The sequence below is a fragment of the Ricinus communis genome, chromosome 3 (genome assembly GCF_019578655.1).
Source record: "Ricinus communis isolate WT05 ecotype wild-type chromosome 3, ASM1957865v1, whole genome shotgun sequence".
Lineage (NCBI taxonomy): Eukaryota > Viridiplantae > Streptophyta > Magnoliopsida > Malpighiales > Euphorbiaceae > Ricinus > Ricinus communis.
Genome location: NC_063258.1, coordinates 25,332,640 through 25,474,893, shown reverse-complemented (window position 1 = coordinate 25,474,893; position 142,254 = coordinate 25,332,640). Strand labels below are relative to the sequence as shown.

The 142,254-nt window shown below is 31.8% G+C and overlaps 15 protein-coding genes, 1 non-coding gene and 2 pseudogenes across 24 annotated transcripts; 7 read left to right on the top strand and 11 right to left on the bottom strand.

Annotated features, from left to right (window-relative positions):
• Window positions 1-4,199: 4,199 nt before the first annotated feature.
• Window positions 4,200-9,224, bottom strand: LOC8263865 (putative chloride channel-like protein CLC-g). Its single transcript, XM_002530723.4, has 7 exons — window positions 8,563-9,224; window positions 8,281-8,481; window positions 7,990-8,167; window positions 7,482-7,744; window positions 6,737-7,006; window positions 5,514-6,639; window positions 4,200-4,723 (listed from the first exon to the last, which is right to left on the bottom strand). The coding sequence occupies exons 1-7, from the start codon at window positions 8,715-8,717 to the stop codon at window positions 4,589-4,591; spliced, it is 2,328 nt and encodes a 775-aa protein (XP_002530769.1). The 5' UTR covers window positions 8,718-9,224; the 3' UTR covers window positions 4,200-4,588.
• An 8,005-nt stretch (window positions 9,225-17,229) lies between these two features.
• Window positions 17,230-25,171, top strand: LOC8263864 (synaptotagmin-5). Its single transcript, XM_015726363.3, has 13 exons — window positions 17,230-17,828; window positions 17,925-18,029; window positions 18,137-18,187; window positions 18,369-18,489; window positions 18,893-19,014; window positions 19,994-20,095; window positions 20,384-20,458; window positions 21,596-21,675; window positions 22,009-22,159; window positions 22,239-22,469; window positions 23,234-23,530; window positions 24,202-24,315; window positions 24,700-25,171. The coding sequence occupies exons 1-13, from the start codon at window positions 17,724-17,726 to the stop codon at window positions 24,844-24,846; spliced, it is 1,701 nt and encodes a 566-aa protein (XP_015581849.1). The 5' UTR covers window positions 17,230-17,723; the 3' UTR covers window positions 24,847-25,171.
• A 2,951-nt stretch (window positions 25,172-28,122) lies between these two features.
• LOC8263863 lies at window positions 28,123-32,608 on the bottom strand (annotated as a pseudogene).
• A 5,930-nt stretch (window positions 32,609-38,538) lies between these two features.
• On the top strand, window positions 38,539-39,533 carry LOC8263862 (kiwellin-1). Its single transcript, XM_002530720.4, has one exon. The coding sequence runs from the start codon at window positions 38,821-38,823 to the stop codon at window positions 39,382-39,384; it is 564 nt and encodes a 187-aa protein (XP_002530766.2). The 5' UTR covers window positions 38,539-38,820; the 3' UTR covers window positions 39,385-39,533.
• Window positions 39,534-39,581: 48 nt separating this feature from the next.
• Window positions 39,582-45,964, bottom strand: LOC8263861 (bifunctional purple acid phosphatase 26). Its single transcript, XM_002530719.4, has 10 exons — window positions 45,709-45,964; window positions 45,234-45,461; window positions 44,176-44,376; window positions 43,950-44,061; window positions 42,935-43,161; window positions 42,079-42,217; window positions 41,314-41,534; window positions 40,871-40,992; window positions 40,529-40,690; window positions 39,582-39,959 (listed from the first exon to the last, which is right to left on the bottom strand). Exons 2-10 carry the CDS (start codon window positions 45,417-45,419, stop codon window positions 39,863-39,865), a joined length of 1,467 nt encoding a protein of 488 aa, XP_002530765.2. The 5' UTR covers window positions 45,420-45,461; window positions 45,709-45,964; the 3' UTR covers window positions 39,582-39,862.
• A 4,190-nt stretch (window positions 45,965-50,154) lies between these two features.
• Window positions 50,155-51,651, top strand: LOC8263860. Its single transcript, XM_002530718.4, has one exon. It carries the CDS (start codon window positions 50,314-50,316, stop codon window positions 51,481-51,483), a length of 1,170 nt encoding a protein of 389 aa, XP_002530764.1. The 5' UTR covers window positions 50,155-50,313; the 3' UTR covers window positions 51,484-51,651.
• Window positions 51,652-54,548: 2,897 nt separating this feature from the next.
• LOC8263859 (translocase of chloroplast 90, chloroplastic) lies at window positions 54,549-58,887 on the bottom strand. 4 transcript variants are annotated; one of them, XM_025159403.2, is made up of 3 exons: window positions 58,468-58,887; window positions 58,196-58,323; window positions 54,549-57,255 (listed from the first exon to the last, which is right to left on the bottom strand). In XM_025159403.2, exons 2-3 carry the CDS (start codon window positions 58,320-58,322, stop codon window positions 54,995-54,997), a joined length of 2,388 nt encoding a protein of 795 aa, XP_025015171.1. In that variant the 5' UTR covers window position 58,323; window positions 58,468-58,887; the 3' UTR covers window positions 54,549-54,994. The 4 variants fall into 4 exon arrangements, with proteins under 4 accessions (XP_025015171.1, XP_025015172.1, XP_025015170.1 ...); XM_025159404.2 differs by having other exon boundaries at window positions 58,556-58,887; XM_025159402.2 differs by having other exon boundaries at window positions 58,196-58,887.
• A 15,526-nt stretch (window positions 58,888-74,413) lies between these two features.
• LOC8263857 (uncharacterized transporter C405.03c) lies at window positions 74,414-78,254 on the top strand. The gene is made up of 8 exons (XM_002530715.3): window positions 74,414-74,904; window positions 75,723-76,100; window positions 76,189-76,406; window positions 76,512-76,582; window positions 76,673-76,771; window positions 77,317-77,434; window positions 77,523-77,658; window positions 77,778-78,254. The coding sequence occupies exons 1-8, from the start codon at window positions 74,824-74,826 to the stop codon at window positions 77,910-77,912; spliced, it is 1,236 nt and encodes a 411-aa protein (XP_002530761.1). The 5' UTR covers window positions 74,414-74,823; the 3' UTR covers window positions 77,913-78,254.
• A 65-nt stretch (window positions 78,255-78,319) lies between these two features.
• Window positions 78,320-83,101, bottom strand: LOC8263856 (ubiquitin C-terminal hydrolase 22). Its single transcript, XM_002530714.4, has 3 exons — window positions 81,743-83,101; window positions 81,514-81,644; window positions 78,320-79,584 (listed from the first exon to the last, which is right to left on the bottom strand). Exons 1-3 carry the CDS (start codon window positions 82,570-82,572, stop codon window positions 78,812-78,814), a joined length of 1,734 nt encoding a protein of 577 aa, XP_002530760.1. The 5' UTR covers window positions 82,573-83,101; the 3' UTR covers window positions 78,320-78,811.
• Window positions 83,102-85,045: 1,944 nt separating this feature from the next.
• On the bottom strand, window positions 85,046-87,471 carry LOC8263855 (actin-related protein 2/3 complex subunit 3). Of its 4 annotated transcripts, none has more exons than XM_015726354.3 (5): window positions 87,230-87,471; window positions 87,062-87,159; window positions 86,686-86,794; window positions 86,313-86,582; window positions 85,046-85,403 (listed from the first exon to the last, which is right to left on the bottom strand). In XM_015726354.3, exons 2-5 carry the CDS (start codon window positions 87,062-87,064, stop codon window positions 85,261-85,263), a joined length of 525 nt encoding a protein of 174 aa, XP_015581840.2. In that variant the 5' UTR covers window positions 87,065-87,159; window positions 87,230-87,471; the 3' UTR covers window positions 85,046-85,260. The 4 variants fall into 4 exon arrangements, with proteins under 4 accessions (XP_015581840.2, XP_015581842.2, XP_015581841.2 ...); XM_015726356.3 differs by having other exon boundaries at window positions 87,300-87,450; XM_015726355.3 differs by having other exon boundaries at window positions 87,250-87,431.
• Window positions 87,472-92,316: 4,845 nt separating this feature from the next.
• On the bottom strand, window positions 92,317-95,702 carry LOC8263869 (monogalactosyldiacylglycerol synthase 2, chloroplastic). Its single transcript, XM_002530712.4, has 8 exons — window positions 95,083-95,702; window positions 94,297-94,469; window positions 94,048-94,209; window positions 93,796-93,937; window positions 93,470-93,694; window positions 93,313-93,375; window positions 93,146-93,220; window positions 92,317-93,046 (listed from the first exon to the last, which is right to left on the bottom strand). The coding sequence occupies exons 1-8, from the start codon at window positions 95,467-95,469 to the stop codon at window positions 92,786-92,788; spliced, it is 1,488 nt and encodes a 495-aa protein (XP_002530758.2). The 5' UTR covers window positions 95,470-95,702; the 3' UTR covers window positions 92,317-92,785.
• Window positions 95,703-101,003: 5,301 nt separating this feature from the next.
• On the bottom strand, window positions 101,004-101,077 carry TRNAR-UCG. The gene has a single exon. It is a non-coding gene; the product is annotated as a tRNA-Arg (tRNA).
• Window positions 101,078-103,125: 2,048 nt separating this feature from the next.
• LOC107262168 lies at window positions 103,126-108,825 on the top strand. The gene is made up of 3 exons (XM_015726361.3): window positions 103,126-103,578; window positions 105,546-105,903; window positions 106,173-108,825. Exons 2-3 carry the CDS (start codon window positions 105,557-105,559, stop codon window positions 108,514-108,516), a joined length of 2,691 nt encoding a protein of 896 aa, XP_015581847.1. The 5' UTR covers window positions 103,126-103,578; window positions 105,546-105,556; the 3' UTR covers window positions 108,517-108,825.
• Window positions 108,826-109,756: 931 nt separating this feature from the next.
• Window positions 109,757-113,574, bottom strand: LOC8263853 (homeobox protein 5). Of its 2 annotated transcripts, none has more exons than XM_015726348.3 (4): window positions 112,813-113,574; window positions 111,286-111,329; window positions 110,695-110,980; window positions 109,757-110,370 (listed from the first exon to the last, which is right to left on the bottom strand). In XM_015726348.3, exons 1-4 carry the CDS (start codon window positions 112,895-112,897, stop codon window positions 110,081-110,083), a joined length of 705 nt encoding a protein of 234 aa, XP_015581834.2. In that variant the 5' UTR covers window positions 112,898-113,574; the 3' UTR covers window positions 109,757-110,080. The 2 variants fall into 2 exon arrangements, with proteins under 2 accessions (XP_015581834.2, XP_015581836.1); XM_015726350.3 differs by lacking the exon at window positions 112,813-113,574 and adding an exon at window positions 112,702-112,770.
• Window positions 113,575-121,235: 7,661 nt separating this feature from the next.
• LOC8263849 (pyrophosphate-energized vacuolar membrane proton pump) lies at window positions 121,236-127,187 on the top strand. Its single transcript, XM_002530709.4, has 8 exons — window positions 121,236-121,714; window positions 122,899-123,473; window positions 123,563-123,942; window positions 124,068-124,154; window positions 124,249-124,579; window positions 126,013-126,423; window positions 126,586-126,645; window positions 126,749-127,187. The coding sequence occupies exons 1-8, from the start codon at window positions 121,462-121,464 to the stop codon at window positions 126,953-126,955; spliced, it is 2,304 nt and encodes a 767-aa protein (XP_002530755.1). The 5' UTR covers window positions 121,236-121,461; the 3' UTR covers window positions 126,956-127,187.
• A 139-nt stretch (window positions 127,188-127,326) lies between these two features.
• On the top strand, window positions 127,327-132,526 carry LOC8263848 (arogenate dehydrogenase 1, chloroplastic). The gene is made up of 3 exons (XM_002530708.4): window positions 127,327-129,527; window positions 130,248-131,232; window positions 131,992-132,526. The coding sequence occupies exons 1-2, from the start codon at window positions 128,422-128,424 to the stop codon at window positions 131,212-131,214; spliced, it is 2,073 nt and encodes a 690-aa protein (XP_002530754.1). The 5' UTR covers window positions 127,327-128,421; the 3' UTR covers window positions 131,215-131,232; window positions 131,992-132,526.
• A 97-nt stretch (window positions 132,527-132,623) lies between these two features.
• Window positions 132,624-134,447, bottom strand: LOC8263850 (codeine O-demethylase). Of its 2 annotated transcripts, none has more exons than XM_015726359.3 (4): window positions 134,142-134,447; window positions 133,787-134,034; window positions 133,226-133,496; window positions 132,624-133,008 (listed from the first exon to the last, which is right to left on the bottom strand). In XM_015726359.3, the coding sequence occupies exons 1-4, from the start codon at window positions 134,391-134,393 to the stop codon at window positions 132,772-132,774; spliced, it is 1,008 nt and encodes a 335-aa protein (XP_015581845.1). In that variant the 5' UTR covers window positions 134,394-134,447; the 3' UTR covers window positions 132,624-132,771. The 2 variants fall into 2 exon arrangements, with proteins under 2 accessions (XP_015581845.1, XP_015581844.1); XM_015726358.3 differs by having other exon boundaries at window positions 133,226-133,553; window positions 134,142-134,444.
• Window positions 134,448-134,911: 464 nt separating this feature from the next.
• Window positions 134,912-136,065, bottom strand: LOC112536615 (annotated as a pseudogene).
• Between the last annotated feature and the right edge of the window lie 6,189 nt (window positions 136,066-142,254).

The following is a 142,254-nucleotide window of genomic DNA, read 5'->3' as shown; positions in this document are numbered from 1 at the left end:
CGGTCCATAATTTTCATACAACGGAATCGTACTAAGTAGTGAAGGTTCCGAGATGTTATTTGGTTGCAACATCTTTTTTTTTTAAGAAGTAATCAACAATATTTGTATCATGGTAAAGAGAATATCTCTTCCCACAGACGGTGCAAATTGATGACTCCTTCAAGAAATTAATGGATTCTCGGTCGGGTTTTCTGGTTGATTCTACAAAAACAAGTGGTTAAAGGAAATATCAGACTGGTGTTTCAATATTCAGTCCGACCATCAAGTTAGGCAACTGCTTTGATAATATGAGGTGAAGTAAATTACTGGTGAATAATTTTTATCTTTATTTCCCTTACTTCTTGAGTCTCTTATATAAATATATACCTTGGTCTCTTACACTTGTTCGTATTTGGACTTTTCTAGACTTTAGGTGAGCTGAATCGTAATACAACCATGTTTATTTTATAAGATAGGTGGATTTGTATCGTGATAGGGCTTTTCTTTTCTTTGTAAGATAGGTGAGGCCTTATCATAAAAAGACTCCTTTTTTTTACAAGATAAATGATATTGTATTTTGATAAGATCCTCCTTCTAAATATGTCTTAATCATTAGTTATTATTTAATAAAATAATAATTTATGATAAAATAATATGTAAAATATAAATTTTTTACCTTTCATCATATACATAAATCCACAATAAAGCATTAAATAAAACGAAACAATATAAATTGTAATGTATGAATGCATAATCATCAAAGAATCCAAAGAGAGATGCCTCCTTTACAAGCCGTTATTAGCATCTTCTGGTTTTTGACGTCATCAAACAGAAACCAAGAAAATCAAATGAAGTTTCTCAAAGCTGCTGACCGGAACAGTCGGATCATTGTTCAACGAAATGAGGAAAATGGCAGCAAAACTGAAAATATAGCAAAACAAATATACTTCATTTGGGACAAAGACCACGTTATATACGCGAGATGCTGCGTTTGAAAATATTTTAGGTGAATTGTAGAGTGTCCTAATCAAAGTAATTTTTTAATAATTTTATATATTTATAAATAAAAATTATAAACTTTAAATTAAATTTATATAAGAATATTTGAATATATAATTTTATATAAAAATACTTTTATATAAAAAAATTTTAAAATATATTTTTTATATAAACTAATCTAAAATTTTATAATCTTTATTCGATAAATATATAAAAATATTAAAAAATTATTATAACTACAGAATTCTAAAATTCATTAAAATTATAATTTATTTTCTATTTCACTATTTGAAATAAAATAACAACTAATAAAATATTAATATATAAAAGAATAAGTAATTAGTAAATAATTGTTATTGTTAAGAAATAGTCATTTGATATTTTTCTAGAAAAATTATATATTAATCTTTTATTAAATTATCATTTTGTATCGAATGTTGATATAAAAAACTCCGTCTATAATATGAAGATGTATAATCTTAATTTAATTGTCATTGTTAAACTATTTTATTTTATAAAAATTTTAATTATTATTATTAAGTTATTTATATTTAATAATATAAATTTTTATTTTATTATTTAACCGTCAAATTATAATCTAAAAATCATTAATTGGAATAATAAATTTTTCTTGTAGAAGGGTAGCCGCCACCTAATTTTTCTTTTAATAATAAAAAAGAATAATAATAAATTATTAAAATAAATCAAAAGGTATAAAGGCTGTAAAGTGATGATAATACTGCCAAAGAATCTAAATATAATAGTTTGAAAGAATTGTTATCCGAGAGGATTAATTTAAGTATTTATTGCTTAAATATATCTTAATTTATTATAACATGTTATTTTCAGATAAAAGAATAATTATAAAAATTAAGATTCTACCAATGAACTGTATAGATATCTACTAATTTCTTTTGGTTATTTTTTGTAATAGTTTCATGTTTTATTGTGGCTTTTCTTTGTGCCATCTTTAATATAGAAATATATAAAATTCTAAAGTTTTAGTTTTTTATGCTATAAATAATAATGAGTCTGAATTTTTATTTTAACTAGTTAATAAAATTATAATAATTTATATAATTATTTTAAAAAAATAACAGGTTATCAATTAAAATAAAACTTGATAAAATGATATATGGTAATTTAAAAATTTCATATAATCTTAAAATGTACGAAAAGTTAGCTTAATTGGTAAAAAAATACGAAAATTATTGTCATTTTTTGTAAGTCAGTAATTAATTTTGTGATTATAAAAAATTTTACTATTTTTTATAAATTCTCAAATTTCTTCATAAATCACTAAATTTCATAAAAAATTATCATTTTTCCACAATATCATTTATTTTTTCACAACTAGTATCATTTACAGAAAAATTAGTATAATTTATAAAAAAATATAAAGAGGATTGTCTTTTTTTATAATTTAATAATATATTTCGCGATTACAAAATATTAATAATTTCTTAAATTCGTCAATTTTTTCATAAATTACTAAATTTTGTAAAAGTAATCATTTTTTCACAATTAATAATATTTATGAAAATTTAGTATAATTTGCGAATAAATATGAAAAAGATTATCATTTTTCATAATTTAACAATATATTTTGCGATTATGAAAAGATTTAGTATTTTTGATAAATTTGTCATTTATTTCATAAATCATTAAATTTTATAAAAATAATTATTTTTATAATATCATTCATTTTTTTCATAACTAGTAACACTTATAAAAATTAGTTTAATCTGCGAAAAAATATAAAAGAGATTGTCATTTTTCATAATTTAATAATATATTCTACAATTACAAAAGAATTAGTATTTTTCATAAATTTGTCATTTTACTCGTAAATCATTATATTTCATAAAAGTAATCATTCTTTCGTAATATCCTTTATTTTTTCGCAACTAGTAACATTTAAAAAAAAAAAACTAGTTTAATTTACAAAAAAAAATATAAAGAGAATTGTCTTTTTTCGTAATTTAGTAATATATTTCAAGATTATGAAAAAATTAATAATTTCATGAATTTATCAATTTTTTTGTAAATCACTAAATTTCACAAAAGTAATTATTTTTCGCAACTATTAACACTTATTAGAAATTAGTATAATTTGTAAAAAAAATATAAAGAAAATTATTATTTTTTATAAATTATTAAATTTAATAACAGTAATTATATTTTTATAATATCAATAATTTTTTTTACAATTAGTAATATTTATGAAAAATTAGTATGATCTATAAAAATATGAAAAAAATTGTCATTTTTCATAATTTAATAATATATTTCGCGATTACAAAAAATTTAATATTTTTCGTAGATTTGTTATTTTTTTCGTAAATCATTAGATTTCATAAAAATAATTATTTTTTCGTAATATTATTTATTTTTCGCAACTATTAACATTTACAAAATAATTGGTTTAATTTGTGAAAAATATATTTTTCATAATTTAATAACACATTTCACTATTATAAAAATTTAGTGTTTTTCATAAAATTGTCAATTTTTTTATAAATCATTAAATTTCACAAAAGTAATTATTTTTTTTCATAATATCGTTCATTTCTCACAACTAGTAACACTTACAAAAATATTAACATTATTTACAAAAAGTTTACGAAAAAATTTATGAGGATTGTCATTTTTGAAATATTAATTATTTTCATAATTATAAAATTATAGAGAATTTAACAGATTGCAAGTCATCAAAGAACAAAATTTAAGCTAAGAATCAATGGTATTTAATACACAATAAAATTACTTTGTTTTAAATAAAGGCAACCTAAGCATCTTATAGTCATGTGAGTTACCACTTCTTTCCTTTTTCTTTTTTTTTTTAAACTAATTCAACTTCATTACTGCAAATCAACAAGAAAATGGGGAGGAATACTACCCCAAGAAATAAGACCAGGCAAAGAAACAGACACTCTCGCAATACAATGAGCACTCTGGTTCGCTGATCTACTAACATGGAAGAGATAATTAAAACAGCCACTTATTAATTTATCGAATAATAATATTTGTATAAATTAGTATTAAAAATAAAATATTTGAGAACATCATAAGCTACTAATTGAATTTCTAATTTAATTAGCAGTCTACATTCTAGTCTTAGAAACAGCCATGAACAAAAATATGCTGGAAAAGGTTTGTATTTGTACAGCAAAAATTCCATAAGGGGTTTCGAAAGCTTATTGTCTCAATTTAGACAGATGAAGATGGAACCAAGATTTCATTATGAGAGTAAGCTGGTGATGGAAATAATCTTACCAAAGTACATTAAATATAATCTCAGCAAAGCAAAAAATCTGTCCCACCCAATTATCATTGAGACAATGAGTTACCTCATCGTTTCAACTACACATAGCCGGATGATCGACAGCATCATCTTCATCTTCCTCTTCCTCTTCTGATCTTCTTTTTTCTTCGCCTCTGGTTGGAGAAAGCTAAAAAATAATCTCACTAACTCTTGAGATCTTCTGTGCTATGGGAGCTCAAAAAATACAACTATGTACAACCTCATTTTCAAGGGCAAGCTCCGTTGCTTTGACTGGGATTCCACTGCATGATTTTGAGGGCAGCCAGAAATTTTTTCCAGCGTGCTCTAGAAAAATTTAAGTAACAGCGGAAGCCGGATTCTTAATCTTTTCCACCTGCTACTCGCTAGAAAAGGGTGCAAACCCAGTATATGTTCAGGCATGAAGTCATGCCTTGTCAGTATACCCACAACAGGAGATCTCTGCATTTAAGAAGCATCGACATTAGAATAGACTGTACAACAATCACTTGGGGCCAAATTACAAATGCAGAATAAAGTAAAAACATGCATATTCGCAGCATAAAAGAAAAAGAAAATAGTAATATTGACAGCACACTCGAAAGGGGACACAAGCACGGGCAACCAACTAGTCATCACATAAAAAATCCCACAGTTGAGCCTTTTGCAATTCATGAAAAAATGGATTAGCTTTGGCTGATGGCTTACATTCATTAGAAGCTTAATGTGAAACAAATTATTGATTTCACGCTCTCTGAAATCATATATATGTGCCTATATGCTGCTCTACATTGGAGAAAGAATCAATGTTATATTATTATGCAAGGATGCAGTAAAATACCAACTCCATCAATAGCATGGCTGATTTATTAGTTAAATGCAAATCAGACACTGTTAAATCAGGGAATCACTAGGAATTAAAGAGAATGTGAAGTGTTGAAGCTATTCAAGATATTTTTGCGAAGGATGCAATTTGCAGCAGAAGCGGAAATAATTTTTGCTACAGAGATAGCCAAAAAAATTAATTAAGGGCACGTAAAAGCAGAGAAAGCTTTTAAAGTGAGACTGAAATACAGCATGGGAAGATCTCACACCAAAAGAAAGATAAAAGATCAAGGGCAATAGGTATGAGAAAAATCAACAGGGCATGTTGGCATATCATTTTGACAGCAATAACTTTTCAAATGCCCAAATTCCCTCATCTCCAGGTATAAATATGTAAAAAGAAAATAAATAGGATAAAAGTTCTTACACTTGAGATCTTGGGTATCACCAACAAGTGCCTCAAACCAACTTCTCGGAAAAGTACGCAAGCCTTAGCTAGTGACATTGTCTCCACAACAGTATAAGGTGAAGCATTAGTGAAAGGATGTAAATCTAAAAACATTTCCATCTCTTCTTCAGTAATTTCTACATCTTCTATCTTGTCACCGTTGCCTGAGCCCCTCTTTGCAAAGTCACCAGGCGAGAATTGCTTAAAGGCATCATTGCTTATTGGCACGGGAGTGTACGAGAAAACTTTATTCTTTAACAACTCAATAAGATGAGCACGGAGGATTAGTCCATAAAGAACTGGGGATTCAAGTGGAGGCTCATCAATTACAGGAAATCCGTTATGCCTTGTTGTTTTGAGAACATGTACTATGTTACCGACCTTTTCAATGCCATGAAAGAGCTGAAGTGGACCCATGACTACATCACTGACTGTTAGCTGCCTCATGTAAGGTTCAGCATGAGTTTCTAGATAAGGAAAACCTTTTGCCTTCATGATAAGGTCATAAATATTACCATTGAAAGCATCAGCCACAGTCTTGGAAATAAGAAGAACCAACATTATCAAGGGTAGTAGCAACAAGTTATTGGTCAATTCTAGGATAATAACACATAAAGAAACCGTCATCCTCATAGATCCCCCAAGAAGAGAAGCAGCACCAAGCACAGCATAGAGACCATGATTAAGACCATATCTTGAACCAATTAACATTCCAACTAAACGCCCATAAGATGCACCTGTCACAATAACTGGCACGAAGAGACCGGCAGGAACAACGATCCCATAACTAAAGATGCTAAGAAAAAAGCAGGTTAAAAAGAAAATGAGAACTGACGAATATTGAAACTCCATGTCAGTGTTCCTGCTGAACAGATTTCTAATAGCATCATCATTCGTGTTAAAAATGAGGCTAGCAAGGTCATTGTAGTGACCTGCAGGGCATTGAAATTTCTTGTAGTTTCCAGACCGACCAATTGTTGGACAAGCCTCTGATGCATCAGCTGGGCAAGGCTGACAGGATGCCAGAAAAGGTAACCCAAAAAGAAGACAGGATGTGAAAATAGAGATTGAACAAGCAAGAAGAATTTTGTAAGCAATGCCTCTCCTACAAAAGGAAAACAAACAACATTAATTCAGAAACAATATTGTATGGCATTGAACACAGTTTTTTGCAAATATCAAAAACTGAAAGAGGAGCTTACTCATTAATGAGATTGTAAATTCGAAGAACCTTATCGAGAAGAAAATTATACAGACTTCCCAAAATGCCTCCTATAACTCCAAGGAGAAGCACAGGAGGAACATCAATGAGATGATATGTAACATTTGCTGAATAGACATCAAACATTATGAGCCCTCCAGTACCAAATAACCCACATTTGCCCCTTAAACACACATCAATCAGAGCCCGAAGCACTAATGCAACCACAGCCGTTGTGAAGAAAGCTCTCCATAAAAGGGCACTTCTCCACCTGCAGAATTAAATCTTAACATTATTATTTATCATTGTAAGCAAACTAACAGATAAATCTGCATGATTGATGGATCAGCATTGCAAAATGTAATGATTGTTGAACTATGGAGATCTTTGCAACTTTAATCAAGCAATCACACAGGGGAAACAATAGTTAGTAAAAGATCAAACTGATATGGCTCAAGTGGACAAATGCTCTAAGTCTTGTGTATATATATATACACTAAACTCTGAATCACTTGAAAGTTAATGTAAACTAAAATCAAGAAAAGAGTATGCTGAGAAAATAGAATATCTTCTAGACCCTTGCAGTGGAAAATTCGAGAAGAGTAGGAATCGTGAAAAGTACGTGATATGAATAACCAGGTAATTGCATGTGAAAATCATGGGCTAAAAAGACCAAAAAGTTAGATAAACGAACAAGGCTAATGAATCTTCAATGGATATATGATTCCACATGCGAAGCAACATACCAAGATGCCATTTCTTCAAGAGCAAACAGCACACCACCAACTGGGGAACGAAAGGCGGCAGCCATTCCAGCAGCTGATCCACATGTAACAAGATCCCGGCGATCTCGGTCATTTTTGAAAAAGCATAGCCATTTCCATGTTAACTTATATTTCCTTGATCCACCCTGACCAAGTATTGATGCAATACATGAACCAGTATGCACCATGGGCCCTGCCTTTCCAATATGAAGAGATGCTGACACAGCAGAAATGCTTCCGACAATCTGCAAAATAAGCAAATGATTATGAGACTTTCAAATACTATGTGAATTACAAAATGCTTAAGCTCATGCTGGAATTAAGCTCAATTATAAAAATTTACGCAAATGTTTTCATAATAAGCTTAGATCATTTAAGCAAATAAATACTAAATATTAGATCATTCCTAATACTAACTAAAAAGAACACACTCTGTATCCTATATAACGTCGTTTCAGGCATATTAAAAAACAAAGAAACAAAGACTAACCTTGACAACCAAAGTACGCAGAGAAAAAATTCCAGGCGCATCCACACCGTTCAAATAAGCTTTAACTTCTGGTATACCTGAACCAGCAGCAGCCGGAGCTACAGAAGCCGTGATGATGGACGCGAACAGTGTAAGTACAAAATTAGACACAGAGAAGACAGCAAAAGCCATCCCATATCTACGGCAGCAGCAACATCAAATGAATAAACTTTAAGACATTTTTGTAAAGAAAATCGAAATTAGGAAAAAAGAAAAGAACAGATAGATAGATAAATGGAGAGATCCAATTACCTATTAGCAAGCATCATATTGGAAGTGATAACGAATTTGACACCAGCAATATTTTCAACAGCAAGATTATTGAAAAATCCAATAAGACTAACAATTAAACCAACCAAGAAACACAGCAACCATTTCATGAACACATATTGAAAGATCTGAATCTTTTTATGTGTCCTCCAGTCTTGCTTAAAAAAATCATTCTCCGCTATCCTGCAAATTCATTAACCATAATTAAAACCATATTAATAGTTTCAAGAAAAACAAAAACAAAAAGAGAAAAAGAAAGTTTACTCGTAATCGAGACTTTCGATAGGGCAGACATTGGCGCCAACTATGGCAACTTGAGAGGTGGAGTTTATGAGAGATCGTTGAGACGTAAGCAGTGGAAGAGTTAACGATTCGTGTTCCTGTTCTTGTTCTCCATTAATGGAATTTGTTCTCGACATTTTTTACAAAAAATAAAATAAAATCTTTTTGGTTTTCTCTTATTAGTTTTCTATTTATTTTAGATTTTTGGAGAAGATAAAAAGAGAGATTATCATATCATTATTGAAACTGAAGAAGAAGAAGGTGTTTGTGTTGTGTTTGCGAGAGACTTGAGTTGTACAATGTTGTTTTCTTCTGTTTTGGTGGAAACAGTGATGCAGCGATGGTGGACTGTTTGTTGATATTATGATACGACCGGATCTACGGGAGTTCGGGTGGACTTTCTTTTTCTTGTCTTTTTTTCTTCTTTCAAAACTTGGTTTTTTTTTTTTATATAGGCATGAAATTATTTTCCTTTCTTTAGTTGAATTGGAATTCCCCATTCCTATTCCTCTTTAAAACAGATATTCTATTTAATTTCAAAATCCAATTTACTTGGGATTCCCATCCTCACGTATGTTGTTATCCACGTCAGATATAATGACTTTGGATTTGTGAGGTTTTTTTTTTTAATTTAAATTCCAAATATAAATAAAAATAAAAACCATAAAATACTATTAATTTTCTAAATTAAGTATTTTTAAATATATATATATATATATTCAAATTGCGGAACAGAATTACTCACATCATCATTCTGTTTTTATTGGCGGAAGAAGACTGACTGCTATTTAATTAGAAATTTCATGAATATCCAATGGCTATGATATATTAATACTGCTTCAGCCCCACATGCATGAGTTGGCTTTGAACTCTGTTTTATGCGTATTATTTTAAAATTAAATTCATGATCCAAGCACGTGCTGCTATCCGCTCCATTGCTGTTGTGTGCTAATTTTCGACCATTCTCTTTTTTTTTTTTTTTTTCTTTTTACTTTTATGTATAGTTTGAAGCTGAAATAAATAGAAAAAACTTATTATTTCTTAAATTTTTAATTTTATTTTATTAAATTTTAAAATTTTATTTATTTTATCTATATATTTTTTATTTGATTAAAAAAAATTTATACATCTTCTCAAAAAGATTGGTTCTTTATTGTATTGAGTTATTTTATTTTTATTTTTCTTTCATTAAAGATTATTAGACTTTCAATAAAAACATAAAAATTATAAAAATTAAAATATTTTAAAAAATAAAACATATGGTCCCACCTGACAAAGGAATTTGATAATTTCCCAAAAGATAATTTATCAGTGAAACAAATTCAACAGTTCCTTGGAATCCTAAACTATGTTCGAGAAGCCATTCCACACCTGTATAGTTACACGTGCCATCTCTCAAAGATACTCATTAATAATTATTTACACTGTGATAATTTTTATAAAAAATTTAATCTAGGAATAAATAATTTTTAAAAAAATCTTTAATTAAGAATAAACGGTTAAAATATTTTAAAATTTGAAAATAATAGATAGTTTTGAACAACCTCTCAACCTAAAGATGTTGTTGCTTTGGTTACCCATACTACAAAAGAAAAAGAACAATCTGAAAAACAAACCTAACCTTCCAATAGTAGGAAACTTCATGCAATAAATGATTTTACATGGAAGCCAAATGAAAGATTAGTAGGTGCAGCTTCCCCATATCTATTACTCCTTCTTCCTATCCAAATTATCCACTACTAACTATTTGAGGCTTTCATTGCTTCTCATTTTATCTCATTTTATTTTTGCCAATTGCGAAGGTTCCCTGTCTATACGCCCATCACTTTCATCAACAGCTTCTTCTTTACTTTACGTAAATGGAGCTTAAGTTTATTAGTTTTGAGTTATCTACATAAATTGTGATACTTGATTGTATTTTAAAAGAATTTAGGAGCTTTTAATTTTATAATTGAGTTTGAGTCTGATATTATTTTTAATATTATCTCGATATGTAATTTTAATTATATATGTAAATAGTGAGAGAAAAGAGAAAGAAAGAAAAATCTATTTGTTGAGAATGAGATGAAAGTTTGGAGAGGATTCCAACAAATAGAAGAAAAGAAGCGAAAGAAGGAAAAGGGAAAAAGAAAATGACTTGTGCTAATCAAAGCTTCGTGTCGTATTTGATTTTGTTTTCATTTTCATGCATTTATTTCTTTTTCTGTTTAATTTTGGACGTTTAAAATGCAATTTATTCCATTGATTTTGTTGACTTGTTTGTGTATCTGAAAATGGTGGGATTATCTGAGAAATTAAAATGATTCTTTTCTTTGATAATGATGTCAGTATGAAATAAAAACCGGGTAACTAATAATAAAAGAGAAGAAGCCATTAATCAGCATCAATAAACATATTATTAATTTATAATTAAATATTATTATTATTTATTTCAAAAAGATTAAAAAGCTCAGGCTTAAAATCTTGACCATTACACTAAACTAAGTATACAAATGCAAGTCAATTAAAAGTATGTTTAATATAATATATATACATATATATATAATAGCGCTTTAAAAATATGTTTTATATATATAATATGGTATAAATATTTATATTTTATTTAAGTTTATTTATATATTTTCAGATAATATTAATTAAAAGAGAGAAATAGTTAAAAATAAAAACAAGTAAGAATTACTCCACGGCACTGAAGGTGGGAAGTATAATTCATGTATTAGTTATTTATTAAACTTAGCAAGTGGCCTTTCACAGCATCATCATGCTCAATAGAGGTGCGCTCATTTTTCTATAATAAAATACTGTGATAAAACATTTGATCTCTAATACAGCCATATTAAGGTGCACGACCATGGCTACTGAATGCTGAGGCACCCACCCGCGCCGATCCAATACCGGATCAGAACACAATCATTGATGCAAGACTCGGCAACGGCTCAGATACGTCAACGCCGCAATATCCATTCGTTGAACGACAGATCCAATATCTTATCCAAATTATATTATAGTCCCTAAATTTCGAATCCAGTTGGGAACTGCGACTGCACTGATTATTATCTTTATTTTCTGCACTAATTATTTTGAGAAATTTATTTATAATTTTTAAATGTTGAATAACCTGGCTTTTACTTCTTTAATAATGAAATAAATTTTTATAAAATTCCGACACTTATTTTAAAAGTAATTTTGGCATATAAAAATATTTATAAATTAGCCTAAACTCCATGCATGATTGCAGTTGGTCCATTTTAAATAAGCTTGCTGACATGCTTGGTTGGCCTTTTTAGCTGCTAATGGTTCTTCATATTTTAAACTGATTTTGCATAAGTGGTCCTCTAATAGAGTTACAGGGCCAGTTGGTGGCAGTGGTGATCCAAAACATTGTTATTGTCAACATAAACTATGATTATTTTGTATAAATTAATTAAGGGGTAATCTGCATGGTCCCCTACTGCTTTTGCATTACCCAAGTTAACAAAACTGAGTACAGTATTAATATTGGGCTTTGAGTTAATATATAGTGGGATTAGTTGAAGGATGGAATCAAGAGCAATTAAATTAGTGGAGATAATTGTGCAGCTTTCAGTGAGATTTTGAATCTTTTTGGAAGTAACCAAAGTTGTCAAAACCCATTTCTATGCCCACTCTTTCATTTTAGTTGCTCTTATTAGACAACAATTTTTTTAACATTAAAGGAGATAAGCAATACTTAGAATAACCGCCGGATTTTTAGTTTGATGGTCAAACATTAAGTGTTGAGGATTGAGATTATTACAATATTGAATTAATTTGATTAACCGATAGTTAAATTAATGAGAGAATATAAAACTTAATTAATAAATTTGAATTTAGAGTCGATCAATACCAAAATAACTATAAATAACTAGTTATTTAGTTAGATTTTTATTCTTATAAATTATTTATATTTTTAATTTTTTTGCGATATTAGATATCTAATAGGGTCTCGAATTCGAAACTTTCATTCTTCAAAATGTGATAGTTTATTTTTCAATTTATAAAATAATTTTCTCATTTATTCTAACTTAACACACTAACAAGTTAACTTTATCTATTATTAAAAAAATCAACTCAAATATTTTTTTTATGAAAAAATAAAAAAAATTCGTGATTTAATTATTTATTATGTAAGTATCATATTGACGAATTAATAATTTTATAGCAATACTTGTACTAATAGAGTTTTCCATTAATTTATTAGAGATATATGTAATTAATATTTAAAATATGATTTAAGTGATAATAGTATTTATTATTGAGAGTAAGAGATTTGAGATTCAAGTCTTCTCATATGTATAGGTAGATTTTTACTTTTTCTAACAAGAGTAAAATAATGACTATTCATGTCATGTATGTATGGTTCGTCGACTTTTTAATATATATATATATATATATAAAATTAAAATTTAAGAAAAATCAAATATAAATGCTTTCTTTTGAAACTTTTCATATTTTTAATATAATAACGATTAGTTGCATAATCAAATGTTAGAAATTGTCCTAACTTTCATTCATATTTTCAATAGAGAAATTCATTATTTTTAGCATAATAAGTTGCATAATAAAACTCATTATTATTATTCTTTTATTTTTAATATTGTAATAACAAATTAAAATTAGTTAATATAATATGAAAGTTTAATAATGAAATTATTTTAATAATGATATAATTCTATGAGGGGCTGTCATGTCCAATTTGGTTTACCAACATATGCAATCACATCAATAATCTTTATGACACAAAAGGAAAATTACTTTAAACCCTCACTAAAAAATATCTCACTTTTATATAAATCTACAGCGAAAATACCTCTCAAACTTTTATTTTGAAATTAAATGACTCAAATTTTAATTATTTTAATAAATAAAATTATAATTTATATTTAAAAATTAAATAAATTTAAAATTTTGATTAAATTTGATGAGATTAATGACAACAATATTAACATAGTGGCAATAATTTTAAATTTTAAATTTTTAATAAAATATTAAATGATTTTTGATATATAAAAACTAAAGTTTTGAATATTAAAAATGAGAATTTGTTCAAATTTTATTTATTTAACTAATTTAAATAAAAAATATGATAGACATGTTCATAATTTTTTTAAATTTAAATCTATTTAATATTAAAATAGTAGTCTTGAGTTATTTGTTAAAATAATTAAATTTAGATTTATTTAAACTTAAAGTAAAAATTTAGAGTGCTATTTGACCCTTTATCCAATCTTTATCTCTCTTCTTCACCATCTAATCTCTCACAATTTTGTTTTTTTCTCCATTTTATCTTCTTCAAATAATTGATTCTATCATTACAAATGTGCTGCTAGATTCCTCCAGCATCACAATTATCTCTAACCTTCTTAGTCTTAGCAGAAACCAGCTTAGATTTCAAGCAAATCCAAAATAAAATTATACATTTTGAAATTTAAATATTAAAAGGAGATTGATGCAACTTGTCAAGTGGGACTTGGGGAACCATTGTTTCTTTTTAAGCTTTTCTTTTGCATAAAGAAGGGGAAAGGTCTGTGCTTTAGAGAAGAGAAAGGGAATTTACAATGACATTATTGCAATTAATTCAGGTCTTTCAATTAATATTCTGTTTTTATTTAAAATATAAAAGGGAAGAAGATTAGAAGTAGAAATAAATTATATAAATAGGTCCACTACAAATTAAATAATCTATGTTGCAATTTTAAAATTTATCAATTCAATTCCATATACAATAACTGTGTATGCTAGAAATTATTGGTTTGTCTATTCTCCTCCCTATTCAGTAAAACTAGTTACTGTCTTCTAAGAAAAAAGCTAGTTACTGACTTCCCAGTCATTTTCTTGTTTCTTTGATAGAGAAAGAGAGGGATTATAAAGGATAGGAATTAAGAGAGTAGGATTCATAGAATTTCTTTTATTTATTTATTTATGAAGATATGTGGCTACAAATTAATAGAAAAGGATAAAACCTATACTTTCAAATAGACAGGGGGGTCATTGTGCAAATAACAAATAGGTCATAAATTATTATTATTTTAGCTCATAAGTCTTTAAAAACATTTAATTTTTCTTTTTACATAATATTGATATTCTGAAAATGAAAACAAACATATGGAAAAGGTCATAATTGTTAGATTGGGTCACTTCTGAGGACCTTATTGAATCATGTTAAATATGGTGGTACTGCTTGGAGACTGCATTGGGTATTATGAACATATGAAAGTATTATCAAAATAATAAAAATGGCTAAGTTTTTGGTGCTTCTCCCTTCTATCATATTTCATGAGAGGGACTGTCATTGCATTAAATTTTTAATCTTTAACATGGCAAGAGCAACAATCCACTTAGGTGACCTTTAGTCCATGAAAAATGATGTGAAATTGGATTCTAATTTGTCCATCGGAATTTAAATTTTGTGATGAACATTGAGAACTAAGTTCTGAATATGGAAGCCAAACACCATGCGTATGTCTTAGAAGTGTCCCTAAAATGGGGCTAAGTTGTAGGGATTACTCATCTGTAATCCGATTTAAACGGGCAGAAAATTCTTGCTTTTCTACTCGTGATTGAGCGGAAATGGATTTAAGTTATTTTGCCCTATTCCCATTTTATGACCAGCTCCGAACTATAATTAAAATATTTATATATATAATTTATAAAATATAAGTAAATAAATATAATTTCTTAAAAATAAATTAAAATTATAATTCAATAATAGTTAAAAAATATTAAATAAGTATATTTAAAAAAGTAATAAAAATATATATTTTAATATAAAAACATATAAAATAAATATAATAGGTAGTGCTTGAGTCCTTCCAATTCTATTTTAAAATTTATTTTTTCTCATACCCGTCTCAGTCCTTGCAGGATGGAATGGAGAAGGCCAAATCCGCTCTTTTTCTTTTATTTTCTTTGGTTGCACAGCATATCAGGACAATTGATGCAGCAGTACTTGATACCTTAATGCATGTGCAGAGCCACTCACATGTATGTGAGTACAGGCTTGGGCCCAAAGATAGCTCTGGCCTGGTTCAGGTCGACAACACCTCTTCGGCCCTTCACTTTTAAATCACTCTAATAAAACTCAACTCAACTCTAGTACTTTACAGAGGAAATTCCACCGAATTATTCGAATTTATTTTTTAAATAATTAATAAAAATAATTATATTTTTTATTTTTTAGCCCTTTTAAATATAACCAATAATATTTCTTTTTTATTTTACATATTTAGTTTCTAATATTTAACAAATATTTAACGTTCATTATGTTTTATAATATATACCATTTATTGTTAAATATTTTTTGAATTATATTTATTATATTATATTATATTTTTTAAATTTTAGATATATATTTAACACTTATTATTTATTAAATGAATATATTTTTGCTGTTGAACTTCTTTCAAATTTGCATTATGCTCATTTGAAAAAAATATGAAATACCTAATATAATAATGCATAGTATTTTTTTTATTAAATATATACTTTTCACTATTACTATTAATTTTTTATTTTATAAGTATATTTATTTATATTTATAACTTTTTAAAATACTTTTAAAAAATAGTTTAAGTACAATAAATTTCTATTATATATATATATATATATATATTTTAATATATATGTAAATTTATAGTGTCTTTTTCAATTTTATCACATTTTTTCTCCAGCAGATATAATAATCTTAATACTTCTTTTAAATTTTTAAATCAACAAAATAACACCTAGAGTTTTTTTATTTTAAATTTGTTCGTACTCTTTCTTTACTTGTCCCTTTTATTCTTACTTATTGGATTGTTGTTGATATTTTCTAGTTATACGGTTGTTCAACAATATTAATTATCCTGACAATCATAAATAATTTTTGTCCTGAATCATATTTGAAATTCCAAAAAAGACCCTTAATCCTTTGTCATGATATTATTTGTAGTAAGCTCCATCCAGCATACTTGCTACTCTATGCACACAATTTCTACCCACCAATCTTTTATTTCACAAAGAAACAAAAAAAAAAAAAAGAAAAAAAAAAGAAAGCCCTGGTGCTTAAGTATTCTCTAATGCTGTCCTGTCTCCAATCGTTTATTCTTGACCTTCAACTAGGGTTATATGATTAAGCTGAGGACCGTTACAGCAACGCCCTCCGTTCACCGGAGACTTAATCGTTGGCTTCAGATCACCAGTTTCTACAAAAAAATAAAATATATTTTATAGTAAATTTTATTAAAAAATAAACAAATTTGAACTCAACTCCATTATAAATATAAAGTTATTCCCAAAAGAAATTATAAATGTTAAATATGACCAAATTCTGTTTTTTAAGAAAGAAAAACATAAGAATATTTTTAAATTACTATTAGCTTGTGTAAATCCTATGTTAATTATTATAATACTCAAATTCAATTAGCTATTAGATGTGAAAGCTTCAAACTGAGCTCAATTAAATTAATGGCGAGGTAACATCAAGTTCTTTTTATTTATTTTTTTAAAGGTCGGATCTGGAGTAGAATACAGGAAGGTACGACTCATTTATACTCGGATCCTTGTTCATTTTTTTAATGAATTTTTAAATTGTCTTTTTTTTTTTCCAGACTTTTGGAAGACAAAAAAAAAAAGACATTGTTAAGCAGTTAAAAAACTTATGATAAGTGAACTAGCATTTGGTAATGACGCAGAGGTGTCCAAAAATTACGAGGAAATCACACTCTAAAACAGGCATTTGCCATCTAATCAGTGGAAGCAAAGAAAAATAAAAGGAGCATGCCCGAAAAACACCAAAAAGGAAGGAACTTTCATAGTTTATGGTCGGCTTTCGTGTCGGCAAATGGCCTTTCACTTACTTTCTTGCAATACCCGAAATCCCTTTTTACCCGATGTGTCCGCCTTGTATCTTTGATTCCAACGAAACCCCTCCACTTGATTTTTCTTAGACTTTTAGACCACTTGATCATCACTGTTTAAGCAAAAGCTCTATATTTCTTTTAGCCTAAAAAAAAGAAAAAAATCAATACAAGAAACGCAACCTTTCTTCTTCTTTCAATCTTATAGTTCCCGTTTCTTAAAAAAAAAAAAGAATCTTGTAGTTTCTTTCTTACTGGCCTTCTCTCTTTTAGACGCAGTTAAAAGAAATGTCGTTCTTCTTTGGGTTAGTTATTGGTCTTGCTGTTGGACTTGCCATTGTTGTTGGTTTTGTAAAGTCAGAGAATGCAAGATCCAAGCGTCGTTCTGAGCTTGTCAGTAATGTCTATTTAATTTTTAACCTTAAAGCTGTTTTCTTGGTTAATTAATTTCCATTTTTTTTTTAAAATTTTCTGTTTTGGTGGTTTCAGGCAAGAACTGTAGCTGCTTTTGCAAGGATGACTGTGGAGGATTCACGAAAGATATTGCCTTCTGAGTTTTACCCTTCCTGGGTTGTTTTCTCTCAGCGCCAGAAGTTATGTTCTCCACTTCTCCACTTACTCTTTTTTCCTTTCTCTATGTGTATCAGGGTTGATTGTTGAAGTGGCTGATTTGCTTATGTTTCTCTTTTGTGTTTCTTCAGTTGACTTGGCTTAATCTTCATCTCACAAAGATCTGGCCTTATGTTAATGAGGTAATAGCTTTATGCATATGTGCCTTTCTGGGTTTTAATTATCAGTTAATGTAAAACGTGAGGATCAAGGGGATATGAAGTTACTTAGTTGGTAGCTTCGAAGGAAATGTCATGTTACTGGTTGTGTTGTTTGGATAGGATTTAAGAGTAATGAATGTGTCATAAAATTTTGATTGTGTAGGCAGCATCTGAGTTGATAAAGGCTTCAGTGGAGCCTGTTCTTGAGCAATATAGACCGATCATATTGTCATCTCTTAAGTTTTCCAAGCTTACTCTAGGAACTGTTGCACCACAATTTACAGGTTAGTTTTGCTTCTTTTGTATCAAATGGCATTGGATTGTAGTTTTTTAATCTATGCATTCAATTTGTTTGGAGTATTGAATTTAAATTGATCAGCATGCTCTATTAATTTTCTTGAGCAATTAGAAATGCATGTAGCAATATCAATTTAGATTCTTCTGGTCAAATGGTGTTAGCCCATATTAGCATGCTGAGCTTCTGTTAAAGACTTGTTTGCAGGGGATTTTTTCTTTATCCATAGTAGTTATAGCATTTATTAAAACCATACTTCACCTGGGGATTCTATTGTGATTATGCAAAATAGAATCTTTTCATATGATATATTGGTGTAAAATTTTTTGTAAACACCGTACAAACTGGTCATCCTTATTTGTAGGTTCTTACAAAGCTATCTTAATTTTTAGGAGTTTCCATTATTGAAGATGGAGGGAGTGGCATTACGATGGAGTTGGAAATGAACTGGGATGGAAATCCAAGTATTGTTCTTGATATTAAGACTAGACTTGGTGTTTCTTTGCCTGTGCAGGTAATTTTTGGATATTTGATGCCATTTTTCGAAAACAATTTTGTGAGATATCAACCATTTTGAAGGCAACATATTAAAGAATCTTCATCCTTACTTTTGACAATTTATCTCCGTCCGAATGCCTCTATAACACTGCCCCACCTACACTATTGAAACCACACAAAATTTGTAGCATTTTTTATGAGAATTTTGCAATCTTCATTTGATATTAGTACAAATCGTAATTTTTCCAAATTGTTAAAACCTGATGAGGTTGTTTTGATATTAATTAGAGTTTAGCCTTTAAAAGAAATGCAAAATTCTATATTGTTGTGTTTGTTGGGATTTTGTTCTTTACCCTTTTGGACAAAATGGCTCAGATGCATTTTTATTTAAGAGTATAAGAAGATGCTTGTCCATCCCTGGATACTTGATTTTTTCAGTTTTTGGGGTTTAGACCATGGATTGAAATCTGAATTATGGAAGATTTCTCCTCCTATAGAGTTTTTAGGCTTGGGAGCAGCATGTCTATAGATAACCTCCTGAAAATTGGGGGAATGATAGCTAATAAATAGCAAAGTGAAAGTGCTACAACACGGTCATGGGATTTGGCTTATTCAGTTATGGGGAATTCCTGGGTTGTTTTGGCTTTTCATTGAGGATTAGCTAGGCTTGGAGAGGTTTACATACTTCCACGAGAGGTAAAGATTCGATTATTGCCTCTCGCCTCTTCATATTGCATGAGGAAAAACAGAAATCTTGACATTTGAGGCAAGGAATTGTTTGTCACAGCGGAGAAAGATAAATGGCTTAATATTTTAAATTTGGTCTAGTGGACAGCAGCTTATGGATACATAGGTGTTTTTGGACCTACGAGAAACTTCTGTTTTATAAATGAGACTTTCATTTCTTTTTGTTAATGCCTCCTTTTGCCTTCTTATGAATATAGTCCCTTAGCATATTAAATGATGCTTTATTCTTTTACTCTGATTTTATGCAGGTGAAAAATATCGGATTTACTGGGGTTTTCAGGTTGATCTTTAAGCCACTAGTTAATGAGTTTCCTTGCTTTGGAGCTGTTTGTTTTTCTCTGCGACAGAAGGTGCAGCACACCTTCTGACTTTTAGAAGATTCTGATCTATGATTTAAGATATGTTCACACATGCACACACAAATCCGTGGGCACAACATCAAGAAGAGGATTTTGAAGTAACAAATATGGGTCATCAATCCACTTCCTCTCTCCCTCTCTCTCTCTCTCCCTCTCTCTCTCTCTCTCTCTCTCTCTCTCTCAAACACACATAATGTATGCACACACACACATGTCCATGCAGATACCCGTGGATGATGGACTCGTATTTGTGGTTGATTCTGGGTTTCTGACTTGCAGAAAAAGCTGGATTTTACACTTAAAGTTATTGGTGGTGACATATCAACAATTCCTGGAATTTATGATGCTATTGAGGTTTGTGAAATCTATTATTGCCTTCTCTAAAATCTCATATGATATGGATTATTGTTTCACTAAATCAACTAAATTGACTTCTTATTTGTCATTGTTACAGTAAACAAATTGAATATTTTCCCGTCCCTATGAAATTCAATTTTCAGTTTCACAGCCTTTCCCCTTAATCCTAAGCTGCTTTGCATCAAATCTAGATTGTGAAGTTTTAAGATTATTATACAGTGGTCTGGTAATATTCGCTTTGATTTCTAGATCCCAATCACTAAGTTTTTCCACTTCAGTCGAAATTTAATTATGGCACTAACTTCTTTCCCAACAAAAGGAAAACTATGGCCCTAACATGTGAATTTTACTAGGTCCTTTTACCTATAATTTGAGGTCCATGACTAGGAATCACTTGATAAGTTGAGCAAATTCAGAATTGCTTCGTTCCAGTATTCTGTGAGTTTAAGGCCATATTGCATTTAGTGGACAGATTGTATTCTTCTCTTTTTGTTGAATGTCACTGGTTCTTGAACTTAAAGTGGTTCCAAAAAATTGCTTGTGATTTGGAATGGGCTTTTTCTTTGCAGCATTCTGTGATTCATGTTGTATATCGGGTGGTAGCTTGAGTTAATGTATTGGCATTTTCTCCAAAAGGAATTACTCATCCACAAGAATGTGATGTTCAGATTTTCACTAAATTTGGTTCCAAGAGTGAATTGAATCATTGTAGATTATATGTAAGGGTCATGTCAGCGTTAAAAGGTTTTGGACCTTGGATGCTTTATCAGATAAACTGGAAATGAACTTGAATAGATTACTTCAATTTTATATTTTATCAGATACACTGGAAAAATGAACTTGAATAGGTCAATTCAATTTAATGTGTAAGGTGTTGAAATTGCTTATTTTTGTATGTGCATATGAATGGGTGCAACTATGCTCACTTGTATATTATGGTGATGATGAAGGATATATGTATACAATAGCCAGTGCCCTTGAGTTATTATCTTCGGATCAACCTCTTTCATGATCCATGGCCCCAGTGTGTCACTTGGTTGCATTTATATATATAAGACAATCTGCTAGTTCCAGTTTTCTGATGTCTGTGATTTATGCTCCAAGTTAAATAAAATGACATTTTTACCTACACAGGGGACAATAAGGGATGCTATTGAAGACTCTATCACCTGGCCTGTTCGGAAAGTTATTCCAATTTTGCCTGGGGATTATAGGTAGGCCAGTATTTTGTTTTATTATTTTAATTTTTATAACTGTTTTCCCTTTTGTACACTATTGTTGATAAAAAAGAAGGGTATTGCCGGTCATGCCACTATTGTAGACAGCCATATGAATGCCTCTGAATAGTCATTCTCATGTTGAGAGGTTAATAGACTACAATTCTCTCTGAGTGGCTTGATTGAGCAGTTCAGAGAAGTGTTGGTAGTTCTTTCTTCTTTAATCAATCAGGGATAGTTGTGAACGTCTTCTATTGATGGTTGCTTATTTGTTTCTGCAATCTTTGTTTGTAACCGTTCTTGGAAATATCAAATAAATATTGTTTTCAGTGATCTGGAGTTGAAGCCTGTTGGGATGTTGGAAGTGAAGCTTGTGCAAGCAAAGGAGTTGACAAACAAAGACATCATTGGGAAATCGGATCCCTATGCTGAACTATACATACGTCCTATACGTGACAGAATAAAAACGAGTAAAACAATCGTAAGATATTCTAGTATACACTATCTGTTCTTGTTTTACTCAACTTTATTGAAGTAATTTCTTGTTCTTTATCTTGCAGAACAATGATCTTAATCCAATATGGAATGAACACTTCGAATTTATTGTTGAAGATGCATCCACTCAGCACTTGGTGGTAAAGATCTTTGACGATGAAGGGCTGCAGTCGTCTGAGCTCATTGGATGTGCTCAAGTGCAACTATGTGAGCTTCAGCCTGGTAAAGTGAAAGATGTATGGTTGAAGCTGGTTAAAGATTTAGAGGTCCAAAGGGATAATAGAAACCGGGGGCAGGTGAGGATGTTAACTTCTTAGAAACATATTAATTTAATTTAATTCAGGAGTTGTCATTCTTACTTACTATGACTAAGAATCTTTTGGTTTTCCTTTTCTCCATCTTCATTGTTATTTTTGTGAACTTCAGCTAATTGAATATTACTATAGCTGGGTTTGGAAGCTTGCACTGCCTGAATCAATTGGCTTTAGGAAGTATCATATATCGAGCTGGCCATGGGCACTTCATGATGCCACTGGCTAAATGAGACTTATTAATTTCCCTGTTTTTGGTTCAAAAAGTTCTAATTTATTTTGATTGGGCATGGTCTAAGATGGTATCATTGGGGGATCTTTTATTTCGTAAAATGTGTTTAGGGATAGTTGCTTCAGTTATCTCTGTGATTATTTTCCAAGTTGAAGGAAAATTTGATTTTTCATATATCATTTCAAGGAAAGGAATTCACTTACATATATACAAAATTATAAACAAGCAGACATCGAGAATATTTGCTGACATTTGAGAGACCAGTTGTGTGTTCACCCACTGATTTACTCTGCAAAAACTTGATTTCTAAACTTGTGGAGGTTTAGTTGGTTGGATACTTATTTTAATTTTAAACTGTTGATGAGAGATGCTAATATGAGAACTCATGACTAACTTTTTGCTGCTTTATATCAACTCAAATCATTTCTTTGCAACTGCAAGTTGCAGCAAGAAAAAGTCTTCTATTCATTGTATGCCAAATATTTTATGCGTGTCGCAATTTTTTTTATAATAACAGGTTCACTTGGAGCTTTTATACTGTCCATTTGGTATGGAGAATGGCTTTAAAAACCCTTTTGCTCCCACCTTTTCAATGACATCATTGGAGAAGGTTCTAAAAGGTGGTGTTGATGGAATGGAAATCACTGAAAATGGACAAGCGGGCACACAGAGGAGAAGGGACGTCATTGTTAGAGGAGTTCTTTCTGTAACTGTGATATCTGCTGAAGATTTACCTGTTGTAGATTTGATGGGCAAGGCCGATCCCTATGTTGTTCTAACAATGAAGAAATCAGAGACAAGGAACAAAACCAGGGTAAGTGATGCAGTTAAGGAAAATCTAGGAGTTATATTGATTTGAAGCTTAAATTTAATACATGAGAATTTTCTTCCAATTCCTGTTTATGTGACTCTTGTTACCTCTTATTACAGAAATATGATATTTTGCTACCTAAAATTCAGGAAGTTTCTCACTTAGGATCTGTTGATCAATTGATTTGTGACAATACAAGGAGAGAAATAGACCTTCCCTTTCTTAACCACCACGTTCCTTCCCAATGGTTGGAACCTTGGATGCGCAAGTTGAAATACCTAATCTAAATACAACGTCCCCTTCGGAATATTGTTAAGAAATTCATTTGCTTCCTCTTTCAGTTAATACTAAGAGTTCTGGTTTTGTTAAGGGGTTTTATAGTTTTGAAATAGTCGACTCAAATTCCAAAGAGTTGCATTCATCTTTCTTTTGTCTTTTGTTTAAATGATATGTCTTGGGTATCTTCAATGTCTTATTCTCATTTCCTTAAGAATCTCATTTTTGTTTCAAGTTTTTGCCATTATTTTTGCCGATCTGAGTGTTGTATAGGGCACTCATCTATAAGGAGGTTTCATGTGGTTGTTCGTGCTCACCTTGGGTTGTTGTGTGCTCATTTGTGTAGTATGATTTTCTCTAGTTATAGTGACGGTTCATTTGTAAATCTTCATATTCAGGTTGTGAATGACAGCTTGAACCCTGTCTGGAATCAAACTTTTGACTTTGTTGTTGAAGATGGATTGCATGATATGCTAATTCTTGAAGTTTGGGACCATGATACATTTGGCAAGGTAAAAAATTAAAAAACTATTTGCCAGCATTATCTAGTCTATTTATGTTGATATTTTGTTTTTGGATATCGAGTAATATAGTATCACAGGCTGTCTTGCTTGCATTATACTAAGTCTAGCACTCTAGTTCGATCAAAGGTATCTACGTTGGGACTTGGGAGTAGAGCATTTGCAGGACTAAAATGCTTTTCTGGCCTTGCTCTAGAATCGACTCGATTCCTAATAAACTGGGGAGGACACCTACATGCGGACTGTTATCTCCATTTATTCTCTGATTAAGACCAAATGTTTTCTTCTGTCAGGATGCTTTTGTGCGTGGTTCTGTTGTCCTTTGAACTGATAGTATATCCTGTTTAAAATAGTCTGAACTTTAAATTCTCGCAGGACTACATGGGAAGATGCATCATGACATTGACAAGGGTCATTTTGGAAGGGGAATACAAAGACAAGTTTCCGATTGATGGTGCTAAATCTGGAACATTATATGTGAACCTCAAGTGGATGCCACAACCTATCTATCGTGATTCCTAGGCGAACCTGGCAGCAGAAAATGGCGGAACTCAGCCTGCAGAGGCTCATATTCTACTCATGCAATAGATGCATGCAGAGAAACAATACTGACCTTGCATATTTAGATGTCAATAATTTTTGCCCTATGTATATGTGAGAGTGGACACTGTTAGTGTATATAACTACTTTTGCAAAAATAGGCAAGGTTTAAGGCGAAGTATTAAAGAGAACACATCATTCTTATATGTGGGCGGAAAATAGAGGGGAAATGCTGTTGGGGACTATCTGATTTTTGTACATCCAGATTTTGAAATACTAAGAAATGTCAACCAACATATTTCTATTCTTTCGACTATTTTTCTTTTTCGGTTCTGTACCTTTTTCACTTCCTTTGCAAGCATTATAGTTTTTTTGTTGATGCTTTTGCAAGCATATGATAATAGTAATGTTAATAAAGGAGGAGATAACAGTGAAAGAAATATTGTGGATGCTGGGGATGATAGTCATGTTAATAAAGGAGATCTGTAGATGCTCATAACAAAAGCTTTTTGCTTTAGAAGCCGGTGATATCCTACAATAGAATTTCTATAAAATAATAATCTTGGAATCATAAAAAAATTATTATCTTATAGAGATTATTATTTTAGAAAATAGTTAATGTTTATATATTTTTTTTATTAAATTTATATAAAATTAATGAAGGAATTAAAGAATTTAGAAATAATTTTTGATATTCTAGATGTCTATTGTGTCAGAGCTAATTTTGGGAATGATGTGGTTTAAAATGCAATGCATGCATGTATGTATAATAGAATATGAAGTGTTTCAAGTGCACAATAAAATATTTATAAATAGAAATATGCACTTTAATTTCAAATATAAAAATTTATATATATCTTCTTCTCCATGGCTTCTCATTTGAAAAGTGTAAAAAAATCTATACTAACATATGAAATGTGAAAAAGCATTATGTGAGTATAAAAATGAGCATCTCTCTCTAAGGAACAATATCAAATACTCTCAAAAGGTTAGCATAATATTTATAAAAAAAGATAACAAATAGCAATATTAAAAGGCACAAATTAGCCAGTTATCCTAAATTAGAAAAGGTATTGTATGAGTGGTTTCTCCAATATCAAGAGAAAGTGAACATGACCGGAGAAATGATTCAAGCTAAAACAAAGGAGTTTCTATAGAAAATGTATGGTGATGGAGATTCAGACTTTAACTTCTCAGTGGTTGGCTAGAGCGGTTCAAGGCGAGACATGGAATTAAGTTTTATAAAAAATTTGGTGAAAGTGGTTCAGTTATCATAGAGAATATTGAAAATGCTTTACCTGAAATTCAAGCTAAATTGGACAAGTTTCATTGGAATGATATTTATAATATGGATGAAGGATGATTATTTTATCGTTTGTAAGCTGATCATTCACTAGCTAAAAAGCAATTAGAAAGACAAAAAAAGGACAAATAAAGACTTACTGTTGCCGTTTGTTGCAATGGGAATGTTCAGATAAAGTATCTATATGGATTATTGGTAAATTTGCTAATCCCAGATGCTTTAAAGATGTAAATATTGGCAGTTTTAATTGTCATTATCGAGCCAACAAGAAAGCATGAGTGACTGGATTACTTTTTCAAAAATTTATTCGTTGGTTTCACAATAGAATGACCGATAGAAAAGTGCTGCTTATTGTAGATAATTGCCCATCCCATCACAAGGTTATTGAAGGCTTGAGAAATGTTGAATTATTCTTTTTGCCTCCAAATACAACATCAAAAATCCAACCATGTGATGCTGAAATTATTCGAACACTTAAGGTTTATTATCGGCGCCGTTTTATTCTAGCATTTTGGAAGGCTATGAAATGAAAGCAATAAATTCTGAAAAAATTAATGTGCTAGATGCTATCAATTTTATTAATGCTGCTTGGAATATTGATGTGAAGATAACAACTATTGCAAATTGTTTCAGATATTACAAAATTTGATCCAAAAAAGGTATGCCTCTGGAACAAGAAATTGGTGACGTTGAAGGGATTCATGGATTTGAAGAAGTTATTTCTAATCTATACTATAGAAATGCCATAAACATTGAGCAAATTTTGAATTATCCTAATGAAAATGAAGCTTTAATGGAATCATCAACATATGAAGAAATTATTGAAGGAGTAATAGATGTGCCAGCTAATGACGATCAAGATCCAGATGATAGTGATGTTTTACCACATGTTTATCTAAAAGAAGCTTTTCTTGCTGTAGAAATCTTGAAAAATTACTTGTTTCAATATGAAAAGAATATACAAGATGTGGTCTACGCTTTGCAAAATATTAAAAATGAAATTGAATTTAGTTCACTTGTAAAGTAGAAACAACTGACTATAGATACATATTTTAAAAAAGAATAAAATTTAAAAATAGAAATTATCTAAAAAGTACTTTATTTTATAAATTTACACAGGATATTTAATTTTTATATCTATTTAATGAATTATTATTTTATATTTTCAATGGGCCTTAAAGGAATTTTTTAAAAATTATTATCTCATAAATTTAATGAAATTATTATTTTATCCTATTGGACCAAGTCGGAACTAGAAAAAATTATTATTTAGTCGAGGTTATTAATTTATCGAATATTAATTTATCGAGGTTCTATTGTACCAAGATGCTAACGAAGTAGACTCTATGCATGCTCATTATGAAAAATTCTTTTTCACTTTAGAAGCAGTGGATTACAGTAATTAGGTGTCTATCAGAATGCTAATGAAGTAGATTATGGCCAGTTTTTCTGCTTTGAAAGCAGTTGATGATAGTAATGTTGGTAATATTATCCTGACAAATGATGACTACAAGGAGTTGTTTGCTTTAAGAGCAGTGGATGATGATACACTAATGTCGAGAAATTGGTATTTGATGAGTTTGAAGAAGTATGCAGAGGGGATTCATCAATGTTTGATCGGATGTAGTAATTAAATTAAACAAATGGTATTGTTACTGGAGAAGAGAGAATATCAGATTCCGGTAACCACCAACACAATGTTTTGACAGGAATTTTGCAAGCCACATAACTGTATTTGTGAACGTGACTGAGATAGCTAATAGATGGGTTTCATATTTGCATTCCCTTATATGACCCATAATTATTATTATTATTGGCAGAAGAGTTTATTCCTAACAGTTAAAACAAATTTATTCACAATCTCTTTTCAATTCAAGAACAGTTCCTTGCTCCACAATATGGAACTTACGGCTGGCCTTTAGAAGGTATTTTTACTTTGCTGAAGGATCCATTACTTATAACATCCAAGCAAGAGGCGGCTACTTAACATTGCAACATGATACTGTCCAACAGTGAGACATATTATTGTAATACATAATAGGCATTAATATTACTTTGTATGATGAGGCAGATCGTTCTCAGAATTACTGAATTCACAGCAGAATGAATATCCAAATAAGCCACTCTACTTCTTTGGGTAGATTACAAAGACAACTTGCTTCAGTTTCACCTTGCAGTCTCATCGCCAAGACTCCTTCGATGATGCTTCTGCAGATTTTGCTGACGCAGGTTGCTTGCCCTGCACGAACACAACTTAGCCCTTGAAACAAGTTCTCCAATCAGATAGAATCCAGGAAGAAATATGTAGTTGTGGTACAATGGCGTACGTTAGAAAAGGGATGTGCTTTCTGCTAAATCATTGACAAATGGTCAAAATAGGTAAAGTTATTTTACCAGTACTGATTGTGCAATACAAGTTTATCAGCTACCACTTTTTTTCCATCATCATTGCGGTGCCAATAGTAGAATGCATGAGTCTTGTTCATTATCTCCAATGTTGAATGCCCATAACTGGCTTCCCTAAATGCAGAATGATCTGGTTGTGGGTCTGTAAAGCTGCATATGAAATGACACATTTGTCCAACATCACAGTCTTGTCCATCAACATATTTCAATCATCATCATCATTATCAATCATGAATTTATTTACTTACTTTGCAGCAATACCTTCTTGATTTCCTCCATCTCCAACGGTAATGTACATAGGAGCAGATTCATTGGCTACAGGATAACAGTTGGGACTTGATACACTAGACCGAACATTGGAGAATCGATACTGACATTAAAACAGGAAAAAGAAGAGGATAATCAGATGCTTGTCAATCATTATCTCCAAAGAAAGGGAAATCTTATTATAGCATGCAGTAAAGATAAGACTGAAAGAGGCATACGCATACCGATCTTTCATAAGCATGAACATGTCCAGAAAAGATAACGTCAACTTTGTACTCAATGAACCACTCCTCAAATGCTGCTCTCATACTTTCACCCTCCATGTAGTGTGCTTCATTACTGTTGTAGAGCGGGACATGGGTGACAACAATGAGCCAAGGTGTCTCCTCCCGGTTGACATGTTTGAGTTCTTGCTGGAGCCACAGCCACTGGGGTGTGTATCTCACTGCTCAAAAGTTAAAATCATTTTGAGAATGTGCTTGGCCAGGCCTATTTCTGGGTCTAGCTAATTCATATCATAAAATTAATAAACACATCAAAGGAACAAAAAGGTTACCGAAAGGAGAATAGCTGTTCAGCACAATTATATGAGCAGATGCCCGTCTGATGGCATACCAGAGAGGACTGCTGCTGTTGGAGGCCATGTAAGGGGTAGGGTACCGATAAACATAATTCTTGAAAGGAATGATTTCACCCTGTAAGTATTTACACTCTTAAAAGATTAGAATCTGGTAAAGAGAATTTAAAAACACTTATGTATCGCATACAACTGAGGGAGCAATATCGTTAATTGTTTACCATGTAAGCCAGGTACTCAATTTCATGATTTCCGACAGACCAGAACCATGGCAAATAAGCTGTACTATTTTCTACTAAACGACCCCATGAATCCCACCGGATACCAACATCATTGAATGAATGTTTATCAGCATAAGAAAGATCTCCTAGAAATATTACAGCCTGCCCTCTGCTCTGCATGAAATGCCTAAGAGTAGACAGCGAATTGTAGGTCTGCCCCAAGTCTCCTGCCACATGCAATGAAAATAGTTATCTCAAATTTAGTTAATTTAGTTTAATGTCGTTAATTCTGATTTCGGTTTTAAGTCATTTTAATATTTAAGTTGTTTCTGAATTTGGTTGTTTAAAGGAAAAATAATAAAATATCCATATTTTTTTATCAGATTTACAGTATTAATTTTTTTTTAATTTTTACTGTGTTAAAATATCAAAAATATAATTTTTAATTTTTTTTTAAATTACGATTTTAGTCGCCTTTGGTAAAATAACAAAAAATATAATTAAAAAATAACCGAAAAACAACTGAAAAGTAACCACACCATATTTAAAAAAAAAAGAAAGTTAAAAGAATAGTGTGTTTAAAATGAAAAAAATTTATACAGTGAAAACGATATATTTTATTGACTTTAAAATATTTCTGAAACTTTTTCTTATTTAAAACTCATATTTTCGGATTGAACCAAATCATATAAAGACTTAAATAAATTTTGAATGTGGATAATTTCAAATTCAAACTACCTCAATAACTGTTAGACTTTGATTTTGATCTAATAAATTTTTATATATGATTAACTTTACTCTATTTTATTTATTTATTTATTGATTATATATGCTAATTTTAAGAGATGATTTTTTTAAAAGAAAAACATAAAATTTTATGAATTAATTAATTTTAAAAAATAATTAACTAATGATAATTATTCAAAAAAGTTTAATAAAGCGTGCTAGACTTAAATTAAATAATTAACTAATAAATGGTAGAATTACCTTATAAAATTAAATTAAAAAAGAAATTTTTAAAGTAGTCTTAATTTAAATTATTATTTTATACTAGAAAATATAATTAACAAGTCAACAATAATTTATTGATTCTTCTAAAAAAGATAAAGATTTATTGAACTTAAATATTTAAATAAGCAATAATCAAACATGATTTTACTTTAACTTGTTCCAGAAAAAACACACAAAAAAGAAGGACAAACGATTCTATTTCTGGCTTAAGTAGAAGGCTTTGTGCAGAAGGGAAACAGACAACTCACCGATAATTCCAAATGTATACGGCACATCAGGATTCACCATTGGAGGTGTCTGAAACCAGAATTCCCGAGAAGAATTACCTTCCCCAAGCTTGTAGTAGTATTTGGTGTCATACTGGAAACATCAAATAACTCAAAAGTGGTCAATTCATATATATAATTTCTGAAACCCAGAGAAAATTTTCCTGTATCACAAATTGGCAACTAGCAATTTTACTTAAATGGGTTTGGCCATGGCACCTTACCTCAAGGTCATCAAGGAGACATTTATGAATATAGCCAGACTAGTAGTGGTAGAAGGTAAAAGTTGTTACTGTGCCCTCAGCAACGGAATCATAATGTTTCTCTGACTTGCCATATTTCACTTGGTTAGATCCTGGTTCATCAGGTGTCACCCATGAGATAATTACAGCTGTTCCATTGTAGTCACCTTGGGTTATATGCACCTGCAGTAATCCATAATTTAAGTTCAACTGTTAGATTAAAGGCGAAGTAGATCAGGTCAGTGCACAACACTTGACAGTTTAAAAAGAAAAAAAAAACAAAAAATCAAAACAATTAAACTTTGCAATCCTATTAAATGTATATTTTTTTTTATTTTTTATCAAATAAGAATGTAATAGTATCAACTGGTATAGTTGAGAAGTTCACTGATATTATTACTCAAGAGCTAAGTTGTAAATTTTTATCTAAGTTTTAAATTTTGAATTAGACTTCAACAAATGCTTTCACTTGCTTTATCCATAATATGCACATCAGCTTATACTATTATATGGTTCTGATTTACTATGTAATGATAACATTTAATCACATTTTTACATATAAACTTTATCTCTAAGTTGTAATAAGATAATTGAAAAATTAATAAAATAGCTAATTTTTAGAAATAAGGCTGATATGAAAAAAAATAAAATTAAATGCTATTATTTTAATGATACAGTAAATCACGTTCATACAATAATTTTTTCGGTTCAACCCATTAAATCTATTAGAACTTGAGTCCATCTCTTTTATTATTATTGTATATTTTTAAATATATATATATATATATTTTTTGTATTTCTTATAATTATATAAAAAAAAAAATGGTCGAACCAACCAATTCAATTAATGGGAACGTATATGCAAGTCTTGCTTACTTGGTGAGGTGCATTATAACCAGCGGGAGAAGCAAAAACAGGATCGTCCAGGGGGATATCAGTAGATGGAAACGCAGACCGGATAAAGGAACTTGTGATCCCACCATTTCCATTCTTCGCAAATCCCAATAACACGAACCATAATGTCACTATAACTCGAACCAACCTCATCTTAGAGTTGCCAATGATTCTTGATCAATCAGACCAGTAGCACTACCAGAATATACAATATAACCCTGCATGCATGCATCACAGATAGAAAAATATGATTCTTTATATATATATATAAGACCCAAATCTTGAAATCTTCTAAGAAGTCCAAAAGACTTATGATATATATAATCAATCAAGACACTAAAATAAAGAAATACTCACAAGAACAAAATTGGATAAGCCAACCACAGTACAGTTTGTGTTTCAACTTGCAATGAATGGAAGTTATGTGGGCAAGGATATAATGTTAATAGTTATATATATATATAAAGAGAACGGAAGCGCAAGTTAGCAGGATCAAAGGTTTGCTGGTGGTGGCATAGGGTAACCATTTGGCCTGTAGTTCATCAAGAGCATCAGTGCTATATGCTCATAATTTAATAATGGATGGTAACAACACAACAAGTAGCAATATATGGCTACCAGTGACTGATTTTATTCTCTGCCATTTTCGATAGCCATATTTATATGTGTGTGTATTTAAGTCTTAGAAAAAACCCAAAGCAAAAACAATATATTTTGACATGTGAATAACATTGTTGGCTTTTACCGCCAAACAGACTTATTTCCATTGAATAATACAAGCGAAGGCATCTCATTCGTTCTTTTAGAAAAATAATGATCTTTTATCTTTATTTTGGAGGTTCAGATGATTATGAAGTTGACTTAATTTATTGCGTTCTTCCTGAATTTTAACATTGTAATTCCCTCCTCTTCAGGAGCTCGAACTGTGAATTTCCAGATCAGTTGAATAGTATAAACGATTGTCATAATTCTCGATATGTAACATCAATTCCTCAACAAAGTTTGTGGACCCATGGACCAACGTTGTGGATGCTAATGGATTCTTCAAAATATCCGTAAACTTCATTTGTTCTGTTCTTCAATGGTATGGTTGCTATTGCTCGTGATTTATTACCCTCACATATTTCATCCGATTAGGGATTCATCAGATCCCACAAAGGTGCATGTTTTTTACATGCAGCCTTTGTTATTTGTCTGTAACTTAAATGGTGTGGAACTTAGGTTATCAGTGCAACGCTGACATAGATGACTCGAGGACGACTGCAGGATCCATACAAATCGTACCTTTTAAATTGCTTTGAATTTCTTTTCTTTAATTTATAAATGAACCTTTCATAGATAAAAAAATTATAAATTTTTTTTAACTTTTATTTTTGAGACTCCTCATTCTGAGAAGCATCAAAATTAAGCTTATAGTAACCTGCAGGAGTCACTTAATAGAAACTGAACTAGCTTGACTATGAAGGATAACCTGAGCCTTATCCGTGGCCCTCTGGAACTCATCAAGCTAGCTTTCTATCCATTCGAAAACAACAGCACCCTCCAAGCACGAACCTCTATGGATCATACTAATCTGCCTAGCCCACGCCTCCAATAGCAAAAGAAAACAACTCAAGATTGTGCCTATTTATCTTAGCCTTAGCCATCCAAAAGCTCTTAAAACAAAACTCAAGTATAAAAAGAGCCCTAAAAGGACTATGAGACCCATCAGGTACAGGATAACTATCGCCTTTCCGTGCTGGAATTGGAAGAAAGGGAGCATAATTCGAAGGAATAACTATCGGCAATAAGCACTTTTAACTGAAAGCACATCTTTGATGTCAAGTGCCATCAGGTACAGGATATCTAGGGCGAGGAATAGCCAGCATTGCCTTAACATCACGAGAAAGAAAATGTTGCTTAATAAGAGGTTCATTTCAATGTCCATTAGAAAACAGCAAGTCTGAAACATGAGTAGTATCTAGAGCTGAGCACGGATTAGTCCAATTCGGTTATTTATAAATCACCAGTATCCTACCAAACCTCGGTTATTTTAAAATTGAAGGTACCAGTACCGTACCAAACATAAAAGAATCCAATACCGTATTGTACCAATTTTACGGTTCAATACAGTTCGGTTCGGTGCTATTTTCAGTTCTAAAGAATTTTAAAAATACAACTTTAATCTCATCTTTAATCAAATACATTTACAGAAAATATGATTACCAACCTAAAAAAAATAGCATGAAAATCTGAATTAAAATTGCAATCATATTTTTGAACAATCTGTTTCGCAATTCAATCACTTGCAAATACAATAATTCATTCAATATTCAAATACAAACCATTAAAATATATATTACTGCTAGCATAAAAATATTTTACAGATGACAATCATTAAAATAAATAAATTTACAAACTTTATGTAGCACTAAAATACATGTCCAAAATTAGCAAAGGAATGTTATTACCTCCCCTCAAAATTAGCACTCCACATTTAATCTTGGCATAAGTCACTCACCAATCTCAGGATCTTGAATAATTTCTACAGTAAAAGTAAAAAATTACGTCAATAAAACTTAACAGCATCAACAATAAACAAACATATGTAAGAAGTAAAGAAATGTTACCTGACTCTATGCTTTCAATATCCTTTATTGATTCTTCTAGTTGGATATGTTTATTTGAACTTCTAAGCCAATCTTCACAACAAATAAGGACCTCCGCTGTTGTAGGAAGTAAGGAACTTCTATATTGTTAAAAGATGTTTAGACGATTATTTCTCAAGTTTTGTTTGATCATTTTCAAAAAAATATTAAATTTATAAATATAATTTAATATTCTTTATATATTTTAATATTAATTTATAATATTTTAAAAGTTAATAAATTAATTATTTCTAAATATTTAATTTTTAAGTTTTATTAGTATAATAATATAAAAATTATTTTTAAAATATTTATTTCTTAATTTTGATATTTATATAAATTAATACTTTTAGTATAATTAATATTATTATTCTTAAAATAAAAATATTATATAATTAAAAATTAATTTATTAATAAATATAGTGTAAATAATATTATATTTATATAATAATATCTTTTTATAATTTTTACTAATTTATATAACTTTTTATTAAATTAAGTAATTTTTTAATTAACTTATCAAAAATTTCTAGATAGTAAATAAATTTTAAATCTAGTATTATAGTATGTATATTAGATTACTAGTATCAATATACTATGTGACATATTAATATATATAACTTATATTTTTTATAGAGTATAAAGTATATTATAATATTATAGTTATTTTTAATATGTATTATTTTTTGTATTTTGATAACAATTGCTTGAATTATATAAATGATAAATATAAAATAATTTTTTATAGAGTATATGTATTTTTTTATTATATTTATTATTTATATAATATAAATAATTATTTATAAATATATAAAAAAATTCGGTTCTACGGTTTGGTCCGGATCAGTACAAGACGGATCGGTTCTGATACGGTTACGGTACGATTTTTACTAAAGAACCAGTACCATACCGTAATAGTAAAAAAATTCAGATCGGTTTAATTCGGTTATAAAAATTTTTGATTTTTTCGGTTCTGGTACTTTTCGGTTCGGTCGGGAATCACCGAGATCCATGCTCAGTCCTAGTAGTATCCGGAAGAGATCTAGGGAAGTCGATCATAAAAATTGTATGGACTAGAATTCCATTTGCCATAATAAACTTTAAGACAAGTGACATCACCAATACACCAATACACCAACGACACCCTTTAGTAAAAAGGCCTCACCTTTATGCTATGTTTAGTTGAAATTCATTAAAAAAATTCATTTCATTTGAAAAAAATACACGAGAGAGAAAGTAAAATAAAAATAATAAAGTTGAAAAAAATATTTTAGTGATATGAAATACATTGACAAACTATTGTAGAATTTATTTGAAAATTTTATCTATTTTATTAGAATTTAAAAATTAAAATATTTAATTATCTAAATTAATTTTTATTTCATTCAAAGCATATAAACTTTGGAGTTGTAATGAATTCTATAAGTTTTATAGATTTCAACAAAAAACAATATCATAGTAAATTCCACCAAATGTATAAAGGGTTATGCATCACTAGGTAGTATATTAAATTAATATAAAAAATGTTACATAGTGTTTGGTTAAGATTCAAAATACTAATGAAATTTGTTTGTGAATCTAAAATTTATATACTTTAAACGGAGTGAAAGTTAACTAAGTATTCTGCATGATCAAATTTATATAGAATTAGTTATAGCTAAATTAAATTCTAATAAAATACATATAATTTTTAAATAAATTCCACATTAATAAATCGATACATTCTATAATATAAAAATATCTTTTTCAATTTTATTATTTCAATTTTATTTTTTTTTTCTTATGTTTTCTTTTCAAATAAAATAATTTTTTTTATAAATTTCAACTAAACATAGCATTAGATTAAATAACATCACTCTATTACATGTTAGGTTACTTCTCACTTTGTATTCATGGAAGTGATGTCAAATTCTTAACGAATATCTGTTCGCTCCTTCATTTTGGCAGATCCTAATTATACATTTACATAATCCTTTTATTGCCTTCAGTAAAACTAAATTGTTATTATTGGCTCTTAGATTTCAATAAATTGAAGAATATGATAAAAGGAGAGAGAGATAGTATAAAGAAGATTATCTGGAAAAGTGACTGCAACATGATAGTGTCCAACAATGGAACATATCATTGAAATGCATAAGAGGCATCACACATTTGTAGACGGGTCACATCAGAATTATTGAATTCTTAGCAGAATGAATATCCAAGAAAGCCACCTGCTGCTTTGGGCAGACTGCAGAGACAAGTTGGTTCAATTTGCACCTTTCAGCTTCATCAACGACATGCTTCTTCCGGTTTCTCTGACGAAGGTTGCTTACCCTGCACAAACACAACTTAACCCTTCAAATTACAGGTTCTCCAATCACAAGAGAATTTACCTTAAATCATGAAAAAGAATTCAAAAAGATGAAGGTATGTGAATAATTATATATCATAATTAAGATATTAAAATTGTAATATAATACTTTATATAAAATAGTAAAAAAAATATTAAATTAGTTAATTTGTTAAAAATTAAAAAGAAATAGATTAAGATTCATATAATATGTCATGTAGGAGAAAGAAAACAATATTAAGATATTGGTTTATCTAAAGTGAATTATGAAAAAGAATTGAAAAAGGTGAAAAATTATAATTAAAATATTAAAATTGTAATATAGAATTTTATATAAATAGTAAAAAATATTAAAATGATTAATTCTCTAAAGATTAAGAAAAACAGCTTAAAGTTTATATAATATGCTATGTATGAGAGAGGAAACAATATTAAAATATTATATTATATATATATATATATATACAATTAGCCTCAACCAAATATAAAGTGGCGTAATTAGCTATATCTATAAGTCTAAGATACATTCATATTGTTGTTAAGAAAAGAATGTTGGAGAGTCTGCAGCAAAGGGAAACATTAAGATGCATATATTAATTATTAACTGCAAATATTTGCCCTTAATATTTAGGAAAATATCACCTTGACATCTCATTTATTATTTTGGTCCAATTATATCTCTACCTCACTTATTTTTTTGTCATTGATCTTTCTTAAAAACTAAAAAAAAAAATTACTTAATTCGTATGCTCTCTAATTATATATTAAACAAATAAGTACTTGATACATATTTATTTATTTTAAATAATAAAATATGTGTCGATCATCCAATACTAAAATATAAAATACTTATATATATTATTTTCCTATTCATTGTGGTATATACAAGGAGAATTTCCCGATAAACTAAGTACTACTCTTAGAAATATTCATTAACTTACCATAGGGAGCTGCAATTCCTCTCTGACTATTTAAATCAGTGAGACGACAATATGCTGCTGTCGTTGGAGATAGCAAGTGATGCAGTATTGTAGATTGACCCTATACATGGAAAAGTAGAAGAGATATTTAAGTGTTAGTGAAGCTTTATTCACCAAACAATTTACGTTTGAATTACGTGCACTTGGTGGAAAATTCTGATTTGGCCTTTAGCATAATAATATTTAATATATAATCATTAATTCTTTGTCGAAAGAGCAAATGGATAATCCTTAATCATTATCCAATTTTTTGATATTTGGACCAATTGTTTGAGTCCCATTTGAACCATCTTTTAGCCATTACCCCTAATTTGAATCACATATTTTATTCCATTAACTTTTTAGACTAAAAAATAAAATGCAGAGCTATTCAAAAAATAAAATATGTTAGTGCTGCACCATTATTAAAACAACATATTTTGAATTGTGAAAATGTAGTATATAAGTCCATCATATTAGTCGAAAAAATAAAATATAACAAAAATATTTTATATAAGATATGTTTTTAGTTTATTTTGATTTTTTTTTTAATTTATTTATTGCTGTATAGGTTTGGCCTGTAATGAGCAAATTACATTTTTCCATTGACAAAATATCTTGTCAGGACATGAGCACAGCAATAATCTGTGAGGGCAAAAGGTTCTGATACTGGTCATTGCATGTTAGAAGGGTATGTTTTTTTAATTATAAAGAACACAAAATTGTCGTCATTTCATATTAAACAACTGCTATTTTGAGGATCCTGCCTCTATATAAGGATCTGAGCCCACTAATCTTCTTCACATCAAGCCATCGATAACCAATATACTCTTAAGAAGGAAAAAAGAAAAATGAAGAAGCAAGTTTGCTCCAATATTCTTCTCATTTGCTTTCTTGTTCTTCTTCTGAATGGTGCAGAATCCCAAACTTGCAGGCCTAGCGGCAAGATAAGAGGCACGAAGCCTCCTCCAGGGCAGTGCAATCAAGAACATGACTCTGATTGTTGTGTACAAGGCAGGATGTACACCACATACAAGTGTTCACCGCCAGTTACCGGCAATACAAAAGCAACACTGACAATAAACAGTTTTGCACCCGGTGGTGATGGTGGTGCACCGTCAGAATGTGATAACAAGTATCACTCAGATGATGAGCTGGTGGTAGCACTATCTACAGGATGGTTTGACAACAAGAGTAGGTGCTTGAATTATATTACAATCCATGGAAATGGAAAGAGTGTCAGGGCTAAAGTAGTTGATGAATGTGATTCTACCATGGGATGTGATTCTGAACATGATTATCAGCCTCCTTGCCCTAACAATATTGTGGATGCCTCAAAAGCAGTTTGGAATGCCTTAGGAGTATCTGACCCTGACGATGTTGGAGCAATGGATATCAATTGGTCTGACGCTTGAGTTCCTTGTATAGAATATGTCCAGTTTGCTGCTTATGTAATGTACTACTAAAAATTACTATTCTGTGTTGAAACTTTTTATGGACTTTGAAGTATGTTTGTACCTTAATTGACTTTTCTTTTATATTGAAGTTCTTGGCCTTGTGGAAATACTTTCCCCCTTTTCTTCTTATTGAAGAAGCTCAAATTAAGAGGCAATCAGATAAAAATTCCAGCAAGCACTGTTTAATGTCAGCTTCATGTTCTCAACCATTGCAACATAATGGTGTCCGTCAACAGGCACCGAAGACTAACTATTGAAATGCAGAGAGGCATTACAATGAAGCATTATGGCTCTCGGAACAAATGAACTTTCAGTAACCATTTACCATTCAAGAAAGCAACTCACTCCACTTCTTTGGGTAGATTACTGATACAAGTTGCTTCAGTTGTTTTCTTGCAGCTAAATCAGCGTTGGTGAATGTCTATGAAAATGCTATTTAAAGGTTATCGCATTCCTTATCAGTACTGGCTATCCACCCAACAACACTCCTAAGATGATGCTTCTTCAGTTTTCTCCGTCTCGGATTGCTTGCCCTGAACAAACAAAATTTAATTCTTTCATCAATTCTCTCATCAGAGAGGAACCAAACACGAACTGCATCAATCATATTAAAAATAGAAAAAATGGCAAACAAAACAAATATCTGCATCATGAGATAACTCAATTTTTTCCAAACAGAATGATTGGATGCCACCCTAGATTCTGGCTTCTCTGAGTTCCATATCTTAGAAATTTTGTTGTGATACAATGATGCAGAAGCGTTGTTGTCGTTGACATACCGCATATAGAACTTTTATTATGCTAACAAAATAAAATCAACCTTCAATTATTTGTTCTCTTTCAAAAAAAAAATGGCGATTTCTTTCTCTCCTTACAAAATTGGAAAGTGATCTTAAATCATATAGCACGCACCACCAAAGACATTGAACTAATTCTTCATATGCAGCTCTATCATTTTGGGTGTGGCATGCAAAGACAATTTAGTGAAAATTGGCTTTTGTGGACATGCACCGAAAGACTAAATTTCTAATAAGAAATAGAAAAGGGGTATTTTTTTTGTTACGTCATTGAGAAAATGGCCAACATAGGCGAAGTAACTCACCAGTATTGATTGTGTAATACAAATGCATCAGTTGCCACTTTATTTCCATCATCATTTCGGTTCCACTGGTAGAATGCATGAGTCCTATTCTTTATCTCCAATGTTGAATGCCCAAAGCTGGCTTCTCTAAATGCAGAATAATCTGGTTGTGGATCTCTAAACCTACATGTGGAATGAGACATTTGTTTAACATTCCAAGTAATGATCATATTCTTATTGAAGACATTGTAGAAAACTTAATTCTTGCATTTCAATCATCAAGTCATCTTTATTGCAAAAATTGTTCTCTCCCGTTTTCCTCCAAAATAGGATGAGCCCCCAATATTGAAATTTTTTACTTACCTTGCAGCAAGACCTTCTTGATTTCCTCCATCTCCAACAGTTATGTAAACGGGGGCAGATTTGTCGGCTATGGGATATCGCTCGCCACTTGATACATTGTACTGAATATTTGAAATTCGATACTGAAATTTAAAAAGAGAGAAAAGATCCTTAACATCCTTCAAGAATAGGAGTTATTTTCAGTTGAGCTGTATAACTTTGTCACATGAAATACATCAAACAACTGTAACACTATCACAACAACTATCAATCAAAAATAATGTAGTGCAGATTACAATTTTTTCACTTTAGATAACTCAAGGTATGGATTGGAGTTAAAAAGAGAATGGTCAAAGTGAATTACTTCACTCACTAATCCTTTTAATCAGTCTCAAACTGCATATATTCAGTATCACTTTCAGCAGTATTAAATGGTGAAAAAATATAGCAGTGATGAGCCATACCGATCTTTCGTAAGCATGAACATGGCCAGCAAATATTATGTCAACTTTGTAACGGATGAACCACTTCTCAAAGACTGCTCGCATACTTTCACCTTCCATGAAGTGTGCTTCATTACTGTTGTAGAGTGGGACATGCATGAGAACGATGAGCCAAGGCGTCTGCTCCCGGTTGACATTCTTGAGTTCTTGATGGAGCCACTCCCACTGGGGTGTGTATTTCACTGTTCAAAAGTTAAACCAATCTCGACGTAAATCACAGCACTGTGCTCATTAATAAAAAATGAACTTAATTTATCCCCTAGAAAACAAAAAATGAACTTATTTTCTATGAACAAAAGAAGAAAAGTACAAGAGAGAAATAAGAAATAACTAAAAGGAAGAGGGTAAGAAAATCTCCTCAGATCAAAGAGAACAGAGACAACCCTCCTAAAATGAAAGGGCCTTCACGACGAACAATCTATCGCATAGCATATCAGCTATCAAAATTCACTCAAAACAAACCACTGGCAGAACACCACGCAAGACTTTCAGCTGGTTACATGTGGCAACTCTTATGCACTTGAATGAATATGGCAATATATGTTATGCTACAATAATGCAGATGCTAGCTTGAAAAATGAGAAGAGAAAGATTGCTAATAGAGGTAAAAGTCACTATGTCTCTAGACAAATATGGAACTCACCATTACAATTGCTTGGGTAGAATGTGCAGAAGAAATGAACAGACAGTGGATTTTACAAAAAGAAAAAAGGGATGAAAATTTACCAAAAGGAGAATAGCTGGATAGCACAATTATATGAGCAGATGCACGTCTGATAGCATACCAGAGAGGACTGCTGCTTTTGGAGGCCAAATGAGGGGTAGGGTATCGATGAAGGTAAGATTTGAAAGGAGTGACTTCCCCCTGTATTTATTTATATTTCAAGGAATTAGAAGCTAAACAAGATATTACTCTTAATAACACTAAAAACCTCATGCTTACAACTTATTGAGAAACTCGAAATATCAACAAAGCTAGAGCAATGGCGTAATTAATGTTGTATATGTCAGGTAATGCCAACAATATAGAAAACATAAAATAAAATAATAAGAAAAGCATCAAAGATTTCATTCAGATGACCAATTCCCATGGATTTACTATGTTCTTCTAAGGTTTTATTAACTTCTCTAAATCACTACTGGACATTGTGAATTGATGGAGAAGCAGTTAGTTTGTCAGGGATTACAGACTAAAATAACCCCAGCCCCTACATTATTAAATGTGATCCAACACAAGCTTATGCTAGTTCACTTATAGTTATTCCCTGTTCCATAGAATGAGAAACAAAGAAGTCAATGAAAAATCAAACAAGAAAGAAATAAAATACAAAACAAAAGAAGGTACAAGAAACTTGGAACATGTCCTTAAGAATGTTCCATGCTTATCACATAAGAACACTGGCACTATAGCAAAAAGAAGAAATAATAGCCTTTAAACAGTCAAAATGATATACATTTCAGTGTCCAAATAAATGAACAAGGAAATACATCTTCTAAGAAAGCCTCACCATGTAATTCAAAGTGATCAAGAATAGAATTTAACATGAAGCTTCTTAACAGTGAGAATATCCTAATATTTTACCATGTAAGGCATGTACTCTATCTCGTGATTTCCAGCAGACCATAGCCATGGCAAATATGCTGTACTTTTCTCAACGAAACAACCCCATGAATCCCACCGTATACCAACATCATTATATTGATATCTATCAGCATAAGAAAGATCTCCAACAAATAAGACAGCTTGGGCTTTACTCTGGATGAAATGCTCAAGAGTAGACAAGGAATTATAGGTCTGCCCCAAGTCACCTGTCACATGCAAAGAGCTACTCGTCAATGAAGTCACACAAATGATGTAAAAAAAGCCGTGTTGGTTCTCAGATACATGCATATAAGGGAAAGAAGGAACGCCAGGTAATGCTTTGCTAGAAGTTAGAGGTGGCGTCAGAATCCAGATAAGTTGCAAAGGTCATTGATAATAAGCTGCTAATAAAGATGAAGACATGCACACGGATGATTGATCTGAATAAAGCATAAGGTGTTACAATTCAAGAGGGCAAGAAAAGAGTATGACTAAGGCTATTGAGAAAAGACAACTTATGAATAATCAAATGGCCCTTATACAATTGAGCTCTGATAGCATCAAATTTTAAAAAAAAAACACCTTATAACTTTGGTTTTGTTACAGAACACTAATCATGTTTAAGTGTGTATCGACCTGTTGTTCGTTGCTAATCCCAACTGTTAGCTAAGAGTTATAAGCGATGATTCATTATTGTTACTAAAATCTACATTATGAGCGATTGCCTTGATAAAATAGTCTTTGTCAAGAAGTATTTTATCCCTCTGAGTTCATGCAATTTGAATTCTTGAGCTATTTTAAAATAGGCATTTTGATATTTCATATGACAGAATAATTTCAATCTAGAAACATGGGGTAGAGTTATGAAGCCTGAATCCTATCATATAAATTCCACTAGATTGAGACTATCTTATATATGAAATTCAAAGCATATTAGTAGTTTTCTTTTTTTTCGTAGGGAAGATCATTTTAAGATCCTCCCTAAAAGGCTTTTGCTGAAGGAAAAACAACTCACCGATTATTCCGAATTTATAGGGCGTATCTGGATTGATAATTGGAGGTGTTTGAAAGTAAAATTCCCGAGAAGAATCACCATCCCCAATCTTGTAGTAGTATTTGGTGTCATACTGGAAATAAGAATTAACTCGAGTGATTAATTCGTGTTTTTTTCTTAAACCAGCAAATTCATATTGCAACAGCTTGCAACTAGCAATTTACTTCATGGGTCAATTGCACATTACCTCAAGGTCATCAATGAGACATTGATGAATGTAACCAGACTTGTATTGATAAAAGGTATAGTTTCTCGCTGTTCCCTCAGCAATGAAATCATATTTATTCTCCGACACACCATATTGCACTTTGCTGGACCCTGGTTCATCAGGTGTCACCCAAGAGATAATTACAGCTTTTCCATTGTAGTCACCTTGAGTTATATGCACCTGCAGGAAAAGTAAAGCAGAACAATGCAGGTGAGTAGACAAGGTGACAATCAAATAAAACAAAAGGTAGACAAAATTTAGAATAGATGCTGTCCCATCATCACCTGATAATAAAAATTTAGAACAATAAATAATGAAAGCCTTTCTCTCTTTAAGAACATCAACTCCAAGACATGAAAATTTCTGACTAACTGGAAAAAGTTTAATAGCTAACTATATGATTCTTGAGTCTAAGATTGACAAGCACAAACACATGCATCCCGCCATTTCTATCCTTCACGTTTAGCCTTCATTCTTTCATAGTAACAATTGATGCAAGAATAAGAAAAAGTGGTGGCGGGTGAAATTTTGAGAAGCAGTGACTAGCTAGTTCATTCTAATGGATTGCCAGTGAATACACCTGCTACCAATTAACAAATTTATAAAATTTCAATGAAGTTTATCTCATAAACATGTTTAGATACCTGAAATTAATATCTTATTGAGAACTCAAATATGATCATTCACGGAATAAATACTTTGCTAAGTACTAATTTTTATTGTTTATACAATTAATTAGAAAAACTCTAAATATGGTAGTGAAATAAAATTAAAATTATAAAGCACATAATCTTAGTAACTGCATTCGTCAACTCATATCAAACAAAATCCTAATTGCCTTTTAACTAAATTTAACAAGATTAGAAGTATTTGTCTCAAATTTTGGGGTGAAAGAACGGAGCATTACTAGGAACATGGAAGACAAATCCTAAACATCTAATCCAGAACAATGAAAAAAAAGAAATTAAATCAGAAGAATGCAATAAACCCATACATTCTTGAATTCATCGAAGATATTCAAACAAGCAAGTGCTTACTTGTTGTGGTGCATTATACCCCTTAGGAACAGCAAATACTTCATTGTCAAGAGGGATATCAATGGATGGCCATTCAGACCTAATAAAAGAACTTGTTATCCCAGCATTTGCGTTATTCACAAAATCCAATAAGACAAAGAATGCCAATATCAGCATGTACTGCATCATCTTAGTAACAACCGTCATGATTCTCGATCAAAATCAGCCAGCACAGAAGTGCAATATAACCTGCACTACCACAGATTCAAAATATATGATACTATAATTGAGCAATAATCAAAGGATAACATTAATCTTTATGAACCAGATCTTGAATTCTTTATCCACTTCATACCCTTTTGCAAAATCAATTCAAAAAGTACAGAAACAAAGATATATATTGTAATCAATAAAGAAATACTCGCAACAAAAACAAAGGTTAGATATTTATGATTACATCAGTGAAAGAAACAGAAAAAGAAATAACAAAAAGTACCTCAAAACATTTGCAAGAAGATAAGAAAATTCGATAAAAATTAATGGAAATTGGCTAATTTATGGAGAGTGAGGTGGCGTGGTTTAGTACAGAGAAGACATGGTGGTGGCGTGGCGTGGCCTAGAGTTAACCGTTTGTCATGTAGTTTATCGATGGCTTGATGACAATAATTGATATTAGTTTTCTTTTCTTTAGCTAAGTGGCAGCTGGTGACTGCTCAGATTCTGTGTCATTTTCAGGACCCATAACCATAGCATAGCAACTCTTTTCTTAAACTTTGCTTTGTTTGCTTGTGATGAATATCCTCATCGATCTAATTGTTTAAGACAAATGTTTTTTCTCTAAGAATTTATTTTAGTATTTCTTACTATAATATTATTAGTTAATTATCCATTAGTTTTACTAAGAAAATTCCTATAACTTTTATATCGGGTGGCACCATGTCATTATTTAAGTATTAAAAAACTGTTAATCCAATATGAATTTATACTTACAATGTGAAAATAAAAATGCTAATTCAGATAATAGCAGCATGATTATATGAGTTTTAAAGGTATTTTTTCTTAAATATAAATATTTATTAATAAAGATTAATAACTATATCTTAATATATAAGATAAAAAATAGATATATGTAAAGAAATTTACTCCTAACGATACAAATAGTATTGATGTCACAGTAAATTTATAATTTTATAAACAAATATTATTTTCGACGGTACTAAGATACATATCAATTTTATAAATATTTTTTAATGAGTACGATTATTTAAATATTAGATTGAATTTTTTTTCCTTACTACTTGCATAGAAGAAGAGCTCAACACTTGTATAATTGATGATCATAAAATTTTTCAAAAATAATTAATTAATATAAAATAAAAATAAGAGTAATAAATAGTAGTGGATTAAAAAAAAAAAAAAAAAGAGGAGAAGGAGTAAGGGCTTTTGCCAAATGTGCACGGGTATAATCTAGATTCTTGTTATGAGTTTGAAAGGTAGTTAAACAATGACATTTTGTACTAATTCCCATTGCTTGTCCATTATAAGATAGTGGAAGTAATGTTCAAATATGACCCTTTTGTTTTTATGGTAAGAAAAATGCGGAGGTATACCAAAACATTGACAAGGAGATTATCTCACTAACAATATATGTTCATGGTATTATTGACCAAAATAAGAAAACAATTACATGTTATCTGCTGATGAACATTGACAAAAAGGCAAGGTTTTCGCATAGCCCATTTGCCAATTCTCAGGAAATAGACTTGGCCTTTGGTTACCTGTTCAAATTATCTTAAAAATTGGTGTGGGTGGAAGATAATGTAAAGTTTGGACAAATAGAGAGACAAAAATGTTTCTGAGTAATTTTATAAAAAGATCATATGTACAAACTTCATATGCCTTTTTCTCAACTTCTCCAATTAATTTCTAAATAATTTCTCTTTTTGCATCTCTTAATAACTTAAATTTTAGAGTCGTAATGATATACACCTATTAATTTCTGAAAATTCAAAATGATAAAATAAAAATTTCAAACATAACTTTATATATATTTTGTTCTTTAAACGAGTCCGATTTATATATTAACGAGACTTGTTGATTTGTAATTCTATAAAAATCTATTATTTTTATTGTTCAACTTTGATAAAATGAGATGAGAAATACATATGCTTACAAATTTGTCTATTGTATTTATTTATTTATGATTATACTGCTATTATAATATTAAGCTCTCTTTCATTTTTTTTTTATCCATCTTTATTATAATAAGCTTTGTTTTGTTCATTGTCTCTAACTCTTTATTTTATCCATACTTCCATTTTAATTGTTTGATTACTTCAATATATTTTTATATAATTTGATAGATATTTTAATTTGTATTTTTTAAAAATATTTTAATATTTTTTAATATAAAACTTCATCTAATATGTTCATATGTATTGGTGGTTAGAAATTTTAATATTATTAAAAATAAAATTCAAATATTTATTAAACTAAATTAAAAATAAAATTTATGTATTTATTACACTAAATTAAAAGTTAAAATATTAAAGTAACTAAAATATTAAAATTTAAGTGTATAAGTGTGCTATCTATTTTGCTTTATTTTACCTTTTGAATATATATTGTTATCTTATGTTTTAATGAGTGGATAGGGTTTATGTAGCATGCGCCATGCCTATTGTGAACAGAATTATGAGGATATCAATTGTTTTTGTCAAGTTGGTGGATAAAGAAACCATTAAAACAAAATCTGAATTAATTGTGTATTGATTTCAAGTTTATGGAATTTTCTCCTCATTTTTGTTTTCTTTCTCTTTACATTTTTCTGTTTTTTTGTCCTCCCATATTAATTACAAAGACACTATCTTAAATTTGGAATAAAAATTTAAAATATATATATTTTTTTAAATTTTTTATTTCTTTCCGTCATTCCTAAAATTTCATAGGTTTAAATCTGACTCATTTTCTCATTGAGCAAAGGATAAGATTGATTTTTATATTAAAAGTACTATATGATATATATATATATCAATATATATATTTTAATTTGATTTCCAAAAAATATTGAAGATCTCACTCTATGAAATCTACATAATGTATATATAATTCGTGCTTGACCATCAAACCACATATCAAAAGTAAAGGCTATTGGAATTAAAATAAATAAATTAATTAATTAAAAGTCACAAGTTATTATGGACCCATTAGTAGACTTTTTAAAAATAAGAAAGAAAAGTAGAAAATTACAAAACGAAAATGGTTTTGTTATTGTTTTATTTGTGTATCAGCATAATCATGATGACGTATTCCATTGCTTCATTTCCGAATATACTGACGTTTACTTGTCGTTCCCTGTTTGTTGTTATATTCCAACCTTGCGTGGTCAATATTTTCTTTTTGTTTGAGATATTAATCTTAATTAAATAATTAATTTTAAGCAAATCTTTTCTCTTGGATCAAAGATGAAAAGAAATGTTATCTTTATATGGTTTTAGAAAAATAAAAATAATGTTTAGTATTCTATAATTTGAATTAATTTAATTAAATGATAGTTAATTGAATGAGAGAATATTAGACCCAACAAATAAATTTGAGATATGAGTCCAAAAAATATCAAAATTACTAGAACTGGCCATTTGATTTGTTGAATTTTCATCCTTATAAAGGGTTGATATCTCTTATTTCTCAACAATATAGAATCTCTAATATTTAAAATTACTTTATCATTATATAATTTTAGTTATAACCATCATATTCATCAAAAAAACATATATAATTTCGATATAGGTATAGTGCTACTGAATAATTATAATTTACTATGAACTAATTGTTAAGAATATATATTTTATATGTATCTTTTTATGTACTTAGCTTCATTCTTGTTGGTTGAGCCGATTGACACCTAAGAAGGATGGATCTTGGGGCTTGTGGAACTGACTGAATGGAATAAAAGATAGCTTGAGGGCTTAGTCTTTCAAGTGGAGTTGGGTTGATGGCATTGAGAGGATTCGAAGATAGTCTTCTTTCTTAGTAATATATATTTATTAATTTAAATCGATATTTTTGTATTAGTTTACTATTATATTTTTTAAAAAGTGATTTTATTTATATTTTGAAATTATTCAAGATTTGAATGATGCATTATAAATTAATAAAAAGAACTTGAGTCAAATAACATTGGCTTTTTTTCTTAAATCATTGGAAAAAAATAAGAAGTAGCAAAATGGTATTGAATGGTTTGTATTTTCCATGATGTACATATTCTCCGCTTCCCCTCAGAATTCCAAATGGTCGTTCCTGCTACAAACCTAAAACCATCCGAACAAGAAGACTCCACTTGATAACAGAAACAACACCAAATGCATTGGTACTCTCATTTATCACATGCCAATAACAAAAAAAGGTCCCATGAATCAGTAATAATAATTGTAAGGCCCTCAACCGGGCAACAGTCTGTTTGCTTCTTACAAAATTAAAAGAATTCTTTTCCATCTCTTGCTCTATTACAGTGAAAATCAATAAATAAATAAACATCTCCAGTTGACAAGCTCCGACTAATGTATTATAACATTTTAATATTTTTATTTATAGAAATTAAATAAATCTTAATATTAAATAGTCCATGAAATTCTTACTATATTTAATATATATTTCTAAAAAAAATAAAAATGACTCCTATATATAAATATTTTATATTTTAAAATTAAATATACATTACATATTAATTTAATATATAAATATTAACATAACACTAGATTAGACGATAATTTTTTAAATTCGTGAAAAAAAGGAAATTCAATCTTAAAACCTCTGGTCCTCTGAAACAAACACTCATGCGATTTAAATTAGAAATCTTGCTGCTTAGATTAAGACTCAAAGTGTTTAAACAACAATTTTTCACAATAAAAAGAAATAATGAGAGGGAAAATACAAGTGGTTTGTGTACTCTGACTGGTCGTTGAGCTTATTTTCTCTGCTTCTTCCTTCTTTCTTTCTTTCTTTCTCTTTTATAAGCAACCAGTACATTTACGTCTCTTCCATATCTTTAGAGGCTTTATTTTTTTTCTTCTTCTTTTTGGAAAACAGAACACGTACATAAATGGAAGACCCATCATCAAGACAAGAGATTTCACGAGTAATAAAAGTCTTAGAAGCATTAAAACAAGCTTCTCATGATCTCCAATCACACCCAATTCCCAAATCTTCTGATTCTTTTAGAGCTCTTCTGGAGCTTCAAACTGAGTCTGAGACCATCCTTTCTAAAGACCCAAATCTTTCTACTCTCTCTCAACACCTTTCCCGCCTTAAATCCCTTGTCGACACTCTCCAAAAATCACGCGGCCGCACCTTACGGAATTTCCTGGCTCGCCGCGTCTCCACCCACTCTATTTCTCGAGTTGCCGGGTCCATTGAGTCGGAGATTCAAGCGTGGATTGATCGTGAAAGTATTGATAATCTGACTGCACAATTGAAAAAAGAGGGAGCTCGGGACGAGCCTGAGTTGATTAGATTGTTGACCCAGTTTGAGAATCGTATCTCACAAGGGTTTGATCGTGAGCTGCAAGATTTAATTCTTAAAAGTAAGATCTTTGTCTTACTTGAAAAGATTATTTGTGATTCTAATTGCCTGAAGAGTGTAAGAGAACAGTGTGCTTTTGTTGTCGCTGCTTTGATTTCTTTTAACAAAGATGTTTTTGTGGGTCAAGTTTTAATGGGTTCTTTGATTCATGCTCTTGTTTCAATGGTTTCTTGGAAAGCCATGAAAGTGCTGTGCACCCTTATTAACTTAATCAAGTCACCATTAGTGGACGAGATTGAATCAAATGGTGAGATACCCAAAATTATATCTTTCTTGGATTATAAAGATTTGGAGCTTCGGGTTTTGACAATGGATTGCGTTCTCGAAATCGGGTACTTTGGCCGTAAAGAGGCAATTGAAGCTATGCTCAAAGAAGGGCTGATCAAGAAACTGGTTGAGCTGCAAAGATTAGAGCTTGGTGGTACTTTGATTGACATGGATAAGTTTGATGGTGTTGGAGGGAAAAGAGAGAGTACGGTGGAGAGCAAGGATCAGAGGTTTTCAGAAAGCCATCCATTTGCAAGTTGTGTAGCAAGATTCGCAGTGCAATTAGAAGTTGGAGAAGGATTGAGGCAAAGAGAGAAAAGGGGATTTAAGCTAGAGATATTGGAGAAAGTAAGAGAAGCTTCTGTTTCTGATGCTGAAACTGCTGCCATTGTAGCTGAAGTTTTATGGGGTTCTTCACCTTGAAAATGTAATTAAAAAAAAAAAAAAAACTAATTCGATACCATCTTTGTAGTTAAAGAAAGAAATTGTTATCATGTATTAATGGTGTTAAGCTATCTGTAAAGAAATTGTTGAATATATTTGGATTGCCTATTCGAAGTTTACAAGATAAAACATTGGAAATTAGCATCATTGCTTCCAAGATTTCAGATTTTCTATTTTTGTGTCTGATTTTTGGTTTTGTGGTGTAAATAAAGACATGCATGCATTAAGAAAAGGAAAAGAGAAAGAAAAAGATGTTCATGCTTGGCCTTGAATCGTTGTTTCTCCTACAGAATATAAGAGTTTTTGGATGTGATAGCCATAGTTAAATTTGGCAACAGAGGTTAGTTGAGTATTTTAAAGGCCGCATTTTGGACTGGTGGTGGCTCGGGATTTTAAGGCGAATCATTTCTTGGCATATGCTATTCTGCTTAAAGAATCTTTGATTGTTTAATTTAAACCATGCTGACACAAGTATCTAAATATTAATAATAATAATTAAGGCTTCAAGAAAAATAATAACAATAATAATAATTAACAAGTGCAATCACAAAATATTTCAAAAAAAAGAAAAGAGTATAATCATAACATATACAGTACAATTCAAAGATACTATTCCGATGCTTTTACACTTAAATAATAAAATATTTTTATTTAAGTATATCTAATAGTACTTTTTATTTTAAAAAATATAAATTTTATAATAAAAATATTTTAAAAAATATTAATATATAAAAATATTTATAGATTAAATAAATATTATATGACTCTTTAAAATAAAAAAATTTGGCATATATAAAAAGTCTATTCAAAATGCTTTTAAAGCACCATTTGTTTTCTATTTTTAGCACTTTAAGTACACATTATATTTTTTTCTTTTTTATACTGTAAATAGTAGTAAAATTAAATTTTTAATAACATAAAATATTTTTAAAATAATTTAATATTCAACTAAATACTTGTGATCACATTAAATCACAAAAATATATTATTAATGTTTAATAAAATTTAAATATAATATTTCTAAATAAATTTTAATATACATGATGTATTATTAGATGTCATATTAATTATAGAATAACTTTTAATAGGAATTCAAATTAATTCATATAAAATTATTAAATAATAATAAAAACATAATATATATCTATAAGGTATTAAAAATTTAAAAATTCGGCACTTTCTTAATATAAAAAAATCTATTCTTTTAAGTGTAAAATGGATAAACTTATATTAAGATGGTGTTTTGTTCACTTGATAGGAAAAGCTGATAGTTGATTTTTATCGATAAGCTCTATTTGAGTGTTTGGTAAATTCTTTTTATTAGCAGCCGATAGTTAAAAAGAAATTTGAATAATTATTATTTAATCAACTCCTTATTTGGTGCTTTTCTATGTATGCTAGAATTACTTTTTTGTATTTTGGCAAAAATAACATTTATAAAAAAGTTCAAGAATTAATAAAGAAAAAGTCTTACATAATTTTAGAATAGGATAAATACTTGTGATGATGCCACACATCAAAAATGATATAGACATATAGTTATTTATACTCCATGTTATTTTATATCTTATATCAAATTACTTTCGGTTTGTGAGAGCAGAAAAATAATTTATAATCTATGATATAAATTGCATATAATTAATTAAATAGTTATCTAAAATTTGAAAAAATAGCTAAATATCTTTATAAAATAATTAGTTATTCGTTAACAAATAGTTTATTGTTATCATCATTCCTATTTGATTTAGTTAAGTCTTTATTTTTTATTTATATAGTATAAAATATATCACATTTTATATATAAATTAAACTCTAAATAGTCATTTTTAATTGTACAATGATTTATCTATTAAATTACACTATGATTTATCTTGGCAAACTCTCATAGTAGTTGGGCCTCTAATATTGATCGTTAGGCTTTAGTGGATGGATGGGCAAACCAACTGTGGAAAACATAAGTTGGTGCTTGTGCCAACATATTTTGTCAAGAAGATGAGATTGAGGTCATTATCTTTGATCATCACTGACACTGTCAGATGACACATCACTTGATTGTGGGCCGATTTCTCAATAAATACTAATTAGCTTATATCAAAACAACCCATTGGCTTATATCAAAAGCAACACACACACACAGTTGCAGCAGTGAACTGGAGTTGATGTGGAGCTTCTCACCGACTTGGGATTGGGTGAAAAACCAACTCAGATCGACACATGTCACAAGTTTTAAGGAAAAAAGTTGTGGACTTTCTGGAGAGCTTTCCGAGAGAGGTTAGGCAGTCAATTACTCAATCATTGTGTGTAAGATTATCCCAATTATGGGTTTGTCATTTTGTCAGCAAATTCTCTCTCTCTCTCTCTCTCCCGGTTTTTTTTTTTTTTGGTTTTTAATAATGAAATGGTAATGGATAATTTACATTCTATTTCCTTGGATTTGCTTATAATTACAACTGAGGACAGTATCCTATTATAATCATCGGACTTTTAAAGGATAAATTAATTTAAATTTACTATTTTTTTTTATAATTAATCCTATTAAATGGTGTTTTAATCCCAATGAATTACTAAAAAGTGACGGACATAACGAGAGTAATTGGAAGAACAAAAATGATATTACAAATTCACCCTTTTCACCAGTTTGTGTGATTGAAAACCAAATGGAGCATTTATAATTGAAGTTTCCATCTACTTGTTGAATACAGCATACTAACACATGGGTAATCCCTGAATGCTTGAAATTCAAAGAATAGCAGCTCATTGACATTGAGAGCCCCTGAGGCGATAATTCCATATATGGAGCACTTGCTGTGGAGCCTTTCCTCAAACCCCTGAAGCCCCTTATTTTTTTAATCATAAATTCAAGTCGTGCATGACTTGCAGAGATTCGAGTTTCTGCCATTCAATTTTGTGTCCAGATATCCCTCTTAACCCAGCAAAGAATATACTTTTGTTACAGCAATGCCCAACAGAAAGGATCGTAGTTTAAGAATAAACAAAAGAGAAGTTGGAGACGTTAAGCGAGCAGCGGATACCACGATCACCCTCTTCAAAGCAAAGATAACATTTCAAATTTACTTTGATGCGTGGACCATCAAAAAGAGATTTATCCTCCAGGAATCATATAAGAAATTGATTTTCCATGTTTTCCTATACAATTATAACAGTAATTTACTTGTTGCAGGCTCTGCAGCCAGACCGGCGAGTCAACTCGACATTATCAGATCACTACTTTAAAAAGAAAATACATATTCTCTCAACTATCTAGCCTTCTCCAAGTATGCATACAAAAAATAAAAATAATTATAATAATATTTGCATCTGCCCTCCAAATATGCGTTGAGAAAATTGAAAAGGTAGAAAAAGAGTTGGAAGAACCTTAAAAAATCCAACTCTTTGTTTTCACCTTCACCCTAGTTCTGCTTATAAATTGCTTTCTAGCAACTATTTTCTCTGCTGACGAAGAAGCACCTAGAGAGGGCAAAACAAAATTGTCACATCTCCAATGCTTCCTTGCTTCCATTTTCGGCCTCTTTCCTATGCAAAAGGCCTCTAAATATTGAGAATATAGCTATTAGAGCAATTTCAGTGTGCTCAGAGCTACTAAGCTTTATAGAAACTTTTCCCATTTTCTGGCTGTTCAAATTGGCATTAACTGCCATTGTCATGCCTAGTATTGGTCGAAACTGTGACTGAAAGCCTCCACCCAACACCATCTCCTTCTTAAAGGAGAGAGCTGTCATTGACAGACTGGTACTATCATTTCTCACAGGGTAGTCTCGCCCTTTTAATGTTGCTTCAAGAGTCCCACCATATGCTACTTGTCCAGGACCCCTCATTTGGCCAGCATTCATTACAAACTTCAATCTCTTCCCAATCAAGATGGCATCTTCAAGCTTGGCACCAACATAATACTTGTTCCCAAAAGATGTCAATGAAACTGCACAGTCCGCAATGTTGTGCCTCAGAATCCTCAGCTTTGTGTCGCTATGAACTGTATAGATAAGATCTTTACCAGAAGATTGAACATCAAAACCCACAGAATAAGTAGGCCCCTTAGGATCTTTGTAAGCTGCAGCACATTCAGACTGAATACTGAAATGCTGCTTGTCCTTGGTCATCTGTCCTACAATTGATGCATGGATATTCCTTTTTACTTCTATAGCTGTCTCCAAGTTTATACCATCAAAGCCCACATCATGATCCCATCCTTGGGGATCAAGAACAGGTCTCACAAGCCATTGATCACTTGTAGCAAGGCAACGGTATCTGTGTACAGGGCAATCCGAGTCAAAACTTGGAGGAACAGCCATATCAGGTAAGAGGACAGCCTCTGGAGATGCCTGCTGGTCATCATAAGTATTATCTTCTCCAAAATTCTCCGCGTCAGAAAGCTGCTTCTCCCTCCTCCTGCGAGCATCCTCTTTTAACTGTTTCTTTAAATAAAGGGTCTCACGGTAATCCAGCTCATCAAGGTAGTCTCTTTTCTGCGATTTCGTCAATCTTTCAAATTGAGATTTTGTCAGGATTCTTATTGGAGGCAATTGATCATATTCATCTTCTTCATCTGCATCTGAAAGTAAAATCCCATCAACTTCATGCTCTGATTCATTTGGGCTTGATACAGAGCGATGCTGGAGAACAGATGAAAGGAGATGCGGCAGTGAAGGCATTCGCTGACTATTGGATGACCCCAATTTAATGCTGTCTTGAAATTCCAAAAGAGTACTAGCATCACCAAGGATCTTGTTACATATGCATAACAATAAGACTTGAGATTTCCAAGCTTGTCCATTTGGAAGTATACTTTCCCCCATGAAATTCTTTTTACATTGAGGATGATTCTCCACTAAAAGTACCGGGTTTTCCAGTTTTGCATCAGATACTGCCTGGTGTATATAGTGTTGCAAGACATCTGTGCATCTGGTCACATAAGATTCATAGTTGACTGGATATCCATTTGGGCCTTCAGGAAGTGTTGGGGCAGCATGAGTCATGACAAGGACGGTGTTGAACCATATTGCACTACCAAAGACTTCAGTCATAAGCGTCAGAAGAGGGAAATCACTGTAACCCAAATTAACAAGGTCAAGCCGTTCAAAAAATAAAACAATGTCAGGTGGGTATTTGCTAATGAATTTCTTCACAGAGAGCATCATCTTCCTATTTCTTCTCACAGTACTTGTAGATGAAGGTAAAAAACCAGGGGTGTCAATAAAAGTCACTTTGATTCCTTTGACAGTCCCCACAATCTCTTGGATGCGACTGGTGGCTGGTTCAAATGCATTAGTCATGGTCTTAGTTTGATCAAATACAGAATTTATGGTCGCACTCTTCCCAACACCTGTTTTCCCTAGGACAAGTATTCTCATAGAGTAATTTAATTTAGGAATGTCAATTGCCTCCTGTTCTGCAGCTACTTTTCTGACTCTTTTGGAATCTGTTTCCCCTGCTCGTATTGAAGCTGCTAGGTGTAACCTATATAAAACCTTTGCCGCCAGAAGATTGTCATGTGAGTGCCCTAACCGTTGAAGAAGCCGGAAAAACTTAATTTGAAGAGCCTCGATCTTTGCTAATGGATCCATTCTTTTATGATCACCACCGTGACTAAATCTGTTTGACTCTTCAGAATCTTGCTGCAGACAGGGATGGTGCCCATTCTCCAGAGTATTATTGGAAGAGAATGATGTATCAGGAGACACTGATGCTGCCTCAATAACATTCATGTGAGCTGAACATAACAGGAACGTAAGCTCTTGCACAAATGAATAAACATAAACTATTTTCAGTCACAGAAAATATAGACAATTCACACCCTACTAAAATCAAATCCCAGCTTTGGTGAATTTTTTTACTAGCATCCAGTAGATATCCTATGATATCATAATTATTAATCATGTAGACATTGGCAAGTGTTAAAAGTGCAACTCAACTGTTTTGAAATGGTATTTAGATTATGTATGTCAGTATTTAGCACTAACCTGCTAGAGTACTTATACAACTCAGACTGATGATCCAAAAAATTCTTCATAGTTTCCTCATGGATTACACAGTTCATATTGACTACATTTCACTGAACATGGTTCTAACTTGATTAGGAGACCCCTATACCAAGACAATTATCATATGCTTCCATGACATCAAAAAATAACTTACAAGGAAGATTCACATGTTGTAAGATATTTACACATGAAGGACCAAAAGACATCATGGTAGTCCTTATATCACCAACAGAACTTGTACCACCAAGTGTCCCAACTATGCAAGTGAATACATAGTTGTTGACATGGATGCATAATATTATTGGTAGTTATCCTTTTAGCAAAATAACTCCCATCCCTTGGACCTATGTATATCGTTCTCTTCCATAAAGAAAAATTAAATTCTTCCAGAGAAAAACTAGTTCTTTAACTAAGTTCCTATAAAGATTGTTGCACAAGCAAAAATGAGGATTCTTTTCATCTTCTTTTAGAGCATAGATGAGCATGTGGTATATCTCAGTATGCAGCAAGAAAACTTACTAATCACTAGCAACTCAAAACGCAAGTAGATAAGAGTTTTCCTTACCCCATAATGACATAAAACATTAAGCAATGTAGAATATTCACTTATCAACAGCTAAAGTGCCATAAACTTAACAAATAAATATCCACTGGAACTCTACAGCTTCTGCTGATACAAAGAGTATATGTTACCTGGTTCATTAGAATCTTCATCCGAACGCTCCTGAGAAAAAAAACTGCCACTACCAGTTAACGGTCTAGATGATGCCAACGACTTTGATACTAATTGAGTGAACACCCAATCTCTAATACTCTTCATGCTGATACATAAGTAATTTTGATTATTCAAATTGGAAATTACAATTCCAGGGAATCAGTATCAACAATAGGTTCGTCCAAATTAATAAGTGCACAATTACACCCAAATTGCAAATAGCAAACAGAAAGGATAGATAGATGCTAACCTAAATTATGTACTTCAGCTCCAAAATCGTACAAAAACTAATCAAAACCCACCAAAATTGGAAATCAAAAGGATAAAATAAGAATTACCTAATAATTAAAAATTGATATTTAGTGACAAATTTTTTATCTAAATCCAAAGACCCAAATTCGAATTGGGAATTCGGTAACCGTACGGTTAAAGCAAGAAAGAACAGAAAAGATGAGGCCAAGGAAAAAAGAAAGAGAATTTGTAGATAAGACAGAGAAATGGAAACAAGGACCCAATAATAAACACATGTAATTAGGCTCGCAACTTATTGGATCGTTTTTGGGATTTTGCGAGAAACGAAAAGGAGGCACCCATTATTACAAGAAAATCGACTTGGAGAGATTTTGATCGTGTGCTCTCTCGACTGGCCGCTGAGTAGAATTGTTGGGGCTTTCTGTTTACACGTGTCTTTTGATGAGATTATAACTACAGTCCAAGGGAGGGATTCTTTATGATTTTTTAGATTATTTTTTGGGTTTGATTTTCATATATTAGTATTCTCTATAAAAATTAAATTTAAAATATTCAAATTAGCTGCTTGGAATTACTCACAATTTAACTCAAAAAAAAAAGAAAAAAAGATTGTTGAGGTTTAAAGCAAAAAGTAAATATCAAACTTCAATCTTATGAGTTGGTTTATTTAATTTATAACTTTGTTAATTAACTTATAACAGATATTTTTTAAGATATTAATACATGACATTAATATATGTCTTTTGGTTTTGTATATTTTATTCATATGATATTTTTTTTAAAGCTTACTACTTTTTTTAGGAGTTTAATTAAATAATGTGTTACAAAGTTTACAATGATTTTTTATTTTAATAATTATTAAATAAGTAACGAGTTTGAAACTCATGTAAATTATAAACTATAAAGAAAGTATATTTATAAAAGTAATATCTTAAAAAAGTTTTATTTTTTCTAAATATTAAACCTAAAAATAGAATCAAATACTGTGTTTATTTTTTATATTTTTGTCAATAAAAAAAATATTGATATTAAAAGGAGTTAAAATCTAACTCAATACAGATAAAAATCATATAATGAAGAAATTTAGTTAAAAGAATCAAAGGTGGATCTAAGGTCCAAATAAAATCTAATCCTTAAAAGAGGTTTTAAAACTGGGCATCAAGCCCAAAATACAAACAACAAAGCCAAGGCATGTCCATCATGCAATCCACAAGTCTACAAAAGACGAAAAATTATAAAAATACTCTTAATGTATCTCCCTTCTAAAACCATCTTTCTCTTGCGGCCTCTTCTTTCATCGCTGCTTGTGGCTGAGAAGCAATAAGTACGTTGAAGACAAAAGGATTTGCAGTTGGACCAACCCGCCATATATATATGGATAGTACCGATTAGACTTAAGCTGTGACCACCACAAAAATACAAATCCAAGAATAGGGCGTAGTTGACAGAGATCAAAAACCCTTAGTTGACCTAGCTATAGACGGATGAAAATAGTTCCTTTACCATTGATGAGAAGGCTCGACAAAAAAGGAAAATAGCTTCGTATCCAAACACCAGCACCAACAGTCTCTTCCTATTTCTATAACCATCAAAAGATAGCTCTTTATAGGATTGAAGAATATAGGAGAGCCGAACTCACCATATCCGGGTTAAATGTCTCGCTGGTACTAAATCTTAGCACTTATATCCAATTGGTACCAAACCTTCAATTTGTTTCTTTTTGGTACCACTCCTATTATGTCTCTTTCTTCCTCTAGTACCAATGAGGAATCTGGCAGTTATTTGCTGATGTGGCTGCCGGATTGATAAAGGACCATACACCACTTGCCACATCTATTGCTAAGTCATTTACTTTATCCAAGTCAGCAATTAACAAAATCTCAACCCCAAATAAATAATACTAAATCAGGAAAATTTCCAATTTTGAAACCTAGTTTTTAGTATTTAGATCGATTTACTTTCTCTAATAATTGATTTTATAGCTTCCTTATTCTTTATCTTGTCGAATAAATGGAGCAAGAAACAACTGAAAGTGTGCTTAGTGTTGGAGTTGAGCCACTTATCTATATGTGTATGTGGAATGGCAAGTGAAGCTTTGCCAAAAACAACTAAAAGTGAAGCTTCATCTCTTGAATAGAAAGGAAACCCGAGCACAAATTTTGGGGATGCTCTCTTATAGTAAGTTTTGGGGATGCTCTCTTAGTTTACATTGATATGTTTTTAGTTGTAATGAAGGTTTTTCTTGTACAGGTTCCTCATCTGTCATTTTATTAACTTAAGAATGGATAATGGTGAATCTGACCTTACATCTAAGCTGCTGAATGAGTACAAGAATGGATTAGTTTGCTAAATTCAAAGCTGCAAAAAATCAAAGAAGAAAGAAGGAGCATGAAGGACAGAAGGGACCTGTCTAAGCTTGGTTGTTATGGTGTGGCTAGGATTGTTATTTAGAAGATATACTTTTGTTAGCTTAACTTAAAGATGTACTTTGGATACAGTAGTATTTACAACTACTGATATTTATGTATTTTAATGATAAATAAATGAAATGATAAATGAGTATTTGGTTTTTACAGTAGTTGATGATGAATGAATGAAATGATAAACATAGTAGTTTTTACTTACTGCTGCTTCATTTGATTGTTACTGTTATGATAAATATGCACAACAGATTGTCATATAGAGCAAGTCTTGCAACAGACAAATTGAGTGACAATTTAATAAATAAGTGAGGCTGTTGATTACTTTAAATAATGAAATATTTAAACAAAAAGTGAATGGATGTGAAAATTTTGTCCACATGAACCCTACACCCATGGCTGTCAAAAACCATTACAAAAAATATGGATGTGGAAATTCTGTCAAAGGACCACATGTTAGGTCCACACATATATTAACAACATAACAACCAAAATAAACATTATTATTTAGGGTTTCAAAAACAGAAAACAATTTTAATTCTTTCCAATTCTAATTCCTTTGTTCTTTGCATTTCCTGGAGGCACCCAAGCTCTCTTATTTGTTGAAACACTTCCATCAATTTTCTATTTTCCTTTGTCTTGAAGCTTTGTTATTGTGCTAACTCCTTCAACCCCAACATCTTTGCTCAACAATTTGGGAGTTTGAAAGTTTTTTTTCCCTTAGCTTCGGTTCCTTCTTTCTGTATTTGTGAAAGTCTTCCAATGCCTAGATCTGGTGGCAACTCACTCAACAAATCATTAATGCTTTTAGTCTTCTTAGTGGTATTTTTTGAAGGTGATGTAGTAGAGTGTAAATGTGCTTTCCACTATGAAGCATAATCACCACAATCAACTAAATGAGCTGGTATGCCAAGCCCAACTGCAGGTTTTTGTGCTTCTTTTGTTGATGGTGTTACATTGAATAACTGTATAATAAAGTGATGCAACCAAGGATGCATATAAGTCAACTAGTTTGGACCCACTAGCCTCATCTTGGTGTTTGAACGTATCCGGTTCGAATTCGTATCATAAAGTCTCAAGTTAGCATACAACTAGTTGACATTACTCAATAAATATTAGAGGTGATAGATTACTTACCTGTGGTAATGGTATTAGTGGTGACAAATTATCAAATGTTGAAGCTGTCCCTAAAGGAGTTGTGCCTGTAGGAGCTATATGGTCATCTTCATGATCAGGTTGGTCAATATCAAACACATTTGAAGCTGTTTGTTCATCTTCATGTGTTTCAAACACATTTTATGCTCTATTTTCACCATTTGATTCCTTTTTATTTTGCTATTTTTTTGTCTTCCTCATCACCTAGTATAAGAAAGAAATTGAAGGTTTGGTACCAATTGGATATAAGTGCTAAGATTTGGTACCAGCGGGCCTTTAACCCATCATTGCAGGCAGAAGTAAATGAGAGGAATGGCATACTTACAGGCAGTTTTTCCTTCCTCTGTTATTACATTGTAGAAGCACCAGCACCATGAAACCTCTTATTGTGGCCCTTAGCACCACAAACTGTGCATGTCATCACAGAGCCCTTCTTGGTGACCTTGCCATTTTTTATCAGATCCTCCATCTCATCTTCCTCTAACCTTCTCTTTCTAGCAGGTCTGCCTTTTTTAGGTTTGATTGGTTGAGGGGTAAGACTAGTGGGACAGTTGCCTTGGGCCAAAATTCTTTACTAGTAGTTAGATTAAGCAAATGGCTATAGCTTTTTAGGTATGTTTCAACCTTGTAGTAGTCATGTATATAAAATTCAAGGTTTTCATTTTTATACCAAATTGCACATACAGCATGACAATAAGGTATTCCAGTTAGATCCCACCTCCTACATGTGCATGTCATTTCTTATTTGTCAACTACAAACTATCCCCCTGGGCCAATCACTTGAAACCTCTCACCTCCATACCACTATGTTGTAAACATCCAGCAAAATTCTTTGGACTTTTCTAGTTTTTTCAAGATCTTAGGGCAGTAAGCAGATGCCACTCTTTTCATAGCATCCCTGTTCTTATGTATCCTCTTCATTAATTTTATTCTTATAGCATCATTCATAGCTATCATACTATTGGTTCTAGCATCTAAGATAAAATTGTTAAAACATTCACATAAGTTGTTTAACAACATGTCACACTTAGCATCAGTCCTAAAATGAGATCTAGATCAGTGATGAGGGGGGATGCTATTCATGCAGTTATATCCTTGATGTGATGCTGATGCAAACTTCTTCATTATCCTTTGAAATATCTGAATATAACTTGCCCTAGCAGCACCCCATACAGCTTCTTTTAACCCTAGACTATTAAATTTCTTTTTAAAATTATTATGCACATGTCTAACACAAAACCTATGTTCAGAATTAGGGAATAGTTCTTCAATGGCAGAAATAAGATCCTATTCCAAAATAACAACACACAATTAATACCATTATGCCAATTAGTCATGAAAATATATGAAGGAATAGAAAAGGGAATTGTGAAGAGTATTTACCTTTTGCCTGTCAGTCATAAACACCCAATGATAATTGTTTGTTATCTTCAAATCTTCAGCCAGCAGTTCCAAAAATCATTTCCAGTTTTGCTTGTTTTCTTTCTACACAACACACCATGCCACTGGATAGATGCAATCATTTGCATCTAAAGCAACAACTGTGAGAAGTTGTCCTCCAAATACTCCTTTCAGCCAACATCCATCCAAAAATATGAAAGGCCTATAAAACTTAAATCCTTCCCTCAATGCAGCAAAGCACACATACATACTGTTAAAAATACCTTCATTCAAATAAAAAACTATAATGCTTCCTGGATTACTTCTCAACAGTTCTAGCTTGTAATCATGAAGTCTAGAAAGTTGTTTTATCTCATCACCATTGATAAATCTCAAAGCAGCATTTCTTGCTCTTCGTGCTTTAAGTCTGGACACATCAACACCACAGTCTTCTTTCACAGCTTGTATGATCCCTTGAATTACCCAACTCGGATCAGCTCTGAACCTTTCAACATAATGTTGAGCTATCCATTTGGCATTAACATGCCTATTTTATGCCTCTCTTGGACAGTTGTGAGTGAAAGAAGCTGACTTGATCTGCACTGTTTGTTTGTCTGAGTTCATCATGTAAGCCCAAATGAAGAACTGGCATCTTTTTTTGCATTTCTGCCTTGTATTTGGACTAAATATTACTTGGTTTCTACTTTTGATTGATGAGCTCTTAACAGCATCCTTGAATTGTTTGAAGGAACTGAATAGCATTCCAATCTTGAAGTTGGGATTCGCTATGTCAGTCTCCTCATTAAACACATGCTACATATGCTTCCTTGAATCTGCATCACAATCTTCAGATGAGGAGCATGACAACAACTCATATGATGGAGCATATACTGTGGCATCTGTTTCTTCAGACAACTCCTCAGCAGGTTACCTAGCAGTTCTAGAACCAGATGGTCTATCCCTCTCAAGCTCCTTATCAACAAACTTATCAAACATGGCATCATCATCAACATCTTCATCCCTCAGGTCATAATCAGAGTCCACAAACTCACTGTCCTTTGAATCTGCATCACTATTCTCACTATCCTTACAGCTGTCATCATCCATATTTTTCACAGCCTCATCCCTAGCTTCTTCCCCAACTTCTTCCCCAGCTTCTTCTATTCTTTCAAACTAATCCTTACTAAATTTACGCATCAATTTAGAATCCTCTACAGACATTGCCATTTCTAAAGCATCACTATCAGTTTCAAGGCTTCTCAACCCATCACTCATACTCTTTGTAGGATCCTTCCACATAATAATCTTTATTTCAGATTTCATTCCTAGCTCTCTAGCCATTGAATCTATTTCTATCCTAGACATCTTATCTAAACTACAAAAATCAACAGCTCTTATATCCCATAGCTTAGGGTGACCTCTACCATCAACTCCATAATCATGCTAATACAAACTGAAGTACTCGGAATTAGGCACTGCAAAATAAATTAATTAAACAAACATTAAAGGACCACACACAAGCAGTATTAATAAACATCATCAACATTCAACCAATAAAAAGGATTTAGGGAAAACCCTAGCCCCCTGTATTGTTAACCTCCAAAGAAATGCAGCATGCATTACGCATTCAAAGATGCAAATTTAAAATGGATAGAACTTCAGTTCTTTCAATAACCACAGAATAACTATAGGCGCGCTTGTACTTACTGTATACTGGTGGGTCTTCGGCTTTCTCCCTTACTCACCAATCAAGTGTCATTGCTCCACAATCTCGCAATATGTAGGTATAGTTCTATAAAGAAACTACGAAGCCGAAGGTCAGAGACGAGAGGTTCAGAGAGTGTTGACAATGGAGATGGAAATAGAACGGTTTATGTTGATTTATAAGGTATTAGCGGTTACTGTTGGGTTAGCTTAGAGGAGGAAAACAATTTGTCTACAATTTGTCTCAATTGTTTAGCTCAAAGTAAAGGTAATCTGTTAATTGCTGACTTGGATAAAATAAATGATTCAGCAACAGATGTGGCAAATGATGTGTGGTCCTTTATAAATCCGGCAGCCACATCAGCAAATAACTATCGAATTCTTTATTGGTACTGGCAGAAGAAACAAAAATAATAAGAGTGGTACCGAAAAGAAACAAATTGAAGGTTTGGTACTAACTGGATATAAATGACCAAAGTTTAGTATTAGCGGGACATTTAACCCCAATATATCTATTACAAAAATAAAATAAACCAAATGCAGCCAAAACAAACAATAACATAACACCAAAATAACTATAATAAACAAAAAGAGTAACAAAATGCAATTTATTATAGCAAAAGGAAAGGAAAATGGAGTTCCCCACTGGTTCCGAAGCTGCTAGAGGGTTTCCAATTGAAACCTTAAAATAGGATACAATAACACAAACAAAGGTTACTTTTTAAAGAGAGAAATAAGAGAGAGAGAGAGAGAGAGAGAGAGAGAGAGAGAGAGAGAGACCGGTTCTTTTTAACATATATATTGCTTTGTTTGGTATTAGAAATTTTTTTTATGTAATGTAATAATAAATATATCATGTAATCTTATTTTTAGCTTGATGTAATTCTTAATATTTTAAAAAAATATATGCAAATACTTATAATATATTTTTATTTATTTTACTTTTATTAATATAATTTAAATATTTTTAATTATCATCTATCATTAAATTTTGGTATTTGATGACTGGATCTCGATAATCGGTGATATTTTAAAAATTAATAAATTTTAGTATTATTTTTAAATTTTTTATTTTAATATTTTATTTTTATACCAACTATTAAAATCTGTGATTACATTATATATATATATATATATATATATATATATATATATATATATATATATATATATATAAAATAAAATATGGTAATATAATGTTTATCATATTATATTGTATTATAATATTTATTATATGACATGATTGATTACATTACAATCTGTTATGTTTCATTAAATATTAATCTAAATTGCTAAATAAAGGAACAATAAAAAAAATTTATTAAATATTCACCATAATCAGATTCAAAATCTTAGAATGCTAGACAATTATCCATGAGTAACTCTTCTTTTACCGGTGCAATTGATATTGGTGCTATTGGCTTTTCTTCTACGGGCGCAATTGTTCTAAGTGGTAACCCCTCTTATTTTCTTGACGTAAAATTGACATAAGTCATTTCATTAATTGCTTTCTATCTATTTTTGATATGGTGTCATAGGAGGTAATGTGATTTAATTTTGTGACTAAATTCAGTTTGGATATTATTGCATTTCAAGGAAAAAATATCTTTTGGTAGATTTAAAATGGATAAACTGCATTTTAAGAGAAAAATATTTATTTCAATATATAATTAAATGTCCAAATCCCATTTATACTTAATAGTGTTAGAAATTTCATATTATTAAAGTTTAATAATGTTGTAATACTTCCAACAATTACATTCTACTTTTGTCAGTTCTAGCAAAATTTCTAACAAAATTCAAGAGGCCCAAAAAAAGATACTAAACATTCATAAAACGGTCATATTAATGTTCTAATAAGGATTCAAATAGTTTAGGTGATCCAATAAACAAATATATTATTATTTGATTATGTATTATACGGTTTATCTTTTTATATTTTATTAATTGGTAAATCTTAAAGAATTAATTTTGTCTTACATCCAATAATTTTATAGTTTTTATCTCTATAGATTTAATAAATTAATAAATTTAATAATTTATTATTGTTTAAGTTAATAAATATATTAATTATTACAGGATCAAATTGTAATTTTATTATTTCTTTAATTATTTTAATTTTACATTTTGGTTATAGTAAGTATATATATATATATATTCTCTTCATGCAAGCAGCGGACATGCACACATATATACACAACAAAATATGAAAATAGTTATACAGAAAGTATGAACCTTTATTTTCTTGTCTATAATTAAATGAGTGGAAAATCTAATTTAGATGATCCAGAAGACGTTAAATTATCAATTTTATAGTTTAATAAGTAAAATATTTAATATTTAAAGATTAAATTAGCTCAAGTATATATACTCTCTTCTTTCATTTTAATAAGGGTAAAATTTTAAAAATAATTATTATGTGGTTTGACGTTTTTATGGAATGAAAGTTTTTTTTTTTATCAAATGAGTAACGTATATTTTGTTTTCTTAGCATTTTTCAAATGCATTTAATATTTTTCTCATTTTCTAGGTTGTAAATATTAATAGCAATACAAATATTTGATAAAATAAATATTTTTAATTAATTTAGCATCCAATTAGATATTTTGTGATCATAAAAATTTGTCAAAACATATATTTGTGATCATAAAAATTTGAAAATTTTAATATGTTTAAACATTTTTTTAATGTATTGTTAAATGTCATATTACTTATAAAATCATAATTTAGTAATAGTTCATATTAAATACATGCAAAATTATATAAAAAATAATAAAAACATAATGTGTACCTAAAAATTGCTAAAAAAATAAAACATGTGATACTCCTTTAATGCGAAAAATATCTACGTTCCTCATATGAAAAAACGTCAAACCACAAAATAATTTCTTGTTTAACTTTACCCTTTTAATAAGTAGGTGTAGGAGATGTAGGTGCTATGCGAAAATAGTATATTTCATGCCTAGACACTCCTGAACTTTTACTCAATACTTTATAATAAAAAGAACTCTGTTGGCAAAAAATTAAAGATATAATTATTATAGTTCTTGATAATAACTTTTAAAATTAAACTAAAATTTAAATTCTTATTAATAATATAAAAGAAAAAGTTTCAAATATGACCAGTTGAAATCATAATGCATCCAAATGCCAACTGATGGACTCGTTTAGAGTGAGTGATGGTTTGCTAAAAGATACCCTATCAAGAGGAAAAGAAGACAAGGTCAGCGAGCCAATAGATTCTATATTCAATTGACTCTCTGACGATCAAGTTAGATAAAATGTTAATTTGATAGAATAACAGTATATAGAATAGTGAAACTTATGTTCTAAATGTGAAACAAATATATTTATACTTGATTTCTAAAAATGAGGACTCATGAGAGAGATAAAGATATTCCTTTTATTTAGAAAAGGGTTAGCTCACTAGTTCCTTCATAACTGCATGTCGATTATGGACAGCTGACTACCCTATAACTTGGTGGCATCATTGAAGGGTGTTACGTTACTATTTGACGATTCAGATAACGCATCTTGAGGTGTAATGGCGAGCTAATCTATCGAAAGTTTGAATTAAAAGTTAGCAGTTTGACCTGGCTAATCACCTTATCTTATCACCAACAAAAAAGTTTAACCTTACAATGTTGCCATGGATGATATAAATATAATGGATAGAAATCCATAATTATGATATATCTGATATATTATCTAATATATTATATTTATGTTGTCCGATATTATTACTTATTAATTAACTACAAGTGGAAATCGATCAATGAAAATGCATTATATATCAAGAAAGTTTATAATTTTACGTGAAAAGCAAGGTTCGTCTAAAGATCTCTCCTTGGAAGGGGATGGAGATTTTTCTTTAGTACATATATATATTCTTTGAAGATGCAAATAAACATCTTCTTTATTTTATGGATAATAAGAAGCATTCATCATAATGATATATTCCTTTACTTTAGTACATAGCAGGAAAGAATGAAGTGCTTCGTCTGCATTAATTTGACGGGTTTGTTGCTGCAACTGCTGGAGATGGAGATAACTCTGCTTCAGCACAAATGTTCTTGAGTTGCTTGCCGATTTCAGGTTTACTTGGTAAAAGATAAGGCCAACAATCCATGTTGATTTTGTTGACGACCTGGCAACAAGGACTGATAAGTTTAGCCATTTCTGGACTGCTAACAGTAGTACTCGAGTGTTCAATTTCCTTGATGGCACTTTGGCATCCGCTAATGCCAAGAAATGGTGCTAGGCACTGCCCAGGTGAAACTGGCATTATCGATGCTGGAATTTGATCAGTTCCAAATGTATCTGCAGCCACAATGCTTACAACTGCCAACAAAAGAACGAAACGGGTTTGAGCTAGGAATGTTGCCATGGATGAACTGCTTGGAAACTATAGCAAAGGTGGTTTTTGTTATGGGGAAATGGTATGAATGTAAGAGCCTTTTATAATACTTTCGACGGAGTAATTCATTAATGGGGATGGAGACTTTTACATAGACATTATTAAGTTGTTGGCATGAAGTTAAACTGAATCTTAGCATTTTTTTTCCACTTAGCACATTAAACACAACCAATAACTATTTTTAGACTTCCTTAGACAGCCTTTTAACTTATTTCCCAAATCGGCTAATTACAAACCCTAGATTTTGTTTGACTTAAATTAATAGCTAGGCCAAACCTATTGGGTTGATTCAATTGGCATGAACAAATATTCTAAATAAATAAGTTGCATTATTTAATTTTAAAATAAATTAATTAATAATATATGTCGGGTGTATTTTGAGATTGTCATTTTCTTTTTAAGAATTTAGACGAAGTGAGTAAATAAGATTAAATAGGATTGCTTATTTTCTTTTCAATAATCTTATTAATATTAGAACTTCATAATTTAAATATGTTTACAAAATATATATTTGTATTATATTTGGGATGGAGTGAAGCGGAGAAACTCAATCATATATGGAGTTTCCCATTTGTGGGAATCTGGTTTTGCCATGTCTAAACTTAGTCGCTTTGACAATTATTCCATTTATTTAGTTTGTTTGTCCTAATGCTTTTTTTACTCTTTCTTTTTCTTTCTTCTTTTACTTTTCCTTTTCAACCAATGAGAGACTGACAGTCACTCACAATGTTGATTGACTTCTAATTATTTGCAATTAATTGGCCTTTTATTATCACACACATTGAGAGCAAAAGAGCTTCCAAACTATCCGTAAGTTGGCCACATAATTTACCTCTTATAGGAAGGAGATATTCACTCTTGGACATAAGAGAAATGGTAATATAGCATCAAGTTTGATCGAGTGCAATAATGGCCTTCCAACTTTATTTATTTATTAATTTCTTTACAGAATTTCACGTTGTTAGAATATAAAAATGTTCAAAAGAGCTTATAATATTTGCTAATATCTAATTATTTAAATAATTATATTTTGATAATCGTTGAACTTAAGTCTAATTTTTATTTATGAACTTAATTATATTTTATATACACACATCACTTGTTATAAATTATACTAAATTTATTTTTATTTTACTTGTTTATATAAACATTATACATGTTAATTCAAATTATAAAAAAATATAGCATTTTATTCTTTTTTTTTTTTGTCACAGTTTTATAACCTAGCTTAATTTAATATAAGTCCAATAAATGTAATTTTTCTATTTTTATATATACATAATTTTACTGTCTTCTTTTTTAAAAAAAAATTATTTAAATTAATAAAAATAAATACAACAATAATTCTTTTTGACTTCCTTAATCATCTTTTTTTTTTTAATTTTATTCCCCATATGGGCTAATTACAAATCCATAGGTTTTGCATTGACTAGGGGTCCAAGCTATGTACATTATTGAGTTGGTTGAATTAAGATCAGTTCAATTGTATATGTCAACAATTTTATGTGGAAATGTTTTCTAAAGGTCTCTCCTTAGAAGGGGATGAAGATTTTTCCTTTGAAAGATTTTGATTGTTAAAGTTGTAAATTTAATACAGCAATAATAATTCTTTTTGACTTCAAGATTGATGTTTTTAATTTAGTTGCTCAAAGGGCTTCACAAATTCCAAATTCCGAGTCACTTAATGGACTGCCAAATACTAGGCCCTGAGCTATGTGCATTAGAATTTTGAAGAATTAGAATTTTGAAGAAAAAAGAAATAATGACATCAAAAGACAATCTATTTCATAATTACTAGTTAATACAGTTTAGGATGTTGGTCTCTTTTCACAATTACTAATCTAATAAAACCACTCATATTAATACAGTTTATTATTATATGTATTAATTGTGATATTGGAATGAGGCTTTAGTAGAACATGACACCTGATAGGTTAGATCAGGACCGCGTGCGCACCAGTAATAATTAAAGACAGGTAACAAAGTTATTATAGATTTCTGCCCTGGTCGAGTATAACTCTTTGGGCTGTGAAAGCTGACTGCCGGAGAAAGATCACTGATCGAGCAATGCTCTCTGAGAACCAGACCTGTTGGAATTAAGAGAGCCTAAAGACTACTAGTAATTGGAGTTAGGGTTCTGATGTGCGTAAAATACACACATCTAAATGGAGTTTTTAAGATTGATTTTATGGACATTTGGATGTGAATTAGTCCCAACACTCACCCTATGAGTTTGTTTGTGTGCACTAGGTCCAAAAGAAGTTTAAGAATGATAAAGGAAGAATTGGAGCATAATTGGACGTCAAAGCTGCCGAAACAAGCTAAGTATGAGCATCAGGAAACTGAACATGGCCGTGTTGGTTTCAACACTGGCCGTGTTCCCAACACGGGCACCGACACGGCCGTTTTGGGTGCATTAGACATCAAAGAAGAAGAGGCGTTAGGGAGCACGACCACAGAGAGTAACATGGCCAGGAACACCAAACCGTGTTCCCAACACAGCCGTGTTGGCGGCGACAGGGGGAATTAATTAAAAGAAAGAAGAGAGGAAAAAAAGAGGAGAGTGGGGGAGAACGTCCCAAACCCTAATATTTCTCTCTCTAAGGGTTTTTTGAGCTTTAACAAAGGAAAAAGGAAACTTGGATCAAGGTTTCAATCGGATTCCCTTCAAAGATTGAAGATTGGGCGAGGTTCGTTGATTGGTTTCAAATCGAGCAAGAGGAACAAGAATCGATTCAATTCGAGCAAGAGGAATTGGGGCTGTTTACTCTCATCCAAGGGTGTAATCGGGTTTTCTCTACCTTTACTCTTTGTTGTAATTGTATTCTTGTGGATTTTGATAATGAACATGATTAGCTAGATTGATTAAATCCATTGGGATTTCTTTACTATGTTGGCTTAGTATTATATTGTTGGATTGTTTGGGTTAGTTTTGTATTCTTCTTGCTTTCAGTATTAATAAGATAATGCATTATTCATGAGACGTTGTGAATTATGTGTTTAGATTGCTTTGTGTGATTGAGAAGTCCATTTGGCAATTAGAATTTTGAATAGCAAGAACTGGTTAATAATCGCTTAGAGATAAGGATAATTAACTAGCCGGATTAAGAATTAACAAAGCTTAATAGATGCAGATTAAAGCTTAATGCTAATTTAAGAATCAATCGTTAGGAAGAGATTCCAACTTTAGGTTATTAGGTTTAGGAATTCGGTTATCTCGAGAGAGAAACCGAATTCGGTTAAGAATTCGTCCACGGGTAGCATAATTAGACTCACCAATCTTTTATCTTTTGTTTGATTGCCAACTAGTTTAGGTTCCCTTTGGGTTTGCTTTCTTGTCTTGGTTATTTGAGTTATCAATTACTCCTGCATCTCCTTTAGAACTTAGCTTGTAGCTATTAGTTAGTTTAGAAATTATTCAACACTCATTTTAGGTTAATATAACACTTTCTCGAGGAATACGACCTTGATACTCGCCATTAGTGCTAGACTGCATCGATAGGTACACTGCCTTAGATTGTAGCTAACACAAGTAGCACACATCAGGTTCTACTGAGTCACTCGTCCCACAAATATTAAAATGTATTTTATTTTTAGGATTATGGTATGATTATAGTATGACTCATATTTGATGTACATGGTATGTTATAATGAGTGTAATCATTATTATTTTCTGAGAAGACTACTATAGTCACAAGATTATTTAATTTTAACTCATTTCTGAAACTGACAGTTTTATTTTTATTTTTCAGGTGACAATTAGAGTTCTTCGTCGTCCTGTATTATAACGGTCTGACTTCTCCTCCTTCGGACTTTTATAAATAACATGTACTTCCATATTTTTATTATTATATACTGTAGACCTTCCGCAATAGAATACTTTCAAATTATTGAGACTTTTCTTGTTTATGATATGTGATATTTTAAAATTAGAGAGATTTAATTATAGCATGTCAGTTGTGAATTATGGTATTTAATTATGGCATGGCAGATTTAATTCCAAATTCCGAGTCACTTAATGGATTACCAAATACTAGGCCCTGAGCTATGTGCATTAGTGGCTTAAAAAAGCATCATTTAATTTTGAAGAAAAAAGAAATAATGACATCAAAAGACAATCTATTTCATAATTACTAGTTAATACAGTTTAGGATGTTGGTCCCTTTTCATAATTACTATTCTAATAAAACCACTCATGTGAATTATGCAGTAAGTTTGAATTGCAACCAGAGTAAACTAGTTATCGATAAACCACTGTTATGTTATTATTATATGATTATAATATTAAATTTATAAATAAATTTAATAAATTTTTTATAAAAATAATAGTAAATTAGATATTTTTAATTTTTTTTGTAACTTTTTTAATATTTGTTAGAATCTAAGAATCCAATCAAATATTATGAAAATATTAAATGTATGTAAGCTTGATACTCTTTGCAAAAAGAGATTTGCTCAAACAGTAGAGAAATCCAACGATTGTTTTTAGTGATTAAGTTATTGCGTAATGAGTTCTGAACATAATGGTAATAATTATTTGACAACTTAAGGCTTGGATAATGTTGATCAAAACTTTCAATATCCTCTCAACTATTCATCCTGCCATACTATAAAACAAAGTTACAATTTAAGTAATAAGAGTATTTGTTTTTTAAAATGAAAGGTGTTATTCAAATTTTTTTCTTTTTAGACTAAATGTGTTTTTATGTCTATGGCGAATATAAAGAAATAACTATTTTTATTGTGTATTTTCGTTAGATAAATTAAAAAACGCGGTTGTTGTTAATAGATAGTTCTAATCTGATTTATGGTACAGTGCTATAAATAAGAAATGGGTTCAAGATTTTACTTTAACTTGTCACCTTCTTTTTCCCTAAAGAGAAGAAATAGGCCATGAATCTTTGGTTGTGCAACTGTTAGATGGTAGTTGAAGAAGGTATTGGTGAGTGAGATTCGATAGTGAAAGAAAAGAAAAAGAATGACTAGTGAACTGAAATAACTACTAATTAATGTGGGTATTTTCAGAAATCTTCTATATGCTTTCATGCTCTGTACCTTTTGCTTCTCTTATTTTTCTGTCTTCGTTAAATTTTAAGGAAGAAGGAAGAGACCCCACTTATATATCTTATAAGTTTGTCATGTATGATAATTGAGCATGGACTTTACAAAAGTGAAAAATACAAGTGTTCATACTAAAAAAAGAGAAAAAAAGAGTTAGTTATTTATATATAGGAAGGAGAGATTCTTAATTCCCCATTATAGTAATATAAACAAAGAGATGTGTTGGACATACAAGGGTGGTTTGATACTTATAATTACAGTCGTCATCCTTTGGGTCAGTTCTGCAGAGGTCACACAGGTCATCTCTCTCTCTCTCTTCTTCTTCTTCTTCTTCTTCTGCTGTAAGTCTTCAAATCATGATGATTACTGCTGTATTAACATTTGAACAGGAACAAGCATGTACTTTGAGATTGATCTATTTCAGTTGCACACACTTCTTGTCATATAAGATTCTTTGTTAATGTCATGCTTTTTGTTGAAAAATTATTAATAAGTAAACCCTTTTAAGTTTTTGGTCAATTAGTACACTGGGATTAACAAACCTACATGTTTTGACTAGCTATTGTTGTACATTGTCACTTGGTAACTCTAATGAGTGAAATCATTTTTTTATTGAAATGTTAAAGATTGTTTGTTGTTGTGTTTCTTTTTTCTGTTTTTTTGTAGTTCTAATATTGTTAGTTCACACTTTAAATATGGCTTATGTTCTTAATTCTTTTTTTTGGTGGTCTAGGTTGGTCAGCCAGATTTTTAATTTTTGTTTAAAGATATGTAATCTTTTTAGTAATGTTCTCATCTTTATCAGCAATCTTTACATCAATGATTCATTTTGCTTGTCTTGGTTGCCATTGGAGGTTTCTTTCCTTCTCTTTTGGGAACTTTCTGATGGGCATGATGAGGTCTTCACTCTTCACCCAACAGCCTAAGTATGTTTTCTTGATATGTTTAGTATTGTTATTATATAATTATCAATAAATGGTTCAGAATCTAGGCCATCTTGCTCTCTCTTTTGCTCCAAGTAGAAGCACTGGCAAGAATTATCATGGAATTTGTAATAAAAACAAGCAGCCAAGGTTCATTTTAATTTTGATTTCATGTTTCTTGATTATGCAACAGGGTGTGTTCACAGACTATAAGCATCCATTTGCTGTGACATATCTGGGAACCTCTCTTTTAGTTATCTATCTTCCTGTTGCATTCATCAAAAATTGGCTGATAAAGTTGTGGAGACATCGTCCGGATACAAGTGGCAACAAAGCAGGAACTGCTAATAGTGCAAGTACTAATTTTGAGAATGAACATCATGGGCCTTTACCCAGTAAGGAATGTTCCATAGATTTGTCTCCAAAGGAGAGTGAAAAGCCAGTAGTTTCTCAATGCAACGCCAAAAATAACAACAATAATGTGGAAACTTTGAAAGTAGACAAAAAGCTTAATGCAAAAGAAACTTCTCTTATTGGGTTCAGCATTGCACCTCTCTGGTTTGCCACAGAGGTGAGACCTTCATTGTTTCTGATATCGTTCTCTTGACAGAAAACTGAAGTAGTTGCTCATGTTTTTTTCTTTCTAATGTTGTATGCAGTATCTAACAAATGCTGCACTTGCAAAAACAAGTGTTGCCAGTACAACATTATTGTCTTCAACTTCATGTCTTTTCACTCTTTTGATTGGAGCATTGTTGGGTGAAGAGTCTATCACTTTTGTCAAAGCAATCTCTGTTGTTATCAGCATGACTGGTGTTGCCCTGACATTAGTGGGGAAAACATGGATTGCTGGTGGATCACAGTCAAGGGCATCCAAGTATGTTCTTTATTTTGACAAAAGTTACATGCATGCTTTATTTGAATTGTAATTGGCCATTAATTCTTTTAGTTTATTTGTATTGGAATGCTTTTGTGTGTTCAGAGATCAAAAGCATTCTCTTATAGGAGATCTGTATGCTGTTCTATCAGCTTTGACATATGGGCTATTTACAGGTTGATACTTGAACATCAGCTTTACAATTTTCCTTTTTCAAAAAAAAAGAATTCTTCAGATCCACGAAATATAATGGTAGAAATTTGCAGTTTTACTCAAAAGGTTTGCTGGAGAAGGAGAAAGGGTGGACGTGCAGAAGTTGTTTGGCTATATAGGATTATTCATACTTGTCGCGCTTTGGTGGCTTGGTAACAATAATAAGATTCTTATTTTCTTTTTTCCTTTAGCAATTGTTGTTATCTTTATGTTATATTTAGGCCTAATTATTAATTAAATCCTGAATTTTATATTTTTTAATAATTTTATTTAATATTTTAAAATTTTAAAAAAATATTTATATTTTCAATTCCAATTTTTGAAATTCTACGGTAAGGAAAATAACGTGGCAAGTCCATTGTACTTGCGTCATTAAAGGTTTCACATATGTACATATTTTCATACACGTTTAAATGCAATAAATATTTTCACTAACTTACTATTTTTTCTTTTTTTTCATTGTAAATTTTTAAAATTAGTTGCTGAAAAATATTTTTAAAAATAAATTGAAAGTATGAATATTTATTTTAAAATTTTGAAATAATTAAATAAAACTATTTAAAATTTAACTAGTAATTACACCTCACGTTTATATGTTCTTAGCTAAAGTAATTTGGGACTTGAATTCACATTGTTCTGTTTCAAATACCTTTTTTAACAGTAATTGATTGATTACTTGCATATTTTGATATTTCAGTGTGGCCTCTCACAGCCATGGGAATAGAACCCAGATTCTCATTCCCACAATCAGCTAAAATGGAAGAGATTATTATTATCAACGGTTTTGTTGGAAACGTACTATGTGATTATTTCTGGTACATAGTAGAGGAAAAATCTTTTTTAACAACTTGATTTTATTTTTCCATGCTTTTAAGTTAGAGGTTGCATGAAATGAACTTTCAGGGGATTGGGTGTGATATGGACGAGCCCACTGGTGGCTGCACTAGGAGTTTCCCTTACCATACCACTAGCCATGTTGGAGGACATGGTGATCCATGGCCAGCACTATTCAGCAATCTATATTATCGGCTCAGCTCAGGTAAGTCTCAAAACACAAAACCAACATGGATTACCATACAAAGTCTCATAATAATGTTCAAATCACAGGACCTGTTAAGGTGAATGACTGACTTTGTCCTCATTGCTGATTTGCAACAGGTATTTTTGGGATTTGTGATAGCTAATCTTGCCGACTGTATTTCCAAAAAGGCTAAGATGGTAGTTCTTCATCTTACTAATGGATCTCTGCTTACTACTCCCACTACAATTGCTGGTTGCTTGAACTTTTTCTAATGGATGTGATGATGAACATGAACTACCTTGATGCTCTATTGGCCTCTTGGTGGCTTCATGTTTACAAATTCAATATCTTAGTATACCAATTACATTTCAACTGAAAATACAACATTCATATTACTGTAACAAAAGAAAGAAGAAAAAAAAAACCATGTAGTTTAGAGTGCTAAGAAGGATAGCCTATATTTTATAATGCAGCACACCAGATGCCATACTCCTCTGTAACAATGTTGTGTTTGGTAGTGATCTCCTATGTGCATAATCTGGGAAAAGAACTTGACCCTGGGGATTGTTTTTGGCACAAGCATCAAATTTTAAAACAGGAGCCAGATTGATTTACCAATTCTTTATATTTAGTGAAGACTGGCTAGGAACATGCTCAAAAGGAGCATCAAAGTCCAAAAGCAAAAGAAAGTGAACTCTTATATCAGATTTTTGACATATATATGCCAAGTAGGATTAGTACAAAATATTGAACTATGCTCCCAAGCATTGCAACTTCTGAGAGGATCAATGACAAAAAAGAATCAACCCACCAACAACACTTGAATGAGCAGAAGATTGAAAAAAACACCCTCTAGAGGGAAAAATTATCAGGAAATAATTTAGAGAAACTCATACCTTCATAAATTAATTTCCCAAATGTTCAAGCACTTCAAAAATTCAGGCTCACTTTGTGTTCCAAGTATAATAAACTATGACTTGCAAAACTTGAAAGCAGCGCAATGCTTCTTCAGCTTCACCAACAGGAACAGCAGCTTTTCAACATTTGTTTCCTGTGTTTAGAAACTAGACATGGGATCTCACCGATGTGAAATTTTGTGTCCATCATGACTTCATTAATTACATCTTACAATGCAATTTGAGTAAACCACCACCATTCTAGTCATTATATATTATGTGGCTAGCTGATTCTCACTTGCTTTATAATAAAGCACCTTCTGTACATAAAAAATCATATAGCCTTGAGCAGCTCTCACAATATTTTCATTGACCTGGGTGATCCAAGCATCATCACACTTGTACCATTGATTATTTAAGCGTAAATAGGTCACATAATGACCAGCATCAAGTTTGCCTGTGTGTGTGACAACAGCAAACAACTCAAACTCTGATGACATCTCATTTGAAGCATCTGGTTCATCTCCATCAAATGGGAAAATCCTGTTACCAAATCGATTCCTCAAAATTGAAGAAGAAAGGTAAGGTGTCATGTCGAGCGAAAAAGGGAATTGCAAATAACGGTCAACTTTCCTTGACATTTTACGTATCGAAGAATGCTCAAATCTTTTGATGTGGAAGCAATAAACTAAAGGAAGTTTTCTTATAGACATCTGTTTGAGAGACTCCTGCCTCACCTGACATTGTTGGCAGAAGAATTTTTGGTCAGACCCCAATCTCTCAGGTCTAGTAAATCGGTCCAAACACCCCATCAGGGTAGATATCCCACAGTTCTGGCTTGCACCCATGCAATCTGTCTCACCATTGCAAGAATGATGTGCCTTCATAGATGCATGCTTCCCAAAACCTCCTTGCTGTGGCTCTAAATCCAGTGAGATGTCCACACATGGGTCATATGTAGTAGATGTGAAACCACAAGCCATACACATGACGTCAGATCGCAAGATACCAGAAAAAATTCTATGAGCAATACAACAGTCTCCATGGCCTGCACTTCAAGAAACAAAAAAGGGTTATGAAGAAAAATCCATACAATAGACATTTAGCAAACAAATTCCATGTAAGGAATGAAAATAGAAGAGAAGAGAACATCAGTTCTTGAAACACAACATGAGATTATATCCAATAATAAACAGAACAACGCTTTATAAAAGAATGAAAATAATTTATCTTGGACTCTTTCTACTTCAGTTGAAAGGATACCATTATATTGGATTTGGTCCTTCCTTTTCTTGCCTATAACTGTCATATGACCACTAGAATTATATTTTCTTTAAACAAAAAACAAACAACTGCTATTTGCTAACAACTATTGACTGGGATGGCAGTGCAGTATATTACCATCTCAGCTGCTATCCTGTGGTAATCAATCAGTTTCCTCTTTCACTTTCCAAAATGAGCACAAAACATCTGACAGCTCATTTACATTACTTCCTTTAAACAGGAAACAAACAACTGCTATTTGCTAACAACCATTGGCTGGGATGGCAGTGCAGTAAATTACCATCTCAGATGCTATCCTGTGGTAATCAATCAGTTCCCTCTTTCACTTTCCAAAATGAACACAAAACATCTGACAACTCATTTACATTTCACATCACAATTTCCTGTGCTACTTATTGCCAATCAGCAATAATAAATGACTAGCAACAAATTGGAAGAGGACACATCTACCACAGTTACCAAGAGGTGGACAGATGTTGAACCTTGGAATAAAATTGGCAAGCAGCTGATGGCATATCTAGACCAAGTGGCATTCCAATAGTTCTATCACATTAAAAAGGCTTCCAAGAAAGTGACACAGAAACAATACAAGATCTGAAGTTCCTCAAAGTATGAACAAGAACCTTATACTGACCATGAACCTAATGCGACCTTCTTCCTTATTCTGGATCTGAGATCAGCTTTGTGATGAGAGGAGACCATAAGCATGATAAAGGTTGGATTAACATGAGTATTATGACAGACGAGAATCCTATTATGAACCCAAGAAGGCTGAAAAAAGTTGACTTACTGGAGCAAGGCAGATGACATCATCAAGTCTGCATGCTGATGTTGAGAATTAGCCCTAAATCTGGGAGCACTTGTCAACTCCTAAGCCAATAACAGAGACCTAAACCCACACCCTGCATTTAAAAGTTGTGGTTACTAAATAGCCTTTCAAGTATTTTGGATCACTTTGATCAAAGAGAATTACTACAAATAGAAAAAAGAGGGTCATTAGCAGCTTAAGAGAACTCCAGGTTATCTTGCAGCTTTAGCATGTCAACCATTTTCATTCATGCACTCCCTATTCAATCAAAATGAAATGCAGGATGTCTCTGAAGCCCTCTAAGGTTGCCTAATTTCTTTTTGCTATAAGCCACCTAATTGCTAATGTTACAAGAATAAGACATCCTATATATTAGCCATGCAAATCGGCCTAAATAAACAGCTAGCTTAATATGCCAACAGGCCGAAAGAGCGACAAATATACACTAACATTCAGCTTTAATAGGTCAGCAGACTGAACTGGTCCCTTGCAAAAGCTTCATTACTAAACAATAAATCAGTTATATTTTACCAAAACAACCAAGTCTTACAAAGCTAATAGCAACAACAAGGAAACTAAACTTCCTAACGACACTGTGGCTATAACCTTGCAGGATGCATGAGAAAGACATGGGCCCCACATTCTAGAGCCTAGTTAAGTTGATCATACAAAAAAAAATCAACACATTCACATGGTTCTCACTTGAGAAAACTGATGAACAGAACTAGCAATACAGAGATGAATCACAAAATAGAACCTGTAAAACCAATATATTCCACATGTGCAATAAGTTCAGAATATAATGGGTGTTCACATTTGTGAGTCCTACACTAGAAAGAAATTAGCATATTTGATGCAGGCAGAAAAGACGACTAAAATCTTTACCTTGACTGTGGGGCTTGCATAGATCCTTCTCCACCTTTATCTTTTCATGGATACCATCAAGCATAGAAATGAAAAATTCATGTGCATCCTGTTGTTCATAACTTGCCAAATTAGAAGCATGCTGCCACCAACTGCAACCAACACGATCCAAGCCAATTAAAATTACACATGGCTAATAGCTAGACAATGCACAATGTGATAGGAAATATAAATATATATATATATATACCTATACAAAAACTTAGCAGGGCTATAAGGCATCCGATCACCGGAAAAAACGGCTGAAAACATTGCATCCAGATCACAAGCCAAACACAGCTTGGCATTCTTATTATTACTATTATTATTAAAAGCACCATTATTAACACCATTCTTCATCTGCTGACAATAATACCTATTATGCCTATCACTCAAAAAATAATTCCTCAACGGCGGCGTATGAAGCAATGCCTGTAACACCGAGTTCATAAAACATGTATTTCCTAAATTATTCAAACCGCGAAGTCCACGTGGCATTTCAGAGCTATACTCCAACGGACTAGAGCCCGATTCCATCAACATCCGATCTCGCACGTCAGGACGCCAGGGTCGGTAGTCAACCCTCCGTCTTTTACGCAGATTTTCAGGTTTCGAAGATAATATAGCATTACCGGCGGCTTTAAAGGACGTCGTTTGCGACAAAACGACCGCAGCGTCGAAATCACGATCGTATACCTGATCACGACACGCGCAGCAGAATAGCTCTGCCCGATCTACGTCCACCGCGATCTCGTGTCCTGGTGACGTGGCATGTGCTGCCGCGTGGGAAGGGCCAGGAGGCGCGTGGCACGAGATCGTTGCGCATGTGACGCAAGCATAGAGTCGGGGGCGGGATGACTCGCCGCACGCGCCGCAGCGGGGAACCTCGGAGGGCTCCCGGCGTATGGCGGCGCGGCCACCTGGTGGTTTTATGCGGAGGCAGTCTTGGAGGAAGCGGAAGGGTTTGGAGCCGTTGCGGGAATGGAATTCGGCTAAATGAGGGCAAGGAAGGTGACTGCGGTGGGGGAGTGGCGGTGACATGGATGGAGATTGGGGATGCGTCGTGGTGGTGGTGGTGGTTGACGGTGGAAACCCTAGATTTGAAGAACATAAGAGTCATGTGAGAGGGGAGATTAACGGCTAAGATTGAAGGAGCATGGAGAATGATGAGGATGGTCCAAGTCAGAGAGTGAGCTGAGAGTGTGAGTGTGAGTGTGTGTGTGTGTATTGGTTTTTGTGTGTGTTTTGATTAAAGAAAGAGTTATTAATGTATCTCACTGAGACTGTCTGTTTAAGTTATTGGTTGGTTGCAACTTTTGTTTTCCTTGGATTTTTCTTTTTCTTTTTCCTTTTTCAGAATCGTTAGTATATTTTTGTTTTATGTTCCTTCCTAAAAGAGAAAGCACCGAGCAATTTGATTTTTTTTATAAACAAAATACCTATAAAAAAGGATTAAAAAATCGTTTTAGAATCATAATGGGATTCTCCATATAAAGTGGACTTCCTACAATATTATTTAATAAAAATTAAATCAAATAAATTATATACGTGGTTAAATGTGATTCCATACTACAACTCATTCATACTAACAATCATTTTTTAATAGTTTATCTGGATTAAAAAAATATTTAATATATTTAATATAAAGAAAGATTAATTAAATTAAACTAAACTATCCTTATATAAATATTGTAAAATTATAACACTGATAAAATAGAGAAGAAATTATAATGTTGCATTAGGTGTATAAAAGTGACATATGACTGGAATTTTTTATTTAAAAAATAGATAGTTAATATAGAATGGAGTGAGTAATAATTAATTATTATTAATATTATAATAAATAATTAACTAAAATTTCTATTTTTTATTTTCATTTTTCATTTTACTAGACTGGTTATTAAAATTAATTTTCTATTTCTTACTGTTTTGGATTTCTATATCACTTTTAATTTCAAAATCTCAACTAGACGAGCCCTAATATTAAAAGGTAATTTCTTTTTTGAAGGGTAAACATGATTAAATAACTGTATTCCGAGGACTATTATTTTTCACTTTTCCACACAGAAATTTTTTTTGGACAGGCCTACTTTTCACTGGACTAAATTGAAATATTTTTAACTTTGAATTACGCTTTATTATGGACCATCATCACACAGACACATCAGTGAATCCTATTACTCTATTTTTCTAAAGGACAACAAGATGATTACTGTCCCTCAGGTTTAGGGCTGTTTCAATTTTATTCCAAGTCAAGGTCGTTTGGTCTACAACTGGAGGACAGGGTACCAACCAAGGGTAGTATATGTTTTCATGATTGGTACCATTTCTAATACCTTTTTCCAATTTCATGATCTAAAGATGGACAGCTAATTTATAGTATTTTATTCGGTAAAAAAAGAAACTATTTTTATTATGTAGCTTATAGTTCGTTGTATCTTTTATAAATTATTTAAAAAAAAAAAAAAGAGAAAAAAAAAAGAGACATGAATCACATGCTAAATATAATTGCATTAACCATTCCAGCCGAGGTTGATTGCTTTCTTAAGTTTTACAGAAACTACTGCCGATTGCATGTCTCAAAAAGGTCACAAGTTCCATGATTTGGTCCTTGCTGGTTTGATTACACTACTGAAAGCAATCATGCTTCTTCTATTTTCCAGCAAACTATGTATCCCCACATCATGAGTCTTTCTACTTGCTGGTATTAATGTTTTCTTGCTGCGTGCCCTGCTGTATATAATCTTGCACTTGGAGGGCCAAAGTAGAGATTAAGATGATTGAATATTAAAATGAAATGAGGATCAGAGTTCAATTATGGAAAGTTTTAGGGACTGATAGTGATATTACAACATTCAGTTATCACGAAAGTTTAAGCTAAAATCTTGTAAGTTTCAAAACTATGAAGACTGGGGACCCCTATTACCTACACCAATTATTAATTTGGAAAAAAAAATGGCCACAGAATTTGACAAAAATTACATAGCTGAAGTAATAGATGAGGTTAAACTATAGTCAATATGTACTGATCAAGTTCATTGCTCTTGGTTTAAGGAAAACAATTGCTAATAAGAAATAAAACTTTAACCAAGCAAAGGATCGGAGACCTATAAACATACAGAAGACAGATGCAAAAAGAACATGTTTAGAAAAACAAAATGCTTTGTGACTTGCATATGAATGTATACTGCTGCATACTGTTACAACAATCTCTTATGAAAAGGGAACTTCTTAACATCAGAATAACGCGCACATGTTCACATGGCAAAGAAACATGAAGTTTCCAATCCAAGCATATTTTAAAATAGTTGAAAAGCAGAAATTGAGAAACCAACCCTCAGATGACACCAACACAAGATGAAAACACAAGGCATGCCTATTTATTGTGCCCTGAATCCCTCAAATTCACCATTATGAATTCATATGATGGGCACCGGACACTAGTATACCATTACTAATGCATAAACGGATTTTGCCCCTCCTTTTCCTTCAAGGCAATGAAGAAGTAAGCATATAAGTTCCATCAACCAAAGTGATCATTCAGGTATAAGCTATCATGCCTCAACCATGGCAGTTATCAGACATGATAAACTAAAGGGGAAGCCCCAGCTCATTACTAATTTTCTGATGGGACGATACTACTTGATTTAGTAGCAGAGAATATTTACAACTCTTTATAAAATTCAATCTCCTTTCATGCTCTACTTGTAACATTGTAATGAACTATACTCAAAGAGCAATTACATTCATAAATTTTCTCTTAGCAAATGCCAACCACCATTTGTTTGGAGTCCCATTGGGTCTATATGCAACACTCAGCAGTCTCCCACTTGTTTCTTCCCTTATCTGCTTCAGATAATTTCTGAACAACTCTGCATGTAAAAAATTAATAGCAGAAATTATCAAAAGGTTTTAGTTCAAGGAAGTTCCTAGTATGGACGCAACTGATGTCAAAATGGCTAATTGCTCAAGCATTTTGGTACAATAGTCTCATATGAATAGTTCTCTCTAAGAGTTGTTAGAATGAGCCATGAAAGGAAATGTAGCAGCCAATTATAAGACTAAAGTTTTCTTTTTAATGTCGTTCAACTCGTAATGTTTTGGTTCCAGAATTTACAGCTAACACAATTTTAATAATTTAGTATGGTCCATCTTAAGGAAATTCTGCAATGGTGATAATGATACAATGAGAAATTCATAATCTGATATCGTCCTGAAAAAGATCATATACCAAACAGATAAAACAATCATGGAAGGATAAAGGAAAAACCTTCATTATTTGCAAAGAGAACATGATGTTAGGTAAACAGTTCACCATCATATGGGCAGCAATAAGAAACAGGACAAGGAGGCTGTAACAGCGCATTATTGTTATAAATGTAAATGGAAGGGCAAAAGAGAAAATTAAAATCACTAACCCCACGGAAAATCAGTTTAAAGTAATTTCTGAATATTAGGTGCCTATCACACATTCAAACAAGAAATATTGAGTAATCAACAAAATCTCAGTAAATACTAATCTAAGATGGTCAGTGGAATATCTGTATAACAGATGAAAGATGCTGCCATTGCATTTTGGTGCTCTGAGGCCACATTGAACATGAAGCTCGTGCCGCGAGAAAATTATGTAAATAACATGACTTCTAGTCTTGTAAAGTTCACAAATACAGTGAGGAATTATGAAGTACAAAAGACAGATATACTGACAAAACTAGATAGGACTTTCATGTAACTTATAGCTAGGTTCCCCAAATTTAAACAAGGATATGAAGAAAGATTACCTGCTTCCTTCTGAGATTCAGGATTTACAAAAAGGCCAGGAAAAGGAAAACCAGACTCCCCAGGCACCGGAACTTTCTCCAGACCCAAATTAATGATTGCCTTAGTCCCTTCAGCCAAGGTTCTGCATCCCTCAAGCCGCTTTAAGGCCACATTGATATAGAATGTTAAATAAATAAGGAGCTTATCAGCGGGGCTCTTAATATCGAAGTTTCTAAAGAAAACATTGGCGCGAAAGAATGTGATTGCTTCATCAACTATATCAGTTCTACCTGCATAAAAGCATACACCCACGTTGTAATTAGAAGAAAAGAAGCATTGCTAGAACAATTGGTCAACATCCAACAATTAAAAGGAAAAAGAATCATATGGAACCTTGATCTGAAACAGGAGCAGGACCCTTAATATGGCTTTTCAAAGGAAGTAAAGGACAACCACAAGCTTTTTTAACCCCTTCCTCATCCACAAAGCTAGAGTGATAAACCTAATACAAACAATTAGTAGATTAAAAAAAAAAATCAAAATGAACTCCTAACACTTAAGAAATCGGCTAGTGGCAAAACAAACTCAAGTTATCATGATCATACCCCATGACTTTTCAACTATGAAAACTAAAGCCAAAATACCAGAAAATCCCCCATTAATATTAAATCTACAAGCTTAAACCTAACATGTATCAAAAGGTTTGCAATGGAGCGAACTGAAATGATCACATCCAATAAATAATCTCTTGAGATCAAAAATTGGGTACCATTTGTTCTTCGAAAGAATGTGATTTCTTGAGCTCAAGAATCCGAATCAGGTGGGTGCAGCCCAAGTCTACCCGGAAAGATGATTATCTGAATTCAGCTGAAAGAAGGGGAAAAGAAAATTAGAAGACATAGATTTTATAGAAGTCTTAGCTATTGAAATTAGTTACCTGATGAAGTTTAAATTTGCCTGTGCCTTTTTCTGGTGGGTGGAAGTTTATGCTCGGCAGTTAGATTTACCGTTTACGCAAAGGTGGAAATCCAAAACGGCAGCATTCAACTCCTGTTACGGCTGATCACGATTCGGTATTGGACGGTGCCGTAGAAAAGATCAATCTAACGAATTTTTTCTTTTTTAACTCAAAACCAAAGTAAAAAGAAAAGAAAAAAAAAAAGTATAATTTGGTGAGTTGATTGAGAATCAGTAAAATAATTATTCATTTCTGAATTAATTAAAAAATAAAAGATACGTTTGATTTACCGATATTCTAATAAATGGTAAAATCATAAAGACAAAATATTTCTGTAAAAATCATTATCCATATAAAAGAATTAATAAAATAGATTTATTCAGTTTTCTATTGAGTTTTTATTTAGAATTTGACATTGATATTAAAACCAAACAAACTAATTAAATTAAGTAATTTTGTAATTTATTTTTTATCAATTCGATTTAACTTTTTTCTATTCACTCCTATTTTGCTGCTTTAGACTACTCCAAACAATACTAAGAATTTTATTAATAACATAATAAAGAGTGGAAAAAAACTTAATCATAAACCATAATTAATAATACCAACCAATATATCAAAAAACACATAAAAAATTTTGGAAAATTATGTATGATTAATTTTATATATTAATGTTTCCTTGTGTTTTTTATATAGGTCTCTTTAATATTTTAATTATTTTAATACTGTTTTTTATTAATTATTCTATTATTTGTGTCATTGCAATTTTAAAATCTCCAAGAAAACTAGTTTTGAATTTTCTTTTTTCTTTTTGTTGCTTTAGCTGTCAAAAAATTGTCTAGAAAATACATTAAGGATGTTCCATGTTGAATTTATGGTGCAATATTTTATTTTTCTTTATAAATAACTCTCTTTATGCTTTCAATTTCTTAATACTTAATACATGATAACTTTTTTTAGAAAAATCTGAGCAAAATAAAAAGAATTTTGCTTTCTTCTTTCATGGAGTAGATATAAAATATAAATATTTTTTAAATCTCAAAAATTTATTTTGTCACAAAAAATTTATGTGGAATACAGTTATTGAATTATCTAACTAAAATATGTATAATAATTACTGTTATTTATCATATAATGTAAGCTTACGTTATATTCGTATGTATTACTTTTTTTATATGTATTTTTAATAAATATAGTAAAAATATATATGTTTTATGAGTTTTCTAATAAAATTAGAATTATAGATAAAATTTAATAAAATTTAATAAAATTTAAAATTTAATATTTAATATCTATTTGTAATATTTTAAAATAATAATAAATATATATTTTTTGATATTTTAATGTAATAATATAATAATTTAGAATATTTACTAATTAATCTTTAGCATTATGCAAATTTATACTATTAATATAAATTATTTTACTATCTCTTAGAATTAAAATTATTATGTAATTAAGAATTAATTTATTAGTGAATATATTATTTGAAATATTATTTTCTAAAATTTAAATTATATCTAATTAGAAAATTAATCTATTAATCAATATAATACTAAAATATTATTAATTTATTATTTTTAAAAATATATTAGCAGTGTTCTTTAATTAAAAAATTATTTAATTAATTAATATATTATTAAAAATTATATTTAAATATTATCTTTTAAAATTAAAATTAGCATTTAATTAGAAACGTAATTTATTAATTAATAAATTAATAAATTTTTATATAAATTTTAATTATATTTGTCATAAATAAAAAAATTATATCAAAAAATTAGTATATTGTTAAAAAAAATTAATTTCAAATATTAATATTATATATTATATAATTGTTAAAAATAATTGGCTAGCTAAACTTGTCGACCATAAAAGCTCAATTGATATGTGAATTTAGTATAAATTAATAATTTTATGTATGCATTGCACGACTTTTATTATTATTTTAATTATAAAATTAAATTTATAGATATAAACTAATAAATTATTTGATATTTAATGTTAATTTATGATATTCTAAAAAAAATTAAAGACTAATTATTTTTAAATATCTTTAATTTTTTAAATTTTATTAATATAATAATATAAAAATTATTTTTAAAATATTTATTTATTAATTCTAGTATTATTCTAGAATTAGGAATTATTATGTAATTAAAAATTAATTTAATAATGAATTTAATATTTAAAAATTATTTTTATAATTAAAATTATTGTCTAATTAGAAAATTAATTTATTATTTAATATATTAAAATAATTAACATGCTATTTTTAGAATAATTATTATCTAATTAAAAAATTAATTTATTTTTAATATATTATTCCTTAAAATTATAATGAATATTCAATTATGAATGTAAATTATTAATTAATAAATTAATAAAAATATAAAATTACACATAAATTTAAATCTCATGTATCAAAATAAAAAAATTTATATATTAAAAATTAAACATAGATATCAAAAAAAAATTTAAGTTTTAGAAATTAATATATATAATTTAGAAAGAAAGAAAGACATTTTTGGAATATAAGAATTTAAATTCTTCATAAAAGTTTTATATATTAAAATTAAATATATATATATATATATATATATATATATAAATTTAAATTTTAGAAATTAATATATATAATTTAGAAAAAAAGAAACAGGCATCTCTGTAATATAAGGATTCAAATCCTTCATAGACTTATGTTAAAAGGGCCAAATAATTTAAATTTGAACTATTCTAATAAATTAGTCAAGAATTCTTTTTTTTCCTTTTTATTTAAATTCATTGAAAGTCTATACAATATAAATAAACTAAATTAATATTCACACAATCCGGCAGTTAATTGTATATAATCTTTTGTTATGAATATTTTTAAATTATTAAAAATATTATTTTTAATCATAAATAATATATAATACTAAATAAATATAGATAATAATCTATAATCCTTTTAAATTCCCCGGTTTATTAATTTTAATAATAATTGAATCATTCACTAAATAAAAACTTGTTCAGATTTTTTAATTTATTTTATTTACAATATTTATATAAATCTAAATAATTGGGAATATCTAATAAAATTTAAAAAATATTAAATATATTAAAAAATAAATCAAACCAAATTAAATTATTCCAATATAATTTGGTTTAGTATTTGATTGTTTAATTAATCTTAATTTTTAAGTATATAATTCAATAATATTAATTTACTTTACATGTATAAAATACAAATATTCTATTTCATTTTTTGTTTTATTGAATTACATAAAAAATGTAAATCTAAAAATTACTTTTTAATAAATATCCTAAAAATATTTTATTTATTAATATAAAAATTGAATTCTATTAACAAAGTCGGTTTTATCTAAAGTTGAAAAATGTTAAAATAATTTTAATAAAATATATATAAGACAGAATGAAAAGATAGATGAATAGTAAATAAGTATAAATATGATAATAAAAAATAAAAAATAATTTAATATTATAACTAAGGTGATAAAATTGTGATAAAATACTCTCTAAAACAATAAAAATATATTACAATTGATTAATTCTCTAAGAATTAAAAAAATTAATTTAAGAGTTATACGATATGCCATGTGAAAAAAAATAATACTAAAAGATTGCTTATATATATATATATATATATATATATATATATATATATTTCTTTTATACTTACCATATTGATAATAAGTTCATACTAATATTAGCCATCAAGGCAGAAAACTTAATTTATTTTGATGATGGAATTTTCTCCTTGTAATTTCCTTTTTTGATTTAAATTGAATTGACCCACCATTTGATTATCCTTTTTGGTTTTAATAAATTGATCAATTTTAGTTGTGATAAATATGGGTCCTCTTAAAAAAGACTATTGTTTGGACTTTTGTCAAATAAAGAAACCAATATCCTTTTACTTTTTGAATTTTTATTGTTTGGTGTCTTCTAGTTAAATAGTTAGGAATCATTTTATTGCTAGTAGAAGTGAATACATGAAATAAATAGACACACACCCCTTTCTTACACACTCCTTATTTGGGTTAAATCGAGACATAAATAGAAGTCTTGAGCTAATTTAGTAAAATAGATATAAATAGCGTATATTTGTTCCCTTAGCACAAGTTAAGGAGGAATATGTCCTTTGTCCTGGCCAAAGCCACATGGCTGCCTACACTCCTCCACATGTCACCATCTCTATTGTTTATTATTCACAGAATCTGCCCATCTGTCATTTGTCCACTGTACCAACCACCCCTCAAGACACAACTTGGCTTTTTAAGATGTAATGTGCTGACTATTTTATATGTGCCTTAAAATGTTTTTATTATGATGTCCTCTATAGAAATAATATTTATATAATAATAAAAATTTTGATCTAAATTTAAACTAATTATAAATATAAATTAATTTTTTATTATAATAAATTATATATTTTTAAATTTTATCTTAAAAAAATATTTTTTTATACAATAAAAGTATTTATATACATAATTTTTAAAAATGTATGTTAGACTATATTTTATTTCATAATAATATTATTTTATCTTACCAATCTTAAAATATTAACATATTTTATTTATTATCTCACCGATAAAAATAAATATGGGCCAAAAAGAAAATTTTGAGGTCATCTGATTTGGGTCGACTCTTGTACCTATTTTTTCTACATAACATGGGATGCAGTTTCAACAGGGCACTTCTCAGAAAGAGTCAAAAACTACCATTCCTCTGATGATAAGTAAGTATAACTACCTATATTTGCTTTGTTTCAGATATAAAATTAGAGCAATAATAACATTGGAAGGAAAGATCATAAGGTAAGTACCTATTCAAATAGAGCAGACCACACTGTATCTCATGAAAATTGACAGTTTCTGGTTCTTGTTTATTATGTAAAAGAAAAAAAAGGGTTGAGGTAGGTGTCAAAAACCCACATGAGCTGATTATAAATTGTCTGCTTCTGGACAAACTTATGTCTTACACTTTTTTAAGGTCCCATGATGTTTACACTCATCTCTCCCTTGTCACTGTCAGCTAGTATCAACCTGTTATCTACTCTTAACTTTGAAGCAATCTTTATAGAACACAAAGTACAATTATAAGGCAAGCAAATTTTTTTACATCTTTCTTGCTAAGTAGATTCATCCTTGGCAAGCATACAAGGCCAAAACTTCAAGCAATAAACCCTAAAGAAAAATACTTAAAATAATGAAATATTAAGAACAGATTACAACATAATAACTTTCACCCATAAACCTAACTTCTTCCAAAAAAGAGAAATACCCTAAATTTCACCAGCCCTTTTAAGTATCGGAGCACGCTTAATTAGCAGAATTGACACACCAGTTTTGGTGTTCAGTGTTCCTCTTACCTTAAGGACAATATAGCATGCTTACCCCTCAATTTTGGTGCTCAAAAGAATGATATTCTATTAAAGCTAGCTGTACATTGCATTCCAGAAGATCAAACCTTGGTGTTACTGTTATAACTGTAATAGTGGAAGATGCAGAAATTTTTTATTTTTTTTTTCAATCAGATCAGACCTGTGAAAGATGATGTCAATATGTATGGAATGTTGGCTAGAGGACCGCGTTCTTGAGCAAGTTGATGAATGTCTCTCACAATATCGAATACTGCTTCTGGCTGTGCTAGTTTAAGTGAATTCTCTGACGTTGTCTTGAATTCATCTGTTTTCGTGGTAAACCATTCGGTTACAATTCTTGCTGTTTCTTTAGGACTTCTTGTGAAGACACCAGCACCATTGTCTACTACATAAGGCACATTGCCCTTTTCCTGAAATCACAAAATGAAGAAGGAAAAAGGAGTTTCAAATTAAAACTAAGTTTGTCGATTGAGCATATGGCGAATATGCAGAATGTTTTGGTTGCTTACTTGTCCAGGAATGTAGTCATTGAGAACAATGGGAAGGCCTCTAATCAATGCCTCTGCAATTGTACCAGGTCCAGCCTATAAAAACATTGAAAAAACAACAGATTCTATAAGAATACATTTACAGAAATTGAAGGGAAACTGTTAAGAAAGAAACATCTGTAGCATACTTTCGTAATTATGCAGTCACAAGCTCCCATCCATTTCTCCATCTGCGTCTCAAATGCTCTAACCTGCAATATGACAATGCCAAACTCAATGAATGGATGTTTTTACCATATTAATATATACTATATGTACCATAATTTCAAGAAGTAAATCAATTACCTTAACAGGTACGTTCCAGTCTGCCGATTCTAGTGTAGATTTAAGAACCTTATTACGGCCGCATATGATGATTAATTGCCCAATTGGTTTTCCAAGTTCCTTATCGAAAAGTGATTGTCCTAAAGCCTCTGCAGTTTTCTTGACAGGACCCATACCTTCACCACCTCCCATCAGCAAAACTGCAGGCAAATGAGGATCCATTTCAAGCTCTTCTCTTAGGTCATCCTAAAAAGAAGCAGCAGAAAAACAATCAACATAAGATCAGAATTCTATCCTACAAGCTAGTGAATGAGTGTGCATATAAACGAAAGATCAAGATTATGCACCTTAGAAAAAGCTGCACGAGCAAAAGAAGGCCGAATAGGCAAGCCAAAAACTCTAATTTGAGACTCATCAAGACCATCTAGTAAAGCTCTCTTGGCCACCTCCTTTGAAGGGCAGTAACATCTATTGACTCCAGGATGAAACCTGAAGGTAGTTTTCAATGTCAAAAAATTAGTCATATATGATGAACAAAGATAAACAAAACAGCAAAACAGCTAACTTGAAAATGATATTTTCTCTGCCAACTAACTAACCATGTAGGATGACAGGTGTTAAGATCTGTGATGACTGTAACGAAAACCACTTTCTTTTGTAGACCTTGCCATTTAAGAACCCATAAAGGAATATGCTGCATTAATGGATGAACACTGATGATAATATCTGGCTTGTACTCCATTAAACCAGCCTCCACCTCCCTGCAATCATATAAGAAATTCCATTAATTTATATTCAACATTATTACAAGAAAATGAAAAATAAAAGTTGCCAAGGAACTAAAGTACTTGGCGTAGTAAGCAGCAATGGCAGCAAGATAGCAGCTGTGTATCCATCTCGGAGAGGTACTGTGAAATGCAACCTTCCATAGCTGTACATGTTTCACCATGAATTTATATTGTCTCTCCATATCATTTAGTGGCCACCCTGTGTACTCTTTCCACACATCCTTCACAATTATCTGAACCCAGAAAGAAAAGACTTGTAAATTTGAATCATAATCTCGAAGACAATGATTTTTTAATTAATGGATGTTTATACTTTATATGTCTATTAATTAGTGTATGGTAAATTATGCATTTCTTTTAACAAAACCTGAGAATAATCATAAACAGTAAAAAGAAAAAGAAGAAAAAGGAATTCAATTCTGAGAAAGAAAATAAATTTACACAGCTAAGATTGTAGAGAAAAGAAGCCTTGAAGCATAAGGTTCAATTGGAAAATAGAAATTGAAGCACTTATTTAACACGTATATTTTGTCTTAATGCTCTAATAATCCCAAAATTGGAAACTTCATCATAAGTGAATTGATTGAAATGGAGAATTCTTGTTGAAGGAGAAAAGCTAAGGAAAATTGGTCATTCAAAACGAATGAAAGAACAAGATTTACGTGCAGATCATAACAAAAATGAAAATAAACAAGAAAGAAAAATTTCAAAGATTTGCAAGAAAGGTATATGTATCCAAGAAAAGTCCAGGAAAACATAGCCTATATCAATTGACCCAAGAAACAGACAAAACAAAACTATTAAGAAGAAAAAATCTAAAACAAGATCAAGAAACAGGAAACACACCCTGTATTCATCGCCATACTCGAGCTTAAAAGCATCTCTAATGGCTTCAGCAGAAGCACGATGGCCACCTCCTGTATCACTCATAAGAATCAACACATTCTTGGTTCTTTCAGCACCAATTTGTACAAGTTCCATAGTGCCATCTTCCTCTTCAAAATCATCTTCGCTTTCATGTATATAATATTTCTTTACTTGATGATGGTTGTTGCTGTGGTTACTATAGCTGCTACTATTGGACCCAAAATTCCCATACACTCTTTGTAACACTTCTGTTAATGAAGCTTTTCTTGGAGATGCAACTTTCATCACCATTTCAATGCCAGAACAATAACAATAATAAACAAAAAACCAACTAACTTTCAAATACTGATGAACAAGAAAGACCATAAAAGGAAAAGAAAACCAAAAATTAAAACAAGAAAACCCAGATGCTTAAAAGGGTTGAATTTTCGTTCCCGCCACCGGAATGGGGTTTTCCGGCGGAGAGAGGGAAGTGGAGGGTGTGTTTTTATTTTAGAGAGAGAAAGAGGGAGTTTGTTAATGTTGTTTGTTGATGGTGTTAAGGTTGGCAAAAAAATGTGGGTGTTAAATTTTGTGTGTGAGGAAGAGGATGCCAAGGAATGATGCTTTTGGAATTTTTTTCATGGGAATTTTTAGCCGTTTGATCCGAATTTTACTTGGAATGTTCTAATGGGAAGATTCGAATCTTTTTCTCTTTTTTGGTTATGTTTATGCAATTTTGTTTTGCTGTTATGCCCTTCTTCTTTTGGATATTTGCTTATGCTGGCTCCTACCAAGTAAAAGTGGTGTGCATTTTGCCTTCAGATTTGTGAGGTGGATCATTCTAATTTGATAGTGATGATTGTTAATTTTAGCTGTTTATATGATTGCATTATGGCCACAGATTGGCAATTTACCCTTAATGATTGCTAATGAACGTGGGAGGAAATGTGGGGATATGATTTCTTTTCATATTCTTTTCTTCTTAAATCATGGGTTGAATTGATCCAAAAATGTGCATGGAAACCACTCCTACCCATTATCTTACATGAAAGGTGAAAACAGCAACTTGTTGTAATTGTAGATGGAGTTTCTACAGTAATGTTGTTACAAGTTCTTGCAAGTCTTAAAATAAACTAATTATTTTTGTTAAAAAAAATTAATTAAAAAAAGAAAAGAAAGAGAATTATGTCTTGATTATGAAAAAGGAATATAAAGTTACTTTTATTTTATAGGTACCATAAATTACTTGAGTTAAAAATTGTAAATGCATATATTTTAATAAGAAGCTATTTATGGTACAAAGGCCCCAAAAATAAAGGGTTCATAAATGACAAAACTTAAGCCATCAATTATTCAAATATAGATTGGAAGAAGAAAGTTGGTAGAAAAAGAATACTTAAAAAACATTTAAATGGAAGAGAGTGCATTAATTTCTACATTATTCTTTTGGACGGGAAAGAGCAAAACTAATTACATTTCCTTACTCTTTTCCCTTTTTAAGAAAATCGTAAAATTGCTAAGAGAAATGAGATGCAAATGGTTGATTACTATATAATTACTATAAAGATATTCAATGTTAAATAGAATTATAAGAAAAATACAATTTAATAAAAAATTTAATTTTTAGATGGATTATTGTGGAGTGTAAAGTGCTAATTTGCTATATGAATTTAGAGGTAACTAGTAATTAGCTCATATTTTAATTTTCTGACTGATTTATCCATCAATTTGATAAAAGTGATTGATTCACTCTAATCAAATTACTTAGTCATTATAAAAAAAAGTTTAATTTGATTTTTTAACTTCATAATAAATGTTAAATTTTATAAAAATAATATTTTTTATTGAATTAGAGTAAATTTATTTAATTTTAACGTATTTTACTCTAGTTATCTAATAAAATAATAAGATAATATTTTTAATAAAAAACTTAAATTAAATAATATTACTAAATTCATAAAATTACGTTTTTATAAATTTAGAATAAAATTTAATATTTTAATAATATTTAGTCTTAATTTCTATTAAAAAATAATATTTTAATTTCTCATTCTCAAACTTAGTCAAAATCTTGACTCGAAGAAATGCCTAATATTTATAAATTATTTAATTTAATATTATCAAAGATTTATTTGAAATTTTTTTATTTTTTAGAATTATTTATATAATCATCATGTGAAGATCCGAGACCGAGTTACATGCTAAACAAATTATTATTTTTGTTAAAAACTAAGACTAAGCATTGCTAAAATATAAGATCTTATTCTATTTTTATAAAAACATAATTTCATATGAGTTCGATAATATTATTTAATTTAAAATTTTTAATTAAAAATATGATATATTTATTTTTGTTAAACAATATGAATAAATTATATATAATTATTTTTGTTAAATTATGTTAAATTTTAATAATTTTACTTTAACTCAATTAAAATCAGTTTTTCTATAATTGACATATAGTATGAAATTCGAGGACTATATTAAATATTTTATATTGAGTAAGTCTTTTAATTGGGTTAAATTAAGCATTTTTGCCAAGTTGTTTGATAAACTGTCTAGAAAATTAAAATATGAGCTAATTGTCCATTGATTCCAAGTTCAAGAGGCAAATTGGCATTTTAGCCATTCTTTCTTATTAAAAAAAAATAAAGTGCATTTTTGCACTTCCAAATAAAATCAATGGCTAATTTGTTAACTGTAATGTGTTCTAAGGTGTTGAGTTAGAAATATATATTACCACTGCTAATACAAAAAGATTAATTGTTTTTTTAAACCTAAAAAGATGCTTACTGCACACTCCAAACTATTTAAAAAACAAATATTTTTTATTACAAACTTCTGTCCTCTGGTCCAATAAAATTAAAGGGTACAGTTCTTGTGTGGGTGGGAGGGTAAAGAGGAGATAGAGCAAAAAAGAGAAATTGTCAATTTACCTCCTGAACTTGTCCCACCAGAGCAAATTGATCACAAATAATTTTATTTTCTAATTAGAACTAAAACTTTTAGTATCTTCAATTCATGAATTTGATACAATTATTCCTAAATTTTCCTTTATTATTTAACCAATGATAAAAGAAAGTAGACAAAGAAAAGGACAAAATAGATGAATCCATATTTGTTTTATGTAACATGATTACAAGAAAAAAGTTAAAATGGATAAACAAACTTTCACACATTTATTATAAAAAAAAAAAAACTTAAATTATTCATTAAGAAAAAAGATGAATAAAATAAAGGATTCATTAAATCTAAGTAGAAGAAATACTGCAAAGAAGAATAAAAATAAATTATTCATCTTAACAGTAATTTATAATTTGTATAATTATCTTTCTTGAGTCTAAAATGGCAATAAATTTATTATATATTAAATTAAAATATGATCAGAGAAAAATAATTTGATGGTTTTATTTCAACTAAGGAGTAAGAAATAATACTAAAATATAAGTATTTTAATATGCGGTGATAAAAAATTAATAAATTAAATAAAAAATAGAAGAAAAGTAAATAAGATATAAATTAAGATAAAGCGATAGAAAGATATAAAGATTAATTTCTTTCGTATTAAATATTAAAATACTAAAATATGAAAAAAAAAATATTAAATATTTTATTCACGCTCTATGTAGATGCATATTGTAGAAATGTTGAATTTAGTGGGACAAACTGAGAATTTGTCAAAAGTATAAGGGCATATGAACAAGATCATATGACATTAGTCAATTAGACTTGGAGATAGGTGGGACCTGAGTGATGAGGGGCCCATTTGATGCAAGTTATCCAGCTGGCAATAGTGACACCAACTCACCCTGTTCTTCTGACAAAGACAGGTGCGACGGAAATCTTAGTTGGATCTTTCCAATCATAATTCTCATAATTCAAAGTTTTGTTTCAGCCATCTAATAAAAGGCTAAAATGCTAATTTGTCTCTTAAAGTTAATAGGCAACTAATTTTAATTTTAATTTCTTATAGTAATTTGATTAGATGATCAATTCAACCCAATTATTCAATGTAGAAAATTAATTTAGTTTTTGAACTTCATAGTAAATGTCAAATTATATGAAATAGATTTTTATTGAATTAAAGTAAAATTATTTAATTCTAACATAATTTATTCATATTATTTAATAAAAATATTTTTAATTAGAATTTTAAATTAAATAATATTATAAATTCATATAGAATTATGCTACTAAAAAAATAAAATAAAATCTTATATTTTAGCAATATTTGATTTTAGTTTATAAAAAATAATAATTTAATTTATATGTGACTCGGTTTTGATTTTCATTACATGATTATATAAATAATTTAAAATAATAAATAAATTATTTTAATTTTATTAAATTAAATAATTTATAAATATTCGATGTCTCTATGAATCAAGATTCGGATCGAGGTTAAGACTGAAAAATATTAAATTATTGTATTTTTATTAAAAACTAAAACTAGATATTTATTAAATATAAGATTTTATTTTAAATTTATAAAAACATAATTTTATATGAGTTTGGTAATATTATTTAATTTAATTATTTAATTAAAAATATTAATTATTTATTTTTATTAGATAATTAGAGTAAATTAAGTTAAAATTAAATAATTTTACTCTAACTCGATAAAAATTTATTTTTATATCAAGTTATTGATAATGAGTCAGGAAATTAAAATATGAGCTAATTGCATGTTACTCCAAGTTCAGGAATCAAATTGGCATTTTAATCTCATAATAAAATAAAATTATTCTAAGAAGTATATTTAAACTTTTTAATTCAGCCCAACCAACATAAATTAAAAGATAATTATCTCTTTACACTCGCTATAAAAGTAAAAATTTATACATTAACAAAAAAGAGTCAAAGTTTAAATTTCAAATATAAGTATAATAGAATTTAAATTTTATAAACCGGAAATTTTTAAGTCTTTTAACTCATAATTCATTAATCAGTACAGTTTGTGGGTGCCCAAATTAAATTTATTCACTATCTTATTAATAAATAGTCATTTTTAGGTGACTTTTAAATGATACAAAACAATAAAACTATAATGTTAGATTATTAATGGAGCCAATAAGTACAATGTTAAATTAAAGAAATAATCGTATGAATCTCAGATTTTTGTCCAACGACTCTCTAACGATCCATTTAGTCTTCAAGCTTTATATATATATATATATATATATATATAGTTAGAAGATCATACCTTAATATAAGTAGCTCTTTATATAGTTGAAATTTTTGTTTGTGCCCTAGGTGCAGTAGTAACCAGATATTATATAGGATAAAAACCCTAATTTAGTCCTTCAAAAGAGATGCAGGACTCTCTAGAAAAGCCCCCCTGTCCTGTTTTATAATTTCATAGCCATTACAGGCCTTCCGGCAGGCAACTTTGTAATAAAAGCATTAAGGATTATATTGTAGTTTAGCTGTCTAGTTCTTTTGTAGGTTTCAACAGTCTCTTTCATAACAGGACATTGGACTTAAAAATCAAAGTCAAGCCATTTCAAAAAAGAAAAATCAAAGTCAAGTTTATAAATGCATGATTCATCAGTCATTCCAAGATTTAGCATTCACATATGTGATTTGAAAGGTCAATGCATGTGAGTTAGTATATTGGATAATACTGTTTCCTGCTTGGCTCACATTTTTTTTTTTATATATATTATTATTTTGGGTTCGGAGGAAAATGTTGTTTTAGTTATTAGAGTCCGAGGTCCTTTTCTTTCTCCTTCTTCAGTATTGGTCCCAGGGTAGAAGGGGTTCTATTGCTTATCAAACAATAACATCAAATGGTTATCACACCAGAGACAAATGAAGCAAAAGAAAAAAAGACATTTGAAAGCATGGACAAACGAGCAAAATAATAATGAAAAGAATAAAAGAGCAAAACCAAAAATGGAGAAAAAAGAAAATTATAACGACCACAGTGGGAGTCGAACCCACGACCTTTTGATCCGAAGTCAAACGCGCTAATCCACTGCGCTATGCGGTCCTAATGGAAAGTTATGCTCATATTAAATTTCTAACCATAAAATAATTGCAGATCATTTCTCTTAACTTGACCTATTTCCGACAATGGAAATCACTCTCAATTCATATTCTTATTTGCTATTCCTTTCATATATTTTCTTCCTTACAAATAAAGAGTTACTGGAGAATACTTTTTATAGTTGAGTCGATACCGCTCTTTAAGTGATACCCGAATTTCAACTTATTTAAATACGGTACTAATTAAATTCATCCTAAAAATAATAAAATCTTAAATTTTGGAATTCATTTTCATTTTTTTATAAACCTAATAAGGGATATCGATAATTATCTAAATCTATTATAAACGTAATGCATATTATTTATATATTCATTTCTTGTAAATAATGAAAAATCCTATTAAGAATATATATTATATACACAACAAAAAGTAGTAATATTCTTAATATTAATGCGACTAAAATAATTAATGTTTGTTGACTAATTTCCGATCTCATAACAGGTAAACTGTTCTTGGTAAATCTATAAGAAAAAATAAATAAATTGAGGTATCCAAACTATGTGTATGAAAAATCACTCAAATATTTAAGTTAGTATTTAAAAATAACTTAAAATATAAGTGTTTAAGAGATTATATTAATATTACATGGAGCTTAAAGTGTCTTGAAGTATTTAGAGTGACTGTCTTTAGAATATAAATCCCTTAATAGCTTTCCGTAAGAGAGGAGTAGAGTAATGGTCTCCCATTCTTTAGGAGGCAGTGATGGTTGATGGTGGAGTGGGCGAGTAAACGTTGGACAATCTTAGGCTAATAGCTCCAATAATACTAAGATTTTGATTCATGTTCCTAATTAGTACAAATGTTTTAATTTTTTTAGTATTAAAATTTTAATTTCTATTGAACTGAGATTCCTATAATTTTTAATGACGTGAAGAGTGATGCTTTATGTCTGCATTTCATTCACCGTTCACTTTAAATTTAATTTTAGATAAATTATTTTATTGATATCAAAAGTTTTACCACTTATATCTAAATAATATTAATTCTTTAATTTGTTTCTTTTTAGTAGCACACTATTAGTTTTGTTTTAATCGATAGTAGCTGATAGAGACTCGCCTAAAAACAAATTCTCATGCGAGTAAAGAACTTGTCAATACTCAACAGTCCGTCTATACCACTAATATACTCAATAGACGAACCACCATTTCATACAACCACAAAAGTAATACTTCTGAAAAATCAGATTTCCTGATCTTTATGATCACGTCATACATGGAAATAACTAGCACTTTTCTATAAACCCTACCTATAATACTAATGAAAGAGTAATGCTAATACAACCCTTAAACACTATTTCTTAAACCCCACCTAAAACGAATTATATTGTTGTTTCCTTATACTCTTAGTGATATTAGTAACTATTGAAATTTTAGTATTCTTTATTTATGTGGTAGCCAAAAGTTCATCTAAATAAGATATTAATTAACACATCAATAAAGAATTACTTGAATCCTAATATATACCATCAATTAAAATATAAATAATGGTCGTGGTAATAAAAGAAACAAATTGAACAATAGGTAAAATTTTGGTACTAATGAGACAATTTACTCAAAATTAAGTGTAACGTGAACGATGAGATAAATAATGATGTAGAGCTCCACCCTCCATGTTATCAAAAATTGAATAAATTTCTAATAGATGAAAATTAAAATGTTGATATTAAAAAGAAAAAAATTAAAATATTAGTACTCCTTAAAAATATAGATAAAAATTTAGTACCAACGGAATTATTTACCTAATAATCTTAAAGCTCACATGACGAATAAATAATGAATTTTTCCAATTAATAGTGCAGTGTGCTCAAACTTGCATGGGGTGACCTGATTATTCGAGAATGCATCGATGATAAAACAAATAAAATATTATAATAGATTTCTTATAATAGAATTTATAATATTTAAAACATAAATATGAATATTTTTTGTAAGATTATGAATATGATATGGTATCAAATATTTTATTAAAATATATCTAGATCCGGCTATAAACTACTCAACTCCGAAACCAAACGGGTACGTACGACCCGATCCCGAGATACTTGAACCCATCACCATTCCCAATCCGTTAATCTCTGCAGAGCCAAGAAAACTATACATTAGTTTTCGAAATATAAAAAAATCAAAACAAAAATGAAAAGTGCTTTAACAAAAAAAAAAAAAAAAAAAGAAAAGAAAATGCCACATGTGGCGGGTGTCAGAGTCCAAATGTGCACCATTTTCCACCTTAGCGCTTCCCCCTTGTCACCAAATTTCCAAAACAACCACTCGAAACTTATCTGAGTTCAAACTATAACCCTACTTTTATTGTTTCATTTTGCCAAAACGTCCTCTCTCTTCTTTACTTGGATAATTTCACTCCTTTTCCCCTTTTCCACTAATTCCACAAGTCCCCCAATTTCTAGGGTTTCCTTCATTCTCAAATTCCCTTTCTCTTCCTCTCTGGTAAGCTCTTTTTCTCTCTTTTACACGCTAATCCTCTCGGATTTTTTTTTTTATCACCTTCTTAACGCTAATTTTATCATTCAGTTCCGTTCTATTTGGTTCAATTTTGATATTTTAGATGTTTCAACTTTGTGGGGATTTTATTAAATTTTCTTTTCTTTAGTAGAAAACAATAACGAGTTGATCAAAGATGCAAACTCCATTTTTGAGCTAATATTTCTTAAAGTTGACCAGCACTGGACCATGTTCTCTTTGAGTTTGGGGTTCAATTATGATATGGAAACTGTGTTTAGTGATAATGCATGTTATGCTTAGTAGCTGGAAGTAGTAAAATTGTTGTGATCTTTGGTGTTTTTAAGAGCTTTGTTCCTTATGTGCTATGTCTCTTCATGCTTTGTACCTAGTTCGTAATGGAGATAGTGTGTACGGACATCTTTGAAGCGGTTGACTTTAATCTTTTTCAGTCACTAAAACCTGTCTTGTTTCTCTTTGTTTGTTAGCTATTCTGCTATTATTATTTACTTGATGGTTTGGCTGGTTATTTGCTATTAGTTTTTTTTTTTTTTTTATCTCTCTTTTCTTCTTTGAATGTCGTAACTACACTAGTGCTGGAGGTTTTATGTGTTAATAATTTATTGAAGGGCATGTCACGATGCAATGCAAAAACTAGTCTGTTTTTGCTTAGATTATGTTGATGTCTAGTCTGTCACAGATAAATATGGGTTTATTGCTCTGGATTACATAGAAATTGATAAATTTTATTTTCGTCGGAGGTTTTTTTGCATCCTGTCTAAAGACCCTAAAAGTGCAGTGAATTGCTTCGTGCAGCTCATGCATATGATTGCTCTCTCTTGATGAACCTAGCCATAATTATTCTCAAATTGGTGGTGACTGGCTGATTGCATATGTTTTACTTATTTCAAAGCAAGAATTATTGAATTTCTAAGTTGTGTTTTATGCGTTTACCCTAAATTTATTGTCATTGTCTTCATGGTCAATGACGGAGCTAGACATCTAATTTTGAGAGGCCAAACCAGTGTTGCCCATAACTTGATATCCTGTAGCATAGTGTACGTGCTTACACTGCAATACTTCTCTACACCATTTGGAAATATGCTTAATGGGATCACTGTTTGATGCTATACTTTGCTTGAGACCATCAGCGGATGCTATTTCTATATGATAGGGATATCTCTAGGTACAAAGTTTAAGCATTCTGTCAGAAAGAGAAACAAATTCTCCTAGGATGCATTTGGAAACTGGGACTTCCATTATTGGACTGGAAGAGTTTTTTTTTTTCTTTTCTTCTTTCTTATTCTAAGTAACCTTTCTTTCTATTTGTTTATTAAATATTGATCTTTGGATAAATAGAATATATAGCTTAAGACATTAATCTGCATTTTAAGCGAGAAATTTCAGATAAAAAAATTATATTAATTGTAACTTGGAATTAATTTATGATTATTTAACACTATTTATTCTGTTATTTTCCAATAAGGCGAGCTTGTGTATCAACATTTAAAATTTTGCAGCTTATACACACACACACACACACACACACACACACACACACACACACACTTGTATTGCTCGTCATGCGTGTTATGCGCATAAATTATTATTTTAAATTTTCTTCATAAAAAGGAAGAAAATATTAACAAAAGTATTAAATAGTAAATAATCCTATGAATGAAGTATTATAATAATAATGTGTATATATATATATATATATAAATAGAGAGAGAGAGAGAGAGACGAATACTTCTTTTTTTTTTTCCCTGTATGGTCTCCCATAGTCCACTAGTAGATCTGCTATTGTTGTTCGCTTTTGCAAGTAACTGCTAATTATCAAACTCAACTGTCCATTGGAATTATTTTACACAGAGAAGCATAGAAATTGGAGGAACATCTACTATATATTTCTTTCTTTTTCTTTTTTATGTAATAGTTGTTTATTTGGATTGCAGAAGCAATTTCAATGCCAAAGAACAAGCTAATACTGATCTGCCAGTGTGGGGGTGAATTTGTGACAAGCGCTGATGGATGTTTATCATATACTGGTGGAGAGGCACACGCTTTAGATGTCAATCATGAAACTGTGTTTGATGATCTCAAGCTAAAGTTGGCTGAGATGTGTAATTTTGAATATAAATCATTGTCCATCAAGTACTTTCTTCCTGGAAATAGGCGGACCCTCATTACTTTAGCTAATGACAAAGACCTAAAGAGGATGTATGATTTTCATGTGGACTCGGTTACTGCAGATATCTTTGCAACTGGGAAAGAAGGTTTTAATTATGAGGATGTACATATGCTTGCTAGCAGGTGTATTTTCCTTCCTTGATATCTTATTTCTAGGAGCTTAGGTGCTAACTCTCGTGATTGCCATTTTGTTGGAGTTGTTATTGGATAACATATGGTAGAATACCATTGACAATACTGCAAAGTATATTGGGTTTATTGCTGAAATGTCTCAAAATAATTTGTCAGTTCACTGCTTTTGTTTTGGTTATTCAATTGTAATTTATTACTATTGTATCACCTTTCTCTTTTCCCTTTTCACTTGCTTTGACTTATTTGGTTGTCACTTGCAGATCATCCGGCTTAAAACAGGCTGAGACTGTGCCTGCAATTATGGCTTCTCAAGATGCTGCCAGTACTCCCCCAATTGATTGTGCCAGTACCCCCACAGTTGCTCGTGCCAGTAGTCGCTCAATTACTCGTGCTGGTAATCGATCAATTACTCGTGCGGGTAGTCGCTCAGTTGCTCGGGTCGGTACTGGCTCAGCTGCTCGTGGTGATACTCGATCGGCTGCTCGTGCCGGTACTCGCTCAGCTGCTCGTGCTGGTGATGCAACTGTCCACAGCCCAGTTACAAATGATACGAGTGGTACCCCTGCTGATACTGTTAAGAAGAGAAGGCGCACAGCATCATGGAAAATTGGAGCCAATGGTCCTACAATTGTTTCTGACATCGAAATTGTGCAGGAGACGAGAGAAAGTACTAAGCGCAAGAAGGGTTCTCGGAATTATGATACATGGAATCATGATTCTTGGAATCATGATACTGGTATTGTAAATGTTGATGTCAAGCAACTAAAGGAATCTGATGTTGTACCATGGGTAGAGATGGACAATTCTCATCATTCATCTACTGATATCATCTATGACGATGTCAGCGCTCAAGATGTTTCTTTGGAACAAATGATTGCCTCTTGGAAAGATGGAATTATTGGTGTAGGCCAAGAATTTAAAAGTGTAGCTGAATTCAGGGATGTGCTGCAGAAATATGCCATTGCAAATCGTTTCATGTATAAGCTAAAAAAGAACGATACCAGCCGTGCAAGTGGTATATGTGCGGCTGAAGGCTGTTCTTGGTCAATTCATGCATCATGGGTTCCATCTGCTGAAATATTTAGGATAAAGAAGATGAATAATGAACATACATGTGGAGGGGAATCTTGGAAGGCTGCTCATCCAACAAAGAGTTGGCTGGTCAGCATTATAAAGGGCAGGTTGAGGGAGAACCCACATCACAAACCCAGGGACATTGCTAATGCAATTATGCAGGATTTTGGGATTGAACTGCACTACTCACAAGTGCGGCGAGGAATTGAAGAAGCAAGGGAGCAACTTCAAGGTTCATATAAAGAGTCCTATACCCAGTTGCCTTGGTTTTGTGACAAGATGATGGAGGCAAATCCTGGTAGTTTTGTGAAGCTTGAGATTGATGATATCAGCAAATTTCGACGTCTTTTTGTATCCTTTCATGCCTCTATACACGGTTTCGAGAATGGGTGCCGCCCACTTCTGTTTCTTGATTCTACATCATTCAGATCAAGATACCACGAGGTTTTGTTGACAGCTACTGCATTAGATGGGAATGATGATGCTTTTCCATTTTCATTTGCTATTGTAGACATTGAGAATGATGATAATTGGCATTGGTTTTTGGAGCAGTTGAGATCTGCAATTTCAACTTCACAATCCATAACTTTTGTCTCTGATAATGAGAAGGGATTAATGAAATCTGTGCTTGAAATATTTGAGAATGCTCACCATGGTTATTCTATATACCACCTGCTGGAGAACTTCAGGAGAAATTTAAAAGGGCCATTCGAGGGAGAAGGGAAAGCTGCTTTGCCTGTAAGCTTATTGCGTGCTGCACACGCAGTTCGACTTGATGGTTTCAAGATGTTCACTGAGCAAATTAAACAGGTTTCTTCAAAAGCATACGATTGGCTTGTGCAGATTGAGCCACAATATTGGACAAATGCATTATTTAAGGGTGAGCATTATACTCATGTTCCAGTAAATATTGCAGAGATATATGCTAATTGGATTGAAGAAGTACGAGAGCTGCCTATTGTACAAAAGGTAGAAGCACTCGGATGCAAAATGATGGAGTTGATTCACAAACGTCAAACGGATTCAAATGGGTGGACTACAAAGCTTACTCCATCCAAGGAGCAAAAACTACATGATGAAGCTCTAAAAGCACTTGCTTTTAAAGTGTTATTTTCATCTGATACCCTATTTGAGGTTCATGACGATTCCATTCATGTTGTGGATCTTGTAAAAAGGGACTGTACCTGTCTGCAGTGGAAATTGACCGGGTTACCTTGCAGCCACACTGTTGCTGTCTTCAATCGCAAAGGGATTAGTGTGTATGATTATTGTTCAAAGTACTTCACAGCTGATAACTTCCGTTCAACTTATTCTGAGTCCATAAATCCTGTTTTAGACACTTCCAAGCCAGTGGACGAAGAAGAAGACGCCTTGGGAGCAAGGCCTGTCCTTCCTCCTACTACTCCAAAGCCGCCACCCCAACCAAAGGAGAAACCAATTAAAAGAATCGATGAACTGAGAAGGGTAATGACTTGCAGCAAGTGCAAGGGAGAAGGGCACAATAAGGCCACCTGCAAGGAACCCTTATAGTTGTTGTGTCCTGGCAGTTAGAGCCAAGCTAATTTCCTGACAATCCTTAATGAATTAATCAAGGGGAAAAGGTAGAAGTTTTCTATGTCTGTATTTCCTTGTCCATGTTTATTTAACATTGTACAGCTTCTATTTCTTTTATGGAGGTTACTTAGTTTCTTGATGATATACAAATTTTAGGTGCTCTGCTTTGTGTATCATCAATTGACAGTGGTTTAGGACATTGCATTGTGTAGTAATGTTTCATGTGCAAGAGTTTCTTCCAGTGTTGAAATTTGTTATTCTAAATAAGCAGCTCATTTTGCTGAATTGTGTCCTTAGTTACACGAATGAATCATGAATGGTAATGTTAACTATCATGTTCTTGATATGTAAAGGTTATGAGAATCTAATGCCAAATAGGTTAATGGTCACAATAATTTTTTTTTCTCCAAGCTTCAGGTAATGAAAATTGGCCTCTGTTATTTCTTCCTTTCTTTCTTTTTTTTTTTCTCTGATTTTCTAGCATCTTCTTTTAAAACTATAACTCAAATTCGTCTTGGATGAACTGAAGTTTGTTTAAAGTAGATACCCCCTGCCTTTCATGAAAGTGAAATAGGGAAGATAGACTTATAATTAAGGATATGATTAAATTGTTTAAGCATGGGCATTGCGTAAGAGTCTTTCCCATCAAAGTTGTAAATCGTATTATTATATTCTTAAACATTGTTGCTTTAGTTTTATAATTTTAAAAACAAATATACATTTACGTGAATACATGAATTTTATATGGAGTAACTTAAATTTCAATTAGCATTAAGCATAGAGAATAAAACGTTTGCACGACAACGAACAAATAGATTTTAATAAAAGTAAAACTTAATTGCCATCACATTTGCGTTCTAACTTAGCTCAGAGATTGACAGCACAAAATGATAATTGTATAAAGACAATTAATTTTAGAAAAATAATTGAGCAAAACCCAAGTAACTGAAACTGACCCTTAAACACACAGTTAATGAAAAGACAAAGATGAATTGAGTAGAAATAGATATTATTTTGCGATACCACTTATCATATATTTTAGTTTAGCGAACCTTTCCCTAGAAACAAATCACCCTTTACCCATAAATTATTCCATCACAACTGGGGAAAAGGAATTGAAACCTCAAGTAGGGTATCAATTGAAAGCTGATGAGACCATCTGAAAGCTACCACACATAAGGGAAAATCTGCAGTTATAACTGCTTAGACACTTTAATGCACGCTGAAGCAAATCTATATAATATATTGTGAACTTTTACAACATAAGGTCAGATCATTATTGGTAAAATCACACTTGACAAAAACACAGTGCTTCCCACCAGAACTAAAGATACAAAATGAAGCATGAAAAGCGAATCGCTTCTTTTACATATCTTAGCATTTAATGAGACATTTGCAAAAGAATGCGAGTCTTGAATCTCCATCCTGACTTCTATATACTAAATCAGCCACCTATGTTTCTGCCTAAGGTGTCCATCTAAGTATATCTGGTCTGTCCTAGCTAATTAGTATATCATAAAAGTGAAGTCAAATATGTACATTACTCTTGTCCTCTTGAGAACTCGCCAGAGCACAATGGACAGCGGGGATCGCATATTTCTTCAGTACTTGTTCTATGCTCCAGACAATCTGCATGATAAACATGACCACAGACTAGAACAGCCACAATAGAGCATCCCCCAGAAGAGAGTGCGTCTCCAAGAAAATATGATTTCCGTCTTAACAGCTTCTGACAGATCCCGCATATCATTTTCACTGGATCAGATGAATCCATTACCAAGGAACTAAGCCTAATCCTATCAGGCCTGCCAAATGCTTTTCCCCTGTTCTCTGAGAAAGGAGAAAGATTGAAGTCAGTGCAAGAAAATGCAAGAGGCTGATTTCTGAATCATAAGTTGCATTCACACTTGATACCAACAAAAAGTAGGTTTTTGTTACATTTGATCTACTTGGAATTTCAACTGCATGCCAAAACAAATAATATAATTTCTTGCTTTCACCAGCAACAAGGTTATAAAAATTAGTTAAGTATCCCATTTATTACACGGTATGCAAATGCAGGCATCTTTTCCCCCTAAGTGACCTACGTTCCAAAGATTAAAGTACTGCAAGATACAGTGTCAAATCCATTGTCACATATCATGAATGCATCACCTGTATGGTATCCAAGCTCTGAACCAGAGTGACTAATCAACTTGAAGGGAAGTCTGTCATTGTGTGAAGAGGTATTCTTTCCATGAGAAGTTGAGGCATTAGCGTGGTTCCCTGAGTTCCTTCGAGAATAGTGATGACCATAGTAATGACGTGATCGTTTCAAAAACATAGTGCGACCAACATTGTAATGCTGATGTGCATTCAACAGCTTTACAGCCCTATCTGTGACATCCATTCCAGGTGAAAGAGGCTTTAATTCACTAGATTCATGTAAATGAGAAGACTTCTGCAAAAAGAATAACTAATGAGAATTAAAATCCAGTCATCAAGCACCTGGAACAAAAACAGGGGACGGTAAGGTCCATTGTCAGCTATATTACAATAGATATAACTTTGAGCACCCAAGTTTCCAACTTATCAGCCAAAAGATTGTTAGCACAAGGTTCATTTTGTATAACTGCGAATTGAGGGACAATAGAAGGAAACAATGAAGTATGACATGAAAGTCACAAACTAACAATGGCATTGATTCAAAATCAAGAATTCAAGTGCCCGTTGGAATTCCTTATTGATGGAAAGATAAAAACTAACCTTGCTAGATAATAATTCTGCTCCAGAAGAGCATGGCATGTTGTCTGCAAAATTCATAAATAGACATAATTAGCATTTACATGCCAATCATCTGTACATGGAACACAAATTAGCTAAACCTGCACCTGGTTTTCCATCTTAATTCACAATTTTTTATAACAAATACTAAAATTCTTTTCAAGACTAGGCCACGAGCAAATGCAAGGGAAGCATCAAATGATATAGCAAGAAGCAAGCACTAACATCAGAGGCAGACATGATAACTAACCACTCAAACATCAAAGAAAGGAGTAAACACAATTGAGGGTCAAAAACATAACAAAGAGGTAATGCCATAAAATGAGGAAGTCATTTTAACCATGAATGCAGAATATGCATAAAAATTAACAATGTAGAAGATTGACTAAAGGTTCCCCAGGAAAGCAGCCTGAAAAACGTACAGCAATGATGGGTTAAGAAGGGGACAGAACGGAGCCAACCAGGGAAACAAGGTCTCATCAATTTTCCAGTAGACTATGAGATAGCTAAAGTGGCAAGGATAGAAAGAATCCTCTTCAATCAAATTCTGGGAAAACTATTAATAAAGCTTGAGGAATTAAAAGGTCTTACAGTTTCCTTAGGCCAGAATAGGAATTTCATGGAGATAGTTCAAAAAATCCTTCAATCATCGAGGAACAAGTTGCTCCCATAGAAAGTAAATAATACAATCACTTTCTAATAGTATCCAAAACTTTCCAAGTAGACACTCAATATCAATCCAAAGAGGGTTCAGGACATGACTCGATAAATGTGTTCTATGCCAAAATACAAACTCAAAGCATTATATTGTTTATTTAATAGACCGCATCAATAGGAATTATCTATTTGTACCCGTTCCCTCCCTCTTTCTTCAATTCTTCTTCTTTTGTCCTCTTTCTTTGCAACTTGAATTGATGGATTGAATAGACAATTTTAGACCTCCATTACAGAATTAGCTTTTAGACACTCCAAGTCCATTCTCTAAAGTTTATTGTCTAGCACAATTACTCACTTTACCTCTACAAGTTGCAATATAAGCATTATCCGCTAGGATGCTCATATCACCATTTAGCATAAGACAGTGAAAAATAATCAAATCTTGTTCCTACAAAAAGATTAAATAAAAGAGAGATAAAGAAAGAGATAAAGTAGCCATGATCATCGAATCCAAATACAATCTCAACCAAAACAGAGACAAATTAAGCATTGAATTCGACCTTATCGCGCAAAAGAAAACCACAAAATACTAGCACGCACTAAAACAAAACAAACCAAACCCTAAATTCTCCATTTTGCTGTAAAGAGAAAAAAGGTACAAACTATTGAAAGAAAAATCAAGTCTTGATATAATTCCCCCAAGTAATCCATCAGTTTCCAACAAGATATAGAAAAACCCACCTCAAAAAGAAAATCACATTCAACAATTTTCCCCAATAAACCGTACAAGGAAACGCACCAAAGAAAAGAATAGGGAAAGTACAAGAACCAAAAAAAGAAAAGATAACGTACCCGAAGAAGAAGGATTATTATTATTATTATTATTATTATTATTATTATTATTAGGAGTAGAAGAAGGTATCTTTCTCTTTCCCATGATAAAAAAGAAAAGAAAAGAAAAGCGGTGGAGTGCAATGCAATGTGAGGTTAAGGGTCAAGAATTGATTGAAGAATCGTAGGGTTCTGAGGCAGATTAATTAGCGGTGGTGAAGAGAAGTGGGAAGGAAACGGACAAAGGTGAAAGGTGTAAGGTGGTGGTGGTGGTGGTGTTGAGGGGCTTTAGCTTTTATGAACGAAGGAACGAACGTGTACGGTTGTCTGTTGCTGCTACTTGGTACTAAAAAGAAAATAAGAAGCACGCGCGCCAACAGAGAGAGTGCGAATGTAACTGTTAATTGTTAAGGTTATTTATAGGTTAGCTTTGGCATTAGTTAGCAGTTTCTGGTTAAGAAAGGAAGAAAGAAACGTGGGGAAGAGTGGGCGCTTTCATGGAAATAAAGACAGATAAAATACAAAGAGAGATCAAGAAGAAGAGAGTGCTTTCTCATGGCTAAATTTTTCCTTTTCTATAATCTTTTTAACTGCTGCGGCGACACGTGAACGTCCTCGATCCGTCCATCACCATCATCACCATCACCATCATCATACTCAGTCCTTGATTCTTTTGGTGATTGAAAATATGGTAATGTGTAATTGGAGAAATAGCCCTTCGGGCTAAAGGATCCGCTCAGCCCGTCTGAGTGAGAAAATATCAAGTCCGATACTAAGATGAGAACCGTAGGGTTTTTTTACAAAAAGTAAGGGAAAGTGTGAGGAAAATTTTGCTTTTACGTTCTAATTTTTTTTATTATGATTTTTTAAAATAAATTAATTTTTCATTTTTTAAAATAAATCGTTTAAAGCATAAAAAGGTTGCTAACGAGAATGTGTGGATAGGCTTGAAAGGGAGTAGATCGATCGACGACTGCACACACATTCAAACCGCAGGATTACCACTTCCTACAATATAGGACCCATTTATTCCACTGCTTCTGCTTTAGCCTATGATGTTCTGGTTTACTATAAATCTATACTCCTTTTTAAACATTTGACTTTTAGTCTCAAAAATTACACTTTACACTGATTTTATGAACACATTGTTTGGACCCTCTAACTTATTATTTTTGTAGGTTCAATAAGACCAATTTACCATTAGAAAAATTATAATTAATCCATAATATGTCAAAAATAAACCACATATAACTCACTTTTTGAAAAAGAAAAAATGAAAATACATTATTCTATGAGATAATTATTTAAGTAAATTTGAATCAACGAGTTAGATATTTTCATTATCCATTAAATTTGTTATGGACAATCCATTTTTTGAATTATTGACGATATAATTATAAAAAGCTAATATTTTAAAAATTTAGATAAATTTTAAATTTTGATTGATCCAATAGTAATTCTATGACATATTTCTTACTAAGAGTATTTTTAATTCCATTGCTGTGCCTATTAACATGGGCCAAATTGTATGAAGTTATTCAAATTTATTTACATTATATAAATTTATGATTCAGTTTAACTCCGTTTCTGTGCTAAGAAGACGGTAGAGATACAAAGAGCAAGAGAATTGTTTCAGTTTTACATATCCAAATATTTAATTTAATAATCAAATAAATAATTTGTCATCATTTTTAATCTCCTTTGGAAGGAAATTAGTTTAATCATATCATAAAAATAACAAATAAATTTAACAAATTAATAAAAATGAAATATCTGTTTCATAATATAATAATATTTTCAAAATTTAAATCTATATCACCCAATCAAATATTCTACAATATTTTTAAATGCTTCCACGATTTTACTTTTAATTTTACTGGCATATTAGAGATGGTGAAAGTAGCGAGAAAAAATATAAAAAAATAAACGGTAATAATTTATGAAATTATTTATATTTGTGCCATATTTTCTTCTCTTTCCAAATTTAAAAATTACTTTGATGTGGTGTTCTCACGCCAACAGATATAATTTCTCACAAGAGAGAAGGAATCTTTCTCAAACAAATCGCTCTAAATATCTATTGATTATTTTTTAATATATATATATATTTAGAGTTATTTTAATTAATTTAGAATATATTTGATAAAATTATGAAAGTTTTCATACAACTGTTTATTCAATATTTTAATTCAAAAATTAATTAAATAATAAGAAATCTTTTATCATATCACCACACCTATTTCATGCACAACAGAGTAACTTCTATGTTATATTAAAGCAAATGTCTTACAATGCCATTGATGAACCTATAGTTCGGACCCTAAAGGAGTGTGCTTGGTGGGTTTTTGTAGACATTTTTAATGTTGGTATTTGACTTGTAAATATTTAACTGAGTTTGACCTCGATTAATTTTTTTTTTATTTTATAATTCAAACTTGGTTCATTGTAATTTTGATATGTTTGAACTTGTTTCGAGTTTAGTTTATAATTAGTTCGATATTACATATAAACGAGCTAAACTCGGGTTCGGCTCGGTTTCAAACTCGTTAAACAAGCTGGATTCAAACTCGTTAAATAAACTCAATTTTGCCAAATATATAACTGTAAGTTTTATAATTATAAATAAATTATATGCAAAAGCAAAATATGAATATAAATTTATAAACTAAAATAATTAAATCAAATTCTTCATAAAAAAAAGAGTTCAACGAGCTCCATAGAATTCTATTTCAAATTCATTTTAAATCCATCTATATCTCAAACTCATAACTTCAAAAACTTCACATTAAGCATATTACAAAAATATTTACTCATGTTAGTACATTTCATTTATCAATTAGACTATAATATCTTCAACGTTAATTTATAATAGTTATTATTCTATCTACAAGCTTCACATTAAGTTTATTGTAAAAATATTTACTCGTGTTTTATTACTTTAATATAATAAAACTTGAGTTCTTATTATTTATTTATTTATTTTTTTAATTAAAATATATTATTTATTTATTAAATTAATGCACGAGTTAGCTTGCGAGCTCAGACAAGCTGAGCATTACTAAATTCGAGTTTGACTCATTTAATAAACGAGTTTATAAATGAAGTTTGAGTTCGACTTGTTTATCCTAACGAATGAACTCAAATAAAATTTTATCGAGCTGAATTTCAAATAGTTCGTCAGCGGCTCGGCTCGGCTCATTTGGGGACCTATCTAACCCCCTCTCCCCTCCTTGATTGGCCTCATGATTTTGGCTTTTTAGTCTCTTCATCTTTGCCAATATCTGTGCGTGGGGTGGTGTATCTGGAAAGTGTTGTAATGAATACTAAAGGAACGACTTTTCCCTCCCTATGGTTGGTGGTCCTCTCTTATTAAAAGACCAAGTGTAACAATACTATGTCTTTATTTCCTGTATCTTCTACTCGAGCTTCGCCTTGTAAACTAGCCCTTTGGGCTCACTATTTTAATGAAACTTGATTACTGATGTTGAAAACAAAAAGAAAAGGAAAGAAAAGAAGAAGAAATTGAAGTATTAGTGTTAATTTTCCGAATTTGCAGACCCATTAGAATTTGTTGAAAGATGCGAGGGTTAAGCATAAATTAGAATTGATTGTTATTAATCCATTCACACTCTTCTCATTTATAATCTTTGGGTCTATGGATTTCTACATAGTATCAAAGTCTGAGAATGTACTTATCCCATAACTTGTTTAACTTGTGAATTATATCGTCTAACACTTTAGATTTATATTGACCTTTGAGTTAGCCCAGTCCATATAATATTATCAGTTGCAAGTTGCACTCGAGGAGTGAGTGTTGAAGAATGCAAAGATTATCCCACATCGGATATATAAAAAAATATGCAAGAGTCTATAATATAAAATGGCAAACCCATTAACTTCACTTGACTCATGCTGATAATTAAGCCCAAATTAGAATTGATTCTTATTAACCCATTCACACTCCTCTCGTTTCTAATTTTTGAGTCTATAGATTTCTACATAATTCAATAATTTAAAATTAATTATTTTTAAATTTTATTCTAAATTTTATTTATTATTTTCACTGATATTTATAATTATTTATAATTCTCAAGTTTTCATAAATTTATTTCTGATATTTTTATTTTTAATTCTTAATTTCTAATATTTTTTTTATTTTATTCATATTGACAAACTTTTTCTGAAATTTATTAGTTTTTATATTTTTTAATTCATATTAAATCTTTTCACTCTACTCATTAAATTTTCTAGAATGCCCACTATATATTATCATAAATTATAAGTGAAGGGATATAATTTATTCATTTAAATGTTTTGTATAACGTGTGTTTCTTAGCATATAACATAGGTATTGTAGGTTTCAGGAATAACATGTGTTTAGTGAGCAGCAAATTACATAGTTTGACATTTATAAATGCCTTTTCCTTTTTAAACAACATTCTATAGCTAGCCAAAATTATGCTGAACAGCCTGCCATCACCAGAACTTTCTAGAGCACCACGCTGAATACTAAATAGAAAAAGAAATTAATAATTCTTCCACATTGAAGTTTGAGTCAGGCTAGAGAGAAAAGGGTGAAATTTACACATCAATTGACCACTCCTTTACAGAAACCTGAACCAGTGGAGTCACAATTGAAGTTCTTATACGATAAAAATATAAGATTATGATTTTTATCATAGTAATTGATATGCAGATAAATTTTGTAATGTTACATATAAATTTTTGCAAGTTATTTACTTTTATATTCTAAAAGTAACCAAGAACAACTACAATTCTGAATATATTCTTTTCAACTGATTTTAATTACTTTTAGTAACCCAATTTGAAAAAACGAATAATAAAACTCGTCCTTTTTACTCAAAATCAGGTGCTAGTCTTGTGAAATCTGGTTATCAGATTGCTTTCCTCTATGTGTAGACCTAATGACAGACATGTTGTTTGGCCTCCATGGTGTTCCCTGATAAGGTTTAGAGGGTAATTCGGAAGCTTTCAGTGCTAAACAGGGTAAAATTCTTCATGTGGAAACTCAATATTGGTCGTCGTCTTCCCACAAGGGAAAAATTTTAGAGAAAATCTTAATTTGTCCTTCTGTGCATCTGTCCCTTCTCTTGCACAAGAGTTAGGAATGTTTGGCTGCTTCCTCCTCTGACGGTTGGATCAGATGATTTTCAAGGCAATGTGCATTACAATGATGCTTGCTTTAAGAACATATTTTAGGATAGCTCTCAGATTGTCAGTAAAACCTTGGAGGAGCAGCATCAGGAATTTATGGCGACCCAGGAGCAGTTTTCGTACTCTATTGAGTACTCACTCGGTGCAGGATCCCACTGCCTTGACCGGGTCGATTCAGGGCTGGGTTCCTTTCCCAAGAGGATAATCTTAATGAAGAACTGCGATTGTGCTATTAATAATCAGAAAAGGCTAAGTAGTGTTGGTCCAGCAGCCAGAAATCATGATGGTTTTGGCGTGCGCTGCTGCTCCAACAGTCCTTTTCCTATGCTGCAGATTGCGTAAATACTGTGCAAAACATTTCAAATTTACCTGGAGAGACGCCCATTAGTTGCTATTTCTTCTCTGTGTCCAAGACCCATTAGTTAATAGAAACATAAATTAGGTGGCTGATTGTTGGGTAAAAAATGATCAAAACTTGTTAATGCTGTATTGGAAAATGATTAAAACTTGTTAATGCTATATTGGAAAATGATAAAAACTTAATACCACATTCATTAGGGCTCATTTCTTTTTAGAATCATAGAAATCATTAGTAATTAAAGTACTAACATAACTAATCCTTTTATTTTGTCTAAAAAAGGGAGAAGGGTGACTAATGGCAGTGTCCCGGTGGACTTACCATACAGGCTCTTTTTCACTGCGAAATAATCATAAAATTATAGCTAAATTTGAAATAAAATTTAAGCCAGTCATCACAGTACCTATCTTGAAATCAAGTAAAAAAAAATTAATTAATACGTAAATTAGATGATTTTATAACCTATATAAATATCTTAAAATCCTGTCTCTCTTCAAAATCGAATTTATACCCTTTTAATATATAATAAAAATATATCTTTACAATTAGACAACCATACGAGGTGTGCTACATAATTAAGAATATAAATCAAATTAGCAATTCTCAAACCACTATAAAGTTCAGCTTGTTAGCTGCTGGTCTATTATCTGACGTGGTTGAATGGTCCTGATCTTGCCACGGAGGGTCATATTGTGGGGCCAACTTAACTACTCATGATTAGGTACATCATGCGGTAAAGGTGAAAATGAAATTCCATCAATCAAAAAGAGTAAAGAAAGAAGATAAAAGGAAAAAAAGGAGTAGGGAAATTAAAGTAAAAAGAAAAAAAGAGAGAGAAAGTGGATTCCGGCGAAGAAAGCGTCTGATATACGCTCTTCTATTGCTGTCATCAGGAAGAGTTTATCCGAATATAATAAATGCCACCTCATCGTCTTTCTTAAAAATTTCAATACGCTGACAAGTCTTTTAATAATGACAATAAAATAATTGAAAATATGGTGCGGTGATGGACTTATGTATTCATTAAAATTTAGTTATTCTCTTTTAGATACTAAAGTTTTTTTACCTCATTAAATATATATATTGTTATAAATAAACAAAATAATAAATATTAAATAATTAATATTTAATTATTTAAATATATTAATTATTTTATCGATTTAATATATAAAAAATATATATTTATGTTATATAAAAAGTTTAGTATATTTATATTTCATAAAAGAGTATATTTAGTAAAAATTGCTATAATTGGCTTTTTTTTTTCTATTTTTTTATTGATAAAAATATCGTTCTTATTAAATGTTTTTTAAAATTCAAATTGCTACATTTATTTTAGAAGTATCAATAATGCTTGATAATGAAAAAGATTCATATTAAGATATCTTCATTCTATATAAGAATATTAATCAAGCCAATTCCTAATTAATACCTTGATGAAAAGAGAAAAACTTTATAAAAAATGAAGAAATGTATTACCAATGGGACATTAACATTAGTTGATAAGTCTTGGATTAAGAAAAAGAAAAGAAATTAGTTGATAAGTATCAGTAATACCATGTGCTATATTTTTCTGTTGTCTTTAGCATAACTCTTTTTGTAGTTTCATGCTTGAAATTTCCTGGGTTTGATAAAGGCTATCCATATATCTTCTCTTTTCCTTTTTCTTTCTTCTTTTTTATATTCCTGTAATGATAATGAAGGTTACATAAGATTCTAAACAATAATTTAAGCACTAAACTGTTAATAATATATATATATATATATATATATATATATATATATATATATATCTTTTACCCATGTAATAATTTCATGAATTTATCATTAAAAATAGCTTTTCAGTCTGCTTTCTTTTTCTTTTTTCTTTAGATGTTTAAATCATATAATTACTCGTAATTATATACATTATTAGTTAGATTAAGCCCTTAAAACAATTGCATGAAAAAATTGATGCACCCAATTTGCATGAAAGATTTTGTTATCCAAAGTGAAGAAACATAGATATCATTGTTTTCTAGCAATTCAGGTATAGTTGTTATCATGTAATTAGTTTGGTGATTAAATAATGATCACGTTAGTGTCATGTGTCAAAATATTGGAGAATAATGGGGCCAGCTCAACAAACTATAGATATTTATAATTTTAATATTGTTAAATCAAATTTATGTATGGTAGATGTGGCTCCAAAATGTTGGTAAGTTTCGTTGCCCTGTCATTTACATTTTATTTTTTATTTTTTAATTTTTAATTTTCATAGCAACCAACCCTTTGGTCTCTTAGATATTTTCCTTGATAATAATGAATTAATATTACAAGTTGTATGTCTATCTTTCTTATAAATCTACTTGCGGAAAGAAAACATTATTGGACTTTGTTGTTGCTTAAAATAATAATAGAAAAAAGCTAATATTATATAATTATATAATATATAATTGTATTAAAAATTAAATTATAAAATCAGAATCAGTTGAATTCGTCTTCATACTTATTAAAAAGGGATTTTATCTTTCACTAAAATAACAATAATAATCAATTAACTAAATCATGTCTTTTAATAGACATGCACTTGCTCTATAATTCAATCTAATCCCAGTGCTCAGTACTTATTCTCCTAAAAACCACTCCCAAATTTAGCACACAGACAACTCAATGGTCCAAAATGAAAATTCAATTCAAACCCACAAAAAAGAGAGTAAATTTTAGAACATTTTATCTAGAAACTCAACGTTCTATGTGTTCAATTTTACTACCTCCTCCAAAAAGGGCAAAAGAAAACAATGGTCTAAATAGAGAATTCAATTTAAGCAAAGAAAATGGAGAATTAAATTTACTAACTTTAACATTAAAAAAAAAACCTAATTTTACACATGTAAAAGGATAAGAGCTAAACAGTTACATGGTGATGGACATTTTCTTACAGAGCTTACAGCTTATGCAAATCTGGCAATCACTCACTCCCTATAATAACAACACCCCAACCTTCTCTCTTCTCTCATTATGTATTTTTCACGTTAGAGCACATACCCACATGAACCATCTGTTTCTTTTATAAAAGCTCTCACCTTTCTGTACCAAACCCATACTCTTTCACTCCTTTCTTGATTTATATTTAGTGGGTTCTCGTTGTTGTTATAATGGGTGATGCTATTTTGCCAGATCTTGGGACCGAGATTTTGATCCCGATATGTGCAATTATAGGAATCGGGTTTTCTTTGATTCAATGGTTACTTGTTTCTAAAGTGAAGTTGGTCCCTAGCGGTGGTGCTGGCAATAATAATAATAACAATAAAAATGGGTATAGTGATTATCTCATCGAAGAAGAAGAAGGTGTTAATGATCATAACGTCGTCCTTAAATGCGCCGACATTCAAAACGCTATCTCCGAAGGTAATTTATTTATTTATTATATGTTTTCTTTTCTCCTTTTCTTTTTTTTGTTTTATATTTGTGTATTCATGCGTGTGCATGCGTTTATGCATGGATGTATGTACATAATTCCTATGTATCATATTTGTGTGCATGTATGTGGGTGTCCATGATTATGGGATATGTTTGGGCTTTGTTGAAAGTTGAAAAACTTGAAAGACTGGATCTTTACTTGAGTTGATGTGGGGTTTGCGCTTTTATTATTGATAAAGTTTGGTTCTTTTTTTTCGTTATTTTGGGATTGTGGGGTTTGAAGGAAATTGTGAAAGGCTTTGTTTTTTTGTTTTAAAATATTTTTGATAAGAGTAGCGTTATGGCGTCCCTTGCCATGTTTAGATTGTATCCGCCAGAGGTTCTGTTTCTGAATTGTTCATCCGATTGGTGTGTGGATGAAAGTATTAAGAAAAGACTTTTACTATAATTAGAGCTTGTGCTCAAGCAATTCCAGACAGATGGTAACTAATTATGGAATCTGGGTCTCCTGATTATTCATTAATTTATTTTGTATTTCAAATTCATTCTTTATGATCTTGCTAGGAGATTTGGAGTAGACTTGAGATCTGGCCTTCTATTTATTTATCAGTGTTTGTTTGTTTTATGTTATGGTAATAATTATAGGGAGCTCATCAGTACTAGTAGTCTAGTAGTGAAGTTAATAACTTTGGAAGCTTTGTCACAATTGGAATACTTAATGTGATATTCTTTTTCATATCCCACCACCAACCATTCAGCCCTGCTGGCTCTGAAAGTTTATGCCTTATATAGCTTTGTTGATATTATATTTTACTAGATCTGGAATTTATTTTTCTAATTTGACGAAGTTCTCATAAATCTTGAGGTAAATTTGCTATCCTCTTAAAATCTAGATTGGAGATGGTTAAAAATGCAGAAGTGCTCTCTTAACCTTCTTTTTTCAGATCTGTTTATACTCATTGAGTTACTTACCTTTTAGTGCATGCATTAAATTGCCCGAAATCTCAGCATATCATGACAATAGTCTTCTATTAGGAGGCGAAAAATGTCAAAACCCTTTTCCTACTAGATGGTATTTTAATTTCATATTCTCATCCTTGCTATTGTGCTTATAGTCTTTGGTCAAATTTGTATCCTTTTCTGCATACTAATTTGGTTTGTGGATGTCACAGGGGCAACCTCTTTCCTTTTTACCGAGTATCAGTATGTTGGCATTTTCATGGTTGCTTTTGCCATCCTTATTTTCGTATTCCTCGGCTCTGTTGAGGGATTCAGCACCAAGTCTCAGCCTTGCACATATGACCAATTCAAGATGTGCAAGCCTGCTCTGGCAACTGCTGCCTTCAGCACTGTATCATTCTTGCTTGGTGCTTTCACTTCTGTGGTTTCTGGATTCCTTGGGATGAAAATTGCTACATATGCCAATGCTAGAACAACCCTTGAGGCAAGAAAAGGAGTTGGGAAGGCTTTTATCACTGCATTTAGATCTGGTGCTGTCATGGGTTTTCTCCTTGCTGCAAATGGCCTTTTGGTACTTTACATTGCCATCAACCTCTTTAAGTTGTACTATGGTGATGACTGGGCTGGGCTTTTTGAGGCTATAACTGGTTATGGTCTTGGAGGATCTTCCATGGCTCTCTTTGGCAGAGTTGGTGGAGGTATCTACACTAAAGCTGCTGATGTTGGTGCTGATCTTGTTGGCAAGGTCGAAAAGAACATCCCTGAGGACGACCCAAGAAATCCAGCTGTAAGTTACTTTCCTAATTTAAAAAGATTCTGCTAATTATGAGTTCAAATTTTTTTTGGGTCTTTTTTTAGTTTTTTCTTTGTCCACAGGTAATCGCTGATAATGTTGGTGACAATGTTGGTGATATAGCTGGTATGGGATCTGACCTCTTTGGCTCATACGCAGAATCTTCTTGTGCTGCCCTAGTTGTTGCTTCCATTTCATCTTTTGGAATGAATCATGAGTTGACTCCAATGCTATATCCTCTTATCATTAGTTCTGTGGGTATCCTTGTTTGCTTGCTCACCACCTTATTTGCAACTGACTTTTTTGAGATCAAGGCTGTAAATGAGATTGAGCCAGCTTTGAAGAGGCAGCTCATTATTTCAACTGTTCTTATGACTATCGGAGTTGCTGTTGTTAGTTGGATTGCTCTTCCATCTTCCTTCACCATCTTCAATTTTGGGACTCAGAAAGTTGTCAAGAACTGGTAAGGTCTTTCATTTTCTTTTGGAATAGGATGGTAAGGTTTTTTTATTGTTTTTCTTTGATTGTATTTAATGGTACTCAGAGATATTATTGATTGAATATGTTAGCATTGAATTCTATGTGCAGGCAACTTTTCTTGTGTGTTGCTGTTGGTCTATGGGCTGGGCTCATTATTGGATTTGTAACTGAATACTACACTAGCAATGCATACAGGTTAATTTTCGAAAACTGTTTGTGTTACTTGTTTTTTTTTTTTTTTTCCTCCTGAATGATCACTAATTTAATTCTTGCCTCACATTTATTTCAGCCCTGTTCAAGATGTTGCTGATTCATGTCGAACTGGAGCTGCCACTAATGTTATTTTTGGGCTTGCATTGGGATATAAATCTGTTATCATTCCCATTTTTGCCATTGCGATTAGCATTTTTGTTAGTTTCAGCTTTGCTGCTATGTATGGTATTGCAGTAGCTGCCCTTGGAATGCTGAGTACCATTGCAACTGGATTGGCAATTGATGCATATGGTCCCATTAGTGACAATGCTGGAGGTATTGCTGAGATGGCAGGCATGAGCCACCGAATCCGAGAGAGAACTGATGCCCTTGATGCTGCAGGAAACACCACTGCTGCTATTGGGAAGGTTTGTTGGTTCTTACATCTATATATCTATATAAATGAAAATATATACAAACAGGCTCAATTTAGAGTTCACAAAAAGTTGGCAAGTGGCACATTGAAGGAACTTTGCTGGGCTTATTTTTAATCAAATTCTTTGATCGTCTATGTATGCAGTTATTTGTTTCCAGTTAAATTCTTTTGATCTTCTGTTTATTTCTTAAATGTTCTTAGTCTCTTCTACTTCCGTTTTGACTTTTTATCTTCCTTTATTCAGTTGAAAACCCCTATTGAAATTCCTTTTTTTTTTTATATGTATGAGTATTTATCTTAAATTAAATCTTTAAATCCTTTGATATTTTAATTATGTGGTTTTTAATTTATTTATTTGATTGCTTCTAGTTCAGTTTCAACTCTTTGTTTTCCTATATTAAATTGTGAACTATATGTGAATGTTATATAAGGGAAGGCATAGATTGACTCATTTCAGTTTTGTGCTTGCGACTTTTTTATAATAAGCTTTAATTAATTTTGTTCATTGTTTAGTAAGAGGTAAATTTAATGATATTATAATTTTTCACTTTTATATATTGATTTCATATAAATTCGTAGCACATTGATCCATCTCCCTGTTTGTCATTTTATGATGTGTGGGTATTTGATATATTTTCTCCTTTCTTATCTCCATTAAAATGTGCTAGTTGAAGGGTGAAACAACTATTTGGAACCCACATCCTTTCTTTCTCTTATTTTATTTGAATAAACTACAATTGTTAATCTCTCCCTCCTTATATTTATTTTAATGTGCGAGAATTTGATTTATTATTTCTTTCCTTCTCTCCATGAAAATGTGCAATTTCAAAAGTGAAAGAACTATTCGTAACCTATATATTTTCTTTCCTTTATTTTATTTGAATAAGCTACAAACTATTATTAATGGAGTGACTATTTCAAACAATTCTAACTATATTTCAAAAGCAAATAGAATTGGAAACCTGTGGATCATGCTTCAAATCAAGCATTCAAAAGATTGGAAACCTGTTGCTTTAGTACTTTTGTATCTTCCTCATTGTTTTTTCTGTAGGAAATTATTACTTTTTGATATTTTGAGTTTATAACTAGATAAGTTAGGTGTGGGATCCTTCTTGCAAATACCAAGTTGGGTCTCCTTTCTTCAAATGAATAGCAAAATAAGAATGTTAGCAGCTCCTATGCGTCATTTCCTATCAACACATTTGATTATGCTTTTATCAGGCAAGGCTTCTTTGAAAGGCTCGAGTCTTGTTGGAATTTTATGATCTTTGGGAAAGTAGATTTGTTCACTGCAATACTGAAGGAGTTCATTTTTATTATAGGAGACTTCTTGGTTTCAGTTATCTTGTTGACTAAAATAAACACACATCTTAACAATGTTGAATCTGCACCTCTCTAATTGAATTTTTGTTCTACCATTTTTAGGGTTTTGCCATTGGTTCTGCAGCTCTTGTGTCGCTTGCTCTCTTTGGTGCCTTTGTTAGTCGTGCTTCAATTTCAACAGTAGATGTGTTGACACCAAAAGTTTTCATTGGTTTGATTGTGGGTGCAATGCTTCCTTACTGGTTTTCTGCCATGACAATGAAGAGTGTCGGAAGTGCAGCTCTGAAGATGGTGGAGGAAGTCCGCAGGCAATTCAACACCATCCCTGGTTTGATGGAGGGTACTACCAAGCCCGACTATGCTACATGTGTTAAGATTTCCACTGATGCTTCAATCAAAGAGATGATCCCACCTGGTGCACTTGTCATGCTCACCCCTCTCATTGTTGGGATCTTTTTTGGTGTGGAAACCCTCTCTGGTGTCCTAGCTGGATCTCTTGTATCTGGAGTTCAGGTATCCGAATCAATTTCCACACATTTTCTTTTCGATTGGCATTATTGGGATTACAGCAATGTGATACTGGCAGTTGTATTTATGTTCTTGTTTGCTATGTGATTTATGGTGTTGCTTTACATGCTGTGTCCTGAAGAATTATTTCTTGTCTATATACTACAGATTGCCATCTCTGCATCTAACACTGGTGGTGCTTGGGATAATGCCAAGAAGTATATTGAGGTATTGATTAGATTTTAAAGATGCTTCGTGTCTAGCATGGTGCTTAAGATAAATTGTCTCATATCAGGTATTGGTAACTGAGCTTTTTATGTTGTATTGACAGGCTGGTGCTTCTGAGCATGCAAGAACGCTTGGTCCTAAAGGGTCTGATCCACACAAGGCAGCTGTTATTGGCGACACCATCGGTGACCCATTGAAGGACACATCTGGACCATCACTTAACATCCTTATCAAGCTTATGGCAGTTGAATCGCTTGTGTTTGCACCATTCTTTGCTACACATGGAGGTCTACTTTTCAAGATATTCTAAATGGGGTCAAAAATCGCTACTGGTTCTTCACATCCTTGTTATTTTGCTCTCAAAAGTATATGTAGTTTGTAGTTTATGTTGACTCTTGAAATTTGTCTCTGCTTATATTGAGTGGTGGAGAGAAGTTCCCTCCTCTTAAAAAGGGTCTGATTATAGCAGCAATGATAAGAATGGAAATGGTGAATCTAGTGAAGAGTATCACTTTTCCCTAGCAAGACCATTCATTTTTCAACTTCCATGCAATTTTGTATTGATGCTGTTCTTTGTACTGCCTTTCTCTTTCTCTGAAGTTCAATTATATGGTTCTGGCACATACATTGTAAAATGGGAAAAATCCTGATTCTATCTTGTCAAACGGCTTAGGTGCTTAATTCCAAGAGTCAATTCTATCTGGTAGGCCTAGTCTTGAGTATTGCTGGGCTAGCCATGTCAAAAGGTAACAGTTCTTATCCTTCAGTTAGTTAACAAGTCCTATAAAAAGAAAAGGAGTTATCTTTGCCTCGACTTTAGTTGGGTATAATATTGAAACTCATGCTCCCAGTTGGCTCCCTGTTATCCTTTTGTCTTGTCGCAAATGCAACAGCAATAGCAACAATCGTATTTTGGACAAGTTTGGAATGGTACTCAGATCAGTACCTGAAAAGGCTCAAGTCTGATATTGCCAGGCTGTTTGAACTGGTCTAGAATCAATGATGTGCCCGAGCCAAACCATACGGGGTTCCGTTCGGCCGGCCTAGTTCGCCTGATTCTGTTGTGGTGTGTGAAAAACTGAAACTACTACACGAAAAAAGGCACTAGTTTTGGCTTTTGCAATATAGGGACTCCCTTGCGTGAGAAGACACTATCAGAGCTTGATTTGGTAAAAACCCGAGTTGAGTCGAAATATAGAAACTCGTAAGCTCGAGAATGTTCACTTTGGATTTAAATTTTCATTTCCAATATGGAAATTAAAGAGAAAGATTAAGTACAGTAGTTACCTTACATAACAGTAACACGTCTTTGAATTGAAGCTGTGGACGTCTTTGAATTGAAACTGTGATTCAAAGCCAGCTGGAGCTTTAATTTGCAGAATAAGAGGAGAAAAGTCAAAAACGGTGCTGTCTAGTCCTGTCCCCCTATGCAATGTATGCGTATTATGAAGCCAGTTTTGCGTGGCAATTTCAAAATATCAGAAAAATACAACCACCATGTGAATTTTGAAAGGTTCTTCTTTTCAGTCATTTCGTGCTCTCCTCTTCAACTTCCAAGATTCCATAGCCATCCATTTCACGTGCTCATAAAAAAACATCAGACTGTTCTCCTCGTTTGCTGTTTTAGTAATCATCATTGAATGATGCGAAACAATCCAAACCTATGCAAAACACCCGTTTGATGATGATAATAATAATAATAATAATAATAGCAGGTATAGAAAAGCTTATATTCTCCTGTTCTAATCCCTGCTTATTATTATAGTTTCAATCATCATGCTCTCTATTAAACCTTCCTTCCGATCACTCTCTCTTCTCTCTCCTCCTCCGCCGCCGCAGCCGCCGCCATCTCTGTTTCCCACATCCAAGCCCACTACCATTTCTATCCGTACACATCTATTCATCAAATCTCAATCCGCCACCGCCACCAAAAAACAATTAATACCCAAAACGAATCCAGATAACACCACCCAAAGGCCGCCACTCTCCAATTCTCACGTCCTCAAAGTAGCCATTATCGGGTTTGGTAACTTTGGCCAATTTCTAGCCAAAACCCTTGTCGCTCAAGGCCACACTGTTCTTGCTCACTCTAGAACTGATCACTCTCTTGAAGCTCATTCTCTTGGCGTGTCCTTCTTTCTTGACCCTCATGACCTCTGTGAACAGCACCCAGATGTTATTTTGTTATGCACTTCTATTATTTCTACCGAGAAAGTACTAAAGTCTTTGCCTTTACAGAGATTTAAGAGAAATACATTGTTTGTTGATGTCTTGTCTGTTAAAGAATTTGCTAAAAATTTATTGCTTGATCTTTTGCCTAGTGATTTTGATATCATTTGTAGCCATCCTATGTTTGGTCCTCAAAGTGCTAAACTTGGGTGGGATGGTTTACATTTTGTGTACGAGAAGGTCAGAATTGGAAATGAGGAATCTAGAGTTACTAGGTGTAAAAGTTTTCTTGATGTTTTTGCTAGAGAAGGGTGTAAAATGGTGGAATTGAGTTGTCATGAGCATGATAAGTATGCTGCAGGGTCACAGTTTATTACACATACTGTGGGGAGAGTGTTGGAGATGTTGAGCTTGGAGTCTACTCCGATTAATACTAAAGGGTATGAGAGTTTGTTGGGTTTAGTGGAGAATACGGCTGAGGATAGTTTTGATTTGTATTATGGGTTATTTATGTATAATAAGAATGCACTTGAGATGTTGGAGAGATTGGATTTGGCTTTTGAGGCTTTGAGGAAACAGCTTTTTGGAAGGTTACATGATGTTGTAAGGAAGCAGTTGTTTGGGAATGAAGAGAGGGGGCAATTTTCCCAAGTGGATCATGCGAATATGCATACTTATGGTGCTGCATTTCTTTCTGCTCCAGAGGCTGAAAGGTAAGGGTTGAAGCAATTTGACCTTTGTATTTTGTTATTTTGAGGAGTGATGATAGTTGTCTGTTTTCTACCTTGTTTGATTTTATATTCTGTTTTATATCAGGAGAAATGCGCATCTCTTTTTATTCTTTTTAATTTTTAAGAAGAATAGAAGAAAGGTGATAAAGTGAGGGTTTAGAACCATTTTTTGTTTGTGCTTGTTGTGCTTGACAATCAAATTTGGGAGTGGTATGGTTAAATAGCTATGTAAAGATAGGGTTTCTGTTATTGCTCTTTGATCAGCTTGGGTATTCTAGATTATTGTATTAGGAAGATGACCTGAAATGTTTGGGAGCAAAGTTATCATAATGAATAATTGGCACATGTTTTTAACCCAGGAAAAGGAAAAGTTGAGGAAGGATTTCTTCTACATGCTATACCTTATTAATATACAAATTAAGTCTTTGATTCTTTTGAGCTTTATTATCATATAACACTACTTTGATAGTTTATTGCATTACCTGCATGAAAATATTATCAGTTGTTTATGTGGGTGGGATATTACAAATTGCTTGGATCACTGCTTTAGACAGAAACAAATCACACTGGCGCTGGTGGGTGTTATTTCTGTTTGGAAGCATAAGCTAACTAAATAATGCCTTTTCTGTAGGGGCGTGGGGATAAGTAGTGCTATAGAATTTCAATTCATAAAATATTCACAAAAGTCTTTCTGAACCTCAGATTTCAAGGTGCTGCTCAACCATATGAGTATAAGGCGAAGACCTCCAATTGCATTAATGATAATTCGAAGCTTAAGATTGCTATAGTTGGTTTTGGCAATTTTGGCCAATTCCTTGCGAAAACTTTAGTTCGGCAGGGCCACACAGTGTTAGCTTATTCTCGATCAGACTATTCTGATGAGGCTCAGAAATTGGGAGTTTCTTACTTCTCTGATGCAAATGATCTTTGCGAAGAGCATCCAGAAGTAATTCTTCTTTGTACTTCAATTCTTTCAACAGAAAATGTTCTCAAGTCATTGCCAGTTCAGAGATTGAAGAGAAGCACTCTCTTTGTTGATGTGCTCTCAGTCAAAGAGTTTCCAAGGAATTTATTTCTTCAACATTTGCCACCTGATTTTGATATTCTTTGTACACATCCTATGTTTGGACCGGAGAGTGGAAAAAATGGGTGGAATCATCTTCCCTTTCTTTTTGATAAGGTCAGGGTAGGAAGTGATGAGAGAAGAGTATCAAGGTGTGATCGGTTTCTTGATATTTTTGCTCGTGAAGGATGCAGAATGGTGGAGATGTCCTGTTCAGAACATGATTGGCATGCAGCTGGATCACAGTTCATTACACACACCATGGGAAGGATTCTAGAAAAGTTGGGTTTAGAGTCAACGCCAATTAACACTAAAGGCTATGAAACTTTGTTGAATTTAGTGGAAAATACAGCAGGAGATAGCTTTGATCTGTACTACGGACTGTTTATGTACAATGTAAATGCAATGGAGCAGCTAGAGAGGTTGGATTTGGCTTTTGAATCTCTGAAGAAGCAGCTGTTTGGGCGGTTGCATGGTGTTCTTCGGAAGCAGCTATTTGAGAATGAAGAGAAGTCTCAAGTCTTGAGGGAGGAATCTCTGGTATCAAAAGTTTCTCAAGACGATGCTGCACTAGCATATGTTTTGGACTCTGTTCAAAACAATTAAGCTCTATCTTATGTATCGGTAAGTTGATAATTCTTTTCTTGTCATCTTGCATCATTTATTGCATTGTTAGGCAAGAAATATCCAATTTGGTAACTTAGTTCGACTGTGGTAAAAAATATGCCAGCAAAGAGGGCCTTTTGATGAAGGAAAAAGGGTTTCTGGTTTTAGGTTTGATGCTCAGCTGGTCTAGTTTTTTCTTTTTCATTTTTATTATCTAGTTTGTTTAAATAACTTTTTTTATTTTCCTTGGAATTGCTCCCCTTTAAACAGCATAAGATATCTTATGGGGTCTTCTACTCATTATTCTGGGTTTTCTCTCTGTTTTGTGTGCTTTTAATTCGAAAATCCTTAATTGGTATCATAAAGAAAGTCATTATTTGATAGATGCTATTGTTAATTATCATGAGTATACCTTTTGAGCAGTTGAGGGTGGAGTATTTCAGTGCTGTAGTTTTTTCTCTTCTGTCTTTCTGATAAAAGGCAATCTCTACAAGTAACCTGAGTTGCTGTCTTCGACAGCCTATTTCCTTTGATTTTCTTTTCCTGCTTTTCTGGATGATTAGCTGTGGTCTTAAGAAAGACCCCAAGGCTTCAGATATTTGCAGGCCCATTTCTCCCTTTGTTAACAGTCTAAATTCTTTCCATACTTATTGCCATGCTGACAGATTTGTATTTTGTTAAGGCTACTTGGCGATGTTATTGTTCTTTAACTCTTAATATTATTATTCTTATATTTAAATGGTACGGACTCCTAATCATTAGGTTGTTATTTTTCAGGTCAATTAGTCGCCTGAAGGGTGCACCTACTATTTTCTTATGTTCCATGGGCACTTGTCGCTTCCAGCAAAATAGAATCATCAGCGAGGAAATGACAATTATTCGAAGTGCTCAGAACATAGCGAATGCTGTAGTAACCAAGAAACATTCTCCATGAAAACATAGTACTCTTGCTCAAAAATTTAAAAAAATAAAAAAGAAAAGAAAAACGTAGTACCCAGTACTGATAATGGGATATGTGTCTGGACATGGTTCAGTATGTGCTTGGAAGACACGGAATGAAGTGATCAATGCTGAATGCTCTGAAGGACGTAAGTTCAAGCAAGTACTTAGGTTGGATTGAAGTGGTGTATTCTAGCCATTGATTCTTTTCATTCGCCAATTCTTTTATTCTTCCTCTTCCAGTTTTACGAGTTTCTGGGTCCTTGCTAGTCATTATTTTTGTAGGTGAGGCTTGCTGTATCATTTTTATTTATTTTTTCAACATGTTATATCACTTTATTTCGGTAGCTAGTTTGGAACTCTATTTTTGTGATGAGCAGAGCTCGTTCTATTGATTTTTGTTCCCCATGAGCAAAATGGACCCTGAAATTCTATTCAACTAAAGAAAAAGAGAAAAAGAACCCTGCAAATTACTTGGCAAGCTCATGAATTCTAACAAGTCTATTACAGCTTATCCATCTGCATTAGATACAGTTCATCCAAAGAAAACACTCTCCGGCAAACTAAATGAGGCAAATTTTTTGTGCTAAGCTAAATTATAACAAGAGCTCAGGAAAGCTAAATTTTCATATCTTCTACCAGTCTCTTCCCTTGCTGGTAATATTGAAGAAAATTACCAACATAGTTTTTCACCTTCTTGTAAAGTCTTGGTCTTGCTTCGTTGACTAATCCATCTACAGGTTCAATATCATTTTCAGGATCTGGAGAATAAAATACAGCCACAGAAAACCTCTCCCTTGTTGGGTTTATCACCGCCCTGTGTACCGGGCTCTTGAAAAATCCATTGCTCATTATCTGCATGTATCATAACCATCAGTTACACAATTTCTGATACAAAACATGCCACTCAGCCCTAAATTTGTCAACAAAACGACATCCAAAGAAAAAAGAGCGTGGATTAAGCACATGTATACATTGTTTTGATCAGTATGTATCAAGCCTGAGGAAGGATGAAAGCTCCACTAAGTTGTTTGAAGGAAATATGAAATTTTAGTGTTGAGACATAAATCACCTCTATTTGATCACCGATGTTAATTAAAAGTGCTCCAGGAATAACAGGAACTCTAAACCATTGATCATCTTTTAGTAATTGAAGACCTTCTACTTCTTGGTCTTGAAGGACAATGGTGATTGCTGATGAATCTGAATGTGGTTTCAGGCCAAGAACTAGATCATGCCTTGAACATGGAGGAAAGAAGTTGAATCTTGCTTGCATTGTTGCTCGAACTCCACATTTGTCCAAAAAGCAGTGATCTTCCAAGTCTAATGACATCGCCATAGCCCTAAAGACAACCTCACTTATCAGCTGTGACTTCGCAGTAAATTCAAGTATAGTGTCCCTGCAAATTCAGGCAATTAAATGTTCATTCTCTTGGTGAATATGAAGTGCTTCACCATAGAAAATTTTGGTGTTTAAGGATTGAGGTCCTCCCAAGTTCATCATCTGCACTATTATCTTACTCTACTCTAATTCTACTATTACCTGGCCCATTAGAATATTTCACAAGCATCAGTGCCCTTTGCAGGATGCAAAAGCTCAACCAAACAGTCATTATTTGACACGGTTACTTACATAAAATTTGTGGGATTTTTAGGCCAGTATCTGAGCTGTCGTTGATCTTCTGGGATCAGTACAAGAACTAATCTGTCATTCCAGTCAAGTACTTGATTCTCTGCAAAAGTCATGTCGTTCCCATAACCTTCTCTGCGGTGAACTTCTTTAGCATATTTCTCCTTTTCTTCTATCGGAAGCGCAAAGAATTGCTTGCTAACTGATCCCACTTTATCCAAGAACGGACTTGTCATTCCATGATTTATCGACTGAAATACAATAGCCAATTCTCAGTGCATAAAAATGCAACATAGATCAAATTAATCATTTACATAGGCATGGTAATGGCAGAGGAATTAAGTTGATAAAACCAGACCATAAAACAGCCGAATGAGCTGAGAGCAGAATGGAGTTTTTTAAGTTCTTGTCTGCTGGTAGATGGAGATGCAAGGAGACCAACATCAATAACTGGAATCTCCACAGGTGGAAGGCAACATATGTCTAAGCCTCCACCAACACCATCTCTATAGCAATAATTTCGTGGTGGTTCTTGGCCATTGACAGCGATTTCTTTGACATGCTTTGCTACTGATTCTGTCTTCTTGGCAGTAGGAGGATTATTGGCCATTCTTCCATAGGAAGCTCAAAAGAAAGTAAGTCAATAGGATATGTTCCAAGTGGACGTTTATGGATGTGATTGATACAGCGAGACAAGTGAAGAGGTAGACTAGTAACGACTTTTGTTGTTATCTGCCGCCATATCTATTATTCTATACCTGAAAAAATTAGTGGTTTTGGGTTGTCCGTATTTATTAATTCCTCCAAATGCATCTTGTTCTGAATTTTGGATTAAAATATTAAATCAAAATAATCATAATAAACCAGTATCTATGTTTGGTGGTTATGACAAACTCTAGTCTCGCTTATTTAATCGAGTTTTGATAGTCTAAAACAATAGCATAACGCAGGAGTCAGAAGTTATAGTCTGAACCATTACAGGATAATGAAGAAGTAATGGGTTTCAACAGATGCTTGCTTCCAAAAGATTGGCAAGAGCCTGCAATTTGTAGAACAAAAACGCCAGTCTAACATAAATAATATGGAACTTGGAAAGTTTAAATTTTCAGTGCTTCTATCAGTCCCTTCTCCTGCTCGCAGATATTGGAGGAAACTTTTTTCTTTTTCTTTTTTCAACCAAAAAGAGCATAAGCAGTAATCATATCTAACATATATAACATAAGATTTCTTTTTCTTTTCTTTTACTTGCCGTAATAAATGTTGAAAAATCGAACGTTAGAGATTTCTTTCTGCAGATTTTCCATTCCCTAAATCAGTCCAAAGATGACTACAGATTCATTTAAGACAGAAAAGATAAAATGCTATAAGTGCAAATACATTGTAAGAGTCGCTAATAATGCAATAACCAGAACACGATGATGAAGGATACAGGGGAATTAAATTTTGAGTGCATCTATCAGTCTCTTCCCCTGCAGGTAGTATCGTACGGAACTACCAAAATAATTTTTCAACTTCTTGGTGTTTTGGCCTCGTCTCATCAACCATCCCATCTACGGGTTCCATATCGTTTTACGGATCTGGAAGATAGAAAATTGCCAGAGAACACGTCTCTCGTTTTGGGTTTATCACCACCCTGTGTACTGGGCTCTTGGAGAATCCATTGCTCATTATCTGTTTGTATCATACACAATCTATCGAGTATAAACATTTTCTAATGCATAACATGCTATCCATAATGTGTCAACGGTACCATATATATATATATATAAAGAAAGTGAACTTGGCCAGATTGATTACATGTGTGTATTGTTTAGGTCAGTGCCTATCATGTCTGTGAAAGGATGAAAGCTCTAGAAACTTGCTTGAAACAAAATATGAATTTAGTGTACTTATATTACCTCTGCTTGTTCACTAATGTCAATAAGAAGTGCTTCATGAATAATAGGAACTCTAAACCATTGATCATCTTTCAGGAATTGAAGACCTTCCACTTCTCTATCTTGAAGGACAATGGTGATTACTGATGAATCTGCATGTGGCTTCAGGCCAAGACCTTGATGATGCCTGGAACATGGAGGAAAGAAGTTGAATCTCGCGCGCAATGTTGCTTGATCTCAACATTTGTCCAAAAAGCAATTATCTTCCAAGTTTAGCGACATTGCCATGGCTCTAAGGATGATGTCAGTTATCAGCTGCAACTTTTGGGTATATTCAAGTAAGGTTTCCTTGCAGATTTTGTTATAGAAATTATGAGTAATGAGCTGGAGAGGACACGTGTCATAAAATGAGTGGAGTTGTTAGGAATTTGTTAGTCGTTTACGTGTCATAAAGTGAGTAGAGTGGGTAGAATCGGTAGCATTTTTCATTCAGAAAAGTTATAATTTGTTCTTTCAATAGAAAAATCCTCAAGTCAGCCGGAGCTGGCCTTGAGGTGAGATTTGGTGTTCCACAATATTGATTCTCTTATCTGTTCTTCATCTTTTGATTCGTTAAACATTTCTCAATCAATTCTTCTAAGAAATCCAAATACCTGTATTAAATTGGTATCAGAGCCATCAATCCTCGGAAAGAAACTTTAATGGTGGAAACACATTCACAAACTTTACTGCGGGAGGGGGCAACGCGTGAGATGGAGGAGACGTTCAACTCCAAGATTGCAGCCATGGAAGGTAAGTTGGAAGAGAAAATCAATTCCAAGCTGTCGGAGATCGATGAATGTTTGAAATCTAGAATGGCGAAGATGTTTGAAGCTTTCGAATTGTTCATCAATGGTGCTTCGACATTGAATGGAAGAAGGACGATTCCTCCTCAACCGGGGGATACGGGACAACATTTACAGCAAAATCTTCAAGCTCAAAGTCAGGGTTTTCAACCGAGCTTTTAGAATATGGAAGGGGTAAGACCAAGGCAAGGAGGGATGATGGCTGGCAACAATGGTTATTCGGGGTTAACCAAGCTATCAAGATTAGACTTTCCAAGATTCAATGGATCTCTGGTGCCTGATTGGTTGTTCAAATGTGAACAATTCTTCTTGATCGATCAGACTCCAAAGGAGATTAAAGTGAATCTGGTTTCGATTCATCTTGAAGAGAAAGTAGCTTGTTGGCATCAATCAATGGTCCAAACCGAGGAATCCAGAGGTATGATTCTTAATTGGTCTAGATATAAAATCTTGTTGTTGGAACGGTTTGAAGAAGTTGTTTATGATCCTATCACGGATCTTATGAAATTAAGGGAAACTGAGGGTATTATGGCGTATCACGATAAATTTGAGATGATAAGGAATAGGGTAAGGATGTCTGAAGATTACCTGGTGAGTGCAGGGTTGCGCAATGACACTCAGATGCACATTTAAATGTTTCAACCTCAGACTGTGAGACAATGTTTCACTTTGGGGAAACTTTATGAATTGGCTCATACAAGAATGGTTGGCCAGTCGGGGAATTCTTTTGCTCAGAGAGGAGGGTTTAGCAAGGCTGTTGACAGTGGCAAGAAGGAAGGTAATATCACACCACGATCCACAAGTGAGACTCCTAAACCAGTGGAGGGAAACTCGGGTGGAAGTTCATTCTTGAGTGCTGCTGAGATGAGTGATAGAAGGGCTAAAGGGTTGTGCTATCTTTGTGATGACCTTATACACCAACTCATTACCTAAAGCACAAAAAGAGCCAACTCTACATGATGGAATTGGATGATAGCAAGGAGGAAGATCTAATAGAGGAGGTTGTGCAGAATGAAGAGATTGATGTGCAAATTTCTGTCCACGTAGTAGCGGGTATGTCCAATTACAGAACCATGAGAGTCAAAGGAATACATGGTAAACAAGTACTCTTTATTTTGATTGATTCGGGAAGTACACACAATTTTATAGATGCAAAAGTAGCTAAGAAATTGGGTTGCAAATTAATGAACTCTGGATTGTCAAAAGTTTCTGTGGCTGATGGAAGTACTTTGAATGTAAAATTTGTAAGAGTTCTAAATCCATTTTTTCTTCTTTATAATTTGGAAATAAAGGGAGTCTCTTAAAATTGAAACTTTATGTCAATTTTTCGGCAAATTCATTAATTAAGTTTAAGAAATAAGCAATTTCTGTTGAAAATGATTTTCTATCTGTTTTTGGTTCAAATTCTATATAATTACTAATAAGAAGAATAAGATGAATTTTATTTATCCAAACCATCTCCGTGGAATTCATTATAGAAGTTTTATTTATATTTAGTGTTGAGGGTGAAAAAAGAAATTTGGTTCTTCCACGGTAGGACCCACTCAATAAGGGATCATATATTTTTGGTAAGTACTCTTTATTCGTTTTATCATTACATAATCTAGTCCTTTTTTTGAGTGTATTCAGAACAAGATATCCCTTATCTAGAGCCTGGACTCTGTTTATAAATTCATTACTTAGATTTTTCTTTTTTTGTTCATTCTTATAATTCCAATGATTATACAATTCATTAGAGGAGAGTTTCTCTGTTGTTGTTGTGAACAGAAAAATCTTTCTCTGTACCATTTCAAAAAAAGTTGACAAGCTGGGTGGATACGTGAAAAATATTCTTTCTTTTCCATCACTTCGACATGCATAAAAAAAATATTGTGACATTTCATTTCTTACAGTATTCTCAAACTGATCATTTTTTATATATCGTAATGGACGATTCCAACGTTTCGAGTTAAAAAGAATAGTTACAAGAGGTTTTTCAAACCGGCAAAGATTGAGGGGTTCCAGTGGCAGTTTCAGTATGTTCCATTTCAAGCAGATCTGATGGTTATTCCGTTATTGTTCCATTTCAAGCAGATCTGATGGTTATTCCGTTCGGGTGTTGCGATATGGTGTTGGGGGTGAAATGGTTAGAAATCTTGGGAAAGATCTTATGGGACTTTAAACAATTGACAATGGAGTTTAAAGTAGCCAATAAAAAACTAGTTTTGCAAGGGATTAATCCAGGATATGTGAGGGAGCTGAGAGCTCAAAGCTTCAACAAATTGTTGGGCCAAGAGGGACAATTAGCTATGTTGTATGTCAGAGAAGTGATGGATAGCAATTCTGATTGCTTTCTGTCTAGTATGGAGGCTTCCAAAGAGATACTAAAAGGAATTGAGCAGCTCTTGCTTAGGTTTAATGACTTGTTTCAAGAACCTAAAGAATTACCTCCTTTCAGAGAAAGACATGACCATAAGATTCCAGTTGTGCAAGGAGCTGACCCAGTTAATCAGAGGCCTTATAGGTATGCTATCTACCAGAAAAATGAGATTGATAAAATGGTCATGGAGATGTTAGTTACCGAGATCATTCAATCAAGTTCAAGTTCATATGCTTATCCTGTGGTATTGGTGAAGAAAAAATATGAAACTTGGCATGTGTGTGGATTATAGAGGGTTGAATGCCACCATTATCAAAGACAAATTTCCCATTCCTTTGATAGAGGATCTTATGGATGAGTTAGGTGGCTCTCGAATTTTTTCTAAGATAGATCTGAGAGTAGGATATCACTAGGTCAGGATGAGAAAGGAAGATACCCACAAAACAGCCTTCAAGACTCATAATGGACACTATGAGTACTTAGTTATGCCCTTTGGCTTAACCAATGCGCCAACAACATTCCAATACTTAATGAACTCTGTGTTCAGGCCATTCTTGAGGAAGTTTGTTCTAATATTTTTTGATGACATCATCATATATAGTGCAACCTTGGAGGATCATGTGCAACATTTACAGATGGTTTTTGAAGCTATGAGGTCTAGTCAGCTATTTGCCAAGAGAAGTAAGTGTGCATTTGCAGTTGCAAGTGTGGAGTACTTAGGGCATTTTATATCTGCTGCTGGTGTAGCTATTGATACTAAAAAGATTGAGGCTGTCTCCAGTTGGCCAATACCTAAGAATTTGAAGCAATTAAGAGCATTTTTGGGGTTGGCTGGTTACTACATAAGGTTTATACAAGAATATGGAGTTATTGCTAGACCACTATCCTTGTTACTTAAGAAGGACAGTTTTGAGTGGAGTGAGGATGCTACTACAACATTTGAGGCTTTAAAAACTGCATTTTGTCAAGCTTCTGTATTGACATTACCAGATTTTGACAAGAAGTTTGTGGTTGAAACTGATGCTTGTGGCTATAGCATGGGAGCTATTCTAATGCAAGAGGGCCATCCCTTAGCATACATTAGCAAGCATTTAAAGGGTAGACAGTTGCACTATTCTATATATGAGAAGGAGCTTCTAGCAGTGGTCTTTGCATTACAAAAGTGGAGACATTACTTTTTTACCAATCACTTCACTATTAAGACAGATAAAAAAAGTTTAAAGTATTTGTTGGAGCAGCGGTTGAATACTCCTATCCAGCAACAATGGCTTCCCAAGTTATTGGAATTTGACTATGACATCCAATATAAATAGGGAAAGGAGAACTTGGTAGCAAATGCACTTTCCAGGGTAGAGAGTTCTGAAGTTACAAGTATGGCTATGTTTGTGGTTGAGTTCGATTTATTGCAGCTCATTCAGAATTGCTACACTACAGATGTCAACCTCAAATTAGTAATAGAGGGGTTATAGAAGGATCCTAAATTCAAAAAATATTATACCTGGCTTCATGGGCATTTGAGGAGGAAGAGCAAAGTTGTTATTGGTAATGATGCTGGGGTCAGAAATTAGATTTTGCTGTGGCTACATTGTGCTGGTATAAGTGGGCATTCTGGGAGGGATGCTACATTGCAAAGGGTGAAGGCCCTATTTTATTGGAAGGGCATGATTAATGATATTCAACACTTCATTAGAAGCTGTGTGGTATGTCAAAGAAGCAAATATGACAGGTCTGCCTATCCTGGCCTTTTACAACCTTTACCAATTCCTGAGCAAATTTGGAGTGATATCTCTATGGATTTTATAGAAGGATTGCCACTGTCTTTTGGTAAATCTGTGATTTTTATGGTAGTTGATAGGTTAAGCAAATATGCTTATTTTATATCATTATCACACCCATATTCTGCAGCTTCAGTAGCACAATGTTTTTTTGGATCATGTGTTCAAATTGCATGGTTTCCCTAAGTCTATTACAAGCAATAGAGATGCTGTCTTTTTGAGTGACTTTTGGCATGAGCTCTTCACTGTGCAAGGGGTATCTTTGAATTTGTCTACTGCATATCATCCTCAATCGGATGGGCAAACTGAAGTGGTGAACAGATGTTTGGAGACCTACTTAAAGTGTATGTGTGTTGATACACCACATCTCTGGAGCTAGTGGATTCCATTGGCTGAATGGTGGTATAATATCACATTCCACACTGCAACTCAACTCACTCTATATGAGGTGGTTTATGGACAAGCACCTCCTGCTCATCTTCCTTACTTACTAGGAGAAACCAAGGTAGATATGGCGGCCAAAAGTTTGCAAGAAAGAAAAAACATGATTCAAATTTTAAAGTTTCATCTCCTGAGGGCATAACATAGGATGGAGCAATATGCAAATCAATATAGGAGCGAGAGGCATTTTGAGGTTGGAGATTTTGTTTTTGTTAAACTCCAGTCTTATAGACAACAAATTGTGGTGCAAAGGAGTAATCAGAAGTTAGCACCCAAATACTTTGGGCCATATGAAGTCCTTGACAAATGTGGGACCATGGCCTATAAGCTCAAGTTGCCTGCAACCTCTCGTATCTATCTTGTGTTCCATGTCTCCCAATTGAAGAAGCATGTAGGTTCTGTTGTGGCTTCTTCAACCTTACCATTTTTTATTCCTGACGTCTTTGTTAAGGAGCCGGAGGCTATCCTCGAGAGGAAAATGGCCAATCGTCAAGGTCAAGCTGCTACTGAAGTTCTAGTGAAATGGAAGAACCAACCTAGTGAAGAAGCAACATGGGAATTCTATATTGATCTGTGCAAGAAATTTCCTGCATTTGAACCTTGAGGTCAAGGTCCTTGAAGGAGGGAGATTTGTTATAGAAATTGTGAGTAATGAGCTGGAGAGGTCACGTGTCATAAAATGAGTGGAGTTGTTAGGAATTTGTTAGTCGTTTACGTGTCATAAAGTGAGTAGAGTGGGTAGAATCAGTAGCATTTTTCATTCAGAAAAGTTGTAATCTGTTCTTTCAATAGAAAAGCCTTCAGTCAGCCATAGCTGGCCTTAAGGTGAGATTTGGTGTTCCACAACATTGATTCTCTTATCTGTTCTTCATCTTTTGATTCGTTAAACATTTCTCAATCAATTCTTCTAAGAAATCCAAATACCTGTATTAGATTTTATTGCCTGAATATAATTAAGATGATGCTTTCCCCAGCAACAGTTCAACAACGATGTGAATAGACCATCAATAATCTGTTAATTTATTGTTTGATTTATAAGAAACAAGATTGACTCACCTAAAGTTTACAGTGTTTTCAGGCTAGAATTTGAGCCGGCTTTGGTCTTCTAGGCTTAATACAATAGCTAATCGGTCATTCCAGTCGAGTATTTGATCTTCTAAAGCAATCATGTCCG

What these genes read in the sequence shown, in the direction of transcription:
- LOC8263865 (XM_002530723.4), bottom strand. Translation starts at nt 8,717, where the DNA reads ATGTCGAGAACAAATTCCATTAATGGAGAACAAGAACAGGAACACGAA. An exon ending in TGCGTACTTTGGTTGTCAAG is followed by an intron (nt 7,745 to 7,989) that starts GTTAGTCTTTGT and finishes CTTATTTTGCAG; the next exon opens with ATTGTCGGAAGCATTTCTGC. An exon ending in TGATACCCAAGATCTCAAGT is followed by an intron (nt 4,724 to 5,513) that starts GTAAGAACTTTT and finishes TCTTAAATGCAG; the next exon opens with AGATCTCCTGTTGTGGGTAT.
- LOC8263864 (XM_015726363.3), top strand. Translation starts at nt 17,724, where the DNA reads ATGTCGTTCTTCTTTGGGTTAGTTATTGGTCTTGCTGTTGGACTTGCC. An exon ending in CCAAGCGTCGTTCTGAGCTT is followed by an intron (nt 17,829 to 17,924) that starts GTCAGTAATGTC and finishes TGGTGGTTTCAG; the next exon opens with GCAAGAACTGTAGCTGCTTT. An exon ending in AGACAAGGAACAAAACCAGG is followed by an intron (nt 23,531 to 24,201) that starts GTAAGTGATGCA and finishes CTTCATATTCAG; the next exon opens with GTTGTGAATGACAGCTTGAA.
- LOC8263862 (XM_002530720.4), top strand. Translation starts at nt 38,821, where the DNA reads ATGAAGAAGCAAGTTTGCTCCAATATTCTTCTCATTTGCTTTCTTGTT.
- LOC8263861 (XM_002530719.4), bottom strand. Translation starts at nt 45,419, where the DNA reads ATGACGGTTGTTACTAAGATGATGCAGTACATGCTGATATTGGCATTC. An exon ending in GGTATAATGCACCACAACAA is followed by an intron (nt 44,377 to 45,233) that starts GTAAGCACTTGC and finishes CTTTTCCTGCAG; the next exon opens with GTGCATATAACTCAAGGTGA. An exon ending in CTATAAATTCGGAATAATCG is followed by an intron (nt 43,162 to 43,949) that starts GTGAGTTGTTTT and finishes TGCATGTGACAG; the next exon opens with GTGACTTGGGGCAGACCTAT.
- LOC8263860 (XM_002530718.4), top strand. Translation starts at nt 50,314, where the DNA reads ATGGAAGACCCATCATCAAGACAAGAGATTTCACGAGTAATAAAAGTC.
- LOC8263859 (XM_025159402.2), bottom strand. Translation starts at nt 58,322, where the DNA reads ATGAAGAGTATTAGAGATTGGGTGTTCACTCAATTAGTATCAAAGTCG. An exon ending in TGAAGATTCTAATGAACCAG is followed by an intron (nt 57,256 to 58,195) that starts GTAACATATACT and finishes CATTTGTGCAAG; the next exon opens with AGCTTACGTTCCTGTTATGT.
- LOC8263857 (XM_002530715.3), top strand. Translation starts at nt 74,824, where the DNA reads ATGTGTTGGACATACAAGGGTGGTTTGATACTTATAATTACAGTCGTC. An exon ending in TGTCGCGCTTTGGTGGCTTG is followed by an intron (nt 76,772 to 77,316) that starts GTAACAATAATA and finishes TTGATATTTCAG; the next exon opens with TGTGGCCTCTCACAGCCATG. An exon ending in ATATTATCGGCTCAGCTCAG is followed by an intron (nt 77,659 to 77,777) that starts GTAAGTCTCAAA and finishes GATTTGCAACAG; the next exon opens with GTATTTTTGGGATTTGTGAT.
- LOC8263856 (XM_002530714.4), bottom strand. Translation starts at nt 82,572, where the DNA reads ATGTCACCGCCACTCCCCCACCGCAGTCACCTTCCTTGCCCTCATTTA. An exon ending in CCTGCTAAGTTTTTGTATAG is followed by an intron (nt 81,645 to 81,742) that starts GTATATATATAT and finishes TGTTGGTTGCAG; the next exon opens with TTGGTGGCAGCATGCTTCTA. An exon ending in ATGCAAGCCCCACAGTCAAG is followed by an intron (nt 79,585 to 81,513) that starts GTAAAGATTTTA and finishes CTTGAAGTGCAG; the next exon opens with GCCATGGAGACTGTTGTATT.
- LOC8263855 (XM_015726354.3), bottom strand. An exon ending in TGCTCCTGTTTCAGATCAAG is followed by an intron (nt 86,583 to 86,685) that starts GTTCCATATGAT and finishes GCTTTTATGCAG; the next exon opens with GTAGAACTGATATAGTTGAT. An exon ending in TGAATCTCAGAAGGAAGCAG is followed by an intron (nt 85,404 to 86,312) that starts GTAATCTTTCTT and finishes TTTTACATGCAG; the next exon opens with AGTTGTTCAGAAATTATCTG.
- LOC8263869 (XM_002530712.4), bottom strand. Translation starts at nt 95,469, where the DNA reads ATGGTCTTTCTTGTTCATCAGTATTTGAAAGTTAGTTGGTTTTTTGTT. An exon ending in AGTATGGCGATGAATACAGG is followed by an intron (nt 94,470 to 95,082) that starts GTGTGTTTCCTG and finishes TTCTGGGTTCAG; the next exon opens with ATAATTGTGAAGGATGTGTG. An exon ending in ATTGCTGCTTACTACGCCAA is followed by an intron (nt 94,210 to 94,296) that starts GTACTTTAGTTC and finishes ATATGATTGCAG; the next exon opens with GGAGGTGGAGGCTGGTTTAA.
- LOC107262168 (XM_015726361.3), top strand. Translation starts at nt 105,557, where the DNA reads ATGCCAAAGAACAAGCTAATACTGATCTGCCAGTGTGGGGGTGAATTT. An exon ending in GTACATATGCTTGCTAGCAG is followed by an intron (nt 105,904 to 106,172) that starts GTGTATTTTCCT and finishes TGTCACTTGCAG; the next exon opens with ATCATCCGGCTTAAAACAGG.
- LOC8263853 (XM_015726348.3), bottom strand. Translation starts at nt 112,897, where the DNA reads ATGGGAAAGAGAAAGATACCTTCTTCTACTCCTAATAATAATAATAAT. An exon ending in TAATAATCCTTCTTCTTCGG is followed by an intron (nt 111,330 to 112,812) that starts GTACGTTATCTT and finishes TGAATTTTGCAG; the next exon opens with ACAACATGCCATGCTCTTCT. An exon ending in CAGAATTATTATCTAGCAAG is followed by an intron (nt 110,981 to 111,285) that starts GTTAGTTTTTAT and finishes TTCTTTTTGCAG; the next exon opens with AAGTCTTCTCATTTACATGA.
- LOC8263849 (XM_002530709.4), top strand. Translation starts at nt 121,462, where the DNA reads ATGGGTGATGCTATTTTGCCAGATCTTGGGACCGAGATTTTGATCCCG. An exon ending in TACACTAGCAATGCATACAG is followed by an intron (nt 124,155 to 124,248) that starts GTTAATTTTCGA and finishes CATTTATTTCAG; the next exon opens with CCCTGTTCAAGATGTTGCTG. An exon ending in ATGCCAAGAAGTATATTGAG is followed by an intron (nt 126,646 to 126,748) that starts GTATTGATTAGA and finishes TTGTATTGACAG; the next exon opens with GCTGGTGCTTCTGAGCATGC.
- LOC8263848 (XM_002530708.4), top strand. Translation starts at nt 128,422, where the DNA reads ATGCTCTCTATTAAACCTTCCTTCCGATCACTCTCTCTTCTCTCTCCT. An exon ending in TCTGCTCCAGAGGCTGAAAG is followed by an intron (nt 129,528 to 130,247) that starts GTAAGGGTTGAA and finishes TCTGAACCTCAG; the next exon opens with ATTTCAAGGTGCTGCTCAAC.
- LOC8263850 (XM_015726358.3), bottom strand. Translation starts at nt 134,393, where the DNA reads ATGGCCAATAATCCTCCTACTGCCAAGAAGACAGAATCAGTAGCAAAG. An exon ending in AAAAATCCCACAAATTTTAT is followed by an intron (nt 133,554 to 133,786) that starts GTAAGTAACCGT and finishes CTGAATTTGCAG; the next exon opens with GGACACTATACTTGAATTTA. An exon ending in ACATCGGTGATCAAATAGAG is followed by an intron (nt 133,009 to 133,225) that starts GTGATTTATGTC and finishes TGATACATGCAG; the next exon opens with ATAATGAGCAATGGATTTTT.